Consider the following 117814-nt stretch of genomic DNA (forward strand, 5'->3'; position numbering starts at 1 on the left):
AATTTATAGACCTAAGTAAGGAGTACACAGAAATGCACATAACGCACCAAAAGTCTCACTCAGTAAATTCATTTTGAAGTTACCAGCTTGATCATCCGAACATGTGGATGCAGCACAAAAATTGCAAGTCTCAACCCTGTTCCTACCTTATTTAAGCAGACTAGGCAAACGCGTATTCAGGCTTATAATTAGGCACGTAGTATCTAGTACCAGAGCTGGACAATAGAATTACGTCTATAGATTCTACTACACACAGTTGCAAGCTTCCTTTGGATCCAGGACGCAGTTGATTTGCCCCCGCTTTTCTTATCCTTACTGTTAAAGTGTGAGGACACGAATATAAAACAACACATAAAATAATACATGGTAATGCTATCTTTATAAAAATTTTAAACCCAGAATTCTAGCTTGGATTCAACATCGCATCTATTTTCAGTTCAATTCTTAGGAGTACTCACTTTGTATTAATTCAGATCAGGAAGATCTTGAGTTGTGACAGCTGAAACGCAACCCCATTTCAATCAATGGATAAAATTTTTTTCCACAAGTGGAACAAATATTTTCCTACTATTCCACATGCGCAGTTACTTGGAAAAAGAAAGTTTTAAAACTTCAAAGGATTTCACCGTTTGAAAAGGCTACAGGAAAAGAGGATAAAAAACCATTCACAAAACAACATTTGATACTTTTGGCAAGAAAAGTTAAAAGAGACTATCAATTTTAGCTGGTTTGTTGGTTAGTGGATCCACCCATGGAAACAACTTGGCATAAACCATAAAAACTATCAAAATCATCAGCCTCTTAATTTTGATAAAATGATATGCAAATTACTACTGCTTTTTCACAGGAATTTTCTTGCTTCAACACAACCTTTCCCTAAAGGCAAAGTGCAGAGCAAACCAAGGAATATTTCCTTTTAACTACCCTTCTACAAGCAAAAGGACCTCTTCATTCTTCCATAACCTTACGGTTCCTTCTGATCAGAACACAGGTGACTGAGTTCCTTCACGAAGGCAGTGAAAGACAACGGGACTGAAACTCTAGGAAAAGGGTTTGTTGTAAATTGCAGCACTCTTCTTCCAAAGGCAGGGGTACGTAACAGAAAAAAGAAGGTACAGTTGGAGGCATGTCACTTGTGCATTTTCTGACAGAATACATTGAATTACAACTTCCTATAGATTCCTTTTATAATCTTTTTCTTGAAATACATACTGTATTTTCATACTTAGACTGAACTCAAGCTTTGTATCAGTTCAAGAACTGCAAAATTAAGGCATAACAGCACTTGGCAGAGTGCTGAATTCCACGGCAAGTTAATGAAACACATTCCTAAGATGTATCACAAGGGTTCAAAAAAATTTCCTTCAATTTCTGCTGAGAAATCATATATTGCTGAAGCTACCCACTATACATACCTTCCCGCTAAGTCTGACACAACCAACCACGTATGCTAGACCTTCAGAAGCCCTTAAGAAGTGTTTACACACAGAAGTGTTCACAGTTTAGAGCAACCTTTCTAACACTTATTCCACCCCATGCTCCCCCAGTTGTGTATCAGGGCAAACCACTGATTTTAGTGCCTCCTTTCTCAATATGCAGCTGTTTTTTCACACGCTAGTCTTTAATTGCCTTTCGAATGGATACCAAAGATGACAGGCTCTTTGCAGAAGGCATTCCTAATTCAACGTGCTGTTTTTTACATTTAACTTGTTCCACCCCATTGACCGTACCTCTTCTGTCAGTTTAAATGCAGTCTCATTCAAGCCAAAGAGAGAAACAGTTAGACCCCTGAGGTCAGATGACAAAGCAAAAGCCACCATTGCTGCTATATGGGCTATATCAAAAGAGTTTACGTGCATTGTGGAGTAGGATGTATCTGTCGAATTCTTCAGCAAACCGGGAAACAAATACTACAGTCACACAAGGTTCAACAGCAGCATGGCTAAAATTTGGTTTTTCATCAATATACCACTGAATATCAGTTTGAGTCACTTTCACTTGTTTATGACGCTTTGTTCATTTCCTAGGTCCCTCATAATCCAGGTTAGTCAAAACAACAAAGTTCAACTGCTCCCACATTCTTACATATTAAGATGCATTCTTAGTGTCTGCAGGAGTGGAGGTATCAAGAACATATCCTACCAGAGATGGAAGGGAATTCATGCAGCTCTCTGCACCACAGCGTGCTGTTACGAGTGTGATAACCAGTACTAACAGTCATCTTCAAACTTTGGGTGCAAGTTGTGAGATCACATGGAATTTCACAGTTACAATTCTGAATTTTTGAGTATTACAGTGAAACAAAGGCTGTACATCACATGCAATTTTTTTTTGTTGTTTTTAGAGAATAAAATCCTTTGTTTTCATGTGTTTTCTTCCAAAGAGCTGTACCCCAGATGGTTAGTAGATCAATACGCATGGCCAAATAAGCTGGCATTCTGCCTATGAAATTAAGTTGTATGTCTGAAATAGGTGGAACTTTGTGGCAGGGAGTATAAATGCTCAACAGCACATGCACTGCTTTGTAAAGTATTTAAGCAGCTTAAGCACGCAACTATGTTTAAAATACCCAAGTTATTCTTTAATCTTCCTGAGTAAGAACTGCATTATTACTCACTTGGGAGTACCGTGTTTTTATAATATATTACCATTTCATGAAACTACATTCTACTAGAAACCCAGACCAGAATGAGTCAGGAGACAGTGATTTCCACCCCCCATTCCCTCCACCCCCATTTTTTTTTCTTCTAGGAAAAAGTGATTCAGACTAGGTCATCCGTAAAGCTGCACTTAGAGACAAACTCTGTGCATAGCCAAACCCAGGAAAGTAACTCAACTTTGTCCTAAATGTAGAATGGAAACAAAGCGCACCCCATCCATAAGGGACAGAGACATCTCACACAAGAAACAATGCTGCAAATTTATTTTCTTTTTATAACCTCAACTTTGTGTATCCCACATAAGACATTTCAGTAATAAGAGATCCTCTAGTTCATGTACTATACAATTGCAAGTAAAATGAGGGGCATGTGAAGTACAAAAAAATTGAAAATACTAGCTTACATTGGGTAGACTTCAAATACTGCTCAAAAGAAGTGGCTTTTCAGGTTTTTACCTTTGCGCTTTGGAAATCTTCTCTGCAGTCAAAGACAGGCAATGAATGGAGAAAAAAGTAACTCCAAAGCAGGTGGAATGAAGAAAGAGGCACATTAGTAGGAGAAAGAAAGGAAACACAAATCAAATGAGGAAAGAGACACTCCTCCAGTCACAAAGTCCAAAGAAAAACATTTTGCAGCTGTTTCAGAAATTCATGCTGCTGTCCATCCATCCTAGCTGGGTACATGAATCACACTCCATACTATTTAGTAGTCTACATTTATACTTGCAATATAGAGAGCACATCTCTCGCATGGTACATAATTCCTTGCCCCAAAGAGCTTACAATCTAAGTTCATTAAAAAAAAAATGCATCAAGTAGCTGGATCAAGATCAAACAAATGGAGAAGACAGGGAAATAATTTTATAAGGGATTAAAGCTGGGTTACATTACTGAGGTACTTGCTGAACATCACTGGCAGTGATGTTCTTAAGACATAAGTATTTTTTCAGTTAGAAGCTCTTCTGATCATGAAAACTGCCTTAAAATGTACTGAATGATGCATTTAAAGTAATCCGCAAAAATTCTTAAAAACAGACTTGTTGGTAAGACACAAAGATGTTCAGGCTGCCTAAGTTCTTCACTTGAGACACTAACTTGCCTTTCTACTAGAAAGATACGGACGTTACAGAAATTCGTATGTACACGTCACATTTGAATGTAAAAGGCTCTTTACATTTAAGCGTAAAATGTTAAATTCCGATTTACGCTTTCTGCTGCTATAAACATAGGCTTAATACTTAAATATTAATATGAAAATAGTACTATTTAAAAATGTATTTTTGATTTTAAAATAAACTATGGACAAGATAGTTGGTTTGAAACCAACAGTTTTTAACTACAGTAAGTGACCCACTTCTCCCACTGTTTTTAAACACTAGTCTTGCTACTTGGCAATTATAATGGAAGTGATCAGTCCATCAACTGTAAAGCTTTTTAGTTTTCTTTTGGGCTGGGTTGTTTTTGTGGTTTTTCTTTTGGTTTGGGGTTTTTTTGCACTTCACTAGACATCTTATTTTCTGAAGGTCTTGCACTTTATCTAATAATTGCGCTTTATCTACTAATTGGCAAGACACAGTTGAAATGTAATTTATATGTAACCTTTGTGCCCATTTAGTTATCATTTCTTAATCCCTTTACATGCAAATATAAAGTACCATCTTTCATGCAACTATGGCATTTGTGTCTTTCATACCAGGGAATCTTGCTTTGAATTATATACATACGCCATGTGCAACATTTCTACGACATTTGAAAAAATGTTGGAATAGTTATAGTAATAAAAATTAACCATAATTATCCAGTGTGCATATGATAAACAAAAAGAGAAATACCTCTTTTTCCCTGTAACAAACAGCATATCCAGCGGGAAAAAAATTCTGACTTCAGCTGTCCTCTTGGAGGGGAGTCAGATGTTAAGAAAATTTCATTCAAGCGCAGAAGTGAGAAAATGAGGATAAGGACTGCTAACGGGCAATCACTTAGTTTTAGTTTTTAAAGGTACTTTCAAGAAAATCAAACCAGGAATAAATACTAAAGAACTATACGTTTCTTTGACCCAACTCACTACTAGCATTTACTTTTTAGAAATTACAACTGTATTTTAAATTTGCTTGTAGGAGGATATGAAAGGAATATAGCCACAGATTACCAAGAGAATTTGATCACTTCTAACCAACAGCTAAAAAAAGGGAAGAAAATGGTCACGGGATTATGAGCAACTGTTTCTCATACTTGCCACAGAATTACAAAAAAATTCCCTGCAGACCTGTAACAAAACCCTCCCCCCTATTTGAATGAGTTTCAATTCCCAGGTAAAGATGAATCAACGAAATTAAAATATTGTGCTGTTTTATTGGTGTAAAAATCACACAATTGCTAGTTCTGATTCTGCAGAGATACATCCATGCAGTTAAACATCTATGACCCCACAGCCAGAAGAAGCCATTAAATAGAATATCTGCTGTTAGTCAGCAATTAATGCAAATTTACATATGAGATCAAAATGTGTGTATCGTACAATATACAACAAATCCTAATACAGTACATCAACCTGAATAGCAGGATACACTCAAGGAACTCTGTTAATAGTGAAGCCTGTCTATATGCCAGAGAAATAAGGCCTGGAAACAAGATGACAGAAGGTACCCCGGAATTCCTAAGAAGCAAACTGTTCATTTTCTGTTGTTTTCTTTTATTGTTTTTGTTGGGGATTTTTTTGCTGGGAATTAGAAGTTCATAGAGGTATTGACATATTACTTGACAATATGATTTGTTATAGTGAAAACTGGTGGATGTGAACCATTATTAAAAGGTAATGTGTGAAACATGCAATTACAGGTGGTGCTTAGGTAACGTGTGAATAGTATGCTGGGGATTTACACCCAACTTTTTCACATAAGGGAGGACTGAAAAAGGTCTGGTTGATAGACTACCAATTGTACCATAAATCTTTATATGCATGCGGCTGAATCAGGATCATGAATGGATAAAATGGGAACAATCTGGCAATCTGTGGTTACGTACTCTATAATGTATGCAACAAAAGCACAAAATCAAATCCAGCTGATATGGCAAACAGCCTGCAAGAACTCTCTCAACCTGAATAAGTTGGTTTATTGCAAAGAGGCAGGCTTTCTAGAATTGCGAACAACTTTCCAATTGTGAAAGGCAGCTTGGGAAGTAACATTGGCTGATGACAGATTACTAGTTTTTCTTTGTTCTGGCACAATAAATGCCATAGAGAGAAAGAAGGGTTTATGTGCTTAAGGTCAACTGATTAGCAGTCCGCTGCTGCAAAGATGTTTCAACAGGAAAAAAGAAACCACAAAAAAATTCCAGTTGGAAATTTTGGCGACAAACTCTGCAAACTCAAGTCCAACAAAGATCACAGATGCCCACAGTAAGTGATGTGAGAGGCAGTGTCACATTCAAGGAAAAAGTTGTTTGTTTTTTTTTCTCTGTACTGAAATTAAAATACTTAAATACAAAAGTGGACAAATGACAAAACAGAACATCAACATTTAATGTAGAATAGAGTGCACTGAGCTATATGCATGGATCTTTAAATAGGCTTTGAAACCAATACCCCTTTCAAAATTAGTAAATTCACAGTTAACGGCAGTAGGCTTAGAGGTGAGAGAAGGGTCGAAGTTGTTCCAGTTGGACTTCCAGGGAGATTCTCTCTTCAAGAACATCCTACAAAAGAAAGATTTTCTACTGACTGTCCACAGAAAATGAATGTTAAAAATTTCTTTACGCCATTACAAGAACTGGTAAATATCAGTTTCAGTTTTGAGAACTAACATCTTTTTCTAGAGTCTAGAGAACTCTTCCCATAATCCGCATAGAAGACTGGCTAGCTAGTAATTACACATATATGAAAATAAATACTTTGCTTAAAGGTGAAGCCATTTAGTATTTTTTCCATCACTTTCAAATCGCTCAAAACCACAAAGTTGTAACCAGCTGCAAATCCAACTATAATATTTTCAAACAAAGTCTAAAATGTTACAGAGGCAAGCTCTCATCTCGACGGATTGGAAACTCCATTTCTGCCCCCCACCCACTGTTTTTCCTCTTACGTGAATTTTTATACACCTTGACTCTCACAAAAAGTGAAAATCAGGCCTGATAAGTTTTTAAAATGGCTTATCTTTCAGTCTAGACAGTTATCACATTAATTTTCCAGTTTGGATTTCTTTTTTATTAACTTGATAATTAAAATTAGATATCTTAAGGTAAGACAGCAAGAGAAAGATGTTAAGATGGTGCCTACAGATAAATCCAAAACCGTAATAGCTGACATAGATAAACAGACTACTATTGTTGTTGTTCTTAAACTGCAAGTTTTGTATCCCAGATTATAGTGTTAAAAATATTTATGATTTTATTAAGCCTTTGAGGTTTGCTTTTTCTTTCAGCATCTAGCCACCTCAGCTGCTCTTCTCAATACTAAGTATCTGATGACCACAACAGCTACTTCTAATTACTAAGTTTAGATTTCTGGGTTATTTTATTTTAGTGTAGCTGAAAACAAATCAATACATTGAAAAATGTGGTTTGTAGTAGTAAAGTGTCCTTTGTAATTTCACAAAACTTGTCATAATTAGGTATCTTCTGTGATCTACAAAAACAACTAAGTATTTTGTAACAATATAATCTATGTTATGACTGGCTTGCAGAGATGCCTGTTACTTTGCATCACTAACATCTTGCCCTCTCAGCCTCTTCTTTTAAAGAGAAAGATTATGGAATTACCTTTAGTTGCTGCTGTAATTCACTGTTCAATCTGGCCAAAACAGTGTTAGTTTCCTTGTTACGTCTGATTGATGCCTGAATTGCCTTCTTGTCTTTCCCCACTGATCTGAGAATATATTAAAAGTATTGTAATAAGTAATTTTGTCACTTAACTGAGTATCTCATATACAGTCCCTCTTTTCTAAATGAGCAGAATCCTCTATTTGAATTTTTTTAACTTGTTACGCTGTTGATTTTCCCTCTTCTGCCTGGTTCAGTTAACCTCATTTGTTTGCATGGAAGCCACACATACTTGGTTAAAACCAAACAGCAAGCAGCATATTTAAAAAACTTGTAATCAACTTTCTGAAGTCCCAACACACCATACCACATTCACTTACCTCAAAGTGACCAAGGTAATAGTCTACTTTCAAGCTAGGAAACAAACTGCACATTTTTGACTGTTTATAGCAACCATTATTTGAAGTTAAACACTACATCTTAATACTTCCACCACTTATTTCCAACGTACTTGTAGAAGTTAAAGAGTTCACAGTCCAAAATTCAGGATCTCTAAAAAGTCTCCCAGTAGCAGAGGCTCCAGGACGATCTTGTTTAAAAACCAAAAACTTTTATTCTGTTAAATTAATCTAATTCAAACACACTGAAATTCTTTGCAGTTCCTGGAACAGAAAGTGTGTATGCTGTTTAAATGTAAGCTTTCCAGTAACAGATGTATTTATACACTTCTTGGGTTACCTAGGAATAGATGGCTGTGAAGCAAGAACAGCAGCTATGACACCTGTTTTCTGTGTATGTTCCTCAGCTTCAGGTCTTAGCTCATCTTCTGATTTTAATCTTCTGCGAATAGGCTTTGGTGGCGGAGCAAGTGGGGTAGTGCCTTTACCCTGAAGAGGAAAACACAGCCTGTAATTCTCACAAACTGCATTTTACTTTGATTAAAATGGGGTAACTTGTTTGTGTTATATATTCTTAAAATCAGTTACTGAGCTAACTGAATTTACAACTGCATTTTCATACGGTCTGGGAAAAAATAATTAAGTACTAAATCTCACCCCTTGGTGAAAGGTCAGTAAGTTGCTACACAGTGACAAAGAACTGTGCAAGCAGAAACACCATGCTACAACTGACAATCGCAAATAAGCATCTCAGAGCATGCTTCCCCCAGTAATTATGTGTCTGTAACGAAAAAATGCTGTTAACCAAGTTCTGCACTAAAAGATTTGCTCCATTACAAAAATTTGAACACTTAAGAGTATCTTAATTTTCTGCTATCTTGAGAATAAACCCAATCACAAACATCACCTGATGCAAAAATTCACCATACACATGCCCATTTCAAGAACATATTTAAGAAAATCGGGTTCAAGTGCAAGCGTATAAAGTTGCTGCTGCATATCAAAACAAATGTATAATTTCATATACATCAACTGCGCTCTCCTTCCAAGTGTACTTTGCATACCGCACTAGTGGGGATGTTAACAGGTGCTTTGTCTTCAACTCTTCCATCTGCTTTGGCAACTCTAAGAGAACTTGCAGAATCAGAGGGCTTTTCAACCTAAAGGGATATGCATTATAATTTAGAAAATTAGTTCTTAAATACTTCATTCAGCAACATTTAGATTAAATACAAGTATGTTGTGTTATAACAAAATAGTTGACACCTAAAATTCCAGTTCAAGTCCTCTTTAGAAACACAAACTGGAATACAACAATACCTGCTTTGGAACAAAGCCATCTAAATCTTGGTCACAAACACTGTTTTGGCCTGGGAACAGCTTAAGAGGCGGCACATAAGTGCATAATGTACAGAAAGCTGTACTTCCAGAATCAACAGTTAGACCTATCTTTTGATACAGAAATTAAGATTTGATACAGAATCTAAAATCACTATTAAAAAAGATGAAATAGCTACTGGAAAGTACTCTCAAGCACTGTACTCTGAATAAAGTCAAATCCTCAATGTTATGAGGCAGAGTACAAAAGTCTATGGCCTGATGATAAACTGCTACAGCTGTTTCTTCTATTACATTACCACCATTACCTGTTTGTTACTGCCAAAGGTTAATCCCTCGGATGGAACGCAATGTAACAGTTCCCCATCCACCTCAATGCAAAATGATAAGCTTAACAGTTTTCAGTGGCAGCTTAAGCTAACGTAGCTGATTTTGCAATGAGATTCATAGAATGCTCAAGTAATTCCACATCATCCACCTTCCTGATTCAAGGGAAGCAAGAACACGCTGCTGATACTTGGGAGGACTTTAAAGCACCACAAGTACTTTTGCAACTGAGGATGCAGAAGCGCCCTAGAGAATTTACAATCTGAGGAAAACACGAAGTAATTCATGTAATAGCAGTAAGCTATTAAGACATTAATAGGAATAAACCATGAGGCTCCTTTTAAAGTCCTATGTCTGCAGTAGGAAACAAGGTTTTGTAAACATCTCTCATGATCCATTACAGAAGAATGCCAGAGCTCATTTTAGCTGTTTGTCCAATGGCTTTGAACAAAACCAAATCAAGGATTTTTAGCAGATGTTTACAATACCTGACTGTCATCCCAATTATTAAGATAGACTACTTTAAAACTTGCCAGTAGGTCATTTGGAAGGCTGACAAGAGTGAGAAGAAGAAAAGTTTTGCCTGTGCTAAATCTTAAATGCAATAATGCAATTGTATTTGTGCATATATGCTAGTAAGTACAAAATCTTTTGAATTACAATCAAGAACTGAGAAGAATTTCTTCTGCCTTGGTGTTTTGTTGCAATTACTAAATAAGTGTAGTAGCGTGTCATGTAATTGCTTTCTAGCAATGGATTGGGACACCATAAAAAACCCACTAAGTTCAAACGGCAGACGTAGGTATTAATACCACCAACATTATGAGGCTTTGTTTAAGCGACTGACAAGTTCTTCCCTTCTGCTCACCTGCAAGACTTCCGAGTGTGTTTCAATTTCATCTTCTTCCTCTTTGTTTACACCTGAAACAGCAAATGCCTCAAACTGGCTGAAGTCAGCAAAATTTGGCTGTTCTGGTATTTGTTGAGGTGAGGTACTGCTATGAGCTATTAGGCCTTCAGCATCTACTGGGCGATGCACATGAGGACCTGCACCCTGCAATAAAATAACAAAAATATTTAGTGATATTGTTCTTAACAGTTATCTGATGTAAAGAATCTCTCCAAACAATAGTTTGTGACAAAACATTTTTTGTGGTTTAACTCCAGCTGGCAGCCAAACACCATGCAACCGCTCACTCACTCCCTCCACAGTGGAATGGGGGAGATAACTGGAAGAGTAAAGTCAGAAAAACTCACGGGTTGAGATACAGACAGTTTAACAGCAAAAACCACACACGCAAAGCAAAACAAGGAATTCATTCACCAGTTCCCATGAGCAGGCAGGTGTTCAGCCATCCCCAGGGAAGCAGGGCTCCATCATGTGTAATGGTTACTCGGGAAGACAAACACCGTAATGTCCCCCCTTTCCTTCTTCCCCCAGTTTATACACTCAGCATGACATCATATGGTGTGGAATATCCCTTTGGCTAGTTGGGGTCAGCTGTCCTGGCTGTGTCCCCTCCCAACTTCCCGTGCCCCTCCAGCCCTCTCGCTGGCAGGGCCCAAGGAATGCAAAAGTCCTTGACTTGGTATAAACATCACCCAGCAACAACCAAAACCATCAGTGTGCTATCAGCATTGTTCTCGCACCAAATCCAAATCACAGCGCTGCACCAGCTAAGGAGAAGGAAATTAACTCTATCCCAGCTGAGACCAGGACAATGTTAAAGACCATTTGCCTTTTTAGTGAACAAAGATTTATGTCTTGTCAGTAGGACAAAGTGCATGTCCTCCAAGACACAAACAGCCAGACCATTCTCTGTTCATAAAAAGAGAGAAATATTTAAGAAAAAAGGAAGTTCAGATGGGCTATTACCCAGAGAATGAGACTAAAGATGGATGCACCACAGGACCAGCTAGACTCGTTGGACAGTAGATGTTTCTGCTATAACACAGTCCAGCTTGGCTCTGTCAGGCTCGATAGAGATTTTTAGTTTAGTTCCACAGGAACACATGCTTATGTGATCACAGTGTATGGAATATGTTTATATTGTACCCTCTTCCCTTGCAGATGGTTTCTGAATCCATTGACTGACTTAAATGGCTGGTAACTCAGATTCTAACAAATAGGTGCTGCTGAAAAACAACTGAAAAGCAATTTTATCTGTCCCATGTCAGATCTCCACAGCAGTTGAAGAATTCAGCTGGCTGAGACAAAGAAAAAACAACTTTTGCAGTATTCTTTATCCACCAAATCAGCTAACCAAACTGACTCAGACCAGGACTGCAAAGATCATGAATTCTATGACAAAGGAAGAAGTGGGATCACTCCTTTTGGGCACAGTCCTTTTGGGACTATGAAAGACTGCTCTCAGTCTGTTATGGCTTATTAGCTATACAGGGACAGGTAAAGAAATGTGGAAGTGTAACTTTCTTTCCTACAACTCGGAGCTCCAGAGCCACTCATTCCTCCTTGATCTCTACTTTAATCCCTTCCCATGGTTCCACCAGAAGCAACTCCTTATTCAGGAAAGGCTAACATTTGGCTATAGCCCAAGTTTTGCCATCATTCACATCCTGGCAGTTTCAAAAAACAGTAAGCAATGCTACTCATGTTAGAGATACATTAAAATTCAGAGTTAGATAGAAATGATGCACTGAGTGAGAGCATGATTTTTCAAAAGTGACATCACCTGTGAAGGCTGTGGTCTTGGAGGCACTGCAGGGGGATAGGCAACAACTCCAGCCTGTTGCTGTCCTGTAAAAGAAACATCATGTTTGGCCAAGACTGTTACTCTTCACATTAAAGTGCTATTTAATCTTTTGACTTATCAACATGAAGAAATCCTGCATTTTGCTTATGTATTAACCTGTCATACTGAGGAACTAATTGTAACAACTGAGAAGATAATTGTAATATCTTCTTTCAAATTCGTGAACAGACAAAACAAGGAATCAGAACATCGACCTTGTCCTTTTTTTCCAGCTCAAAGAACTCACATGGTCATACTTTTCTGATTTTAGTCCTTTTTTCCCTTTTACTCTCATTATACATTCTTAACATTTTCTCATACTTTGTGATCCTGAAAAGTACCGACAAGTCAGAAGTACAAGAAAAACCCTTAAGCAGAGAATCAGAAGTGACCTTTAATCATTTCCTCTGAAGTGAAATATTTAACACCCATCCCTGATACATGTGATAGCAAAAGAACCCTTCTTGAAAATTTAGTGGCAGATGCAATTTGTTGCATGTGGATGCACTACCAAAACATTATCTCCTGACTTCGTTTCCCATGTTCATCCAAAGGACTACAATGTCAGCATTCAGAATTTACTTCTAAGTTATCTGTCTAAGCAAATAAAACCAGAAGAGTGACAACATTTTCAGCTTTTTCATTCAGAAGCAGTGTTTAAAAACACACTAAATCTTTCTTCAGAGGAAAAAGAATCATCTGCTTCAGGAATGTACATGGTGAAAAATAATATATTCTAGAACACAGTATACCTACCTGGGGTAACTGAGAATGATCTGTTCATATCTAAAGATGATGATCGAGAATGAGAAGGATGAGGCCTTGGAGGGGGTGGCGGTGGCGCAGTGTTATCTGGAGATGTTCCTGAATGTGATCTGCAAAACATATAGGCTTCGGTAATGATTTTAGGCAGCTACAACAGAACTAAAATTCAGAAGTTCTTCTAAATATGCAATTAAAAAACAAACTTTGACAGATGGAAGAGAGCCTGATCGCCGCCGATTTTGGAGATTGTAAGAATCGGGTTTGAACCTTCACAATTGGTTTTATATTTCTATTTATTTAAATCTCCATTATCCCAATTATTCCTGTGTTACACAAGTAATTTATTTTTGGGAAACCAATAGCTTGAGAAACTTCCCAAAGAATGATAGTTCAGGAACAGAGAATCCTAAATGTGGTAATTCTATCCAGACGATAGTCACTACAATTTGCAAAATGTTTAAGATTTAGTCAACATCTTGAATAGATTTTAAATGGTTTAAGTTCAATGTCATTGAAGAAACCTAAGTTTCTCTTGGACCTCCTCTCCATGTACATCAAGCTTAAGGAATATCTCAGTGTATGAGATAGCTATCCAATTCTCTGCCTGAAATTTTCCAAATCTATATACTTGGTAGCAGCTTGAGGAGTTAACTCATCCTTAGGCAGAACCACCATCTAGTGGATACCAACTGTAAGTTCATCGAACACACATGCAGAAAGGATAAAAAAGTATTGCACTGAGCGCCGTTTGAATGGGATTTGTTTTATATAAAATTTTTGTACAGCTTCCATTTAAAAACAGTGTGCAGAACCTTCCTAACTAGTCCAATTTGGGCAAGACAGATTTACTGCATCACTGACATGAATACAGCTACTCTTCTATTCAACTGAAATACATGACAAAATCTTTTCTATGACTGACTTCTGTAACATTCTTCTATAATTACCCTAAGATATAAAACTAAAAGTGGTAAGAGGTACCTAAATTTCACACAAAACCTGAAATTCCTGAATGTATAAGTCCAAACAGAAAGTTATCACAATAGTAAAATCTGCTTTCTTAATATACTCTCCAGGACAATGCTTCTGATGAAATACAAATCCAATTACATTGACTCCTAGGGTCATCCCTCTTGCTAGTCTAGTATAAAAGGCACAAGTAGGATTAAAAAAGGGAGAAAGTGGTTTAAGGACACTCCTTAAATATCATTATCTGACATAGCCTTATCAGTTTTTGCTTTTCGAAAATACAAAAAGTACCCTGGACTAATGGTAGCATTAAGGACAATGTTGTCTCTATAAAGTTGCAACTGGTAGAAGAGGTATCAGTGGAAGGAAGTAAAAGTGGAAGAAAAATTTTCTGGGTGGACGCTGCCAGACCTGGACAGCTGAACAGAAGCTACCTGTGCCATGAAGTGGCAACTCATCAGAAAGCTTTTTTCATCTACACAAGTTCAGCAAGAGAACCCAACCCAAAATTTAGAGATGAAAAAGAACATTTTGAAAACATCATGTTGGGCAGTGCAAAAGCATACAAAGCCGTAGGACAGACAATCAAATTTGCCACTAAGTAATAATGGAGGAAAGAAGTTTTCAAGCTGCTGTACTGACGGGCAATTACAAATCTTTCTTTGCTACTGAAGTCAGCCTAATTATTATTTTCTTTTAAACTTACCTCTCAAACTGATAGTAAGATGGTTAATGGCTAGCTGGTTTTTAATCCTATTCAGGTAGATTCAATGGGAACAACTAGCACCAGCTAGTATAGCACATTCTCTTACGTAAAACCACGCAGTTGTTCGTTACGTGCTTGCATAGCTCACTCCAATCCCTTAATTTGTTGGGCCTATGACTGATTTATGTTTTATAAAATGACCATTGTTAAAACAGATTGAGTTACTGTCATGGTATTTCTAATTTATGTATTATTCTTCTTTTATATTATGAAGTCACAAGGTTCTTCTCCATTAATGCCTAATGGATATTTTCAAAAACACAAAAAATTGCTTTCAAGTAATATCATGATTGTTTGTGCTTACATTCTCTTGTGTTTAAGGAAAAAGTCTGTATTAAGATTTCTGACAATGTGGAGTTTCATTTCATTGGCCAATCCAAAAAACCCTTTTTAGACTACATAAATTTTTGAATTTTCACTTTATGTGTTAACAGGAATGGCATACACTGTTAATGCATTAGAAAACAGACTGTCTCCAGATTCCCGAGTGTTAAGAGTTCAGAATCTATTTAGCCATCATTTTACAAGCTAGTTGTCAAACAACCAGAAGCTCAGAACAGGCTTCTTTAAACACCTTTCAACACATTTTTTTTCAGTTGCTATTCTACTGACCGTTGCCGTGTTACAGTGCTTCCAATTTGCTCGGGATCTGAAGTATAGGAGTCCGAACTGCTGTAACCATCTGCTGGTAAAAGAAAGTACAAAGTTTCATATTTGTTTTGCACCATTAATATACCCCAACAGATATAGGTAGCACAATTTCAAATATCAAATTTTTATTTTTTAAAAAAGTTATGTCCTTGTATTGTTTCCCTGTAAGGTATCATCTGGGCAGGATTCAAAGTATCTTAGTTTGAATAACTGAGGGATCCAATAAAATCCAGCTCCACTCACCCAATACTATGAGTTGTTCGTTTCTACTGGGATGTACCAAAGAATAAACTATGACAATAATGTTGTATTTAAAATACAAAATATAAGTATCATAAGCAGTAATTTTTAAACACTTTCTATCACTTCCACAACCTAGCCAACAAGGGTAAGGGACATCCAACAAAAAAAGAAAGCAAGGAGTAAGACTGCTTGGTTTTAGAAGTGCTGAAGGATTTTCACCAACCTTAGAAATCAGGAAAAGGAAAAACTATGTACAGTACACAGATGAACTCAGCAGCTTTGCTAATACTGCAACTTCTGTACCTTCGAGGCTGGTAGTCAGCTCTGTTTCAGACTAAATCTTTTTATAAGCTTTCAGCTTTTGGTTAAGGCAATCTATAAAAATGAAAGATGGTATTATGGCATCACATAGGCTGTTTCTTTAAGGACACTCTTACCCTTAAAAATGGTGCAAAGCTTGAGGTTTTTCCCCCAGAAATGAGGAGTCTCACTAAAATCACAAGATTTATGTGGAATGAATGTATCTCAGAATAATTTATCACAAAGGATGACTCCAGAGCACCTAGTAAAGCACAATTCAAGGTAGATAATCACTGCAGCAATGAGACTCACCTGATTAGTTATCAGTAAAGAGGAAAATTCTACTCAAGAACATCAAGATTTTTCTGAATTACCCCATCTCAAAGGATTACTTTAACCTCCCAGGACACTAAAGCTTTCAAAAGGGTTAAGACACACCAACCAGGATGCAGAGAGAATCCTGCAGAGATGGCTTTCCTGTTCAGCAAGGTCTGTTCTTAGCCTTTTTTTCCCCCCCCTTAAAGCTGCAGGTACATTAATCTAGTGAAATTAGCTTAAGACCTTTATCATCCACAGTCAGCTGAGGAATACCTTATTTCAAGTTCATTTCAGATCAGAAGTTATTTTGCAGGTTTACAGGTATGTCTCTACTCAGTGAGTACTACAGAGTTTAAAAAAAAATTATTTCTATACATACATTCTTTCAAAAAAGTCTACCATGAGACGACATTTAAGTTTTCCAGGATCAAGTGAGAAAATTAAGTTTTAAGCAGAAGTGGGTTATGTGGTAAATGAAATTATCTCCCTCCAATCCAAGCACCTCTAGTACTGCGTATATTTCTTAAGCCACTCAACCTAATCAAACAAGATTTGATTTAGAAGCAATCAAACTTCTAAGGAGGAAAAAATAAGCCCTTTTGAACCAAAAAGTTTTACATCATTTCACTACAAATCTAATGGGTTTATACTGATGATAGAAGAAATATTTCTAAACCAATTTCAAAGATATGGACAGTAAACAATTGTAATGGGTATGTAAGGCAAAGGATGGTTACTTAGCAAATGTAATCTTCATGCCTCACCAACATGGGCTAACCCAAATTCATGAGTTTAAATCTAAGAGAATCCTTTTCCAGTATTTCCAGTAAAATAAGTATGATAAGTAAAGTTCCTAACATGAAGGACAGAGACTTTTGCAGTATTATTTTTGTTCTCAAGGGAGGTTTCTACTTTTCAGTCTTAAGTAATACAAGTTATTCTCCAGCTTTGTTTGTATTTCCTTATGAAGAAAAGCAATTGAAATCATTCCTTCCCTTCTGACTGCAGTACTCAATCTTGTTTATATCATCTAGCAGGAGTTTAAAGTAACATATTCACAAAATTGTCCTTAATGACATATTGAAGTTGCATGTTGCTTTAAAGTTAAAACAATCTGGGAAAACAGCAGTTACTTTTGCTGCTTTTATTTTTACTTGCATAATAACAGTTCCAACACTGGGGGTGTCCAACAATCAGAGGAATTACTGACGAACTTCTCCAGTTACCACTTTCTGAGGTTACAGATCCCCTCTCCTTTGTTCCAAATCACACAGCTTGCACAGAAAGACAATTGTGCAATGCGTATGCCTACTCACTTCCTTCTTATCTCATGCAATGAAAAAGTTTGTCCCTGCTTCCTGGCTTAGGTCTGAGCTGCTATTTACAAATTCATAACTTCCAAGACGAATTACTGTTGATGTAAAGCATGGGAAAAAGACAAATGCTTTTTTCTCAACATCAAGTTGATGCTTATCAATCTCCATTGGTTCTCAGTTCGAATACTGTTTTAATACATCTATCCATGAACAGTAGATTATAAGATGTAAAACAATTAACCTGCATCTAAATTTTGATCAATAAAACACCCAATCTGTACTCTTCTGTAGATGAAGCAAAAAAGATGTGAACCTATGAACAAAATATTCTAGAAGTGTTCTTAAGAATACCCATTTGTGAAACAAACAACACTTCCAAAACTGCAAGACATAAACCAAAACAAAACCCACTTAGAAAAGGGTTTGCTTGATACACTATTATAACACTAAAGAACATTAAGAAATGCAATCACCAAGACAGCAAGTCTGCACAAAAATAATCCTGTTATATTTACAGTGTTTTTTTAAGCACCAGAAATTATTTTTCTAGAGCTAGCTTGCATTAAATGAGTCCTTCAGGATTCACCTGAAAGGTGTTAACCATTCAAATTACTTACAATATTGACAAGAACCATTTCTTGACAACAAGGATAGGCGTCCCATAACTACAGCTTGAGGTACTACAGGATGGCTTTACGTTACACTGCAATGAGTTTTTTATTACTTCACTATGTTGTTCTTCTGAGGGAGATAAAATATTTGGTATAATCACAGTTAACAGGCCCTTTATCAAAGTTTAAGCTAAATTCAGATAAGGAAAATGGAGTGCAGAAGGGCTCTCAGAACTTAGAACCTGCATATAGTAGTAGTTTCCCTGCTAAAAGCCCATGTTTTGCTCATTTTCTCTTTTGCATTAGAACACCAGCTAGTAAAAACAAAACTCTGCTTGAAAAGAAATAACAGGATCAAGCCATTGCTCAGAATAGAGTGCCACTGAAAGAGTTCATGAGGAAACAAAACACATTGCAAAGAGGCACTTCCTAAATACTGCAAACCAATTAAAATACTTCTGTCTTAATAATGCAAAAGACTTAAAGTAATGAGTTCTCCAAACCTAATTTTTGCTGAAAAGTTCCCAGCTTAAAGAAAAGAAAACAAAAAATATCAAGAACCCTGGATCCAGAGATTCAGTCAAACCACATATAATCTGGGATCTCTCAATATTAGAAGTGGACTAATCAAATCAAAGTAATGCAAAATTTTTTGGACACAGGAGATACTGAAAATCAAAGATGTTATTAGAAGCAAACGAACTGTTGAAAAGCTGTACCTAATAAAGAAATCTAGAAGTCTACTGCATCTTCTTAGTAGCTAAACCAGATTAAAATTGCCTGAAAATTGTTGTTAACAGGTTTTCACTCTTCAGAAAATGTTTTACACGATTCTGAGGAAGTCTAATCAAAAGCTACTTAGTCAATTCCACTTTCCATACATTTAAATTCCTCATCCTGAGATTAAAAGAGAAAACAGGAAGATGGAATAGGGCTGGCAAAAATGAACTTTTTTGAACACATATGGCAGGAAAATATCTCCAGTGACATCAGCAGAACTTCCTTAATTGCTGCTTCTAATATATACTTTGTATCAGAAGCATGCCTATTCTTACGATAAGTTTATCTCACTTTAGAGCTTCTGCTGTCTAGCAAGTTTTCATTCACTGAAGAATATACCATATCTGCATTCCGTGTAATATAAAAAACGAGATCAGAAAATATTTTGATACTTACTAACTGTATTTCCAGCTGTAAATTTTACAGATGAACTCATTTTGTTTTCTTCTGGGAGATCAGGTGGTTTCACAAGTAGTGGGCTAGTAGGGTTAGCATGATCTAGACAGAAAAACAAGTCTAAATGAACAAGTGCATTCAAACTAGCCTTCACTTCTGATGCCAAAGCTTTAAATTAGTTTTCTTCTGCCTTTATCTGGAGGGCTGCACTGAAGACTAAAATAGCTCTACTTTAACACTTTTGGTGTATGAATTATTTTAAGTTTTACATTATAATAGTGTTATTTCTATTTCTCAGTGTTAAGAGTTGGGAATTTACCTATTTATAAGACTAAGGAAATTTTAAAAGAAATATGTTGTGGATACTTTTTTATTCTCATATGCTGAAGACTTTGAATGAGTTAGGTAACTTTAGGAGATACCAGCATATTGGGACACATCTATAAATTGAGACTCCACTGTTTCTCAAGGAAAATTATCAAACCACCTTGCTTATTACTGACCAGCGTATTACTTACAAAAAAAGAAAGGCCTGCCAATACTCCCAAATGCTGTCAGGTTTCAAAATAATAAACTCAGTATTTCTCACCACAGCAGAAAAGCTTTATCAATGCAGGCTTGTTCTCCATCTTCACAGTCTCCTTCACTATTTATTAAGGAAACCTAGACACTCTCCTGCAGGCCCAAATCAAACCTCTATCATGATGCTCCTGAAACACTCAAAGCAATGATCTCTAATAGATGGTGAAATCCTCACCAGCAAATGGCCAATTCAAACTCTGCACCTATCTGAGCAGTACTCTTAATTCTTGACAGAGAACCTCATTAATTATGCTGGTTAAAACTGCAGATAAAATTCACCTACAGAGAAGAAAAAAAGTCAGCATGTTTAAGGAAGCAAAGGCAGCCTCAGCTGTACAAAACTTTCCTCATTAGTAAGAAAATATCCTACCGCTTCCAGTTCTTTTAAGCTCCATTTCCTGCATATGGATTTTGCTTGGAGTCATTCTTATGGGAACTGGGTGCACAATTGCAGTATCCTGCGGAGATCAGAATTAAGTGATGTTAATCTAGTTTTCAGTTTTTCTAATTCAAGTCTGACACCATGTGAAATGTAACTTGTAAATAAAATTTCACAGATTTAGGTTTTTACACAGTTCCAAGGAATTTCGTATACCCATAAACCAAAACTCTATAAGCTGATGTTTCTCTAACAATATGTAACGTGTAACCTAGCATACTACTTTAAAAGGACATTAGAAATGTTTCTCTAGATAACTGCGTTGCTAATAGGACCTGAATTTTACCAGCTTTCCGCCATTCTTGGCATACAAGATGTGTTACATCAAGTGCATCTCCAAAAAAACAATCCTCCAAAAACCCTGAAAGTCAACAGCAACACCCCCATTTCCCCCAGTTTCAAACCCCCTCTCTTCAGCTTCACTAACAATTCCCTAAAAAGTTATAGCCTCTTTAAATAGTATGAGTAATTATCTATAAAATAGGTACTTCGTAGTAGTTTAAGATAAATAGTTTCAGAGTCTTTAAAAATAGTAAGAACTTCTGAACTTTAGGATAATAAACCCTATGGAATGTACCTCTAGATAGGTGTTGACCTTACACTTAGTGATTTTCTTTGTAGTTCAGACAAGGGACTCCATTTTAATGTACTTTATAGATAGCCCTTTCCATTTGGTTTGGAGACTGAGTGTAGATAACTAAAAAAAAAATAAATCTCAAAACTTTACCTTTGTTCACAAGTAACAAAAATATGGACATAGCTGTCTGAGTGTTTGTTATTTTTACTGTCATTTATATTCAGAATATATGAATGGGTGGGACAAGGACAACACAAAAAAACCACCCCAGATTATATTCTGTCCCTAGAAATAACAAAAAGTTTCAAAACTACCCTTTTATCAGAAATTTAATCTGTTCTGACTACTTAAGTAGATAAATTTCACCAAGCATAATACACTTACACTAATATTTTCTAAAACTGTTTAAACTGACTTGCACTACTTGCTGCAAATACAAATTTTTAAAACAGCTTCATAGTCACAGCTCAAACACACTTGTTGCACCAGCCTTTTAGACACAGTTACCACTTTTAAATATATTGCTTCCCTGCCTGCCTCATAATGGGATTATCATGCAAAGATCGCTCTCTTGCTGTAGCTACTTCAGTCCTCTGCTGTAATTTAATGTGCAGCTACTACAAGAATGTCTCAAGTAGTTAAATGGATTTTTATATAATGTATTAATTCAGATCATGAATCTGACTTTACAAGCTGCTTTTCCAACAAGAAGAGAACCCCCCCCCCCCCCATCTATGAATTTACTCATTAGTTAGTTATCAACAACTGCTCAGGAAAGCCAATTCATCTAGGAAAGCAGTTGTTCAAGAAATCAGTCCTATGCATCACTGTTGAGACTGCTAAAATAAGAAGTTTGCGCACTGCTACTGAAAATTTGCTGTCATTTGTTCTTATTTGCATATGAAAATGAAGTCTCTGAAGCATCTGTTCCCAAAAACCTGTTCCCTTAGCAAGCATTAACGATGCTCACCATTCTTCAAAATTATTCTTAACTACAAGCATTGTAAGAGAACATCTCAAGAGTGTGATCTTCCAGGATAATTTTTGTGTTTCTATTTAATTTCTGTTTATACACACATGGCTATATATGAGTTTTCTATACATTAACCACTGTTCTATACATATACCACTGTTCTACATTTTAGGTTATTAACATATGGGGAAAATTTCAAACTTCAGATTTCTGTCATTTACTAATTATGTATAAAAAAATTACTCTCTTACTGTGGAAACAAGATAGCGATAGCTCTTTACTGTGTATAATTGCTTGACAGTAAGAAGCATCTATAAACTGATTTCCATCATGTTTACTTCATTAAAACAATACAGTACATTTAACCAAAGAAGGCTCTCAGATGAAAAAGGGCTAGTTTTCACTTTAACTATGAAATTTTAATTTGTTTGGAACGTTTACTAAAGGCAATTGTGAGCACAGGGAACAGTGCAGTTTGAATTCTAGGTTCCAGCATCTACAAATGCTATTTCCACATCAGTGTTAACCCTGAGAGTGGAACACTGATGTATTTGAAGTATTTGTATATTTATGTATTGTATCTTTTCAGAAGTGACCTATTTAATATCAAAAGCGGTTAAATGCATATTATGTACACCTCTTATATTTTGTTATATAATCAAATGAACACTAAACACTAATTAAATTAAAATGGACTCTTAACAGTGGTAATTAAATCTGTAAGAGAAGCAGGATGAAAGCAGCAGCTAAATACTGAAGTAATTTTAATGCATTTCAGAACTGCTTCAATGTCACATGCTGTGAAAGTTTAAAACCAGCAGAACTTGAAACACTGTAGTGAATTTCTGGCTCCCAAACTTGGCAAGACACTTTAACTACATAATTCTTCAGAGCACTCCTCACTGAGTAACGCATTAGAACAACACTAGTTTAGCTGGAGAAATACTAAAAGCCTATTAATAAAATAACTTGGTGAAAACATTAGGAATATGAAATACCCCACCCGCTAAAGTCCAGTAGTTTTTTTCAGTTAAGTTGGCATTGTCAACTCCTAGAGAGTTTATGCAAATCAAGCTCTGCAACTTGAAAGAAATGAAACACTGAAGACAAAGTCTAGAATGAGACTGGTTTATCACTGGGAGTAGCCCTTGCATTGACTTACAAACATTTTCAAAAAAACATTATGTTTAAATAATCTGTGTAATACAGATTTTGCTAGCCGTGCTGTATTACATCTAAATCAAAGGGAAAAAAGCATTCTTTGCACTCAGATATTAAACATGAGCCGACTAGAAAATTTATATACCTAGTATAAGCCAAAAATTGAGAAGCCTGCTACCGTTCCCCAAAAAGCAATCCATGGAATCATGCATAACAGCTAAATACAATGAATGGAAATTCAGTGTTAATAAAATTAATTCCAAACAAGCAAGCTAAGTGATTGACTTACAGGATCAGCTGGTGCAATGTTAGAATCAAATTGGGTCAGAGTTTGTGAGCTTGAAGAGCGTTCGCTAAATGTCTCCCACTGCTGAACAGACAGAGGAGAGAAGTCAGCATGATCAGAAAGATGGGAGTAAAAGATCACTGAGGAGATTTAGCATAGTAGTTTGGAGATTGCACTGGTAAGCACTATACGTGCTCTGGACAGTACTTGACTTGGAATGCACAATAATACACGAAGTATTTCTATTTCAGTCTCAAATTGTTGTGCAACCAAGTTTGTTGTCTGTCAATATTAGTCTTTACATCCACATTTCTCAATGAGGATACAGATGCACAGTCAACATGGAAGTACCTTCAGAGTTCATATTTGGCAATGAAAATCATACAAGTAAAAAAACCCAGCCATTCAAATACTGTAAAGCTAAAATCAATGACACAACGTGTGTATTTGTAATTATAAAATCCACAGAAAGGTTCCTCAGCTTTGTAGCTGACAACTTTCTAACTTCTTTTGTAAATTCTGATTTCCTTACAAAATCCCAGACAAATGAACACTGATCAGAGTACTCCAATTACACCAGTCCAGCTTGCCAGTGCAACCCCTGAGAAGTGATTCTGTACTGTAAAAGAGCATTTTTACAAATCTAAATCACTGACAAGGCAAAGTAGTAAATTCAAACATACTGTTGATTGCCAAAAGCAAGTAAGTCCATCTCTGAACAATTTTACAAGATATAAGCATGCTGTATCATGGTTGTCAAGAGTCCCCATGCTTAATAAGTCAAGCTACAGCAACAACTGGATCAACAAAGCACCAGAGTACATAAAATTAGTCTGTGATCCAGAAAACAGATTACAAATCACAATAGGAATGCTAAACTTGTTATATTTTGGTAAAATAACAAGTAAATGTTAACAAAGTTTCAAACGCTACAACAAAAACTACAAATAAAAAAAATGTAGTCATCAAAATTTGACAAAAATGGTGTTAGTATAGCTGTGAAAACAAATCAATATTCTTGTCCTATTTCTATAGGCAAATTAATGTAAATGATTTTAGAAGATACAGGACAAACTATATGGTGTTAGTCAAACTAATCTCACATACTCCTCTACACTGAACTATAATCAGTGTATAGCCTGAACCTATCCTAAAACAGTTACTTCAGAAATAACTACAGAAACTCCTAAGTAACTGTTTTCAATCAACTGAAATTAAATTCAGAAAAAGATTAAATAAAGTGTTCTCCTGCATGGTGCCCCTCCTTCTGAAGACAGAGCCTTATCTCCTCATTTCAAACTCTAAGGCAAAGATTATGGGTTCGTATGTGGGAGTTGTGGTTTTTTTTTCCCCCCTGTGGGTTTTGTGTTGTTTTTGCTTTTTTTTTGTTTTTTAAACACACAAAACACAACTTCATGGACAGAATCTAACAAAATCCTTTTAGTAAGGACGTAAGGTTTCCCTTCCCAACTGCTCTGTCCCACTCCCTGTATTAAACAGTTAATCTCCGTGTCACTCTACCCCTTCATGAAGGGGTAGCACTGCAAGTAGTTCACTGAGCCAGCTTTTACCAAATCAGAATCTTAACGGCCAAGTTCCACCAGCCTTTCCCCTGATTTTGCCTCTTGTATTTATACAGCTGCTCATTTTCATGAGAAGTGCATTAATATTTATTTTAGGGCTACCACTACCCTTTTAAACTTGATTTGGCCAGTGGCTTCAAAGTTACTGGCGAGACTGGAAAACAGACCATTCACTTACAGAAAAATTGTTTCTCAGTTTTCCAGAACTTCTGTAAAGGCATTCAGCATCTACATTACAGTTAAGATCAATGCTAAAACAATATTTCTTAGAGATGTATGCTGAATTTATCTCTTATTTTACTCCTCTGAAGCCAAATTGCAGGACATTTATTACTCATCTCCATCTTCCCTAGCTGCACACAGACAAACGAACACCAAAGCCTCCTAACTGTTCTGGGCAATATGCTATTGTGCTCCATCTCGAAATACTACCAGAAACCAGTTACTGCTAATTCCCTGGTTAATAGAAAGCTACATATATTAAGTATCTACTGGACTGCATCTCAAACTCTGTGCAAGGTTTAAAAGCACTGATAATAAAGTTCATTTGCTGGGATAAAGCTCCAAATAGCTTAAACTAAAATCCTCGTCCTCCAGACTTGCAAAAATGTTTCAAAAAATACTTTCAAAAAGTTAATTATTAGAAACTGAAACTCACAGCAACTTGAACCATTACTAAAAGAACACCGAGACATTTGAAACAAGGTGTAACAGTTGTAAACTCAAAAGCAGAACTTCCTATCTGTGTCAAAGCTAACATGACCATATGACACTAGACTGTCTTCAGTGAAAATTTAGTAGCCTTTTCAAATTTTTGTTTTAAGCTCTCACAACTAAGTGCTCAGCCTTGAGACTTTATGGAAAAGGTGTCCAAAGTAAGAGAGAAGTGATGAGTGACGAGATGAGAACGTGAAGCATGTATTATCCAGAGTTAGGTAGATTTTCATGGTGCTTTTTATCCTGAAGTTGGAGATTGATGCCTTGGTTCATACTTGCGAGCTTACGGTAACTGAGGCTTGCAACTGGAGTCTAAAAATCAATTATGAGCTAGAAGGAACAGAGTAAGCAACTGTTCTGAAACTAACGGGGATGAAATTGCCTGGAAAGGCAAATAATCCAAAAAAGCCCAGGTTTTTTGAGTAATTTGTTGGTGACAGTTATAAGAGGTTCAAAGAGGAAACAATTAGACTGGTGCCTGCAGTAATACCAGAAATTTTTTCATGGTATTAAAACCTTGAGGACTTTGACCTGACTCATGCTGAAAAGAAAATGCTGAGGAGCAAGAAGCATGCACGGCGATATAGCTGAAATGTCAGAAATTCCTTTGTGTTAGAACAAAACACTCAACACTTATTAAATGTTCAACTCTAATTTTAGTATAGTTAGTATCTGGTAGTATATTTAGTGTGAGAACTTTTTCAAATCTTTTAAAGTTTTAGTAGATTTTCAGAAAGAAAATACCACGTTATCTATCTGAATGGACAAAGCCAGTTTTGTAGCGCAAAATTTTGGCTGACAATCATCAACAACTTCGTTCTACTGCTGCAACTATCATATTCAATTGGCTTGAGTTGCATTGGATGCTGAAAGAATGTGTTCCACTACAATGCAGCTTACTGAATGATTAGCTTATTAACTCTTTATTGCAAACATGAGGGAATGTATCAATGCAAATTTAATACAGTTTCAGACATTTACAGCTTTTTAGCAACAACTGAGTATCTGCTCACCTCCCTCCTAAAACATAGCTTCCTACCAGAAGTCTAAGAGTCACTGTGTAATTTCCTATGTTTTTTATTTGGTAAGGACATCACTGTGAGGATAACATTCGTCCTTAAAGAGGGACAGCAGGCTTCGTAAAATCCTTTTTCCTGAGAAAGGAAGAAAATTCCCTCTGCTCCTAACTTTAATCCCCAAAACGTGCTTCTTTTCTGTTTCATACTGACTCTCCTTTGGTTTGTCTAAACCTTTTACTACCAACCCTTCTGTCCACTTGAAATCTAATGAAGAAAGAAGAAAGCCACAAAAAAACTATTTCAATAAGAGAAGGTAAGAATCCTCAGCTACTGACAGAACCATCTTAGATGTTAACACAAGTTTCAGATTCTTCTTGAAAGTCTCAGACTATTAAAAAAATAATTTAAATACTTTTTCCCCTTTTCCCCCCCTCTTACAATGAAAAATAAGTCTACATCATCTTTGTAGTATAGCTGTAGTCAGGAACTCATTAGAATCTCTGAAGTAGTTCTCAGAATAAAACATTGGTTTATTCTAAGTACAAGGCAAAAATGTTAAAACAGCAACAAGAAAAACTCTAGGAATCAATCCTTTACAGGCTTTTTAAATAACGGATGCTTGTGGAAAAATAAAAATATAAAAAGTCCTGTTTGGTAACTTCAGTTTCAAATTCTGCCAGAATACAGCTTTACTATATAAGACTGCTTATAGAGTAAATACGTATAGTAAAGGATGGTAAAGCAGCAGTACATAATAGTAAAAGCTCAAAATTAAAAAAAAAAAAATCTAGCCAGCAATTGGCTTCAGATTAAACTTTGTGTCTTTGCTTATGAAACAAACCCAGAGCTATGAATTCTCTACGTCGCTGGTGAGGTATATTTCAGGGTAACATCACCTCCAAAAATAATTCTCAATGTCTATGTCAGTCAGAAATTTATTTTGAGTTTTGCAAAAGTTTTGGCTATAAAAGCACTTCAGAGGTAAGAAAAAAAACCCAACCAAAACCTCGCCCTAAACTGGGAAAAAAACCAAGCATGAATTCAACTTTTCCAATAAATGCTGTAATTCTGTGATTAATATAAAGCTTAAATACCATTAACAACAACATTATGTAGTAGCTCACCTCACAATGAGACAAAAATCAGAAGGAATTACCTTTTTTACCATTTAATGTGTAGAACCTTCCTGTGTCTACTGTCCTGCTAACTTTTTCATTATTTGCGATCAACAATCCACTTATGATCAATTATGGATGTGTACACAATTCAGTTATCGAATAGCAATGAAATAACTCTTAAATAAAAGTGCTAACCTCACTGCTCTGATTCAATTCTGGCCAGGTCTGGTTTAGGGATGGCATTGATGGAGACTTGCTTGGAGGTGCTTCTGCTGGAGAGCTGGAGTAACCTACCTCACCAGTCTGTTCCCCAACTTCTGAAATGACAGGAATCACTATAAACCAAAATTGCATTCAGTTTATTCTAAAAATAGCTGGTCATCTCATGCAAAGCGCAAAGTAACCTTTGGTTTCATCTTACCCAGGTAAATACCCAGCAGCAGACAAAAAGCACTTGTTCAAGTCAATCTATTTAATAGGTGCCACTCTTATTTTCAGGATCTTTCTGAAAACTAGACTTTGAAGATTACTCTGTACCATACTCTCTCCCTGTACTTTGGCTTTTAAATAATATTTTTAGGTTTTGATTACATGCAGAAATGAGTAATTCTTTCTTAAATTGAGACAGTAACTTCACACTACATTTATTACATTAAATCCAGTACTGAGGAGTTTCTTACAGAATAAAATACTTTCTTAAATGAAAGGTTAAAGCAAAGCCAGTGTATCAATGCAATCAGAAACCAAAAATATGAAAACAGATTGAGAAAACCATTCCCCTTTAGATTATTTCCCAAAGAATATTTTAAGTTTTAAGCCTCCGTACTAAAACAATGGCGTTTCCATTCACCACATTTTGCAAACTGAACAAGTCTAGCAGCTGTCACATTGCAACTGTACATTGTTACTGTTATTTCAGTTTTCTCTGAGCTTTCAGCAAGTACAGTCCCTTGCAGAAACATTCCTTCAGAGTTGCACACATTGTCATGATGCAACATGCATTTTTGTTCTGTTCAAACTGTAAGAGAATTGGGTAAGCTAAACTGAAGAGCAGATTAAGCATTCTGCTTAACACAGTAAAATCCTGCTTAGTGTCTTTATTTTGCTAGATACACAATACAAGCTAAAGCAATGCATTGAAAGCCTCAAAAAACTGAAGCTGAGTTTATAACTGTATAATGTAAGTAACAGAAACAGAAGTGACTTGTAAGTAGCCAGACATAGTAACAAAATGTTTGTAGTCCAAAGAATTAAAACTCAAAACAAGACAAAATGCTGCACAAGAGGAAAGATGGCTTAATTGAATTACTATTTAAAATAACTGCTAGATATGTGATTGAAGAGGCCTGCCACAAGCCTGTGTGATACACTGTACCGAAGTGATTAAAATTTAGAAAAAGGACTGGTTCCAGGCTCCTGAAGAGCTGAACTCTGCAGCCTGCTCTCTTGCTACAACTGCTTAATATTCTGCCTGCTTTTCTCCATTCAGAAGAAACCTGTAACAAATCCAGTGTCAAATTGAACTGGAAACACTTGAACAAACAACGGTCACCAGCAGCACCTTTGAAAACCAACAACCCATTATTGTCTCCATAGTGCTGCTGGGGACAGCAAGAGGCACAGACTAAGATGAGGAGCCAAAACACTGAAGTCCAGAAAGAAGTTAAGTGTCCCATCTTGGGGTCAAAGGACACTGAGGTGCTACTGACATGAAAAAAGCCACACAAAAACCAGTCACTCATCAAAATTTTCAAAGGTCTTGTCAACTTCCAGTAAATGGCCAGATACCAGGTTGAGACTCAATGGTCCCAAAATTGTGCCCAGCACCTAGCATCTTGTACAACTGTCTTTTAGGAAAAATGGCTTTACAAATTATTCCACACAGAACTGCATCTAATACCTGCCTTCACGCAAAAAAGCACCTGGCAATAAAAAATTGGCTACATCAGGCTGATATTTACAGATGCAATGACATCACCAAGCAATCAAGATGATATGCTGTGGTCATTGGACACAAAATATACTAAGTTCTAAATATGTCAGTGGTAATATTTTGGGAATGCATACTGCATATTAATTGCCCTGAAGTGTAATATGAATAAAAGTTTTCTAATGAATTAAAAAAGCACCCAAAATTCTCATTTCAACAGTGGTATACTAGATAAATGAACTAACTACTAGCGTTAAGTGCAAGGTCAAAAGATAAGGCTGACAACTGCTGTGCACAGACTACACAGCTACTTGTAATTCAAGGAACTTTGCAAATATCTACACGAAACATGCATGAGACACTTAAAGAAAACTTCAGGAGTTAAGCTAACTAAATTGTGTAAGATGCAATGCATGGCAATTTTTTTTTTTCTTACCAAGAAACAGCATTGTTGCAGCAACCCAGACAAAAAACAAATTCACAGGGAAGCAAAACTTGCTGATTTTTTTAAAGGGTTGGAAGCTTATTAACTGAGATAAATTTGAGTTTCAAGGAAAATATTCACATTTTATTACATAACAGGAAGTGAGACTAGTATTCTTGTTAGCTGCAGACATAAATTCTGCCAAGAATGATGCAGATGCTATCAACAGTATTCAATTCATAAAGTAAGTGTATAAGCACTCTGAAAAGTATTTGTACAAAACTGCCTGATTTCATGCTCCCATTTTCATTCACTGCAGTTTTCTTCTCCAGGCTGCTCTTACACAGACAGATCCTGCTTATTCTGAAGTGCTGACATTGTCCATCTACAAATAGCCCAACACAGTATTAACTCCTAAGCGGAGCTGCTACAATCCAATTCAAAATACTAAATGTATTGCAGAATTACCACATTAGCCTAAGAACTTAAACCACCTCATCTCTCTCCAGTCAGCAGAACGATACTAGCACCTGATTTAACATTTTTTTTTTCTATTAAAATTCTGTAGAGGCATAGTGCTATACCAGAAAATTTACCAACTATATAAATGCGCTATTATACAATAGATCTATGCCATGTGAGAGAAATACATATTCCCTGGTCATGAAACCAGTGTGAGGCAAGAACATCCGTTAACAGGTTTGGAACACCTGCAGCTGGTCACATAACAGATTCAGAGGGGCTGGTGACGGAGAGGCTGCCAGCATCAACCCCTGTCTGAACAGACACACAGGTGCAGGGAGCCTCTGCTACTTCCTGCCAGCCACTAGTTCAAAATGAAAAGACAGCAAGTTTCAAGCACAGAGCAAAAGCATGGAAGATCAAGGGGAAAGTTTCTGACAAAAGGACAGAATTAATAACAGTACTATTAATGCTTTTGAATAAAGTTTACCATCTTGCAACTGTTTTAAAAAGACATTGAAGTAATTCACCTTCTTGAACAATTCGAAAGCATGTTATTTGCACTGAGGGTTCAGACAGCAGCAGATCATTAACATTTCTTTCTTTGAGAAAGTTGTATCTTATGAAAAAAGTGGACTCAAAAAGACACTCTGGTGCCATACTTTACAGTTTCTATTTCTGAGAATGCTATCTGAAGTGACCTTTATTGAAATACAGCTTTTATGGGCACTAAAAAAAAAATTATTACAGAAATTTAAGTGGTTGATCTTTCTAGGCTGATTTACAGCCCTTAAGTTGAACTCATGTAATTTAACATGCATTTTAGTCTGCACACCGACCTATGATTTTTTATTTAGATTAAAACAGTAAATATATACTGCTGATTTCTTCTGTTGTAACTACAGGATAAGCTATAGCCGCATCAATAACTTTTCCTGAAGTTTTTCATTCAACACATAAGTTGTGGTGATAAAACATGTTGGGTGTTAGAAAAGATTAACTATTTGCAATACTGATGGCCCCCCCAAAAAAATAAATTAAAAAAACTAGTTAATTGGAGAAAATTCAAGAAGTTTGCAAGAACTGTCACTTTTTGTTGTAGCTATAACAGCAACATTAAGTAGCAGTCAGAACTTTTTTTTATTAAGCACAACTTACACAGGATGGTAAGCTTTTAACTTTCACTATATAACAGGGTGACTTCCCTATAATAACCAGAGGGAAAAACTTATTTTTTTACTATTAAAAGTAGCTTGTCCTCAAATTTACAGTCCACTTTGTACTTCATGAAAATAAGTCATTTTTATATTAACAAAATTGCCTATAAAATAAGAACTTACACATATAAATTTTTGGTTTAATGTCCAATTTAAAAAGTTTCCAGACAACTTCAGTTAAATAAAAAAAGCCTTGAAATCTACTACCAATAAAGGCAGTAGTAGATCAAGTACAGATAGAGTTGTTGGGTTTGTTTATTGGTGGGGTTTTTTGTTTTTGTTTGTTGTTGGGTTTTTTTGGTTGTTTGTTTTTTTTTTTTTTTTTTAAAAACAATAATGGTTTATACAAGTAAGTGCTACTCCACTTCCTACCAAGATTTTTGCTTGGCACAAAAACGGAACGGGTAGGTTTTAGACACTTGCTAGTTATTCACACAGTTAATTGTAGGTAGTTCTTATGAATATCTTTGCCATAGCAAAATGCTTACACACAGAGAAAACACTGCAGTTGCAGCTGACTGCTGTTGGAAAGGTTCTCTGAGAAGCCAAGCAACTCCCACAAAATATGGTTTAATTATAAAAGTAGTAGTAGCCACAGTATCTAGTTTAAGAACTCAATAATTGTCTGATGAAAATCTCTGACATTTACACACACACACAATATTAAAAAACCACCTTTGAAGTATTCAGTAAAAAGAAATAAAATTCTAGGAAATCATACTACCTAAGCACACATAGTGTAACATGATTTTCCAAGCAAAGATTGCTTGTTAAAAAGTAATCTAAAGCAGTTCTAAAATATTCCGTTTCCTCCATCTGTTCTAAAGTAAAGGAAGATGGCTACAAACATCATGGTTTTAAACACCACTTACATGGAACAATAGTTTGCTTTTCAGTTATGGGACTGAGTTTTTGGCACAAAAAACTAACGAGCAGAACTCACACATTCAATGGTTTATCTGGGAGTGTCCAAAGGCAAAGGACTATGTATACAAAGACTAGGTGCCAAAGCAATGAGGAACAGATCTTGTCAAGTCAGGCATATAATTAAATTAAAAAAAAAAAAATCTGTGCTACTGATCCTGTACTTTTAAACTACAATCCTACCTCTAGCACTGAACCCCGGAATATTTTCTAAGTATTTTCAAGACTTAAGAAACTCATGCCATATTTTCAGAAATGAGGGTGAACAGAAAGCATATTCACTTGAAAGCAAATCTGAAGTATAGCCATATTGGGAATTTGGAATATAGTAGCTGATCATGAATAAAATCCATACTGTGACAGTTTTGTTTTTGTTAACCTTTAAAGGACATGGGTAGTACTTCCAAGTGTAATAGCCAATGTGTACTGTTTCTAAATAACACCTCCCTGTACAGAAATACGTACTTGCTCAGATTAGCCCTGACTACTGATTAAGATTTCTAAAAACTGCATGTTACTTTACTCCATGTTCGCTAACGTTATCTAACGTATGACTAACGTATCGGCCGATACACAGTAACAACTATACCATCATTCGAAAACAGTGACATTTGTGTAAGCATGTCTTACCCGTTGAATCTTCCAAATCAATCAGCTTGGGCATTAAACTTTCAGGTAACTTTTCTGGCAAATCATATCCATTCTTTCTAGCAACTACCAAATGAAATGCAGCACAGAACTCATCCAGTGTCAATGCACCATCTTTATCAAAATCTGACAGTTCCCTAAAAAGGAAGATTTAGTATAAATAAAATTTCTTACAGTTATTTTATTTCCAAAAGACATACTTCTGTAGTACTACTTGGAAAAATCAAAGAATGCAGTTTATAGTTAATTTTACCTTATTAAACACTTCATAGTAGTGCTACATGCTTTAGTCTTCAAATAAGATGAGCCTTAATTGATAACATTTCTTAGTGCTTAAAGATAATTTAAACCCACTTTTATCTCTCCAAGTTTTTAACTCATTTAAGACAGTTCTACATAATATTATTAGCCTCACATTTTTGGCAAAGCATACTAAATAAATGATAGTGCAGAAGCAACGTGATTAATTTTAAATGGGAAAAACACCCGAATTAGAAATCATTACACTGAAAAAAGGATAAAATCTGCTAAGCCAAGTCATTTAATGATAGCAACGATGCAGTACAAATTCCAGAATACAATGAAATACAAGCTTTGCACCTAGTCAAAGCTTGATTTGTCATCAAGCCTCACTAAGCGAATTTAAAAATATTTGCATCTGTACATTTTATTGCAACTTATTTAAATAATTCCTTATCTATATTTATTCAAGTCTAATCGCATCTTTAACAATAAAAACTTCAAATAAATTACTTCTTACTCTGAAATGTTCGACATTTCTTCAAAAGCTCAAAATGCCTTGTAAATAGTGCCAGTCTAAACCCATTAAAGCCTACTAAAGTAATATTGGCATAAATCTGAGTAAGACTGAACATACTAGAATGCTACTGAAATTTCACTTAACACCTTCTAGTAAGTAGATTATTAGATGACTGCCAGATAGCTGTCATCTTTCCAAAAATTATCCCGAGTACAGACGCATCACACTTACCAAATATGAGAAAGTTCAAGAATAGGTAGTTTTGACTTAGTGAAAAATTCTTTAGCTGCAGATCCTGAAAAGTTACAGTAACCATTTTTAATATTTAAATCAAGTTAAATCATTAGAAGACTTACAGTTATGGCCAAGGAGATGAACTACTTAGCAAAGGTTTTGGGGAAAATGGCACTAATTACTACGGTTAAATGAAGGAAAGGCAAATTAGTTTCAAGTCCTTTCTTGAATTACACTGGAGTTTACCAGACTATCAGTAAAATGCAGAACTTCCTTCAAAATGGTATGCAAACCTAAGTGCACAACAAAGTCTTTGTAACAGAACTGCTGCAATCACAATTATATTTTTTAAAGAGCAACTTACCTGGTATAAATCCATTTAGATCAGGTTGAATGGTTTTAAACTGATTAACATAATACTGCCTTTGTTCATCAGTTATTTTCCAGGGGTCATCATAACTACTTGATTGCCTACGAATTTCATTTGTTGTTGTAGCTGATGCTACAGTTCGTACTGTTGTCTGGTCCTGAAATGAAATATTTTTCCTCAGTATTATCTACCTAAAATGCTCCTACGACTTCTCAACTTCTTGCCTTCTAAAAATAAAACATAGTTAAATCTCGCAGTTGTTTAAAAACTGCGGAAAATCATCAGATTTTATCTACAGGATGACGACAGGGTATTTTTGCACATTGATACATATGGATAGGAATGACTGCAGGTATGCAAGCAGAAAAAAAGGTATGGCACATATGCAAAAAAGCTAAACAAATGTTTTAAAGACATAATTATTGATACTTTTAAAATTAATAGCTTTCAGTTAATCATTCCAAACAAAGTCAACTCAGTGAAACAAGTATCTCTTGGGTAAATAGCACTGAACAGACTACAGCACAGATACACAGTAAACATCTGCAATGAAAATTATTTTAAAAAAAAAAGGATTGCAACATCAATCTGAATGAAGCAAATCAAATACCAATAAAGTGTCACACCTGGACAGAAGCAGGATGCATGGCTAAAAGAGCACTGGTTGGTGGGGTATCTGCAAAACTGACCCAATTTTCTTGATGGGGTGGTGGTGAATGGCCAGACCACATGGGATCACTAGAAGTAGATGAGCCTGAAAACAGAAGAAACATTTCCTTTTCAAAAGGCAACCCTGAAGACTGAGTAAGAACTACGGATACGGAAAGCAGTCAAAAAAAATATAATCCTGAAACACATGCTCCTGTCAGGGAGATACACACTTGTAGAATGGTGAGGAAAATGAAACGCAAATTGCACCAATATGACAAAGTTCACCTCTTGACAACTCATTCCTGCAGATTTTTACATTTGTCACATTAAATCTGGACTAAAAAGACAGAAGTGAGCAATGAGCTTATTACAACATGTAAAATATAAATTGGCTTTTACCCATTCAATGGGTTTTGAATAAGTGAGTTAATACCCCACATTTTCACTTAACTGAAATGAGCAACACTTGTACAGACATACAGCTATTTAAAAGTGGCATACAATACTAGCACTAGCACCACTATGACTAAACTTCTTTATTTTCTAGATTTTAGTTTGCCATTCAAAGAACAAAACCTTGGAAATTCCTCTTAAGAATCAGGCTTTTTGGCAAAGGTAAGGGTTTTTTTCCTGAATTATTTCTAGACTAACTTCACTCAGTTGCTTAAAAACAGGCCAAGAATAACAAAAAGCATCCACATATAGTGCTGACATCTATGTATTAGCTATCTGGAACACAACTACTGAGAGATTCACCCTAGTGCCTTGTTATAATCTACTTCTGAAGCACTGCTGATGTTCAATGTCTTAATATTAAAACAACAATGAACCAACTGTAGAAAAATGGCCACCCACTGCTTTATGTACAAACCCCTCAAAATTCTCCAGTCACAAATTAAAAATTTATGGAACACCGATCAGAGAGAAGACAAACCATTTAGAACAAGTCTAGAAGAATCTCAGGACTCTTCCTACTCCTTGACTCCTAAAAGAAATGCTGAACTTCTTAAATCTGAACAGCATTTCCGATTTACAGATTTATCAGGTTCACAACAACAACAGTTGTGAAACTGATTAATGTACTCTTGCAACTAAATGCTTTCTCTTGAAATATGTTAATGTCATACTTAGATAGGAATTTCTGCAGCGTAACCTAGAAGCATATTTCCTTTTAAAAGGCAGGTCAACTTCCTGTGAGCTTCTGTAAGCCCTCCACACACTCACAAACAAGAAATACGACATTAATGTCATATTTTTAATCCTGCCATTAAGATCTAAATTGAAGCAATAAACCCCAAGAAGTTATTGTCAGGATGCTGACTAAAAAATATTGCTATGAGAAATCCATTTATATATATATAGGTAATCTATTTATGAAGCTGACATATCAACAATTTCAGGTTCTTGGAGACTGATAAACTACTCGTACACAATCTGCAGTAAACAGAGTGAAGGAAATCTGAGAATCAGCAAGGCAGACCAAGGACTAACATCTGAAGTAGCAGTAACATTATTAAATAGCAATTTTGCATACTAACATGTAATGGTATGCAATTACTCTTTCATTCCATAAATGCCCTTTTATTCTTAGGAGAAAGTAATGAGTGAAATGCTTAGAATTAGTTTATCCTTGCTCTTCTCCTACATACAATAGCCATAATTGTGCACAATACATTTAACCTTCCATTACACAGAATAAAAATCAAGATTTCCAGTAGGAGTAAGATTTTTTTGAAGGAGAAGGTAAGTCAAATTTAAAAAATTGAGAGGTTACATTATTTCTGAATTTCATCAAAATATGAATCAAGGGGTAGGGTTTGTTTTGTTGGGGTTTTTTTTGTATTATGTGTTGGTTTTGAGTTTGTTTTTTTAAAGTTAGCTTTACTAGGTTGAAAAGCCACTATTGACTACTCCTTTTGTTCCCACATTTGTCATCCACTTCTGGGAAATGCTGTGTGGCCCGCAGCTCCTAGCGAACTTCATCCAGCATTGCTGAGAATAAAGGCAGTGAGTTTGACAATACTTTTAACCTTGGGATTCTTCTTCAGTAGCTGGCCTAACTCTAAAACACTAGAAAGAAACATGCAGAAAAGCCCAGTCTGTCTCCACCTGGTCTCTTAAACACAGGGCTAACACTTAAGATTCAGACAAGTCCTTCCCATCTTTCCTATGGATATGCCACACGTAAAGTTTTGATACAATGGCTCTCCCCTTCCCTGCCCCTCAGACACTAACATTACCACCACTTGTACATTAACTCTGTTTTGACTCCTCCCAACAACTTTTCTTCGTACAGTTCAATCTGTACCCCATGTAGCACAGCACCTTTTCCAAAGCTGTACTTTGACAGCAACGAAGATGCCAGTAGCACCGAACTGTCATACCTCCCGAGTACTGTACAAGTTATTACAAGAATTGTTTCCTCTCTCACTTGTTCAAATAATCCCAACAAGAACACTCTGGCTTTACTGTTCCTGTTACTCACTCTGCAATGCAACATTTTAGGACACAGGATAGGAATGCTGGAGAAAGATTACTAGTTACTAGTGGATGCCTGGATCTACACAAATACTCACGGACTCAATCATGGAAAGTACATCTGTCTGAATTAAAGACTGTCACTCCTCACCTTCTCAAACTACAAAACTAGACAAGGAACACTGAGGTAGAAGGGAAGGTGCAAGAAAACTGGGTCACAGAGAAGACTCTGAACAACCAGTGTGTTTTTGTTTTATTAACTCGATTCTTAACCCAATGAAGAAACAACCACCAATGGTGTCTGTGCATTTTCACCAGTGAGAACACCATTAACGGCACTTTGAATGGAGAGCAGGCCTAAAACCAGCTGTTAGATTTGAACTAGTGGGTGAAGCCCAATGCACTAGGTTTAGTGTGAAGACCTAACTTGAATTCCTGTTGCTGCTCTATATCCTTCTCTAGCTTGAATATCTTACCAGCACATTCATAACTTGTGGAAAATGACCTCCATTCCTGGGGGAGAAGAGTTACCCCCTTGCTTTAAGCTACAAATTTAAGTGTAAGAAAAGGTCTATCTAGATAACATCCGAGTAGCCTGTAATTTTCAGCAACTATACAAATGTGGGTTTACTCACAGAGAACTAAAATTTCAACTTCATTAACTAGCAAGACCTCTCCTCACCACCAACTTGTGATGAAACAAAACCAGAAGGTGAGTAAAACTTCGGCAATAAAATGAAGTGGAGCTCTTCCCTCCCTGAATAATCACATACAAGTAAGAATATTCTTTACATTGTAAAAAGGCCAGTTATCACCACTTAGTTAAGCAGTAGCTAGGAAAAATAAAGGACTATTCAGTCCCCTGCAAGCATAGTAAATATCTTGGAGGACTCTAAAGATGCAAACAAACTGTTAGCCCAGTAGACACGTTCCACTTTTGTCCATTAAGTTTTCTGGTTCTTGATTTCATGAACTGCAGCAATATCTCTCCCAACGAGGAAAAGAAAGAAGCGTGGGTTAGGGCTGCAAGTTCTCATTCATATTCAGACATCAAAACAAAACTTTGATGTAATGCCAAAGAAAGCTAACAGAGGTCCTATGACTGAACAGAAGACCTCAGATTTTTTTTCACTAGTTTGAAATCATTATTTAGGTACTACCAACATAAATGCTCTGCTTTGCCTCCAGCCCAAACGGACTACAAGGTAATAAAAAAATAATTTCTAGCCTCTATCCTGACATGCCATTCAAATTCATCATTTGAAATGGGGAAGAGGTTCTTTCCAAGTTTGCTACCATTAGCACACTTCTAGCAGCTGAAGCTGTAGTGCATGTTTTCAGCTCATTTTGCAAGTGTAAGTATTTTTTTCCCTTCCCTGGTAACTATAGGAACAGGAAGCTCTCATATACAATTCAGTTTCCTACAAGGGGTTCAGTCATTCACTGTATTATTCTATGAAGATTGATCCTGATCAGAGATGCAAGCCAGAACTGGGATGTAACATGATTTTTGAACGGCTTTATCTTAACTGTCAAATCAAAGATACCTGGAAGACTTGAGAGATTCGGGTTTTAACAGAACTGAACCCAACATTTAAGGATGAGACCTGAACCAACTATAAACTTCATTCTACACAGGTGATCAATGTCTGTCACTGCATTTTTAATCCCTGGTATTAAAGTAAAATACAAGCACTCTTTGGGGTCTCTTTACAAAAAAGCTTGACGAAAGAAGGTAACAAACCTTGCCTTCCAACTTCGTGTGTATAAGCACACTGTGCTCGTCATGACAGTACCTCAGAGTCCAGCTTTATGAAGCATCACTAACACTATCTTAACTGAATTACTGGACAACACAGTGGCAAAAAAATTGTAAAATCCAAATGAATTTGCTCTGTTGAGATGAGAACAGGTTTTCTCCCTCAAGAAACTGAGAACCACAGCTGTAAGTCATGCTTAAAACTGATACAAAACAAGGTGTAAGATTTTTAAAAACTTCAATCAAGTCATTATCTAATAATTATTCTACAACCCAATTCAATACAGAAAGCACTACTTAATTTTGTTCATGGTGGCAGTATGATGATGCAATGCAATACCTTTACTACGTCAGAATCTTCCCATTTGAACAAAACAAACCCCCCAAAATTACATTTTGATTTTTGTTCTTCTGGTTTAAGGCAACATGCTATTTATTATTAGACTCATCACTTTCACACTTGACATTCCAGGCTTGCAGTTGAGAACCCCATTACCCTCAAATGATGTTTCACATAATATGAAATACAAGCAAAGAGACCTGGGTTTTATTTTTCTTGGATCACAACTGAAACAGCAGCTCTAACTTAAATCCTACTGAAATTATATCAGGTACTTGCAAATTACCTGATTTCTCAAAAACATCTTGCATTGGAATTAAGACGAGCTTGCAGTGCTGATTTTAAGAAAACTGTCTATCTGGTTCTACCTAAATGTCAGCAGAATATAATTATTCTACAAAATACCATCCTTAAAAAAGTAGGCTCAAAGGGAAAAAGAATGACCAACTGTCTACAACAGCTGAAATTTAAAGGAGTAATTAATCACCTGCAGAGCAAAAAAAAAAAATCATCCACAGTGATTCACAATAACAATTTTTCTTAAACCAATATATGAAAATCCACTCTACCCCTTAGCGCTGGCAGAACATACAATCTTTCTATAACGGTATCTCCAAATCACTTTAAACACACTATGAATGTGTTTCAGTATGGAGTATAAAACTGGCAAATATTGAGCTACTGTATTACAACCTTATTTTTAAGAGGGCAATATTGAATTCTTAACAGTATGAATAGTTTGCATGCTTTCCTAGAGTCCTTCACTTAAATTAGAAAACCTTAACAAGTTAGAAATCAGCTACCAAAATTGTAGTTCAGCTTGTAAGAAAAGCAAATCAACTAAACTGTCCAAGAAGAGAGTCAAGAAATTGACTGTGGGGGGAAATCACAATGCCTGGACTGAACCCTTAGAAGTAATTATGTATATGCAACGAGCAGACTAATATAAAGTTGACCGGCACTTCCTAGCAAACGACATTCAGGACACTGGTATAAACCTCTGCATACAACCCATTTCACTTCTAAAATAAGTTTTGTTTCCTTATCCAAACAATTCTAACAACAGAATCCCTGGTCCTCCATGGATGCTTATAACTACAGAATGGTGATAAATTGAAAGGTATCAATTTTGGAATATCACAACTTAAATCAACAAACCACAGTTTAATCTGAAACTACAGCCTGCAAAATACAGCATATTATTTAACGTTTCATCAAAACCAGAACCTGAATAAGAATTGCCCCACTGTTCCCAAACATATTAAGTCTATTAAGCATCACAAAAGAAAACAGAAAATTTTGAAATATGTGATATTAAGAGGAAAGCTTTTTAAATCTGAGCACAGTGATACAACAACAGCGAGGGTCCTCATGTTAAAGGAACAACAAAGGATGAAAAGCTTTACTGAAGTAAGTGGTTCTACCTTGACAGATTGGAAATACAGTAGCTTCAGTTATATAGACTTTAAAGAAAGAAAAAAATGCTAAGAGAATTAGTTGTTCTAACAATTCACCTAATCTACCAGAAACACAAGTCAAACAGTAAGTTATCTTTCCCTTGCTTGCCCTTGAGCTCCTCATGTTGTTGGGTATACTGACAGTTCCTGCACAGTTTCAGAATGATATCAGTTGTGTATGAGAAAACTTTCCCCTGGGAAACTTTCATACTCTCTTTCCCTCCCTCCAAACTCTTAAGCGTTTCCCATATCACATTAAGAAACGGATCTCGCCATATGCAAGACCACAGATTCCACAGTGCTGCCATGAACATGAACATTTGAATCTGCAAGAAAGTTTCCAGGATTGGAGTACATGAAGATAAACTGCCCTAAACTCATTTAATATACTTAAGAACGTCACAACTTTGGGTTACAGCTGAAGCATAACAGAAGACATTTATACCTGGTTGTGCTTCACTAAATGGAGCCCAAAAAGGCCCAGGTCCAGCAAGAGGCCGTTCATTATTCCCTCCGCTGGGATGGCGGTTGTGCTTCCTCCATGTATGTGGAGAGGTTGGTGGGGATTGCTGTGGTGAAACAACTGGAGATGTGGACTCCTAATAAAACAAAGGAACCTTTTAAGTTTTTTACTAAATAACTAATTACACAAAAGCCTGTCTAAAACCATTATTTCAACCATCACTGCAGTTAAAGTCTCATTTCGGAGTGTGAAAATTTTAGTACTTATTAAAGTGAGCGAACAGCAGAAGTCACGTACAGTATAACAGGGACTGGATATGTTCACTCCAAACAATGTCATTTAATGTATTTTTAACTTGGAATTCTTAAAGAGAACAGCAATGCCAAGTTAAATGATTTAGCTACAAAGGAAACTAGATTATAAGACTCACTTTCACTTGTGATAAAAGTTACATTTGAAACCAGGTCTCAAAAGAAAATATTACTTACTGTAGAATTTATTATCATACCTAATTTTCATCAAGTGATAAAAACAAACCAGAATTATACATTGGGGGGGAAGGGGGGCAGAAATCACTAGACAGGCCATGTTTTTTTTAATATGCAAGAACATAGATGTAATTTTTTCAAAGAGTGATGCCATCTAGGATATACTTCTCTGCTGTACAAATTGCAAGGTAGTTTTGCCCTGCTGTTAAGCCTCTCTTTAATCCCATATTGTACTATGTTCTCCCTGAACAGGCAGGAAAACAGCGAATCACAGAAGCAATTTCTACCTGAAATCAGTTCTCACGAGACATTTAGATTACCAGATTATTCCATTTCAAATAAAACAAACAAAAAAATAATTTATGTTGTGAAAAGTATTTATATAGTAGAAAGTTATCTCCTCCCTATATTGAGATCTTTTGAAATTACCATTTGCCTGATCTCTCAATGTGAACTAAACCGTTATCAGTGAAAACAGGTACAACAATAAAACAAAACCTGAACTCAGTTTCCTGGAAAATAAAAACAAAGCTAAAAATCTAAAAATCTGTTTCAGCAGTAGAGAAAAAATAGTTTGGTACTCTGTTAACAACTGTTAACATACTATCAAGCACCAACACCCAGGCTGACTGTAGGCTTCCACATGATTCCCAAAACTGAACTGGTTTACCTTGCTGAACATTCAATGGTCATTATGCTTTTAAAATCAATATTACATCTGCAAAAGTCTAAAAGCAGTAAGAAAGTGCCATAAACAAGCTTTTCTCAAAGCAAGGTACACACTAAAACTACAGGCATCCTAACAAAAAAGTTTCAGGGCATGACAACTGGTGACTTTCTAGTGTGCTGATGTAAACTTTCACCCTTTTTCCCCCCTCTGATTTTCATGTTTCCTAGGATACAGGACCAGCCCAATTGATTCTGCAACTGAGGCATTTTCTGAAAGTTCTGACCATTCAGTCAGATTTCCTTAAAATGAGTTCCTAGGCCACAAGATTTTGAACTTACCATTCAAAGCATTTAAATGATGCCCATACGTATTGGCAAAGAGTATTACAAAAGTGGCTGGCAGCAGCACTAACTCACTCCAACTTTTAATTCAGGGACCAAGACTGCACAAAGTCACTGTTTTTCCACAGTACCTCCACCAAGTCAAGGGTTTTTTGTTGCAGTTACATGCCTTTCTGAAATCTGCCTGAAACTGTTAGCACCTTACGTTCCTTGTCAAGTATTTTAGATGACAGCACATTCTTACCCTTACAGGTACGTGGGGGCACGAGAAGGAGTCAGTTTATCCAAAGTGCCACTTGCAGGCTGGAAGCTAGAACTGAGGTTGAATGGTTAGTCTGCTTAGCATAGTGCAACAGGAGCTAGGATAACCATGATGATGCGTCACTGAAATCAATTAAAAGCTTCCTTTTCCCTTGGCTTTTATAGAAGCCATCTTTTATCAGACAGTATTTGAAGGATGTTCGAGTTCTTAGACAAAATGCCATGAGTAAACCTAGGGAAAGCTATGCTTGGTTGCAGACACTATTCATTTACTCCAGTACTCTTACTTAAGTCAGTCAGATGGTCCAGAAAGACAAAGAAAACCTGAGGCAGACAAACATACGACAGTCTAAAGGAAACCACTCACTACTTCTAGTAACTGCATGTGAACATTAAAACTCCTGACACGTAAGCCTCAAAGCAGCCTTGCCCTGATGAAGCTGACAACTGACTATTCAGAAGCTTCCATCTAACATTTGGCCTTACGCTCAAGGCACAGGAAGAAACTGCAAATATGATCCTCTTCGATTCTTTTAAATGTTTACCTTACATGTGATTCTGTAAAGCATGTAATAATAGTAATCAGTTCACCTGAAGTACAAGCATAATAAAAAATTAACTTTGTTCTCCATGTTTCCCATCAATGGTGTATCAGAATTCTGAACATTTACAGATTTCTCACAATTGATTTGGAGCTTCAGCTTACAGACTCCAAAATTACCGAACATCAAAAGCATGTCACCAAATCTAACGTCAAAAAGCTTCTGGAAGACAGACAAGTCACACATTCCCAAAACAGTTTAAACCAAATTTAGATGGCATTACTGTGGCACCATCCTTCCCTTGTGCAATCCCAATCACTTGCATATACCACTCATGGCATTAATCTAGCTTATTAGAAGCTTAGGAGACCTAAACGCCTTAACTAAAAAAAAAAGTATATTTATATATGCACACAAAAACATATATGTGTGTGTATATATAAATAAAAAATGGCTTAGCCAAAATACTGACGGCTTGATGCAAGTGTAAAGAAGGAAAGTGAAATCCAGAAAAGACTGGGGAGGAGGCAGGATTGTAGAAACATTGACTCTCATTCAAAAGCAGTCATGGGAAAACACAATGAGTACAGATTTACTGAAAATGCAGTTTACATATAGGTTCATTCACCCCTTATGTATAGGTTAACATCTGCTACGTATCTGCCTTTGCAGGGAGTAAGAAGTTGTCATTTTCATATACTCATGCCTAGAAAACATGGTTTGTTGTACGAAGTTTCCACTTCAGTTTTGCATTGAGCTTCACACTTTAGGGAACAGAGGCCATAGGTTCATTAGAACCACCTCTGTTCCTCAGCTGCAACATACACTCTCATAAACTGAGAGTATACCTTGCAGCTGAGGAAGTAGGGTTGTCCACTTTGGCCTGTCGAATCTATTAATAAAAGAAACAAATTTTGAAAGCCTGAAATACCCAGGGTCAGATTTTTTTAAGAGTATTAGGGTACACAACCTAACCTAACTGCTCTTCAAAATGCTGAAATTCAACTACAACAGGTTGCCTAGTTTGGGTTACTGATAACTGCAATTTTGAATTTCACCGATTTTAACAGAAGTTACCCACCTAATCTCCTTGGGAACTTTGACAATTTTACTCACCATCTGTATACTGTAGTTGATATGTCATTTATTATAGCAGTTGCTATTAAAATCTTATTTTGATAAACCATTTTAGCACTTTGAATGCAATTAAACATTTTAAACACCAGCTTTTAATTTTTCTCCAAACAAACCTCAATAAAAAACATAGCAACTACTATGTTCTAGTTTTTACTATCTTAAGACATCTATTTTTCCTCTTCAAATTTCTCCAGAAAACTGATCTAAATAAAAGCATGTTGACATACGTAGTTAATAACTATTTAACATTTTCATGCTAAACCCAACTGCTGGGCACATTCTTCTCAATAACTAATAAAAAAATATTTTTTGCCTGTTAGCTATAACCTTAAGCAATCCATCTTAATTGTAAAAAACCCCCACATTTTAAGAAGTTCTAAAAAAGCATGATTTTTGTCAAGCTGGAATTACAAAACCAAGACACTGTCAAGGACTCGGAACTTGGACTTCTGTGGAATGACAAGCAGTTACCAAAAATAGCATGATAATTAAAAAAGGTGATATAACATATGGTTCTAAAAGAAGAACCTCAATGAAGGTAAGTCAAACAAACCGGCATAAGGCAACACAATACTGTGCTAAAGCAACTCTGAAGGGATCTCAATCTTAAAAGGGCATTGCAAGCATACACGAGTCAAAGGAGATTATAAACCTTTTCCTGGATCTCACACCTCAGGCCAGAAGAAAGCCTCCTAAGGAGAATTCCAGAGACAATGAAGCCAGACATGGTATCCGAAGGGTAGCTCTAAGGGTGTTGTGATCCAGGTCTTGATACCACACAGCCTGCATAAGAGTCAGGGAACAGATCCATCATGAAGAAATATTATGCTGGAGATGGTAATTGCATTGCAGAACCCATGTTTTTGTAATCAACTAGCATTCATACTGAAGAACAAAATAGTCCAAGGTTCAATGTGAACTTCTCCACATGCAATACTACAAATTTTTAGAGGCGGGGTGTCTGGTTCAGCCAATTACAAACTGGTTAGTCTGACCTCAACAGTTTGAAAGGTTTAGACTAGATTTTGAAGAAAGAATAATTACACACACAGAGGCAAATGAGAAATGGATCAATCATAGCATGGGAAATTTTACTTAAGTTGGCTGGTATTATTTTTATGATTTGTCTAGGCAAAGGACCCACACCAAACCTCAGCATACTTCAGCGGGGTGGCTAGACAAGGTAATTGCAACAATGTGAAGTTTAATACAAGAATCTAAGGTGCAAAAGAACTGACTACAGAAGGATCAAGGCTCGATTGTATTAGAATAGGAACTATGGGATTGAAGGGAATTTTCTAGTAAAGCTCCTGAATGACTGATTTGGGGAATAACCTGATCTGATACTATACGTAACTGATTATGCACAATAAATAGCATGCTGATGAATTCTGACAACGAATCTAAGGAGGCAGATGGATGGATTCCTTTCAGGACATAGGTAACAGTAAATTATCAGGTTTTAAAGTATAAAACACATTTTCTTGCATAGTGGAAATTAATAGCGAAGTGCGTGATGAGAATCAATCAGCTGAAAACAGAAGACTGGATGCACAGGTCAACTATCAGACCACAACAATATGACAGATTTGCTTTATTCACAGCTGCTAATAAGTAAGGTATATGAGGTGAGATGTATCAAGCAGCAGTAGGCAAGTACCCTACGCAACAGCATTAATACTCGTGAGCTCTAGTTTGGACCAAGAAACATAAATCTAGTAAAATATTTTCAATAAGAATTCAAATTGGATCAAAGGCAGAGAAGGATTATGAGGATTACTGGCAACTACTTTGTGAAGCAAAACTGAGACTATGGATTGTTTTTCAATCATAGTTTTCAAGCAAAACAAAACTAAGGGTGAATACAATGGTTTCCTAGTAAATACCGGTGGTGTTCTGCGGGTAATGCTAAGGACAAAGTTGTTAAAAGAACAGGATTACCTCATCTGAGTAAAGTTAAGTAGAGTTCCCATCATATTCCCATGAATATTCCACTATATTCCTATTATGGCTCTGGAATAGCTTTCCCCAACATGGCTAGTGTGGATAAAAGGTTGTGATTTCAAGGAAGAACCCCAATATATTTTTTTAAACTCATTATCTAATACAACGTCTTATAATAGAGGGTTAGACTCAATGGCACACAAGGTCTTTTCCAGTTCTGTGCTCTGAAACAATTCATGTAATACCTGATATTTTACCTGGAATTACCTGGTCAATCTCCAAAACAGAAGCAAACTAAAATGGACTACTGGCAAAACTTAAAATAAAGGCACACAACTCCTCACATAGTTAAAAAAAAAAGTTGAAATGATCAAATTTTGACTGCTACAGGTGCCAAATTTGAGCTGTCCCCCCCAAAGGCTGCACTGGCAATAAATCAGAGTGCTTAATGCACAGATAAGTAGATGAGTACCTTCTGCTTTACCTTTTATTTTCACCAGGATATATAGCAAGGTTCAGCCTATACCCATGTGCCAGATGCATGTTTTCCAGCTGTTAGAAGCCTCAACATCTACCAAAACTAGCTACCCTGTTTTCCTGGAAGAGGTGGCAAGCCAGGTGAAAGTATCCTAAAACAGTATCTGATCAACACCTGGATCATGCCTAAAGAATGTGGAAAAAATATTTGGTTTTTGGCTTTAACAATAAAAATCAAACCACTACAACCAACCAACCACAAAACATCCAAAGGCAATATCTAACAGACTGACATTGAGAATGTTTAGTTACTTGTAAGCTACTTTCAGAAGACAGAAAGTACTTCCTAACTCAGCACTACTGCTTCTTCTAGGAAACTGTTTTCAGTACATTTGCCTTACTCTTTAAAAAAAAAAAAGCCAAAAAAAAAGCTTCCACCTACAATGACAGCTCCCAATTCTACTACGAAGATTTCTTTCTAAAAAGCACAAGAACTCTACAGAATTTAGATTCTCAAGATCAGCCTACATTAACATTTTTAGTGGCGTAGCTGCTATTACAGCTATACAAAGTACAGAGATAATCTACATACACTGTGGTTAACACACTTATGTCAACAAGTGTTTGTATAGATGTCAGCAGAAATGTTCAAATCTACTTAGCCTCTATTATTTAGGAAGAAGAAATTATGCTAGCAGAAAAAAAAAATGTTTTTCCCCTAATGCTTTATCTCCACTAGGATGTGCAGTCAACGAGCCATCTAGTGAATGTAGACGTCTTTCGTTGTTTGGCTTGACTCCTAGAATCACTTCTGTAGCTTCCATGACAGCTGGGCGTGACTTCAGCCATCCTCTACTAACACTAACAATATTAAAAAGATAGAAACTTCTGGCTAGTGCTATATTTACATAATCATTAGCCATTATAAACTAAAAATGACACCATAAAAATTACTAGAGATATAAAAAAGGAACTTTGCTCACACTTACTTTAAAAGATGACCTCACATATAGCTACTCTTTCGAAACACAACTTGACTGCTATTTTCTGATGCCCCACCTCCAAGTGAAACTCACTGAGGGGAGCTGCCAAAATAATGCACTGAAAGAAATAGTTTTAGCTAGGACATTTCAGTAGACAATACCTTAAGTTAAATTATTTTACATCAATTATTTGTAATTATAAGATATTAACCTATGCATGACAAATCTCACTAATATGCAAAGCTGCACTTGACTGAACCCAGTTTTTAAAGATGAAGGTATCTTATGATTTCATACAAATAATATTTTAGCCAGTGTATTTTATGAGATCGATCTACTTTGAAGTGCAAGGCACATTAACAAAGCCAGTAAACAGTTTAAGAAAAAAAAACCCCACACACCCAAAACCAAAAATCCCCCAACCAAATCCCAGACTCACTAATGGAGTATCTAACAGCTACATGACAAGCTCTAAGAGTGAAACTCCCAAGCTTAACTCTGACACAAATTCCTTCAGAAAGAACACTGATCCTTAGGAAAATGACATGCTGTAACTAACTTCTCAGACTTCAGATCTTCTCATCCTCACACTGAAAGTGGTGGCATATAATGAGAATTTAGTCTGAACCTCTTTCTAGGTTGTATAAATCTGAGTGGTATCTCCAGGTAAAGACAACTGGATCAGTATCCTGGTCTCTGCTGGGATAGAGTTAATTTTCTTCCTAGCAGCTGGTTGGTGCAGTGCTGTGTTTTTAGATGTAGTGTAAGAATAATGTTGATAACACACTGATGTTTTCACTTGTTGCTAAGTAGCACTTACTCTAAATGAAAGACTTTTCAGTTTCCCATGCTTTGCCAGAGAGGAGGTGCACAAGAAGCTGGGATGGAACACATCCAGGACAGCTGACCTGAATCAGCCAAAGGGATATTCCATACCATAGAATGTCATGCTCAGGATATAAACTGAGGCAAATTGGCCAGGGATTGCCGATCACTGCTTGGGGACGGGCTGGGCATTGGTCAGCGGGTGATGAAAAATTTTATTGCGCATCACTTCTTTCTCGGGTTTTATTTCTCTTCCTCTCTTTGTAATCTCCCTTTTCATCATTATTATTATTATAATATTTTATTTCAGTTATTAAACTGCTCTTATCTCAACACGTAGGTTTTACCTTTTTTTCAATTCTCCTCCCCATCCCTTGAGTGGGCGGTCAGGGGGAACAAGCAGCTGTGTGGTACTTAGTTGCCAGATGGGGTCAAACCACAACAATCAGCAATTTCTACAAAAACACTGATAAAAATTGTCTTTTGGAAAATAGTCCCATTAGAGTATTCATGTGGTTAAGCGAGCTCAAGGGCTCACACCCCTTTTTCAGCTTATTTCTAACATGGTGTCCAAACCAGTAAGTATTAGACTATGACAGGAAGGCTGCTTGAATGGATTCACTGTACCACCAGAAATGTAGAATCAGTCACAGAAAATGCAGTTTTACGATAGGGTGCAAAATCAGACAATACTTCCCTGATGTTCTAGACCATGAATGCAGCTTAAAATTGCTGGACTCAATACTGTGTTGTCTGTTACACTTGCTCCAAGTCTGCTTTCTGGGCCAGATCTCTCAAAGGACTTAAACACGGTTTCTTTATTCTGATGATCCCATATAGACTTGTGTGAAAGAGAGATACCAAGCTGCTTCTGTCAGCCAAGATGGAGAAAAGAAACTCAGATGCTTATACACCTTTGTGAATATGTAGCTTCTTTACCCAGAATGCAGAGATCTCAAACACCAGATTTTTTGTTACTTTGAAGTTACACCAGTACAGATTCCTGTATGAAACCACAGCTGTTCACTAAATCTCAACAACATGATGGAAGCATATAAAACACTATTTCAACCAAACTAAAACCCCATCATCAGATTGAGATCTGCGATTGTTAATTTCTTCATGAAGCACTGGGGAGCTCTCTCAAACACATCTACTAAAACTAGACAACAACAATCTATCTTCAGATCTACTGCCAGTCTTCCTTTTGCTACAATCCCCATCTCCCATTTGGGAGAAAGGAAACTGCAGCCAAACATGGATTATGGATGGCCTCAGCTAATTTGCTTTTTCTTTATATTGGATCAGTCCAGACCATTCCCAGAGAGATCAATAAATGTTTATGAGTGATTCCTTGGTTCCCAGAGAGATTAAGGGATGTTTGCAAGTTCCTTACATTCTTTACAAAACAAGCCCAGAAGAGAGCATACCATGGGGAAGAACACAGGTCATTCAACAGTTATACACAGACACATACACCCAGCAAAATTTAGTATTTGTACTCAGTGTTCTTACTTGTAGAAAAGACAATCAGCAAACATTTCCCCATGGAAGAAGAGTGTAAAAACTACAAAACCCAAGGAATTAAAAGGAGGTACAAAGCTGTAAGCCTTTACAGTTTTCATTTGAGATATCCTGTAGCTGAAGATGAAAGAACCAGTGGGCAGAAGGAAATCCATTTTCTCACTATTAGAACACAATAAAAAGCTACGTGAAAACTTTCTTATTTCTGGTTCTCACTGTCTCCACTTAATTAAATAGCTGAACAATAAAGCGTAAGGCAGAGAAAAGTAACTGAGATTTAAAAAAAAAAAATCTAAATAAAGTATTTCAGATTTAAAGGTATTGCAGCATGTTGAAGGACTAGAAACCCAGTCTTCCATGGCATTCAGTACCACTGTTCCAATGACCAGGAAGCCGATGTGAACTATCTAATAAATAAGGTATTAACATCATAATGATTGCTACTTGATATTTGCTGTCGTATCTTACCCATTAATTTTCTTTTCTGTCTCAATTCTTTGTCCATTACCACCATTATTTTAAACACAGATAAAACTTCATTAAAAAATGTCTCCTATATGCAAGTATTTCAGCAGCATATGTGGTCTTCATGTATAATATGTATCAGTATGAATTTTTTAAAAACAAACTATATTGAAAGCAACAAAGCTTAAAAGCCCTATCAAATTGACACCTATGCAGCAAAGTAGCGATTAAAAGTCCTGTTTAGTCTTTAAGTTAACTTACCTGTTGGTCAGCTGATGTACGTTGCTGAACTGCATCATGGCTCACAGAGCCTTTTTTCACTTGTATCCTGCCAGGTGGAGGGGGAATCACACCTGAATATGAAGCAGGGTTATCAGCATCTGAAGAATACAAGGCTGTGTGTCTTGACTCTTGCTCATTCTTTGACACACCAAATCTGGGAAGAGGGAGGTCCTTTACTGTGGAAAAAAAAAAAAAAATAATAGAGCCGGCTATTTACTATACAGAAGTATGTTTAAAAGTAAAAATGCAGTTCTATGTTGCAATTAAAATTTCACACGTGCCTCAATTACTTAAACACTGAGAATGCTGCTATAGTCAAGCCAACATCTGCCAGCTGGAAAAAAACAAATACCCCTTCTGCATTATACTTCACAATTTCGCTACCCAGATTCTGGCTTTGGTATGCAAAGAGGACTTCACCTAGCTAAGCAACAGTTTAGCACTACAACTCTGCCTTAAATGCAGTAGCAGTCAGCTAACCTGGATTTAGCTAATTTTTTCTTAGTTTTGCCAACGCTTAATTATGGAAGTGCGGTTTTCAGAATTTATCTACCATTTCTAGCACATATGTAAAATTAGAATGTCTTCATACAGAATGGTTCATCAGCAAAACAAATGCTAAATTGCTGCAATATATTCAATATCACATTTTAATGAGCTCATGTCATGTTTGTATTTACAGCAGGTAATATAATCTAGTCTTACTGCAAAACCTGCAACTATTGCTTAAACACATCTGTGTGCACCTTTCTGCAACAGAAGTTAAATTAGCTGTTTTACTGGGATACAACTGAGAACATTCCAATATCACCTTACTTTGTAACAAACACCTATAAGGCAAAGTTTCTTCAAAATGCTAGGAAGTCCTTAGCTTTATGTACTCTGGTTCAGAGTAGTCCAATACAAAAAAATGAAGCTATGCAAGTCTTCAATTTTTCCCTGCAAGATTTCTACCATTTTTCTGAATCCCAACCACAACTTTCTTACTGGTCCACCGTGAATGAAAACAAACTGGATTTGCTACAGCTTACGTGTAAATTTGTTTTGCGTTGGAAAAATATTTCCAAGCACAGCTCAAATTTAATGTCTTTTGCTGACTGCTTACTTCTACTACTTTTGGTATCAAAAACAAGTCAGTGGTATTACCAACTGTATTAGAAATGAGATTAAACTGCATAGTTTATTACATAAAAATAAAAGACTAAATTGATTTGTATTCGAAGAGTTTCATTTGAATCTGTAGTATTCAACAACTATGAATCCATAGACATCTTTATGTATCCAGTGTTAAAGAATAACACTTCAGCACTTCAGTCAGAACATAAATTCTTGATTTAAGCCTCTATCACTAAGCAGAATTCAATGTGCCAAACAGCTTTCGACACAGGGAAGGAGCATGCAACACAGCTTCTTTGCTAAATTTGCAGTTACCCATTATGTGGAAACACTGTTAAAGCAATTCCTGATGCCTTCCTCATTCCTAGATGCCAATTTTCATGTTAACATTGTAACTATGTTGTGCCAGGAAAGTTATTCACATAGCTGAACAGTGAACTACAGCCACCCAGAAAGTGAAAAAATTACTGGACACAAGTGAAAAATTGTATGCTTGCAAAACGAGCCAATACAGACACTAGAACATCCAACTGACAGAGGGGAAGTCTATGGAATCAGTTGTTCCAACACAAGCCTTTGGCATGAGATACCTAGCACTGGTTCAACAAAATAATATAGAAGGCTCAGAAGGAACACAAAATACTGCCTTCTTTAAAACAAGACTAGATAAATATAGGTTTGTTTTGCTGTACTAAGCTTCTACATGACCAACTGAAGTTCTGCCATTTTTAACTACCTTCTGTCTTTTCCCTAGAACAGCAGAAAAACCTTATTTCAACACTACAACATTTATTACCATTCAGAAATCCCTCAATTATAAATCCAAGAGCTGTTCTGAATGGAATTAAATCTCAGTATTGAATAAATTAGACAGCACTCTGTACTGTGTATGCCTACATCCTTGTTAACATTTTCTTCCACCAAAAAAACCTAAACATTACTTTGAAATAAACACTCCTCATCAATTTCTCAATTTTTAGCTTCCTGGAAGGAAAATTTTCTGGGCCAGCAAAGGAACAACAGATTTAGAGGCTTTACTACAATAACTAAAGCCAGTATTTTCACTATACTGCACACTGAGTAATCAAAAAAGGACTTAGTTAACGAAGAATCAACTGGATGGCACCTGTGTTGGATGGACTTAGTACTCAAAATTGGACTGTAAACTCCACTCAGTAACTCACATAAAGCAAGGCTCCCATCTACTTGAGACACACAGTGAAACAGAGAGTAAAAAAAACAGTAAGAGAAGGGGAGAGAAAATACCAAGGTAAGAGTGAATAACGTTAAGAAAATCATAGAATAAAACATGCAAAGAATGCAGAGCTCAATAGTAGATGTCCTAAAATATAACGTTCAACTAATTTTATACGTTTCACTTTGAAGAGAGAAAGAATATATGGTTTAGTTTGGGATGGCTCTAACAGGTCCTCTTCAAGACCTCTTGGAGATGGACTGTGGGCAGAACCCAGCTGGCCAGGTTACTGAACCCCAGTTTTCAGGGAAAGGTAACTAAGCTCAGACTCTTTATGAGTCTTCAGCCTGCTGCATTTTAGCTGTTCAGTAGCTGATACAACCACTTGAATCATCCTAGGAGCAGGAACTTCATTGACAGGACTGGAACCACTCCAACCAAGGCAACAGACAACCAAAGCTAAAAACAGTTAGGGTAAAAATAAATGTTCTGTCAATTGTACTTGCTGTATTTAGTAGACTTGGAACCAGTTACAGAAAATTATTCCTAGAAATCCAGAAACCATTACAAGTATTTCTAGTATTGTCATTACTCAGAGAAATATATTCCATTATAAAAATTCCAATGGCTGCTGATTTTTACAGTAATGTCTTTTATATTTTGGAATTTATCCTGCACCTTCATGTCAATTTCCTCCTTCAAATTTCTTCCAATATTTTTTTAAAAGAAACAGAAAGGCTCCTTCCAGTTAAGGTATCTTACATTAAAATGAAGCCAAGCATATAAAAACCCTGGGAAAAGCTACATACACAGATTTTAGTCTTTGTGTTCTTCAAGATGCATTTGGCAAGAAATTCCACAATTGTTTTATCAAGTCCCAGTTCTATCAGATATTAAGAGCTGAAGGTCCCTTTTCCAGCTTTCTGATTCTAGGGCATTCTGCTACAACCTGCTGAAGCTTTAGATCTGGGAACACTCATCAGGAAAATGGTTTATAAACACAGAGTGGCTTTTGAGCAGAAAGGAACTTGAATACTAGCAAGACATTGAATGAAGTCACTCATTTTTCCAAAAAGCTACAAAAAACATGAAAAGTATATATACTATTTGTATGAGCCCCGAATAAACATAACTGTAAAAGTCTACACAATGATTCTTTTCTTTTTGTATAGCTTTGTAAAATACTTCAGTCCTATCAGATTGTTTTTAAGTCCCCTTAACTATTGTTTAATCTATATCCTTTAGACACAAAAAACTTCCTTTCTTTTAATTACTGGCATACATAAGTATATCATAACATGTATTCTACAGACATAAAATCTACTAGAAAAGGCACCTCAATGCAAAGCTGTACTCCAAAGATTGTTAAGTTGTGAGTTGTGTACTACGCTGCAAAGGGCTACAGTAGCTTATAACCCACTACATCTTAAGTCTCTTTTCATCTTACAGAGCAACACTGACGTGGATCCACTTATGTCACTCTGGCAGCTATAGCAGAGACTCGTATCAAAGCTCTTGCTGCTTTTCTGAGCTGTCTTCCCAGAATAAGTCTTTCTCCTGTTCTTATTTCACTACCCACACCACAGCTGACCTTTGAAAAATAAGACGACAGGTGTTTTGGCTGATAACAGACTTCAAAGATCTTTTACAGGTCAAGTTTTTCACTAGAAAAATCTTAAAGCCACTAATCTCTATATCTGCACTAGGAAGGGAGAGAACTGTCAAGCCAAGTGTGAAGGAATGTGACTTTAGAAAAGATGACCTTTCATATGTTACAATCAAGGCTTCATAAACAGTAACTACAAAAGCCTGCATTCTTTTCCTTCCAGTTCACATTAGTTCTATTAGTACTTTATTTAGAGGATGCAGCACACAGGTTCTCACAGTAGTAATCTACAGAATGAACTTGCACCTACACAATAGTCAGTAGTGGTTGCTCATTTACCTCATGAACACAATACTTATTCAATAAAAGTATTTAACCTCACATTTATCACATAGTAAAAATACACTCCCTCATAGTCTCTCCACATTTAAGTTACCAACATGTATAAAAAGACATACCAAACTAATTTACAAGGTTACTCTACAAGACTCTGTGAGCCAAGTGCAATAATTCTGCTTAGCAACCCAATTCCTACCCAATTTGTGATTTACCTGTATTTAAGCTTTCCACTCTTAGAGGGAGACCAGACTGGGCCACAGCAACAAGTTTCAAAGCAATATAAAATTGACTTCTTCCAAAATAGCCAAGTCTTGTTGCACCACAGAGTTCCATAATCTGAAACAAAACACAGTTACCCGAATTAAAAAAAAAAACCTTAGAAACACAAACTGATCTACAGAGGTGCTTTCATACATTTAAGAGCAGCATGCCTTGCATTAAGTGCTTGTTACAATTCCTGTATACAACCTTCAGTAACAATTTCACATGCAATCCATGAGTCAGGGTATGTGATTCCTCACAAGAAGCAAAAGCACCAAGTCTTAAAACAAGTTTTTCCCAATTATCCACCTTTTCTTTCACCTAGGCTTTAGAGGCTCTACAGTTGATGTGAGAGAGTAACTGGGGTCACGTTCCTTTAAAAAAAACAAACAACACAACACACAAAACCCCCAAACCCAAGAAAACATGTAATAAATATCCTATGTCACTATTAGCTATTCCGTCAGTAGCTACATTGTCCATATTCAGTAACTGCAACAGAAAGTGAACAGCATTCAACATTTTTAGTATTAAATTTGTCAGATGTAATCCAGAAACACAAAATGAAGACTTTCAACTAATTCACAGACAAAATTGAACAGTGTGTTACTGACAAAGTTAGAGAACTGGTAAATTTCTCCCTGAAGAATTTCAATGACAAGGTTAGAATTTATAGAGTGAAAAAGCTAGACAATTGCAAATGATACCTTCCAGCCTTTTCCAATATAAGCTTGCTATAGCTCAACTTTTAACTTATAAAATAAACCCATAAAGCATTCATTTAGAACACAAAGAATTATCCACACATATGCAACACATGGATTTCAGCATTGAAAGAGAATGCAGAACTTCAGGTTCTCTGAACAGTGCCACAGGTGCCTTTTCATTTAAGAAATACAACAAAATAAAGTGGTGTTACCTTATTCCCTTTCTTCCCCTGGCGTTCTTTATAATGGAAAGGTATTTTTCTCTTTTGTTATGGATTTTGAGAAATTTTGGTCCCTCCAGACAGCAGCCACATATTCAAACATACAGACTGCACACCCCTCCACATCTAAGACCTGCAAACTTGCTGCAGCTGTATTCCTGCTTGTGCCAGGTCACATAAGGTACTAAGCATGACATATCCCAAATCAGACTCTCCCAGCTAAATGATCCAGACTGTCTTTTTATCTACCTAGCAGTCTCATCTTGATTGCTACATTCCAAATGAGACACAAGGATGCTCCTGGATACCATAGTGAAAGCCTTATTGAAGTCAAGGCAGACAACACCACTGCTTTTCTCTCCTCAACCAGTTCTACTCTTTCCATGGCTGCTGACAACCTGGTTGACAAGCACCTTTCGTAAATTCATGTTTGCTAATCCTAATTACCTTTTTCACCTTCATATGCCTAGACATGGCTTACAGGCAGAATCACTCCACCATTTCTCAGGGACCAAAGTGCAGCTGACTAGTCTGCAGTTCCCCAAATAAACCTTCCTGCCATTTCTGAAGACGGCTGCAACATCCTTCTCCCATCATCGAGGCCCCCACCCCTGATCTCCACAACTATTCCAAGAGAGAGCTGGCTTGCAATGACATTAGCTAACTCACTCAGCACCCTCAGAAACATGCCATCTAACCCCATGAACTTAATATTTCCCAAGAGATCCATCAATCTTCTTGTAGTACTACTAGTTTCTCTACTTCTATCCCATCTCCAGGCACAAAGGCCCATAGGACCCTGTCTGTGAAGATCAATGTAGAGAAGGCATTGAGAATCTCAGCCTCACCAACATCCACAAGATTGATTTCCTCCTCACCGTTCCCACCAAAGCTCAGTCGTAAGTTTTCTGGCAAATCTGGTCTCTTGACACATCAACACATTTTCCTAACTATGCAGACAGACTGTTACGCGTCTTAGAGAAAGCTGTCCTGAAAGATTTCCCAGCTTTCAGGGGACACAGTTCTCAAGGCCAGAGGATCCCTACTTGCAGGTAAATTCCAACTGAAAGAGTCAACTACATTTTCACATAGCAGTAATCGAACCACATGATCCACGAGAAGTTGTCTGTATGCTTCAGTACTGCTGAAAGAAGAAATAAGACTTCAGCGACTCTGTACAATCAAACGGATGGGTTTATTAACTACAGCTGAGCTAAACAGGTCTCAACAAAGCTGCTTGGGTATCTGTGCACCAGGATTCTGGGCCCTCATGAAAGTAAGCTGTTGTAAAACCTGTCAAGAGGAAAATGTGGGAAGCTGACAAACCTATAGTCTCAAAGAAGTCCCAAGAAGATCAGCAGGTCTAGGGCTGTGCCTGCAACTCAAATCCTGGTGGACAGAAGCCAGCTGCATTAAATCACTTGGCTGCGTCTGCATTATACTTCCCATATTGTCCTACATACTTTTTCATTATAGTATTTATGCAGCATGATGTCTGGACATAAGTCAGGAGAAAACAGGGCATTTTCTAAAGGTCATTAACCTAAACAAAATAATTCAATACAGTTGAATACAATATATTAGTTTCAATGGGTTAGCTGGTCTACAAGAAGTGCCACAAGGAAAGAAGTGGCAGTGTAAATTAACAGGTGACAATTCATACACTCTGAGGCATCAACATCTAAAATAAATTGCCTATACCCAACCTAATGCCAAAAATAATTACACTAACTTGAAATAATTGGCAGAACTAAATCAGTGGAGATTCAAGAGACAACTAGCAATCGGAATCAGTGTGACAGCAACAGTAATTTTTTTTTTTTTTTAAAAAGCACTGTGTCCTGGAAGACTGATGAACATCCAGGTACCTGACTACACCCAACACAGAAAAAGCTTGTGGATCCAGTGGCCTAGCACTGACAGATGAACAACTGAGCAGGCTCCAGAAAAGCTTCTTATGAAAAGAACCAATGACACAGGCATTTGGAGCCTATGGAATCATCAGGCAGTAATGGCTTGGGGCAATTTCAGAGCCAGTGCTGGACTGGAAATTATCTTGTTTGGAGCTAGTCAGTACTGCCAATTTAAAAAAAACCCTCCAGTTAAAAACAAATTAATAATTAAGCTACCAGAGCAGTTAAGTATTAGAAAGGAAAGACAAGCATAGATTCAAAGTAAATAGATATAAATGTAGAAAATACACCAGATGTAGTATCAAGAAAAGAAAAATGCCAAGGATACAAGAAAAACCCCAATCCAACCAACAAAAAAAGAACATCCTTCTGCTGCTGAACAAGTAGCTGTCAAATCTACCCATAGATAGCTAAAGGAGTCCTCCATTTCAAACACAGAATGTAACCCCACCAGAAACATGACTGAAGGTTGGGTAGGATCACTGAATGCAAACATCTAGTGGAGAGTCCTCTGCTGACTGACAGCATGCTTGAACATACTCAAAACAGTCTACCTATAATCTCCTTGAAGGAGGATTTAAACACGCAACAGGTAATAAGATATACTGACAGAGGGGGGGAGGGGCAAGGAGGAATAATAATTAAAAAAATAGTCAAGGGATTGCTTCTCTGAGATTTATGTTTAGAGCTTTCATCTTCTTAAGGAAGACAAAGGATAAGCAATTTCATTAAACTCTTCAAGGAATGCAGAGCCATATTCAAGACAAAATTCTCTATGGCTGTTTTCATCTCCTTAGATACAAAGATCCTGAGGTCAAACTAGTGCAATTAACCTGATTAAGGCCAACAGCTCTGTGAAGCTCCAGAATTGCTGGAAGCTGTTGATGCAAAAAAACCCAACACTCAGTGCAGTAGTTGTAAATTATGAAATTGCACACTCAGTCATCATGTTGCAAAGAAGTAACAGCAGCATCACCAATATCAGGAGCTGGCACAGATCAGACATGCACAGGAAGCAGCATGTTGACGAAGAGCTCTATTTCAAGCACACACTCCTAGAACTCTTACAGGTTTCAAATAAGAGGTCCTTGAACTTGGAAAGGTTTGTGAACCAAAACAACTAAGACTTGAGAACCTTTAAAAATTCCAAGTGAAGTGGAACAAATCACATCTCTATCAGATGTGGTCAAATGCACTTTCCAGAACTCAGAATACCTCTCTGGGAGAACCTTCCAGAATACCACAATGCCCCTGCCCCCAGATTTTTCTGTAAAGCAAATCAAGCCCATTACCTGTAAACATTATTCATGCAGAAGTACAACAGTATTTGAACAGGGATGACTTCAATGGTAAAACAATAAATGAAGCAACATACATGCCACCTACATAGTAAAGACAAAAAAATATTTCAACTGTTTGGAGACAGTTACTAAAGTACCTACTGTTCCATACCAGAAGGTGTTTAAGAGGCAAGACTTTAAGGCAACTTTTGAAGGCTGGAAGTTACAGCACACACTGTGTAGGCTGGCAGGAGTGAACACACTTACTGGAGGACCTTCTGTATCACCTCATCTGAACTAGGACATTAATACAAATCTATCCACTACCAAAAAAAAAAAAAAATAATCAAAAAATCACATATTGGTAAGAAGCCAGAAAGAAGAACTGGGTTTCAGAACATACATTTTGGTCCCGATTTTATTAACACATTCTTAATTTTAGGTATTCTAGTAGTCCTACTGTCATGTGGCAGGAGTTTTCATGTTTGTATTGTTGGTCTAAGACTTAATAACCACAAAGAAACCCTACGCAGAATCACAGAATAGCTGGGCTTGGAAAGGTCCTCTTGAGATCATCCACTCCATGCCCCTTGCTCAATGCAGGCTCAGCTACAGCAGGTTGCTTAGGAAAAACGCTATCATGTCAACAATATTATTTCTTGTATCCCATACACAGCAATTCATTGATGAGATTTCTAAGCTCTTTGCAAACTTCAGCATTAAACAGATCATAAAATCATGGAATCATAGAATGGTCTGAATTGGAAGGGACCTTGAAGATCATCTAGTTCCAATCCCCCTGCCCATGGGCAGGGACACCTTCCATTAGATCATGACAGGATGTTTTTCAAATTAAAAGTTTATTGGAATACAGCCTCAAATTGGGTACTAGAATATGCTGTCCTACGAAGCTGCTCTCCTAAGTCATGTAATCCACTCACCTCAGCTACAACAAAAATTAACCATATCTCTACAGTGTAAGGTAATCTGGGGATGTATACGGGAAGCTGGAGAAAAAAAAAAAAAAAAAGAGGAGTATTTCCTAATCATTGCTACTGTAGCAGAAAAAACCTGACCCTCACATACCAAAGACCTATGAAAAACTCCTTTATGCTTTTTTCTAGATTGAATACATTTCTTTCCTCACAATTATAATCTTGTTATTCTGCAACCAATGTTTAATAGATCAACTCCTGTCAGTTCATTTATCTCAATCTGTCTCACTAATTACAGAAAGCTGTGTCAGTCTGTGGTCTAACTACAGTCTCTCACCTATCAACTGGACAAAGCAATACTGATTAGTTATTCATCAAGAATTTTTAACTTCTCTTCAGAAAAATCTTACTTGACAGGTAGCTTCTCAGATGCAACAGTTGTTGACATCACTACATAGCAGGAACAAGACAGAGAACTGACAAAGATCCTTCTTTTGATGAGTTATTTTTACCCAAGTCAAGCCTCTGACCCAGTTCTCTGCAAGGCTCCCACAAATCATGACACATGGCGACACCCACGAGAAAAGAAAAACTGGAGACAGGACAAAAAAGAGCTACTAAAATAAACAGTCTAAGTATTGCTCTGCATTCTACATTTCAGCACTAGTAGCAGTATATGACAAACATTTACACAGTCTTACACCTATCTGAAGATCACTTGCAAAATGCATTTATGACGAATTCAAGAACTACTACATTTAATGCAGAGTGTGAAGTAGGAAATGTTCATGTGCTGAGAAGTATAAATGCATGTATTGGAGGCAATGTTGTCTTATTAGGTATTTAAGAAGCACAGCAGTAAGTATAGTTAATACTAAGAATTCCCAAGCACGAGGTGTATTTGGGACAGCATTGTATTTCATTGCATAAGGAATAGTAAAGTCTTCTTTTAAATCCTACTGACTGTTCCATGAAGATGGAACTCAGTCAACATCACAAACCTGGCTTCAGAACACAGGCCTTTAAAGAAATAAAACCAATAGTATTGGAGGACTTCCAAGATGACACATGCTCTCTCACAATGAACTATTTAGAGTCTCCTACCGTCTGAGCCTCTCCTAATACTTCTCCACCCTTGATTTTCACACTGCACATATCCACAGTGGAAACAGACTGCGAAAATACCAACAGGAAGAAAAAGTTACTCATCAGTTTGGACAATTAATTCTCTATAGATACTTTGAACTAAACCTTCCCATTTCACAGGTCATTTCAGCTTCAAATATACATGTATTTCAATCAAATGAAATTTCAGAAATAAAGAATTAGCTGTTCAAAAAATGACCCAATATTTTAAGCCTTAGAGAAATTATTCTGCCCCTGTACTCTGGGATCTGTTTTACAAGATGCCCACTGCCTGAGCAAGGGCTGGCAGATTTGGAGTCATACTTTCACTCTGTTAATACAAAAGCAACAAAAAGTGCTGAAAATTTAAAACTCTGACTCATGACAGATACACACAATACATACATATCTTAACAAGTGAATACATTGAACACCATGAAACACACACACAAAAAAAACCCCACAAATGTAGAAATTTTGCCTCCTTTAGTTTCTGAACCAATTATATTTTAGGTCATTCCTGACCTCAATCCATTCCAAAAGTGGTCTGCAGCATCTCTTGTTGTTCCTGGTAGCACACATGTTCGCTGTGGATCAGCTGCATTTACCAAAGACACTTCCCAACATAGTAGCTCTGATTCTTCCATTTGGAATCAGTTTGTGGTCTTGCTAACAGCTCTTGCAAAAGCTGTTATAAGCCATACACATGAATCTTACCCACAGAGCTCCACAGCTCTCTAGAGGTCAGTGGTTCCCTTCTTGATTTGGTAGTACACGCTAACTGCCATCAGTCAATCCACAAAGATGAGGCAGATGCACCCTACATGCAACTACAAAAAAATTCAAGATACTGATTTAAGAGGGGTTATTTCTCTGAAGATCTAGAGCCATAGACTGTCCTACTTGACTGTAACAAACAAACTGTTGCCAAATACCTTCAAAACAAGGACAGAATAAAGAAGCCTATTCCTTTCTGACATGTTCAATAGCACCAACAAAGGAAAATCCAGACAGCCTGATGAACACTCACTTAGAAAGCAACTACCATCCACGCAAGTAAAAAGTCATAGCTGAAGACCTTGAGGCACAGTTGCTCTTTGCTTGCATTAAGATTTCTCTCTACTGTTGTTCTTCTGGCAGAGTAGGTGCTCATGAGAAAGGCACCTTATAAACAGTAATGGTAATAAAGCAGCAAGAAGAACTGGAAATAAAAAAAAAAAAAAAACCACCACTGAAGCAGCAAAAGACAGTCTGCAAACCTACAAGAACCATTTCTAATTCTTGATGCATAAAGAGGTGGTCTTGGAAGTATTCCACATATCCGTCGTTTCTTCCTATGCAGTTTTACGTTACTGATTAACCTAAACAGCTCTTCCCTCCTCTGCTTTCAGCTGCACAGTTCCCCATTCCTGAGCACTAACTGTTGCTCATCTATCTGATCACACACTGTCATTACTCCACACAGCCAGACAGCAAGAAGTTCCTGTGTTAGTCACCTGCTCTTTCATTAAGCTGAATCTATTTACTGTAAAACCAACAAACACCTCAGCAGCTACAAGGCACATGGGAACATGTGGCTGGTGCCAATAGCTTGTTCATTTGACTAAATGTCTTGTAAGGCTGCAGCCTCAAAGAGTTGTGTTCTTCAGCTTTAAGAGGGGCAAAACAGGTAGAAATGAGGCAACTGAACAGAATGTCACATCAAGAGCACTTGCAGCTCCAACTTCTTTGCCTTGCTCAAAGAAAACCTCCTTAGAAGGGAAAGATATATTCATGATATCAGGCTGCTAAGAATTGCTCTCAAACAACTGCCTCAAAAAAAAAAAAAAAAAAAAAAAAAAGTGTCTCCTCTTTCCTAGGGGTTCCATGAAACTCAAGCAACAGGAGATGAAGAAACACACTTTAGCAGGAACTCTCAGTGCCTGAGCCAGCCTGTGATGATCTGGGACTCCAGGATGACACTGTAACTTCTGTGAAAAACAGTAGCAGCTGTAGTATCCATCTAAGCCCTAAGAAAGCATCTAGCTTCAGCAGGCATTGGACAGATACTTTACAGCAATAATACATTTAGTATTTCAAATTATTACTCCAATAACAAATAACTATTTGGAGGTCACATGGATGTTCTAACTGTGGATGCTCCCGCCATACAGCATGAAGTTGAATATTTTCCTGCAAAAATTCTACTTAAGTGCTAACTGTTGATGAGAGCAGCATTCAGACAAACATTTTCACTTCTTTCACACTCCTCTTATAATTATTCTAGTGATTGATATTCCGTGTTAAAATTTATTCTTTTTTTTTTAATATTTTCTCCACATATCACCTTTCATCAATATGCCAGAACAAACGTAAGACATAAAAGTCTTAAAGAATGAACACAACCTTCTGGCTTTTTGCTAATGTAAAATGAAGATTAAGACATTCTCTGATCCCACAGTTAATGGTCATGCTGTGGCCTGGCCAAATAGGACTGCTCAGATCTGGTCTTGTTATTCCTGAGCACTTCCACAAAAGTTGACCTGATGCTGCTGTGCCCATTACCTTATACTGCTTTCTGATCTCAACCTTTTTCCTCCGAGCATCAATCTGACCAGTGTTAATTAGTTACTTTAGACTGCTCTCCTCCTCCCAATAAGGCCTACAAGTCTTAACAATGCATCTATCAAAGTTCAAACAAACCTTAGTTAAAAAGTTCTAAAACCTCCACTTTTACAGAGGTACACTGGAACTCAGAATACAGCTGCTAACCCTAGGGTCTTACATCATTTAAAACATTTTAATTCAGAAAAAACAAGTCATACAGACCATTGCAGTAAGAACAGATTTTACTAGAAGATTCATGACTACTCATCTAAAGCAGGAATAAGTTCACACCTAATGCTAAATTTTACACAGCTCAGTCCTAGTCACCCTTTTCTGGGATTCTTGAAGTTCAAAGATGCATTTGAAACCGAGTCTAGTTGAAACTACTCATTGAGTAGACTTGAGTCTACTCATTGCTCTGTTAACACACCTCAGGAGCATTTTAGATGTCAGAAGACAGTAATTCCAGAAATTCAGGTCAGACTGTCTTTTCCAAGTCCTTTAAGCTATCAAAACAGTTCCTATACAAAGACAGTCATGCCTAAGTTACAATGTATTTTTTATATACCAAGCCCAGGGGATAATTTAACTCTTTAGACACCAACCCCAGCTGGAAAAACAAGCAAGTTACAAAACATGATCTTCAACTCAGGACAATAGTTTAGAAAGAATGACACTGCTGGCTTAATAATATTCTTACAGTCTAAAGTACCATAAAGGGAAAAGAACAAGTGGGAAACACATTCTTACACTAATCATTACTCAAACTCCAGTGAGAAAAATCTGATAGTCAACACATTGCTCCTACACCTACTTCTGACTGCAAACTCATTTAAACAAAGAGCAAAACTCCAATTTGAAGTCTAGCAAGTCTACAAGAAGGACTAAACGGCAATTATTTATGACCTAATAGGTGTGAAACTTGTCTGTAAGGACTAATATTTTGAAAGCTAGCAAATATAATTTAAGAGTCATAGAGACTTCCAGCAAAGTCCTATGATTTCTCAGTATCTGCAGTAATATTTATTGAAGATTAGACTACGGTGAAGGTATGTTTGCCATTTTTCACAGACAGTGGGTGAAGTGCTCAAAGCTTCTAATACAAAAGAAACACCTTTACAGGAAAAAGATCAAATTTACAATTCATAATTCTGTACAGTTAACTTGATTCTAAAACAGCTGTATTTGCCAAAGTTCCTGGTATTTCTGAATAGATTTTAGAATTCTAAACAGTCATGTCAGAATGGATATTAATCATCCCTGCTGTCATCTGACAGCACATTTAAAAAGAAAAAATACACAAACTGTTTTCAAACAAAGCTGAGCTTCGATTCTTGAAATTTGCGGAGTGCTGTGCTGGCACATGGAATTACAAAGGATTTATTTACTATGTAAGTGACTAGAGATGTGGCTACACTGTGAATGCCAGTCAATTTCAAAGGCTTAAAAACAATTACACTGAGAAATCAGCTGAAAACAAGTAAGTTTAATAGACTTAATCTACGCTCCTAAAGTTTTGCCATTAACTTCCTGCTTCTCATTTCAAAAGCAATGATTGTCCTCTGACTAAATGCTGCTGAGATATGAAACTATCTCAAACTAACTAACTGCAAAGGGAGAACAATCTGCACCCCACTATAGTCTCTGTGAAGGTAACATCATTAAAGTAAACATTTTTACCAGAATTCTACAGAAAACTCGAAGTACAGGATACAAAGCAGACTAAGAGCCGTTCCTGGCACTAACAGAAAGTAGGCTGCTTATGTATCTCATCATTACAGAGAAACAAAACATACTGCTCAGCTGCGAGAAAAGAAAAATACTCTATTACAGTAACATTTCATGGGAAAAAAATACGTAATTCACAAATTGGGTATTCTTAACTGCGGACCCAGGCACTTTTTGTACTTATAACTGATTTCTAATAACTCTTTATCTCCTACACAACTGAGACACAGCATAATGTATGTACAAACACCCTTTAAATGTATAAATACTATATATAAACTACATAAGATTATAATCATAAATGGCTACAGTTTCAAGTTTATGGCACTCAGGCTAACAGAATATTACAAATGAGTATGAAAAATACTACAGTAATACAGTTTTACACTGGAAGAATGCCTTAATAATGATCTGTCATAAATACTGCTACAGAAGAATTTTATTTTGTAATGTCACATAGAAAAGCTGTAAGCTTTAAAACCAAAAATATAAACCCAAAATGCATAGGTTGGATTCAATTAAGTGACTTCTTTTTAAAATTTGGGCTCATTTGCAGATTAGGTAAAGGACAGTATTAGCAGAGGAAGTCTTTTCACACAGCATACATTATTTTTAAAGATCTGAAAGTGCTATATATTTTTAAATATACTCCAAATCACTGATAGGAAGGCATGGGACTTGCCACACACAAAAAATTCTAACATCTTACCCCACCAGTTCTGAAAAGATCATAAATTCAGCAAATTAACCAGAATGAGGTTGAGTCTTTTGCATATCACCACCACACAGGTAAACCTAGACATGCCCTGGCTCAGCTTCCATTTGCAGTTGACATTTAGTAAACTCTACTGATTTGACAAACAGGTAGCCTTTGCGTAGGAAAATCCACTAAAATGCTAATTGCAACAATAAAATCACTGTGAACAAGTTTTTATTTTCTTAGATCCCTTTTTCTCTACATCCATTCTCCAACAGAGGCCAACATTTTAAGTCAAGAACCTGCAATTTTGTTCTGCTATGTTCTGCCCAAGGATAATAATTCCGATAATAATTGCACTGCACACCAGCAGATGAGCTCTGGCATCTGAGAAAGTTATGATTCCATGTACTCTGTTCCCCACGTTTGCCAAAAGCTATCACCCCAAGAACAAAAGAAGGCAGCATGTGCCTGCACCTTTTTTTGCACAGTGCAGACACCGTAGCTGATGAATGAGGCTTTATGCTAAGAGTCTGGACTTTACAGTGAAACAGCTGCATCACAGGTATGCACTTTCTTACAGCTTTTGATGTGAAGGCAGCAAACTCTTGACAGAAAGTTGAGGGAGACAACCAGACAATGATTTTTTTCCATCAACGACAAGAACAATCAGAACTTGTCTGTAAAGATTCCTTAGAAATGAAAAAAAAAAAAAAGCTTGAAACTGGCTAACAAGCCAAAAATAGGCTTTAGACTAGGTTTTTAATGGGCTAATGCAAGCATACTGTAATTGAAGAAACTGGGCATAATTTCATGATTCATTTGTCATTTCAAAGACATTCTAACACTAAATTAGAAGTCAGGTAATGTTGCTGTACAACGCCAACACTGAAGATGACCATTCATTTTAGAAAAAGTACATGCAAATACTCACATATTTGTTGCTTTATAGTAATGTTGTCTTTTAAAGCAAGATGGCTTTACTCAATTTCAGATAAGTATCATATGCACAACTGTTTTGTTTCTTGTGAAGTTTCTATGATTCATAATCAAAGAAAAGAGTGCAGGTTCATAAATGTACTATGATTAAATCACCTAAGAAGAATTCTACAAATTGAACAAATGGGACAGTTTTTCTATTAATTCCATGCACAAATAATGAACTTCACAACACATTTTTTGGCAGACTGTAGCTTTTACAAGCAACTTCACCACCAGTATAGAGACACCAAGACCTGATTTTAATAGCATACCTACATCAGCATTTTAGGTCAGATGTGGAATATGCTTTTGAAGCCAATTTCCCGAGCATTCTCACTGCTCTGGTTCACACTGTGCAGCCACTCCAGAATAGGCAACTGTATTTCTTTTGTATTAAGCTAACCTAGAAGATACGCTCCAGGAGTGCACCTAATGAATTCCAGCTAACATTCAGGCTACAGAACCAGGCCAGAACTTTATCAAAGATAAGCTTCTGAAATACATATAGAGGCTGGATGGCAGCTCCTCAGCATCACTTGTGGCTTGTCATACTAGTTGCTAATACAAACACCGATGCACATGCAACTGGGCCATGAGCTCAGGCAGCTGAGTCAAGTGAAAAATAGCTTGACAAAACCCCCTAACTTTTGGCTGAACAAGCTCCCTGAACCAGCTCTCACTGTCTGTTCAAATGAATGTCAATGCCAGCATAAGGCAGCTCCAGCTTCTAGTGGTTTAAGCTACCATGAAATCCATGCCAAGTCACAACTGAAATAGCCAAACGCTCTAGAAAAAGGAAAGTTCTGCTCTTCCCCTCTATCAGCAAACAGTTTTCCCGCCTCTTTCCTTGTGCCACCCATGACATTCATTCAACCCCACCATTTGCTGACACATAGTTGAAATCAACAAAAAACTGATTTATTTTCTGCATGCATAGCCCCTAATGCCAGCATACAACAGCACCAGACAGGCACTAGCATCTCTGCAAGGAGAAGCAGCAGCAGGAGCACATGGCTAGCAGAAAAACGAGCCACCTCATCAGTGGCAACTCACCATTAGATTGGTTCAGCTGCAGGGTGAAACCGCACCCTGAGAGCAAGTTAAAGACTCATGTAACCCTTGTGAAGTAGCTGGAGTTCTTATCCCAACACACCTGCTTTTATTCACTGTTTTATGCAAATCTTCTACCTTAATGCTAATTTCAAGGATGTGCACAAAAAGGCAGAAATATGGGTTAATAAAGGCTGGTGTTCTCACACACGCAGTTCAGGCTGTAACACCTTCGGTGTTGTGTATTTGTTCTGGTAACAAGGCTGTCCTTTTGTAGATGTGTACTCAGTGGACGTAGAGCTTTTTTTCCCCCCCAGTGTTTTACTGCTTTCTGAGCATATGATTTGTATACAGCAACCATAACTGTTTCAGTCTTTTATATGTTCATCTATTCCCATTTAACAGGCAGCTGACAGTGTCCTTTAGAGGCAGAAATGAGAATGATTAGGAAAAACTAACTGCATATATTAACTTCTCCTGCTGCAAGATATATCTCACAAACATAACTCTTCACAAGGAAGTTTGCATGTACATCCAGCCTTTAAACAACATTGTGGAAAACAAAACAAGTTATGGGTCCAAAAATGCAACTGCACACATTTTCATTTCCAACAGAATCAATTCTGAATTATTCAAAGGTATCTACAAGATCTGTACTACTGGAGAGTAAAAACTTCAAGGTAGCTCCTCAGGACTACTTGGTCCCTGTGGGTTTGAAGAGCGGTAATTTTGTACTATGTTTTGCACACCTATGAAGGTAATTAGCATTCACGTGACAAGCACTACACTTGCATTCCAGGATTATATAAGAATTAGGTAACTGAATCAAGTTCTTTTCCCAGCAAGCATCAGGTATTTCAAATGAACAGGTAAGAACACAGTACAGTCAAAAGAAAATTCCACCTCCTTCACAGGGTTTCCTTATTTCTTAAGCTACAATATCTTGATGTTTCAGTTACATAGTCACAGCTCCCCAAGCATGAAATCCAACCTCCCTTTGAAGAACCCCCATACAATATATTCATGCCTGTGGCCTGTGTTAACCTGAGGTATAGCCATATTTAAAGAACATAAAAATAACTAGACAACTAGATTCTTTCCCTCACAAGTGCAAGGTATTTAACAGGTGACCAGCAATTGCACAAGATATTCATAATGGGTCAAACTGCTAAGGGCATTTTGACTTTATTATTTACAGTCTCATTCCTCAGGCAATCTAATATCTTGCTTGCCATTTTAACTGCAAGGTTTGCCTTGAGATCACTACAATGATAAGCCAGGTCTGTTTCTTGAGTTAATTTATTTAGAACCCATGGAATGACGCCAGAGTAGTTTCTCTTCTTCAGATGCAATCTACTTTGCAAGAAAATATCTGACCTCCTCCACAACAGATAAAGATATAACCCATGGCCACTTGTATTCAAAATTCCAAGTGCTTCCAAGTCTTTCCAAAGTTCTTGCACTAAATCCTTGCATAAACCAAAATCTCTAGCACTAGCCTACTTTATCTATACACTGATCAAGACCAGTCTTACGGAAAATAGATTCTAAATACAACAAATATGTACACATTCACTTTCCTGGGGTGATTTTCCTGAAATTTTGGCCACACACAGAAAGCAGCAGTGGGTGGCCCTTGAGATACTTCACTCGTTAACACCGAGCATGAGACTCTCTTACCATTAAGGCCAGTCTAGCAAGTCATCAAATAAGAGACTACTAGTTTTACCAGTAAAAAGCATTTCTTATGCAGCCCTCTTCCACTTTTTTTTTTTCCATCTTGAACTCATTGTAACCAACCGAGTTGCTTTTAGGAATTTAAAACACATCAGCAGTAACCCTAGTTAAACATAAGCATTCTGCTGAAATCTGGTACTAAACTGCAGAACGCTGAAATTTGTGTATTATATCTCCGGCTACAGTGACTTTAATGCTTTGTTAGAAGGGCTGCTTATCTCACTAGGCTGAGGATGAAACTGCATAAAAGGCAGCAGGGCTTTTTAGATAAGTTTTACCCACAGCAGCTCAAAACGGTACATAAACTTTAAAGCACTGAACAATGACAGAGGAACTGCAGCAGCAGCAAATGATTACAAATAGCCGTTCATAAGAGCGGGTCACTGAGAATACTTCCCGCAAATAATTACACAAGGCACATCGCAGCTGACTTTCCCTTTTCTATGTGGGTAGCTCTGCAATACTGCTACACCTTAAAAACGTAACCTGGCCAAGGAATTAAGCGCTAAAACTGTGCACGTACATATTGCAAGTGCGGGCCCGTGTCATTCTTTACGCTGCATTTTTCGCTGTTAGAAATGTTTTGATGACTACAGGTAAGTTAATACCTGCTGGGAACCGATGTCCAAAAAAGACTGCCTGGCTTAGGTAAGCGGATCAGCATCGGCAGCGCCCAGCGAGCCGAACGCAGATCTCCTTCCGTGTTGCTCTCCAGCAGCAGACTGCGGGATGAATCTCCCCCGCACCCCCAAAACGCTTTGGGGGTCTCACGCTTTGGATGGCCTCTGCCGACACGACACCAAAAAGCCACTTTCCCACCAGCTGCCGGACACTCCAGCGGAGGTCACGGCCACCCCGCTCCCCGCCCCGCAGCCAGAGGCCCCAGAGCACCAAGCGGGGCCCCGCCACAGGCAGCTCCGCGCGGCAGCGCTGCGCCCCCCGCCCCTCCCTCTCCCCGGCGCGGCTCAGCCTCCCCCCTGCCCGGGCTGCGGCTGCCGGCTCCGGGCCGGACAATAGCTCCCCAGTCCCCGGCGGGTCGCGCTCCGGCCTCCCCGCCCTGGCCCGCCACCGCCGGCGGGACGACCCCCGCCAGGGGGCTGCCGGGCGGGCAAGGGGCCGAGGGCCGGGCCGAGCACGGCGGCGGGAGGCGCGGCAGCACCGGCCGGGGCCGTCTCCCCGCGGGCAGTAACGGCGGGGCGGTGCCCGGGCCCGCCGCCCCCCGGGGCCCGCACGGCTACCTGCATGACCACGTCGTTAGGCAGCTGCGCGGCGCGGAAGAGCTCCAGGACCCGCCCGTTGGACGCCACCTTCTTGGTGCTCTCGGTGTCGCAGTAGGAGAAGAGGTCGCAGTAGTAGCGCTGCTCCGCCTCGCTCAGCGTCAGGCCCTCCATCTTACACGCCGGCTCCGCGCGGCGCTGCCGCCGCCGCCGCCGCCCCGCATGCAAGGGCGGCGGCCCGGCCGGCGGGGGAGCAGCGGAGAGCGCGTGGGGCTGCCTCGCGCCGCCCGCAACGCCGCGGCGCGGGGGACGGGACCGGGCGGGACGGGACGCGACGCCGCCGGCCGCCGCGCGCCCTAGCCAACCGCCGCGCGCGAGCGGCCGCTCACACCTTCCCCCCACCAACCGCCCTCCCGCCCACACGGTGGCGCGCCTGCGCGCCTGCCCCGCGCCTGCGCCCCGCGCCCGGCCAGCGCGCGGCCCAGAAAGGGAGGCGGGGCAACGCCGCGCGCCGCCGGGCCCGCCGCGCCGCGGGGAGCCGGCCCACTCCGCGCGAGAGGCGGCGGAAGCACCAGGCCCGGGGGGCGGGGTCAGCGGGGAAGAGGGCCAGCAGCGCTCCCCGCCGCCCCGCGCCGCCCCGCCCCGTCCCCTCCCCTCCCCGCGCCGCGGTGCCGATACCGGCGGCGGCGCCCCCGGGCGGGGCTGAGCCGGACTGGCGGCGGCCCGGGCGCACCGCCCCCTTCCCGGGGCCCGGATGTGCGGGGAGGCCGTGCGCAGCAGCGCCCCCTCTGGGCGTGGCGTGGCGGTGCGGGGAGGCGCGTTGGGCTGCGGTGGCCCCGCGCTGGGAGCTTCCTTCGGGAAGCCCTTGGGCTCTCTCTGGGGCGTTTGTGTTTTATGTCTAAAAGTAATCCGAACATCTGAAAATTAAAATCCGAAATTTTAATTGAGTTGTTATTTTATTATTTCCATTTTTGCAGCGGGACCACTCTTTTGCATTAACGGGGACCACTTGGCTGTAAGTTTGTCCCAGACACGCCGATTAGTACGGGGAGGAGGTTGCGTAGCGCGGGGCTGCTCCCACCTACCCAAGTGCCAGGCAGTTCTGAAGTAGGTGTAACACGTGTGCATGTCACCAGAGCCGCCGTGCCACGTGCAGCGGCGAGACCCCGCACAGTGCCACCGCCGTGCCACTGCTGTGCCACCGCCGTGCCACCGCTCGGAGGCCGCTCCGGCGGCGCCGCTGGGACCCAGGCTGCCCAGTCTCATTTCCAGCTCCCATTCCATAAAGCTGCCTTTCTCGCTTTGTGCTAGCTCAAAGACTGAGCAGAAAGAGTAAGAAGATGACATGTAGAAAATTAATTTCTAATTCCCAAGATATACCTGTGGGAGAAGCACCTCTGCCTCGGAAAGCCCCGTACAGTTCGTGTGTTTGGCTGTGGGATCCCTGCCCCCCCCGCCCACCCCCCACCCGGCAAACTTCCAGGCGGAGGAGGGATGTGCTGTCCAGAACATTACCTGTTCCCATCAGGCCAGACTTAGCATCTTACTGAAATTTAAAAAAAAAATCTTTTTCAGTGCGTTCTCAATGAGGATTTGGTTTATTTGGCTGGAGAATATGCTGTTTGCTATGGGATGAACTGAGGAAACAGTATTGCTGCATGCTTCAAAGGTGTATTAACTTACGTGTATTTGCATTTTTCAGTGCAACTGACCCAAACAATGAAACCGTATTTCTATTTTTACTTCTTTTGGTTTGGAAAGATCAGTAACACTGCATTTCCCAGGGCTAATATAAGATACACAAAGAAGTTTTAGGGCAAAATACCCACCAACATGTGTCATTAGTGAAACACTTTTGATGTAGTAGATTCAGCCTTTGGTACATAAAAAACTTGATTTATCTCTCTTGAATTTCGATTTAAACAGAACAAGAAGGGGAACTTTTCTTGGCTTTTTAGGTATTGTACCTTATATATTCCATCTTTTTAATATATCCTCTTAGCATTTAAAGCTCTGAATAGCTGAGTTAAGCTACTCTCCAGATGGTGTCTAATTTTACTGTATTTTCTTTTTCATGAAGCAACTACTAGATGACATATATTGATTTCAAAGCAGTCATCCTTTAAAAAGATCAAAGTCAGAGAAAATCATAATTGTCATAAGAAGACCAAGTCTAATGACCCAGGTGGAAGGAAGTGCAAGGTTATTTTGCTGCCCATAACAACTATAGAATCTGAGCCAAATTATACATCAATAAAACATATTTTTTTTAGAAAATGAATACTTTTACAACTTGATATGTGACCAGAAGTATGTATGTCCATTACTGCTGGGGAAAAATAAAAATGTTTTATTCATTTAAGGGAAATTCCTGTTAAAACACTGCTCAGGTTCCAGTATCTTCTATCAGCTGTGAAATTACTATTGATTTCTAAAAACTGGTTGTTACACATGCTGAGACTAATTTCTACAAATAAACAAGGCTCATACACATATGCAGGGTCTACATCAAGTGTCGTGGGAGTGCCATGTCTAGGGTCTGCCTGCTTTTGATGGGCCTCTGAATCTCCCAGTTCTTTTTACAGTTGGTGGGTCTCATGTACTACCTTGTTTGCATGAAAGTAAGTTTTATGCTCAGATTTTACTTTTTTTATTATTCAAACACCTTCAAATAGCTTTCAACCTTATAAAGTATGTATTTGGGTCCACTTTCCATCTTGCACCTCGTTCCCCAAGTTTAGAAAAATGGCCCTGCGGTTATTTGTCATTGCCTTTCTAAATTCTTCGGCATACATAATGCTGTGGAGCAGGTTTTACAATCTCTGTCAATATACTTTACTTGCAGCTCATCAGGAGTTACAGGAACTTGGTCTATCCTGAGTCTTTAGTAGAAAGGCAAGTAGATTAAGCCTAGGAACAAATGGGAGATGTTTAAAACAACCTGCTCTCTGAAACTTTAGAGCTGTTTTATTGTTACTGCCTGATCTTTTCAAAAAAGAAGATAGCTTTGGAGGTAGGGTACTTTATTCCCAGATAGAAGAATGTTTTGAGAATGGTGTTAACACAAATAAAAGAAGTCCCTGATCTGCTTTTCTAACAGTATCCTTATTTCCTTTGTACAGAAGCTACATCTTAATGCAAATATAGCCACTTTACAGATCTTTGTACCCATAATTTAGGAAATTTTTGTATGTATGCTCTGTGTGTTACAACCTCTTTCCAACATTGGTGTTTACATTCTTGCCATTTGGAAGAACATCAGTTTTGTCACATGTTCGGGTTTCACCTGCTGCTGATTTTGCCTTCTACAAAATGGCACCCACATTTCAAAGAACCTACTCTCTCTTCTACCAGTCCTTCTGGGTTTGTTTCTCTGTCAAAAGGGTGCCCCACATTTAAGGCAATGAGATCTTCCATGGTGGATGGAAAAGTCCTTTCCACAAAGAGCCACGTAGCAGACAGTAACAACAAAGAAGGTATCTTTTTTCCTTCTGTAGGAAGAGCACCTTTGCAAGCAGCGCTCAGCAAGCAAATGGTGAATCTAAAACAATGTTGTTACTCATGACAATGTGGTCATTCTGGTCCTTCCTGCACCCCTGTGCAGACACATCCTGTAAGGGAAAATAATAACTTCTTTCTCAGCAGCCTCCCTAGTGTGTTGTGTCACCACTGAAATATGTATGGGTCCTGGCTGGAGACATCTACTACCTGTGGAGTATTTAATAATATTTCTCTGTGCAGATTCCCTCAGTGGAGAATGAGTAATACCTTTTCTGTATCATTCACAATTGTGACTACTTGGTTTTCCCTAGTCTCTCCTTTAGAGCTTTTAATTTGCATAAACTATCATGGTCCTTGTAAAAGTTGCACATATTTTAAAATTTGCCCCCTTCTCTCTTTTACCCAAATACATCAACTGAAAGGAGTAAGCAGTCAAATGAAAGCCTCTAAAGGAAAACTTTTTCAATTAAAACAGTCAAAGTGGAGGGTACTGGAAAGGAGAAACCTTTACTCCTCCATGATTTTAGCAGATTTCTGTATGAGATTTCATCTCTGCATCTCAAAAGGTGGGGGGCACCTACTCTCACCCCAGCACAACTATATGTGTCTGGTAGGTTCCAGAGCAGAATTTCTTTAGAGAATGGATTGAAGGGAGAGTGACTTTTCATATTTATCTTAGCATCCCAAAAGCCTGAGCAGCTGGTCAAATCACACCTCTTTTTAGATTTTAAAACTATACTTTTTCTTCCAAAAGGAGAGGATGTCTCCTGCTTGCATGATACTATCAAATAAACCTCTTCCTATAGAAATTAAAACTCCTTTTAAAGACATTTAACTATAAATCCATCTGGTCTGGCTGCTGTATTTATTTACAGATTATTCATGACAGTCTCTACTTCCTCTTTTATAAATATAATCTCTGTAATTTTGTAGATTCAGGAGGGGAAAGATAGTTTAACTTTTCTTTGTAGTTTTTGGCACTAATATATGTAATTCATAATAAAATTGTTTATATATTGATAACAGCTGCCTTGAAGTATGAGGAGATTATATTCAAATTACTTTTTCTTAATGATTTGATTTGGGTTACCTTTGTAGTCTCTCAATACCTCTCTTTGTTTTGAAGCCCAAAAGTTTACATTATTGAATCCCCAGGTAGTCTGAAAACAGTCTTATACCTCCTTCACTACCTTTATTTACTTAGCTCCCGTCTCCCTGGATTCTTGGGCAGTTCTCATTCTTCTAGTACTTTTTACTCTTTCCTCTTACTCCCTGAATGTGGAAGTGCACTGTAGCTTGCTGATGGAAGAGGATGTTATCCCTTCCTAATGGATCATTATTTCACTGAATAGTGATTTCCACCTGGGAGGGTTGTTAATGGCTACTTCAGGGAACTTCTGGCACGTTACTGAATTTGTCAGAATTTGGTTACGAGGTGGGAAGAAGTGCTGAAAGCAAAGTTTCACATTTCTCTTTCCTGTATTGCACACATACTCATCCCTCCTTCCTTTTCCTGTTCTCTGCTTTTACCTGTATATGTAAATGTATCTTTCCTTTTCCATGTCATGTTTCTTTTTTCCTTAACAATTTTCAGTTATTATCAGTTACTCAAGGATTATAATTTCCCCTTTGAACCTTTCTTTCTATGTATTTCTTCCTCACACTAGCAATACAATCCTCCACAATATTGATAGTCTCGGGATTTGTACTCCAACTTGCCTTTTCCTTGTGCTTTGGTACCTTCTCTGTTCTGGATTCACCAGTTTGTTATTTCACAGTGTGATTCAGCCTTTTGGTCATAACTTGACAGCCTGTTCTTTTAGCTGTTTTCCATTAAGACCAGTTTCCCAAGGATTTTAATCCCTTTCTTTTTGTCCATAGTGATATGAGCTGCTCTTGATATGTTAAGATAAATAAAATGTAAAACTCCCTCTGTGTCTTATATTTGTTTAAGATAGCAATAATCTAGTTTATGTCTTTTTCTTAAAGTTCTTTAGATCAAAAACACCCCAGTGTGCTTTCAAATCTGCTTCTTTTGTTGAAAACAACACTGTTATGACATTTCTCTGATGTTTGAGTCCGGTATAGGAGGGATATTAAGAATGCTATATGCTCCATCTGTGGTGGCTGTAGGAGTCTTAATAATTAAACGTCTCTCTACATATGGCTTTGATTTAATATGTTCTACAGACTCTCACTTCTTCATGTCTAATTTTTATGTTAATTTTTTCTATCCCCTATCTTATCTTTTTTTTTTTTTCTTCCAAACATCTTGGCTTGTTTTGAAGATTACCAGTTACATCTCTTTACCCACATTTATTGTCAGGGATTAGCAGGGGAAGCTGAGAGCAGAGCATGATGACAAGACAGGCAGTAGCCATCTTTGCCAACAAAAGCCCCATCCCAAATCCAGGCAGGGCACTGGGCAGGGCTGGGAGGTCTGGACCAGCGGCCCATGACCAGGCACAGGCAGTGCTGCAATGCAGTGGGGCTGTAGCTCTGGCCAGACCCTACGGCAGAGCCTCAGATTAAGACAGTTCCCATGGGGTGAGGTCAGGCCTGGCTCTGACTGCCCCTCTGGCAGCCAGCTCACAGCTGGTCCTGACCCCCACAGCCAAATGCTCACTTACCTTTGGGTTATTGACCTCACCTTCATGTCCCCAACTTACATATATTGTAAAAGCTAGAATAATTCCATTATGTTGAGAAGTATAATTCTGCATTTACATTGGTGCACTTGGGAGCAGAAGCTGATCTTGAAATATGGTCGCATTTTCATTGTAATACCATTCCTATTCACAGAAACCCCATTTTTTGAGTTCAGCAGTAAGATATATACAACATACACAGAACTGAAACTTCTGTTTGCAGTAAGAGAATCAAGATGTCAGAGAAGAAAGATGTAGTTTTCCTGTTAGTGTATAAATAATTCCTGAAGCAAAGCTCTTAACATCATAACTTCCTGCTAAACTTGACTCAGCAAATGCTAATGACAGTCCTGTAATGTAAAATCAATAAATGTTATTTGAACTAAATCTATTATTTGAGCAGAGTGAAAATATACTTAATTAACACACATTCAAATGTTCTAAAGAAATTACATTATTTTTGAAACATCATGTTCTGTTGGGGCTAAGCCTATATAGTGCTACGGCTCTCTGAATTTAACTGGAATCATTGCCAAGTACTTTATTTCTCCCTGTTCCTTCTAGAAAAAGGTTCAGATCTTAACAGTTCTTTAAATGAATCATAAAATGAACATACTAGAAACGGGCAGGGTGGAATGAAGATATGTGCATAAATACAGAAGCACATTTGCAACTTTTGTTGTCCATGCATTTTTTCATGTAAACTGTTTACTTGTGCGTGCCCTCATGTGTGCTTTCTACTAAAGTCCTTTGCCAGGACTTGTGTTTGTGACAGAGAAGAGAGAATACTCTTGAGTGCATGAAGTGTGTAACTCTTACTGGAGGGTGAAATAGAAGGTGAAGTAGCTCTTTGCATCATTAGTCTTCCCATGTGCCTTTTCTTACAGGCTAAGAGCAGTTTGGCTCTCTTACAGAGAAAATAATTTCATTAGCAAGGGATTAGAATGCATAGTTGTCCCTCTGATGGAAAAGTTGTGTCCTGAATTGGTATCTCTTCTGTATTCCCCAACAGATCAAACAATGGTTGTGATAAATGGCACTGCTGATTCTTTGCAGGAGAAATCCAAGCACTGTTGTCACCTGGCTAAGGTGGCAGCCTTTATCACCTAGCTTGAATGGGTGCTAGAAAGTATCTCATCCTCCTCTTCCTCTCTTGTCCCAGAGAGACATGTACTGGTAGGTTTGTTTATGGCCAGCTTTGGGAAATATCTGGGTAATGCTTGTTTTCATAGGTGTATAGGTGTCTTATAAATGGCTGAGAGACAGAGAGGACAAGCTCTGGGCGTGATCCCCGCAAGTCCTTTGCGGAGGATCTTGTACAGGCAGAAGCAATAGCACCGGACAGCAAAGCAGGGCTTGCTGGGGGCATACAGTGGGCTCATGCTTGCTTCCCCAGATCTCCAGTTGCAGCTGATTGCTGAGTGAGAGCAGGAACTTCTTGTACCACTTCCTGGTTCATTCCAATGAGAATTGTTCCAACCCTGGCAAAAAGCCTGGGGTGAGAGTAGCCAAGAGCGGGCCAAACGTACTCCATAATTCAACCCTTTCTCTTGTTTATATTTGATCATCACACTTCAGTCACTTAGATGACTGAAGACTTAGGAATAACAGTCGAGAAAAAGAAACCCAAAAATAGTTTCTTGAGATTTTTTTGGGCAGGTTATTTATTCGTATAGTTTGATTTTATTATCTTGGAAGAGAGAGAACACCTTGAATGAAAAGCTGATATATGAAAGAAAACCAGATGCAGGAGCTACCTTTGACATACAACGTTTTTATCAATAAAGGTTTTCCTGATATTGTCTGTGTACTACAAGAGCCACTTATATATTATTAGATATGCAAATACACTAAACAGACATGATGCACTCAAAGTGGCAGACCCTTATTTTTTTTGAATGAGGCATAATGAAAAAGGAGGCAGGAAACTGTAAGAACAATAGGTCTGCTCCCATTTTCCTCTCCTCTTTATACAGAGACTTTGAAGGAAGTGAAACGGCTCTGTTTCCTCACATCTGACTTGTGAGAAAAATAGCCTGTGCAGTCAGTTTTTAGCTTGGGAACACACATGAATTCTATTTCCCAGTAAAGAAATACAGGTAAAGGATGTGTACTCCTTAGAAAGTAAGTGAATGGAAAAATGCCTGCATTTCTTCCAGTATGAGATAATAGTCTTTCCACCTTCTGTTTGCCTCTGTGATGGAAATATTTGGATCTTTAGCAACCAATTAATTGACATACAAAGTATTTATTGATGACTATTTGCTATTTTGAGGAGCTGTTAATACTGAGGATAATTTGTGTGCTTGCTTAGAGAATCTTTGTTTAATTGATAAAATGGGGTCAACAATACAGTCTTGGTACTTTAGTTTGTACATGTCTCAGCCTACAGCTGTGATCAAAAAATACTAATTATTCCATGTGTCTTCAGCTATCTAAAAGTTGCCATCTCTGACCTTCTTATTGAAGCTTGACCTACTGATCAGCTGCCTCTGTTTTAGACTGTTTGTCAAGTTTCCCTGCACCTAGAGGACTTCTGTCAACGGCCTTCTTACGGCTCCAGCTACGTGACTCTCTAAAATAATGGAATGCCTTTTGGAAGGTGAAGTATTTATCTCTTTTCTTTACTAAGAGGGATAACTATGTATACATGCAGAGAGTTAGTCAAATAATTAACTTAAAATACACACCTTACTTTCAGGTAGCTAAAGTCTGGTGAGATGAATACTGATGTAAGGTGTATGCACAGGTAATACAATTATAAAAGCCTGACTGAAAATTAGGGATCTTTCAACTCCTACCCAAAATCTTAGCCACTGCACTTTACCCAATGATTTCTTAAATGTCTGCTGACTTTTCAGGGAGATTGTTAATTGTTTGCTACACAGTTCACAGCAGTCCTACTGTGCTAGCATCTGCAGATAAACAGTTTTCCACGACTGATGTACATCCTAGTGCAACACCAGCCACTTTAAACAGTGTGTATCATGGTCAGTCTTTCTTCTGACAGCAGCACTGGGAATATGCCAGCTGAGGTCGAGGCAAGTTTTCTGAAGGATTAAAGCACGAAAGGTCACAACCCACCCTTTTAAGAAAAAACAAGAGGTTAGACTCTCACTACATTTTTGCATCAGATCTCTTTTCTCCTTTGCTTCCATTGGCAAGCAAAATAATTCAATAGGAGGAAAGAGAGAAAGTTGGCTGTCTGGAGTGTTTGGCTTTGCATGCATCCCTAGCACTAGACAGAACTGATCCACTGATTGACCTACTGATCAGCTGCCTCTGTTTTAGACTGTCAAGTTTCTCTGCACCCAGTGGACTTCTGTCAACTGCCCTCTTCTGGCTCCAGCTACATGACTCTCTAAAATAACTGAGAATAAATTCCTGTTGCATTTTTGATTTCCATTTTAAGACCCCACCTCTCCTGAATCTACTCCTGAGGAAGACGGCTATATTTCCTCTGTACCTTATCCCAAGTACTGTACCTGTGCCCACATGTGCCTTTTCCCTCTGACAGACAGGCATACCTTGTTTATGTGGCTGGGAAGTTCCTCATCCTACACTGAGTTTGCTTAGTCTATGAGGCAGCTGATTATCTAAAAAAAATTGTAATACTACTCCCATTTCTGTTTCCTGTTAGCACTGTAATTACAGTTATGATTTTTAGAGCAGAAATACATATATAAATTCAGAAATCATCAGCCCCACACCCAGCACATTGTTTCTGCCAGATTCTTAGACCATCAGAAGCATGCTTTCATGTCATCTAATACTATTTTATAAGCTTCCATTCAATTCAAAATGGAGATGAACTTTTAAAATGGAGTAAAATGCTGTTTCCTGATAGCAGAAGGAAGTTGAAGCTGGTCTAAACTTACATAAGGAAGACTTGGACTCAGAGGAAGTGCATTGGGAAGTTTCTGTAGGAGTTTACAAAGAAAGCACTTGTCTATGTGGAAGACAGCTTTTGTGCTTCCTTCAGTAAACATGAGAGACATGAGGTTCATTTGTGCTATTCGTGTGACAAAGAGCAAAAAATATTTGCTTCAAAATATGATGTCACAATGCTTGAGAAGCAAATATTATTTATATACATGTAACACAATTACACAGAATAACAATTAACCAAACAAGAATATGGTTATACTTAATTTTCTTAACTATGTCTTTAAATCTCAGCTTCTCCAGCACATCAGAAATGCTTGACCAAAATTTCCTTGAGGAAAAATAAAAAAAAGGTAAGACTTATCCCAAGAAGTTTGGGATTCACACTTACAATTAACTTTGCAGATGAAAAATGCATAAAAATTCATAAAACCTGGGTGTCAGATGAAGGAGAAAACTGGCACATCATTTGTAATCAAACCATGTGGTGTGTTTAAAAGCCTAAATTAATCTGTTGTTCTCGTAGTTCTTCCCTGGTAGATATTTGTCTACTTTTTGAAATCAGCATACAGTTTGACCTTCTAAACTGTGACAGAAATTCCTCCTAGGCTATTGGGTCAATAGGTGAGACCATTAGCAGCGCTTTATGGGAAGCTGTGTTGGAGTCTGTTGTTCTGTGTTGCAGCTTCAAACAACATGAAATCAAATGATTTAGGATCAAAAGACTTGTAGCTGCAGTGCCAGTGAAATTAATAAAGTTTGTTCAGTTATGAATTTGAACCTCATTTGGATTTCAGAGCTGGCGTTGCATCCTGAAACCAGAAAAGAATTCTTAGAAGGCAGTTTATATATAAATTTGATCCTAAAAATACACTTCCCCATACGCAGGGACCAACAAAGTGCTCATGAACTTGACTTCAAAATATAGTATCAATTCAGTGTAATTGCAAAGATTACCAGATTCAAATGATCCAGTGTGCTCCTTAAGACCAGTTTTTGAGCTAGGGATCTGGAAAGTAGACTGAAAATTACAGGTTTATCCCTAAAAATGCTTCTAAAGAGGATTATTGCATTAAATTATTATTAGCCGTCGTTAATACAGTGATAAAGAAAGTTTTCTTATGTTTTTTTAGCCAACTATAAACTTCTGTGAACCATACTTGCATGGCCAGCAGGAGGTCTTGACATTTCACTTAAAAAAAAAAAAAAAAAAAAAGTAATGTAATGATTTTTGCCATGACAAGATTTTGTATGTTAAGTAAATACATTCTGACAAATGTTAATCCACAGTTCCATTTCAATAAGATCTCCTTCAGGAAAAAATTTTATGTACTTCTGTCATGAGTCATTATAAATGCCTGAGCTTTAGGAAGGAAATTTATATGAAACTAATAAATAAAGATACTACACCTAGAGCTGTATTTGATGTGGATGTGAATAGTAATTCTATATTAATGTAACTGTCATCTCTGCTACCATTATTTGACATCTTTATGCAAAGCCAGTATTTTTGGTTTTCTGAAAAAGTCCCCAAAATGTCAATATGTGTATGTATATGTGTAGAGGGAAAGAGAGAAGGGGAGGTGATTTTTTTTCATGATGCATACTAAACAAGAGGACAGAGGGACTAGATGATTCAGCCGTTACCATGATGTCTGGAGATCAGGAGATGTACTGCTGTTTCCTTGGTACAAGAGATTTTTTTATACCCGGAATCTGAGACAGTAATTAGTCTTCATGTTCCTCTCTCTTAAATATTCAGCTGTTATAGCAAAGAACACTGTAAAACACATTAAATACCATCAGCTATTTATATATTTCTTCTTTTTGTAAACTGCAGAGGTTTACTCTTGGTTTAGGTGGAAGGCAAGTAATTTTGGTGATTTACATCAAGATTTTAAGTACTCATCCTCTTCTCTAGTCAACTGTAGTAAAGACTTGCGTGCTTAATTTAGGAAGAAGCAGCATTACATTGTTTGAGGCACCTAGTGGATGATGACAAGAAGGGTATGATGCCCTGAGGCCATTGCTGAAATGAGTCGTCTCTCCTGGATAGACACAGGTGAGTAACAGCATAAGTCAATCATTCCATTTACCTCAATGGAATTGCTCATTCATGTGCCAAGACTGTCAGCAGTCACTGTGTTTGCAGTCTCTCTTGTTGTAAGGCTGGCCCATCATGTTTGCTTTTACATTAAAAGAAACACTTATGTTTTACCAAATTGATTTTTCAACTCACTGAGAGAGAAAAAAAGAGAACGTGGGGGTTTTGTTGTTCTGTTTTGGTTTTGGTTTGGGCTTTTTTTGTCATTATGGGAAAAGTAAAGCTAAGAGCCCATACAATTAATATTTTAAAACATGTCTTTACAGGAAAATTCTTGGAAAGTTTTCCAAAACTTCACTATGCTTTTCATTTTGGTAAAATGATTTTCTCCCTTGAAACAACTGCTGACTTAAAACAGAGCGAGCAGCCAAGTAAGACTAACGATTGGACCAAAAATGATGGAGATGCTTTGGATATGGAGTTCGCAAGAGGATAGAGTGCTATTTTCCTGGTTGGTTGGTTTGTCTCAAACAATGCATTTGTTCTGACTATCTGTAACATCCATGCTCTGAATATTGCTTACTCCCCTTTTTCAGATTTCTATAATGGCATTGACTTGCTGCAGTTTTTAATTTCTCATTGCAGCCAAGGACCCCATCTTGTTCTAGGGAAAGATATCTTATTTTTTCTGTGGTGTTACAAAGTCCACAGGAACAAGGAATGCAGTAGATCCTCTACTACCTGAAATCTTTAAATATGTGAAGACATATTTTTTAAAGACCTGTTTTAGCCTGGGCTGAAGTGGCTTTACAACTTTTTGTTGAGACATAACCTTACAATGGGTTGCATAATACGGCACACCCATGGTGAAAAGTGACGGCACAGATTTGTGGTGGGGTTGGGCTAAAACAAGACACATACACACATATCTGGTTGAACCACAGCACTGTAGTTTCTGTCCAGCTTTGGAGACAGTGAGGACAGTCTTTGGCACTTTGTGCAGGTGTAAGCTTCTGGTGTTAAAGCAAAGGGATGGGACACAGGCACGTATGGCAGGAACTCATGTCTCTACTAAATCAACAAGTCAAGAATGTGTTGAAAGAACAAAGACCTGGACTATGTAAGAAGGCAGATTAAGATGACCTCTTCCAGCAGTGAAATCTGCAAATCACAGTGGCAGTTCTAATGGTTTTTAGCTGAGGTAGATTCAACAGAAAACTGTGTGTATGCACATGAAGTGCATATGTCTCCCTATTCACAAGCACACGTAATGCAACAAAAATTCAGAACAGCACTGACAAAACAAGAGCAGCACAAGTTACCAAGATACACTAGCAAAGTGAGAGTATTTAGTTAATATATGCTGGAAAACGGAAAAAATGGCCATTACCTGGCAAATGACCTTGTAACTTTCTCCAGCATTTTTCAGGCTTGGCCTGTGCTGCTACACACCTGTCTCTGGAGAAACCGGTTATTACAGATATTTTTACAGCATGTTTACTGTAAACATTAAATACTTTTACAAAACTAATTTATCATGGGGTAGGGAGACAGGTTCCATTCAGAATCCATAAACAGCTGAAAGGTAGGATGAGACAAAGAGGTAGAGCTGATGGTCAACTTACACGAGGGAAAGAGGTTACTAGTGGGTTCTTAGTACCATCTCTGTTTGGACCTGTGTTGTTCAAAGCTGTTGTTGATGACATGGGAAAAGAGGTGACAAAGATTGTGTCACCTTATTTCAAATCACATAGTAAACCAGCCAATGATACTGAAAAATATTTGGGAAAAATAATCCTAATTACCTGTAACAGAACAATTAATTACTAGCACTTTGGAAACAGTTTCTGAAAGCACTGTAGATAGTGCTCAGCAGTATTCAAAAAGGCTACTAAAAAGTTGGAATTGAGTGAGAACAAAACAAAAAACATCATTATGTCTTTGTGTATACTGTACCCACGTGCTGAGTAATTCTGATGGTTCTACTAATTCATCCCAGAAGAGAACATGGGATTACGGGAGAAATTATAAAGAACAACAGGAAGGATCAGCAACATGGAAAGGCATTCATTTTACATGAGATTAAATAAAACTAGGCCTTTTCAGCCTGAAAATAAGCTAAGTGATAGGGGAGCTACAGGCATGGATGTAATGGAGAAAGGAGAAAATGGAGTAATTACTTGCTGCCATACAAGTGCCAGGAATGAGGAGAGAAACCAGGGCATCAACTGATAGTTTTCATTGGTTGTACTGTTTTCCAAATGCCTGCTCTTGGTCACTGCTGGAGGCAAAATGCTGGGATAATTGTTTGAGCAGATCCAGTATGTCTACTGTGGTGTTCTCAAACTGTTTTTAAAATCTTACACTACATTATTCCTCTGTTTGGCTGCCTTCATGTAAAACTGTGCATCTAGGGGGACAGTAACAGTACAGTGAGATGCCAAGGAAGGTCAAATTAGAATAGTGTGTTTTAAGGCAGAATCTCATGACTTTTGGGGAGCACTCTTAGTAAATGCAGCTAAAATGATTAATGAGTTATGAATCTGATGATGACTCTAGCCAGTGATATGAAATATGTGTGTCCATGTCTATCCTATGAACTTGTAAAGGACAATTTTGCGCTTCTTTTTTTTTTTAAAAAAAAAAAAAAGTATCATTTTGTGGAACCAGAATGACCGAAAATCACCATCTCCATAGTTCTCACTTTCCCTGCCTGCTGCTGCTGCCTCTGTAAGGACATAATCAGTCACTTAGTCCTGATGCTCCCCAGCTCATTTTCACCCTTTGGCAGCATCACTGTTCCCTTGTCACAGTAAAAGATGGGTTTGATGACTTATTTACCTAGAATTATTTTACATTACATGATGGGAAGGGCCATAGAAGAAATAGTTTCAATAATCTCCTGATGTTTTCCTGGGGACCAATACTTGGGTACATCACACTTCATTTTCAAAAGACATCATTTATTTTAAAAAATTGTACTTCCTCAAAAAAAATGTTAAAAGAAAGTAAGGAATTAAAGATTTTTGTTCACCTTTCTCAGATGGATAATTGATCTACTGCTTATAAATTAGGGGCTATGATTCAAAACAGAAAATAATTTCTAACATATTTCATCATAATAATATCTTTGGTCTAAAAAGTCCTAAGCTATTACTTCATCAAACATAAATTATCCATAATAATAGTCACATTATGCAAAGGTCTACAGTATTTGTGCAAATGTAATGGTGTTCTGATGATTAAGAAATCTAGATTATGTGCATGATACAACTGAAAGCACGTTAATAACAATAAAACCAGAAGATAAGCACTTTTATTCTACACTGCTAAATAACTGGAATATTTGCCATATTTGCTAACATACTAATTAGATTCTCTTTTAAAAAGTTTATCTCAGATTCTCCTTTAAAATCTATCCTTTTTACGATAGTATTTAGCATTGTGTTGGCCAACAAGATGAAGATCCTAGGAAAAGCAGTATGCCTTAATGTAAGCACATACGCCATCATATGCACTAAGCATGAATGCTCTTCAGATACTACATTTTCCTGAGAATTCTCCACTGTCTTTTGATGCAATTCAGACAGATTTAAATTTCATTAATTTCATTATTGACTTAGGAATTTACTGAAAAATAGTGCTGGCTCTTTCAATCTAACTTGTTTTCCTAACTGTCAAGGTTTATTTTTGAAAAGAGCACCCCTTACTGGTGTCAAATACAGCTAATCTGTTCAGGAAAATGTTTTGATATGCTATCACCTGCTGAATATATAGCTCCTTGAGGAGAAAGCAGCATGTTTTCTTTTTTACTAATAAGATTCTGTTACTGATAAATAGTGATTATTCTAAGGAAAAGTTAATCGTCTAATAAAAGCATCAACATAAAAAAAATGCCTTGGAAAAGCAAAGGGCTTGGACTCCAGTTATACATCCCTGGAGTGATAAAAATATGATCTTGGCATAATTTCCACTGTGCAAATCAATTTATCTAGCTGCAGGTTCTGCCAAATGAGCCCTAGCAGAGCTTGCTGTAGTGGTTTGAGGTGCCATTATCTATTTATTCATCCTTGCACCAGGGATGGGAGAATGTAGTAAGGGACCAGACCTAACTGGCACAGCTCACAGTCTGAGAAAGTCTCCCAGCCTCACCTTCAGAGGCTAATGCATGAAAATGTGGATTGCAAGGGCTGGAAATAGCTTCTCATACCAACTCTGCTTTAGGGCAAGTCAGGCCTCGTAAGGAGGTGGGAGAGACAGCTGGGAATGGCAATGCCTTCGGCTGTGCCAGTGAGAATTTTCCAGAGCCATTTGGTGTGAGCCTTGCCTCTGACTAGCAGGTTGGAGGCTGCCTGGTTGCTTTGTGGAGGAGGTAACGCAGCTCTCAGTTTTAATGCCGGTGTCCTTTAGAGAAGATGTAAACATTTCTGTGAGGTGAAGAGGAAGCAAGAGAGAGAAGTGCAGTAACGAATACAAAATTCAAGATGGAACAAATTAAACTGCATTCTCTCCGCAGTGCAAGGATGTGGCACTGAATGAAATATTAGCTGCAACGTGACTTTACTGAAAGTAAATGTTAACCTAGCTCATTCACTTTTTGTGGAAATACAACGGTTTTTCTAGGAGAAAACATATGTGGGGGGCATATGAGAAGGTGTGTTGTCACCCGGGAAAGCCAGCGGAGGCAGAGAGCATGAGGCACGGCACGGTGAGGGAAAGTGACCGAGGCGACAGTGTCGTGTTGAGGTGGCCTGCTGGAACAGCGCGAGCTACTGAAGGGCCGCCCGTGGAAGGCATTTTCCCGAACAAACTGGGGAACGCCTCTGCCACGAAAAGAACGAGGTGTGCCCGTGGAATCCGTACATGGCGCCAAGTTGGGAGCCGCCGAGGCGGAGGAGTGGGGCCCTCGCCGCGGGCAGCACGGCTCGGCCCCAGAGCCGGGCCTGGCGCCAGATGCGGGGTGTCCGCCGGCCGCTGCCGCGGGATGCCGGCGGGGCAGGGCCGCTCCGGCTGCAGCCACCAACGGCAGAGCGCAAAATGGCCGGGGGCGGCGGGGAGCTCAGCGCCGGGAGGGGGCCCGGACCCCGCGGCGACCGAGCGGGGCGAGGCCCCGGCGGCGGGCGGGTAACCGCCGCCCGCCCCTTCGCCCTGCCCCCGCCTTCCGCCGCCTGCCCGCGCGCTGCCTGACGCGGCTCCCGCCGGCGGCGGCCCCTGGCGGCGCCGGCAGCGGGTGAGTGCGGGGCGGCGGGCGCGGGCGGCGGGAGCCGCCGTTCCCCCGCGGCGGGAGCAGAGGCGCTGGCCGGGCGGGCGGCGGCTGCCCCTCGCCCGGGCGGGGCCCGTTTCCCGGTCGCCCTGCGCAGGCGGCGGTGGGAGCGGCGCTGGGAGCGGCGGGCGCGGCCGAGCCCCGGCAGCGCCCGGGGAGGCGGGGGGGTGCCTCCGTGGGCAGGGGAGCGCGCTCCGCCTGCAGGCGCGGCCCCGCCGGGGCGCCATCTTCTCAGGTACGGGCGGTGTCTGCGGCGGGGGGGGACGGGTGGTTGCCAAAATGGTTTGTACTGGGTAGCGGTGAGGTGGGTTTCCAGCAAACAGAGAACTTTCGGGTTTGTACTGTGTCCTGAAAAATCGTGCTGGCCTGCAGCAATGTATCGCCATCAGAAATACGAGAGTTTAATAGCTGGCGTGTACTTCTAATAGCTGATGTGTCGAGTATACGACGATATAAATAAATATTTAAGTGTTCTTAAAATACCGCGAACCCCTTCTTCCTTCCTCTTTAGGCAGCCACGGTTCTCTGATCTCCAACATGTCGCATAATAATGTGGAATTTATTTTTCTTAATTCTAAGTGTTGCTGTTTGAATTGACAGTGTATGAGGGAGAATAATTTTAAATGAACCTGAATTTAAAGAGTTAAAAGTTACAAAGCATTTAAAGTTAAACCAACATCTTTAAGGAGATGCTAATCATTGCCACTCAAATGACCAATATTAAAGTTGGCAGTTTTGACAAATTGATGATGGTAGTGTAAGCTATTTGGTAGATGGGTCATGTTTTCCTCGGTGACCCGTAACGATGTATTTAGTGATCAGTTAAACCAAATCTAAAAGTTTGTAGAATCCTGAGGCGATCGCAGTTCCGCGCCCCGCTGCGGTGCTGGGCGCTGCTGCTCTGGTCGTACCCGCCGGACCGTGCGTTGTCACCGTGCCTTAGGGACGAGTGGTCGGGATGAGGCTTATGCCCGGAACCTGTGCTGATACTAAAGCTTACGCGGTTTTGCATGGTAAAAAGATTTTTTGCAAGTGAACTTGGGGTCTGAAAAGCAGACTCTGTGACAGTTTTTTTGGCCTCTTGGATAAGTCAGGGTGTGGAACTATGTCACTCTTGCCTGTTTTAACTCAAGGGGGGGGGGAAGCTTTTCTCGAAAAGTTTCTGATTCATCCAGATGTCAGCTTTTTAACTCGGCTTACTTACCAGATCTGCACAGAAATCCCGAACAATGGAGAGGATCTCGGTGCTCGCTGAGCCCCCTTCAGACAGCGCTCAGCTCCAGAAGGTCTCTCTAGAGGTTTTGTTCCAGACTGCATTGTTAGCAGCTGTGGAAGCTGCATTTGAGGCTTTGCTTTCTGTCTGCGGGGCCCGGTTTCTTGTGCTTACCTTGATGACAGTTTTTGCTTAAGGAGTTGCACACCTAAAGGTTTCTTTGTGCTGATGCTGCTTTGCACAGCACAGATCCCAAAACAGCTTTCAGGTGCCTGTAGTTACTCACTTTGGATGCTTTGTAGCCAAATAGTGTTTGGTGTGACTGTAGTGTTGCCATGTACTAAGTAGCATAAGGCTAAACTGTTGCAAGGCATTGGTGCACATTGGTGAAAATTGCTGTGTGTCACAGCAAAGAGACGAACGTGATGTGTTTGGCAGTGTAGTAGTTCCTTGGGATCGCTATGAATAGAAATAAATGTTGGCCACTTTAGGATACTTTGTTTGTTTCTGGTTCAGTTCCACTCTCAGCAGCAGGTGTGCAGTAGCTGCTGTCCTTTCAGGCACCGTGTACATAGCTGTGCTGTAACCAGCTGGATGTCTGCGGTATCTTGCCAGAGTAAGTGGAAAGCTGTGGCATGGTTTAAAAAAACCCAAATCTACCACATATCCCATATCCCAGAGAGGAATTTAAAGGAAGATGTTCCACTTTTTTGAGGACATTGACAGAAAGTTGTGAAGCCCCTGAAAACCTGCGATGATACCAGAATGCTCAGATTCTGTGGCAGCCTAAGCTCATTCTTTAGAACAAACAAGCCCCTCTCCCAAGCTTCCCACAGTTTTCATATTTTGTGATCAGCTCCTTGTATTTGTGTGTAGAGTATATGTACCAAGGTGTTAGTTTCTGCTCACTTCCCCTCAAATGTGGAGGCTCTTTATCCATTCAAGACTGAAGTCTCAGGTTATCCTATAGCCGTGTCTCCAGACTACTGGGATTTACAAAATGCTGTGACATTTCTGATGAACTGAGAACAGGCCAGGATGGTGCAAACAGTTTACACATCTCCTAATAACTTTTTCAACGTGTATTTTACTTTTTAGACCACAATGAATGTGGAACATGAAATTAGCCTCTTAGTTGAGGAAATTCGGCGGCTGGGAACCAAAAGTAAGTATTGTCATATCTCTGACCATACAGATGTAGTCATCTTATATCAGCCTGTGAACTTGGTAAATTTAATTAAGCAGGCTCAGGTAACCTGAAAACTTGCGCATATACTTAATGTTGGACTGTATGTACTTCCTGCGTCCCGTCCTTTGATTAAAGTAGTTCTGTTACGAAAGTAAATGTTTCAGCCTCTACAACACAGAGGACGTAGGCCTGAAATCCTGCTTCCACTAAAATCAGCTACATGATTGCCCTGTTCTTTGGACTTCTAATGCTCACTCAGAGAAGAAAGTTGCACCTCCCTCCTTGGCAACTTCTGAACTTCAGAATTTATACACTTCAGTCCTGTTCATTGTGGTATTATTTGGAAGGCATAGATCTGTGAGCCTAAAACTAATCCAGGAGTTATAATTGTTCCTTAAACTTGCTTAGAACATAGTCTTTGCTCTTAAAAGAACTCTTTAACAAGCCTTTGCTGGTTAAAACTCCTTTATTTACAAATATTAGTGCAATTTGTGGATGTGCTGCCTGCTCTTGTATTTCAGTTCTGATGCAGTTTCGTTCAGTTCCATTTGTTTTTCAAAACCTAAATGGATACGTATGTCTTGCATTTCGTATGTCTGCATCTGCCCTTTTAGGAATAACCTAGCTAAACTTAACATATTTTTTTAAATTCTTGCTTTGTGTGAGAAATGATTTCACATTGCAGCTTTTTCAACACAAACCTTAAATGTTAATAAGTGGGGGAAAATTATTTGAAAGACATATTTTAACATTTTAATTATATAAAACCAGTTTCTTCCTTATGCTTTGAAGAGGTTTGATAGCCTGTGCTGGTCAGAAAGTCATCAGTAAAAATAAACATAGCAGATATGTGGTCCTTGATGCGAGTCTCTGGAAAAAAGGGAAAGTCATACCAGGCAGGAGTTCTGTCTACTGTTTATCGTCAGCATTCATATGTTCCCCAATTAATTGGGAAAAACCATGGGGTTTACTTTCAGTGTTCTGACTGTGTATCACTTTGGTTCCCCAGTAATCTCCTAATGGAAAGAAAATCTGCATACATTTTCGTCTTATATCTTTGATATAGATGCTGATGGACAAGTGAGCGTGAAATTTGGTGTGCTCTTTGCTGATGAAAAGTGTGCTAACCTCTTTGAAGCCTTAGTGGGAACTCTTAAGGCTGCAAAACGACGGAAGATTGTCACTTATCAAGGGGAGCTACTTTTACAAGGTGTTCATGACAACGTTGATATCGTGCTGCTGCAGGACTGATGCAGTGTTTCGGCTATGCATTAATGAAATTCTTTAAGACATTGACTTGCAACATCCTCTTAATAAGGCTGATCATTCTAAGGTGTTTTGATGTATTTTCTATATCTTTGTAGTTCAAAGGAAACTGTCCTATTTTGAAAAACATACTCTTTTGTAATTCTTCCTAAAATGGTACTGTATGTGAGTACAGTAAAATGCCAGATCTTTCTTTTTTTTTGTTTTTGTTGTTTGTTTGTTTTTGTTTTGTTTTTTTAAATCTCAGGTAATGCTCTCGAATGTCTGGTTGTTATTTTCAACATATGTAGAAGAGGACTGGTGATTTAATGTTTACAAATCAAAATGTGCCATGAAAATATAAAATAAAAGCACATCTTAAATTTATGTAATTCTTATTGCTGTTGTTTCTCTTTTTATTTGCAACCTGAAATGAAAACAAACTGAAGTCCTGTAAGGAACATAGTTAAGTAACTACAAAAAGCACAACAGTGAGATAGAAACAATTTTGCAGCATGATTCAATTGAAGAATGACTGTCCTTTGGAGTGATGAGGTTGTGCACAAAAAGCCATGAATTATAGATATAGCTCATTCATCTCTAGCAGTGTAACATGTTTTCACTTTTTTGTCCTCTAGACTTTTGAAGTGGGTGAAGAGCAACCTGAACGTTTCCATGCAGTGTTAACCAGAAAATGGTACAGCAGCTTCAGGTTGTGATTATTTTCCTCACAAAAATCATACTTTCTCTACATCACTCCAAGCAGAAAGTAGGAGGGGAGGAAAAAAAGCCCTTTTGCTTGTGTTCTAGCTTACTGATCTTCTTAGCAGGTGAAAATGCTCCCTCCAGTAGGAAGAAAGAGTTGCTGCACGAGGAAAGCAGTAGTGGATAAGCAAACTGCTTACAGCTCTCTGCTTCCGCTCTGCAGCTGCAGCTCTTACAGTTGCAAGATGGGTAGATTTGCCTTTACTTAGCAGTTTTTACAAGGGCAAAATGCTTGAGAAGTGTCTCCTTATTTCCAGATACCGGAAATGCACACACGGTTATGGAATCTCTACAAAGCTGTGTAATTCCAGCTGCTCCTCCTTTCATCTTTGTTTGCTCTGCTTCAAGCAACAGGAAAACAACTTAAATCCTGTGTGCAAACAGATCTGGACTGCCTCTGCCTGTGCTGGCCCCAGAATCTGGAGAGCAGGGAAGTGATACGCAGAGAAACTTGAGCTGTCTGGGTCCAAGCCAGCTGGAGCAGAGAAGCAGAGCAGGAGCTCAGCACAGCTTACTGGCTCCAGTGTCCTGACACTCCAGTGCAGCTATTCTGCTTCCAGACCTGAGCTGCCTGCACCCCAGTGCTCCATAGGTCCAAAGAAGGGGGGCTAAGACCCCAGGCCTTCTGCACTAGGGGTGAGACCAGACAGCCCTGTGTTACCAGACAACCACAATTGTTTTTCCTCTGCCTCTATTTTGTCAAAAGCCTGAATCATTGTCTGGGTTCACAGGATAGCCTGAGTGTGCTGACAGATAGCAAGTGCTTTGTGGTCGTCTGAGATGCTGGTTTTGTTATGGGAGGGCACCAGCCTGTCCTAGCCAGGTTATAGTTCTCTGTGCATGTTCGTGACAGCTCTTTAAGCACCATAGGGGCCTCGGTCTTGAAAATTTAGTAAAAAAAACAACCCCAAACCCACAAAACCAGTAAATTTAAGGCTCAGTGCTGAGTTGGAGCTGAGACAGGACTGTGAAGAGACCTTTCTGTCTCTCTCATTTTGGATTTATCCTCTTAACAATGCTAATAAATGTATTGAGGGCTTCTGGGAACATTGTGTAGAAAGAGGCAGAGAAACTTGGCACTGAATCAAATCTGTAACAACCAGAGAAGAATGTTTCTGTGTACTGCCTGCAGAAGTGAAGATTCATTTTCCCTCTGTTTCTGGAAGCAGAAAAGGAACAACATCAACAAGGATGTATATCCAAGGACTTGCCCTCAGTGCAGTGCTTAAATGTGTCTGCTAGTCCCAGAGTTGTGTAGGCTTCTTCAGGTTATATACAAGAACTGTTGACTTTGCTCCTGAATTGTTCTTGCAGAGAAAGTCAAATACTAGTGTTGCTTCACACACATGGGACCACACCTCTGTTAAGGAAGAATGACCACAGCAAATGGCCTGGACACAAGATGTAGTTCCTGGAGCACTTGGCACAATAGTAGGAAAGCTAACTACGGGGAAAGCATTACCTGTTTTTGTAAACAGTAGGACAATCAGCAGTCCCCTGTGATGGGTTCGTGACCTTGCCAGTCATGGTCTGAAGGAAGCTTGTAGGTCAGCCAGGAGCACCAGTGATTCTAAAATAGCAAATCATTGTCCTGACTGCTGGGAACTAGAAAGATACAGAGGTCTTTGACAACAATGAAAGAGGTGTCAGTAGGGCTGCTACCTGCCAGTGATGCTGGAAAATTAGTGAAAGAGTGGCTTAGCTAATTCATTCTCCATCTACATATGATCTGGGAGCATGGCGGAACCTCAAAGAGAGATTAGATGAGCTCCAGGGAAATCTAGCTTGTACAATTTAAGATGTTACCACTGTATGTTTTCAGCAGGGACTGTTAAAAGTAACTGATTGGAGTGTTATGCACTCACTTCATCTGTTTCCATGCAAAATCCAGTGACTGGAAATACATGTGCTTTCCAAAGCGGCTTTGACTAAGCTGTGAAGGTGCTGAGTTGCAGGTTTGCGTAACCTCTGGTGAGGGGTGGTAACATCTTAAACTTCAAAGCTATTTCTCTTGTGAGCACAGGTTTTTGCTGGGCATTGACCAAAGAAAGGGTTGAAATGTATGTGATACTATTATTTTACATGCCTCTCTCACATTGGAATGAATTTTGAAAACGCGTGATGTTTTGCTTGTTTCTCATCTCCCCTCCAAAGCTTTGCTGGAGATGTTCTTTCCACTTCAAGGGATTTCTCTCAGTGATAGCAATGTTACTTTTGCCATTCATATCTGTGTAAAGTTGGTTAGGTTTACTTAGTTTCTTTGTCACAAAACAGTTGAAGGAAAGAACAAGAGTAAGAGGAGCAGGAAGTTCTTACATGCTGAAAACTGATTATATTGCCACTAGTACTTAGCAGTTCTATTTAAAAGTAGTTGGATGTTTTAGAAATAGGCTCAGATTCTCTTCTACTCCGGCAGCACAAAGTGACTATTAAGCATGTTTAAACAGTTGCGGAGGCTTTGCTAAGATGATGCAGCATGAACCAATGAATGCCAAGGGACTGGCAGTATGGCTCCATATCAAAACACTGACCATTAATGATATCTTTGTATCACCTACACCTAGTATAAAAGAACAGTCTGAGAGGTTTGATCTACACCCTGCAGCATAATTCATGTTTGGTATTACCTGAAAATAATAGAATCATTTAGGTTGGAAAAGACCTCTAAGATCATTGAGTCCAACCGTTAACCTAGCACTGCCAAGTCCACCACGAAGCCATGTCCCCAGGTGCCACTTTTGCGTGTCTTTTAAATACCTCCAAGGAGGGTGACTCAACCCCTTCCCTGGGCAGCCTGTTCCCATGCTTGACAGCCCAAATCCTCTGATAATTCTGTGATGGGAATCATGGTTCCAAGGACTTTAAAAAAGCAAAAAAGCCAAACAGGCATTTCTTCTGGAAGCTGGAAAAGTCAATCATTTTGCAAAATTCATGTTCTTGTTCATGTCCTTCTCAAGCAAGTAAAGGATGTTTGGTCTGTAATGAATCTTTTTTTCTGACGTGTAAGAAAGTGATTCATTCCAAAGCCAGCTACGAAGGGTAAAACTAAATAGGAACAAAGTAATTTGAAGGGAAATGAACGCCTAGACCAAAAAATATGTTTCAGTGCTCTAGCAGGTGCAGGTGATCTGGCTAGGTTGAAGAACATGAGTTTGGTAACCAAGTGACATATTTAAGCCTGAATACCTTTCAGGACAAAAGTCAGTATGACATACTTAGTTTTGCAATCCAAAAGATGATGATATATGCCAAAATACTCTGGGGTTTTTTCTGCTTCCCTACAGACCAGTCATTTTTTACTTTGGAAACTGTCATTAAGCATATGAAAAAGACCCAAACTGTCCCCTTTGGGGCATTTATTATGTACCAGAGAAAAAGACAAGGACAAAAGAACTGCTTAGTACACTCCAATACACGCAGACAGGTTCCAAGTCAAGACTGTTAAATGTTACAGGTGATGTCAAAAAACAAGTCTGCCTTTGCTCAAAGGTCCAGCACCCATACCAGCTTGAATCTCATAAGGTTTTGATTTTCAAGACAAGCTATCTTCAGCGTTTTGGTCTGGAATGGCACTCTGAAAGAAAATCAACAGCAGGTTGAAGAGTTGCTCCAGTCCAATGATTTCAAGGAATCTGTATGGTCAATATTTCCTGGTACTCCTTTTTTTAAAAAAAAAAATGGTCAAAAGGTTTAGTTAAGGATAAGTGCTCGACAGTGTTTCTAGAAAGCTGGTGCACTTAATATCTAGTTACATAAACTGCTTAATGTGAAATTGTTCTAATAAAGTTTTCCTGAGGGTGGCAGTTCAGTTTAGTTCTGCCACTCTGAGTACAGCTTTAGCCACAAATGCACTGTAGATGCGTATTTAAGCAGCTGAAGCTAGTCTCCTGGCAGGTATTTTGAATAATGCACCAGAGGAAGCATTATCTTGTGGTGTAGCCTAGATGTCATCACAGATTATACTTATCTCCACCAGAGCACCTGAGCAACTCAGGGAGGTTAAATACTAGGCTGGTAACCTGGGGAGGGAGTAGTGTGATCTATAAAGGCGCTCTGGAGCCTTGTCAGATCAGATCCAGATCAAACCTCCTTTTAGAGAAATGCTTAGAGTCAGACCTGAGCATTTTCCAGTAGAGCATTTTCGCAAATATAGCAGCATTATGTCCTTTTTGGAGCTTATTCCTGCACAACCACTACAAGCTGAGTGACACTGAGAGTTTTACGGCCACCTTGCCATGCTTAAAGCTGTTCTCCAGAGAGAACAGTAGGAAGTAACATGTATTTGTATATGCATATTATGGATACGTATTAGTACAATAGGTACTCAAAACCTGAGTACTTTTTCCCAGTGGGGAAGCACTCGGTAAATGACTATTATGTTTGAATGGGAATGTAGTGAACTGCATTTTGCTAAGTCTACTAAATGCCAAAGAAGATCACATTAGAATATTTGAGAGTTTGTATCTTGCAGAACTGGGTCTTTTGTGAAACTGTTGTGGTTTAACCCCAGCCACCAACTAAGCACCATGCAGCTGCTCACTCACTCCCTCCGACCCCCAGCGGGATGGGGAGGAGAATTGCAGAAAAGGTAAAACTTTTTTTTTTTATATGAGTCAAGATAAGAACAATTTAATAATTGAAACAAAAAATAATAATTGTAATGAGAAGGAGAGGGGAAAAAAGGGATAAAATTCAAAAGGAAAACAAAACCCCAAGTGATGCACACACAATTGCTGGCCACCCGCTGACTGATGCCCAGCCAGTCTCCAGGCAGCGATGGGCAGGCCCTGGCCAACTTCCCCCAGTTTATATACAGAGCATAACATTCTATGGTATGAAATACCCCTTTGGCTAGTTCGGGTCAGCTCTCCTGGCTGTGTTCCCCTCCACCCCAATTTCTTGTGCCCTTCTAGCCTTCTTGCTGGCAGGGTCTAAGAAACTGAAAAGTCCTTGACTTGGCATACAGATTACCCAGCAACAACTGAAAACATCAGTGTGTTATCAACATTATTCTCATACTAAATCCAAAACAGCATTGTACCAGCTACTGAAACGAAAATTAACTCTATCCCAGATGAAACCAGGACAGAAGCTTTGGTAATAGAAGACATGTTATTGCTAGATCTTTATTAGTCAAGAGGCCTTGGTCTGTCTGTCTCTGCAGCTGATGTTCTAAAAAGCTTCCTTTATATAGTTGTATTTTGGAGCACAGTGTTATTTCCTCGGAAATCTGCTTTCAGTTTTCTTGGGGAAAAAAAAGACCCCAAAAAAGGCAACAGCAGTTGAAGACACTCACCACCGTCCAGGAGGAGTTCAGCCCTATGTAGCAGTTGACACAGAAGTCAAGATGCAAGCATGAAAATAATTGCATTATAGGTACCTTCAGTGGCATTGGAGTACTTAAATTCAAGTATATGACACTTGCAAGGTACTCCAGTAGCTCCAAGTCCACAGGTATCCAAGGTTTGACTGGAAAACTTTGCTGGGAACCTAAAATCAGGGAAGCCTCCTTATACCCAGAGGCACTGCCACCTTGTCTGCACAGAACACCAAAGTGCCTCTCCTAGACTTATGTTCACAGGGGATCAGCACACACTGATGCCTAAACTCCCCCGGGGAACTGTGCTGGGAAGCATGGACACTGAGTAGTCCTCAGCCCTGTACAGAAATGTCTGTAATTTTCTTCTTAAGAGTCAACTAAGAGACCTTTTGTTATCCTGGCACATTGCTCTGGCTTGCAGGGGGCAGGAGTATCTGCAGCAGGTGGGCATAGGTCGCTGCTGTGCCCTGCATACTTAGCCCCTGCGTGGCATGCGGTGTGCTGAAAAACCCATCAGCAGACAAAGAGAAACCACTGTGCAAAAAAATGTGCCTTGGGCTCCTTAGGCAGTTGGTCTGTGCTTCTGTGTTAGCAACACCAAGGCTGAATGGTTTGCTCGGAGCCAAGAGTGGGATTCCCTAACCTGTGTCTTACTTTCTGTTGTGGAAAACAGTGCTGCTCTGTGTGCTTCCATTTGTATGGTATTAGACTCAAGCAAGCCCAGCCAGCTGGCCCGGTAGCAGGGAACTACTGCAGTGGGACTTCCCAGAATAGTTTTCTTCTCTACAAACACATTTGGCAGTTTATAGAATCACAGGATATCTCAAGTTGGAAGGGACCCCTGAGTCTGTGGCACACATCAGCTAGGTCCCCTCTCAGATACCTTGCACAGTGAGAAAAAGCTCCCGATCGCTCTTGGGACCCCATTCATAGATGTGCACCCTAGCAAGGGTCTTGACAGCTTTGTTGACATTAATGAACACATCTTGTTTTGAAAGTGTAACAATATGCAGCCCAGAAAACGAAGAGTTAAAAAATGGCAAAACCACAGTCCCATTGTCATCACTAAATTTAGGCCTGTACCCAACATGCTTCTCTTACATTTTAAAACAGCCAAAGACAGCAGGCTTTGCATTTGGATGCAAAAGTCCAACCTTCCCCTCTGCGGTCTGCAGCCCGAGCGCCAGCAGGATGTGGCGGTGGGTGACAGCCAGGGGTGAAACACACCCTGGACTTCTGCAGAAAGGAAAACGAAACCAATTCACAGTCAGCAGAAGGAAGAGGAAGTAAACGGTATAAACAGTGCAAAGAAAATGATAGCGTGAATTTTTGTTTTGTTGCAATCCAGACTGCTACTGATCCTGCAAGCACAGATTTTAAATTGCTATGTTGGTGATCTCCATTTTAAACAAAAAAAGAAACATCACTGAAACTGTCTAGAAAAATCCTGACTTGAGCCATACCTTGCAAGTTGCATATGTTGCTGTCAAGTCTTATGACACTCCTTTAAACTTAAGAAACAAAACTAGTAATCTTTGCAGTATTAGCTATAGATGATGGCAATAATCTTGGCCAGTTAATGATGTCTTGAGGGTAAAATGCAGACAGTTGGCATTTTATCTATTTATAATAATTTTCAAAATGGCAGTGCCATCCCTTCACTCCCACTCTACCTCTCCCACACACACTCAGCATATCATGAGTCAGGCTGCGAAAATATCAGGCAGCTGATGTAAAGATAAGGTTTTGGAAAGTTCTTCCTTAAAAAGTGCTTGAGGTATTTTTTCTTTGTGTCCTTTTTTCTGTCTGTGAATGGATCACATTTCCAAGCCACTGTCTGCAATACAAGGGCAAAGTTTTTATTAAATCTAAAAACTGAAGGTATTCTACGGTTAAGGTGAGGCCACAAGAGAAATAATTTTTTTTTGCATCAAATTTCTAATAATGTTTCTGCATCTCATAGGACCTTTATTTTTTGCAAATGTTTAGGGGTCAATGGGGCAGTTCACACGCAATCAAGCCATGTATACGGCTGTGGCTATAGCAGCAAGGGGGAAATCAACATGAAAATCACAGGTCTTATCACTGCACTCACTATTTATGCACATTCCTATCCCCAACACAGGTAGTTTGTGAGTTATTCAGACATAACATCATGATCTTGTGGCTTCATGACCATAGTAGGTAGTGATACCACACCGTTGACCATATGGTACCAAGGCCACAGCTTGGACATACAATCGTATTCTAGATACATTTGTCTCATGAGAGAGGTTTATATTACCGTTTTATCCCATTAACATTGCTGTTTAAAAAAGAAACCTGACCTGAGATATGTTTCAGGTTTAAAGGTTCACTGGGGTAGTACAGGTGTGAAGGCTGCTGGGTGACCTGGTGCCCCAGCTGCAGGACGGCAGCAGTCCTGGGGGAGAAGCCCAGCCTGAAACCCCTGTGTGAGCCCTAGGTCCCGCTGGGTGCTCAGCCCAGTCCTGCTCAGGGCTGTGAGATGAGGCTCTGCTCCGGGGACACTGCTGTCTGGGAAACACCCACATAGCTCCTCCTCACCTGGCAGTCTGCAGTATGAGGGGTGGGCACGCTGCCTCCACCTCCCACTGCTCTGGAGATGGGGCTTTTTGAGTGACTATCCGAAAGGGTGACTATCTCTGCCCTTGTTGTCTCTCTGTAACAGCAGCAGTTCATTTTATAGGTCTCTATTTGTTGTTTTAGTTTGTATCTCTAGAGTAAACATTTAAATTGAACAGAATTACATCCCTCCTTGCTCTCTCCAATCCCCTAAAGCCCAAGCAGCATAACCCTAGCTGTTACACTGCAAAGTATCTCTATCTTCGTGTAACGGGTAGACAAAAAAACCCTTTGGGAGGCCTCAGCCAAGAAATCCTAGAAAAAGCTCTTGTCAAGGTGTCTGATCACAAAACCCGTCCCTGTGGCTTTCCAGGTGTCACTAAGGCTTTTTGGTGGAAACTCTCCAGAGTAAGTATTGTTTCTTTGAATTTTACCATGCATATTACACACCACTAACCTAGCCCTTGACTGGAACATCTGCTTTACTGGTGTAATGGTGCAAATGGTAGTATTGTCAAAACCTACATATAGTAGCTTTCCAAATAATTTTTTCTCTTGTCAGTTTGTTTCCCACAAATACAGCAAAAAGTTTTTTAAGAAATCCATATAAGACATTGTTTTGCACCAGGGGTGGTGGTGAGGTGAGAGAGACAGAGATGGAGAAAGATGGGTGCAGGGCTCTTTCTGGGTCTCAGTAAGAAAGGCCCAACCACAAATAGAGTAATTATTTTAGAAAGATAGAATAAAGAGAGGCACATAGTGAGTAATTCTTATGTCACTTCAGACGCTGGGCACCCAGTGTTTGCACAGCATCAGAAACACACCAGGTGGATTTTCCCATGGCAGATCCCCCCAAGGACAGGTTCCTCCTTTTTGGTCCTTTGAGCTATTAAATAATTTCCTTACAAGAAGACAACTCTGTTCCTAAAGGATGTCTGCATGAAAACTTCTCACTGTACTTTCAGATAAGGGCAAGGTCAGGCAGGAGCCACCCACAGGCTCCTCTGTTGTCAGGAGGTGGCAGGGCTTGTCCCACGGCCACGGGCCCCGTGCCACGCTACGCCGGCTGCCGGCCATGCTGGACATGCGGCACAGCACAGGCCTGGGACCACTCAGGTTCGCTGTGATGTGGGTGACCAATTTCTCGATGCACAGCAGCCTCCTGGTCAGGATCACTACACAGATACTTTCAAATTTGTAGTTTATTCCTTCTAACAAGCTGCTAAGCTGCTCCTTGGCTCACCTCCGAAATGAACTCATTTAACATACCAGTGGTAACAAGAAGAGAAAGTCCTTTCTGTTGTCGTTTTCAAGTAGAGTAACTGGTCTTTCAGAAAACTTGGGTTTTTCACATGTTGGAGTGGAGCTTGAGAACGGTCCCAAGGGGAATTTTGCCAAATGCATATTTTCTATTATGGAAGAACTGTATCACTGTCATGTAGGGCTAGGATATTAATAGGTACCTGAACCTACTGAGTGTTGTCCTGTTCCTGTGCCTTCCTTTTCTTACAAAGACTCTGTCTTTTCTGATTTTTCAAAGCTGCCAGGCACTCTAATGTCAGCCCACATTATACCGACCCACACACTTCTTTTCCTCCTGTTGTGTCTAAACTGTTGATTCACTGCCCGAGAAGCAGGCTGAGGGAACTGTGGTTACGGTCCGGGAGGAAGGCTGTAGCAGTGGCAGGGAGACAACGGAGTTTTATTTTGTAATATTCATTTGCTTTATTCCAAAAGACATACTCTCTCCTGCAGTTTCCTGCCTTTGCTCTTTGCAGAAGTTCCATTTCCTACACGGTGGAGCAAATGAAGCAAGGAGCCTCATTAATTCCCCGTCTTGCTACTTTTTCTTATCACTGTTCTTACCATATGACAAGATCCCTGTGAAAAAAACAAAAAAGATCAGCATTTAATTAAAGGTTGTCTTCCATTGCACATATACAAGGAACTGAATTAAGGCTGCATGGAAGGTGTCATTTATAATTCGAGTGTTTAACCTCTGTCTAGAGCACATTATGTAAGTGCTGTATGTACAAGCATATATACATATTGGTAAGCATTATCTCTGTATTGATAAGCATTTATACACACAAGTTGTCTGTGAGGAAGACGGATAAGCAGTGTCTCACTCTGGATCCATGTACAAGTTGTTCCTTGTAGTGGGCTCTCTCCTCCCCTTGTGGAAAGGCTCGTGCTCAATTATTTTGGCAAGATCATGGTGGTGCAAATGCAGATGGCAGAAGGACCACAGCAACCTGAAAAATGCTGTTTGTCATCCAAACTTGAAAGGATCTCCATGGAAGGCAGGCAGAGCACTTGTCACCACTCCCCTCCGGACTTGCAAAGGCTTGCTACAAGGCAGAGGTAGCAACTGAGCTCCTCCAAAAAAGGTCAGGTATCTTTTGCAATAGCAAGTATTAATCAAGCTAAATATGTAACTTCTCACAACCTGCACACACAAGTCCAGTTTGCTGTCTCATATCATCTTTACTGCTGAACTAAGTCATGGCAAAAAGCAGTGAAACCTCTTCAGAAGAATGATTTGGATATGCTTATAAATTTGGTAAACATGTGTTTTATCCTTTTCTCTGTGGATACACAATGGATTTTAGAAGCAAGTGTAACGTTTAAACACATCCCATCTGATCCAGTGTCACTAATTACATCTTACTGAGCATCACTAATTGACAGCTGTTTGTTCCTAAATCCTTTTTAGAGCTTTCCTTTCTTAACATTTCCTATTAGCACAGTACTAGGTCTCAGATAGTGCGGGTCCAGCATGAATAATATATAAACAAGATGCAAGCTGTGTTTTCCCTCCAGTCCTCAAGACTGCCTGTGAGCAGGGTTACAGGACAAGATGCTAAAGATGATCGTGTTTTCCTGCTCTCTGTTTGATGTTGCTTGTAGGAATGAAGCTGCTGCACTTCCATTCTTTTTCTGCTTCCATTTTACATAACTTCCACAATTCTGTGAGCATCCTTCATCTTTCCATCTTTTTCTACTTATTATAGCCTGGCAATCTTGTGGAAGCAAGAAAAGTGCCTCTCCAACTTCTTTCTCCTTGCAGAACAAAGCATTTGTTCACCGTAGCTTTGCACCTCACAAAGATGGCAAAATGATGTACAATTACTACTAGATCAGAAAGGGTGTTTGTGCTCAGTTTGCACAACAGCAGGTGATAACGCCAAGTACGAACTGCTGTACAATTAGGCCCAGTGTTTCCAAGTATACACAGAACTAGAAAGGGTAAGTTTTGCTGGAAGTTTTCCAGCAGAAAGTATTTGATCTTGCAGCTTGTACTTTGATGTTTGTTGAATATGTCTCAATCAGAGCTGTAGGATTGGGCTCAGGATATTCAAAGCGATTTGAATCTTTCAAGATCATGTCTTTTTTCCATTTCCAAACCCAATGGTTTCAAATCATCACATTCCACTGTAGCTGAAGTGATTTTTATGTCTTAGAAGTGCTGCAAAATGCAGTCTTCTAACCTGGAACTCTCCCTGCAAGGCATTAATTCTCCCCAGTGATTTCAAATCACTTCACATGCTGTAAAAAGGGCTATGTGATTAACACCCTTAAAAACTCCCTATGTTTGGCAAAGATTTACATTTAAATCCTAGGCTTGTAGAAAGCCAGGTTGATACAAACCCCAAGATGTATTCTTTTGTACATTCAAATGTGAAAGGTATTTCCCAAGCTTTTTGCTCTATCATTCAGCTAAATGGGTCAGAGTCTGTAAAATTACTCTCTGCCTCTTAACTTCAGCAAGTTCTAGTAAAAAAGCCAATACAAATGGTGGGATTTTTTTTGGCATAAAATGCAAACTCTGCCACTATTTTATTGTGCTTCCCTAAACTATATACCATCTCTGTTTCTCACTACCCTTTCTTCTCTCCTTTTTCTTCTCCACAGTCTGTACAGAATCGCCTGTTCAGCACAAGGTATTGTTTATCTAGACAACGGGGTGGCTCTGAGACCATACAGAGCAGATCCAAAGCTGCATTCAGGGATTAGAGTAAATCTGATGGATTTCTCCCTCCTCCTCCCTTTCTATGATCTAGTAAAATGAGGGGACATAGAGTGAGAGCACGTGAGGTTGGATCAGTGGGTGTTGGTGTGCTGGCTGGAAGCAGATGGACTTTCCAGATTTGTTGCCAATGGATACAGAGGTATTTGCACAGGTGGAGTAAGAATGTCCAGTGTGAAATTCCCGTTTTCCTTTTTCTTAAAATGCAGAACAGGCTTTCTTTCTGGAAAGAAAAGGGCAGAGTTTACTGCCTTCCCTAACCAGCTGCATGCACAAAATCTGTTCCCTCTTATGCACATAAACACCATTTTTGCTCCATCATGAGCTGGATCTGCCTGGAGATGGACTCCTCCAGACAGTTTCAAATCCTTGTCTCTTCCTCATATTCCTTTCGCTCTATTGCACTTTTGTTTCCCCATACAGCTCGAGTCCCCAGTGGTGTATTTAACGTTACAACTATGGTGAGCTCTAATTGCTGATGCTGGGTCAGTGACTTCAGCCTCTGAATCCTTCTTTCCTTTTCTCCCAGCATCCTAATACAATGTCCTCCTTGAGACTAAGTCTCTTGAGTTTGGGTCAGCAGAGTTTTACCACCGAGCTAGTAATGTCCACAGAGACCTACTCCTTGGTATTAGTCCTTCTGATTGTAAGTGCCAAAATCTGTGTGTTCGCCTTATCCCATCAAACTGGGGCTAAATTCTGCTGTCAGCCCATAGCTGCCCCATCACTATAGTCAATACTGTTCAAGGGTATAACGGAAGGGCAACATCAGCTACATACAATACTTGTGGTGCAAAGAGCAAAGCTTTTTTGATAAAAGGATCCCTTCCTGAGTATGACGCTAGGGGATTTCAGCACCAGCCCTGAGGGTGAACAAGCTGAACCACATAGTTCTTTTGTAGCACATAGAATTACTGATGTGTTAGTAGGGTAAATCAGCTGCCAGCTCCCCCAGAGAACTAGGATTGCCCAAATACCTTGCTTTCTTTGCTAAGTTTGATGTTGGTTTTTTTTTAAATTATTTATTTCTTTATTATATTTTCTTTCTTTGTTCTGTTGTGAGAGCAAAGGGCTTCAAGCTGAACAATACCTGCATGCTTATTTCAAGACAGGCAGTCTCATGGGCCAGCAAGCAGTGAGTCTATAGGATGAACTGAGTTGTAACAACAGGAGCAAGAACTTTGTACTGGTCTGCCTTTAAAAAGGACGGAGCCAGCTATGGGACCTGTGAAGCATCTACCTTGATGCCTCTGAGTTTAATGGAAGTCTAGGCTACTGGTTTTATTTTCAATGAGAAGCTTTTAGTCTGCACCTGTGTTTCTATGCACACATATGAAATCTTGAAAAGTAAATGGAAATGAAACATTAACTAGTCTTCAAAGCTTGTCACTGTTATTTTTTGTGCCTGCTATTTTGCTACTATAAAGCAACCAGAAACCTCTAGAAGTATCACATTGGGCTCCTTCAGACCCCAATTCCTCTCAACAAAGAATAAGTTACAAGAAGCCAAACGTTAGGAAGTGCAACGTGCTCCTGCCAAACAGCAGGGTCTGGCTGCCCCAGACAGTCTATGTGACATCAGGACAGGTTGGCCTCTGCCTTTCCCTGTTCCAGAGGAGCTAGCTCAAGTCTGACCACGGCAGATCAGTTTTGTGGCCTGAGCGAAGCAGGATGAAAGCTAGCAGGCTGGGGAGTTTGGATATCTGTTTCCCAGTGCTGGCACTGGCCCCAGCTCTTCCTGTGACAGCTTCATGACTCGTTTTTCCGGTATGTAAGATGAGGGTAGTAGTATTTACTTACTTGACAAGGTGAAATGATGATTAATTGGTCTTTGTTTTTGCAGTCTGATGTACAGAGTGCAATTAGTTGCAACGAGTGCCCACATCCCCCGGAGCAGGCCATCTTCAGGCTGCCCTTGGCAGTGTGAGCATGAATCCCAGCACAAGCAGCTGCTTTCGGCTCTTCCTGAACCAGGGAGGTGCCTGGATTTTCCCTTCCTCAGTCCCACACAAAGGTGGTTGCTTGTCTTTTAGCTGAAGGCTTAGTGCAGATGTGGGTGTTTTAAAATCACCTTGTTAACCATTCCTCACATTCTGGGCTGACCCTGTGCATGGTGATGAAGATCCAGTGGGCGTGAGCTGGCAGCTGCAGGTGGCAAATTGCACTACAGATTGCCTGGGAATATCATGCTTGTCCTTCAGTGAGAGCAATGCCTCCATGAAGACAAATTTCAATCGTACTGTAGCAATATTCTTTGAATATAATGAAACATAATACAAAAAGATTGCGATGACAACAGTATAAATCAGCACAGCAGTTAATGAGAAAACCCTACAGGCCATTCATGCGTACACTCCCAGTAACTGGTCTTCATTCTGTAACTTCATTATATTCCTGTTTCACTGCAAAGGATTTACAGGTCTAGACATTAAATCTATTTGACTATTGTAACGGAGTAGTAAACAACACTGCAATCTAAATCTAAACTCAATACCTGACAGAAGTACTCTTGCTCATTACAGATGAAGGAACTTAGGGGAAAAAAAAAAAGGTCAGCTTGTCCAAGAAACTTCAGGTATTCTTGGTGTTTCCAAAGACTGAACATCACCTTCACTCCCTCTGCTCATTTGGTCATGTGCCCGGGGCTATCCTCCATAAATCCTCTATGGATTCTCTAGGATTGCTAGAGCTCATGGCATTCCTACAGGTTTCAATGCCAGCTTCTCTTTTCTGTAGTGCAGAGGTCTATACTACAGAAAAGAGGGAAGGAGCCTCAGTGATCTACCCCAGAGCCACAGGCTCACTTGGAGAAATCAAGGAATGATGGAAAAAGACCCCTCAATTTTTTTTCTAGTTCCTTCTTCCTGACTGGTAGTGGATTTTTTTGCTGCTGGAAATTACCTATGTATTAGAATTTCATTATTAAAATTCATGCTGAGTTCATGCATGTTTCCTGGTGTGACAGTCTGTGATACACGATCCTACTTTTTCTTTGGGAGTTGAAAAAAAGACTTCTACTTCTTACAGCAAGAGAGACCTTTCAGCCTGTAACAGGAATGGCAAGGAGGTTGTCTGACAATGACAGCTGTGCCAAGTGGAGATGCTGTTGGCATCCATGTACCACCTTTCTGTAAAGTTATTTATCATCTTTACCCATCTCCATCCTGCTCACGACATGCTGACTATTTCTTGTGGCAGAAGTGTACTGAATTGTTACCTAATGGAGTCTGCTCCTGAAAATCACCAGTCTCAGATGTTCAAAGCAGGCAGCCAGGCCCAGAGTAACAATTCCCTCACATTAATGCTCTTTTTCTATGGTGAAGAAAGTACATTGGGTGTTCTCTTAGCTTCTTTTTGAGCTTTCAGATTGCCCTGAGAGCTTTTTTTCACCTTTTCTCTTAAATTATCTAAGGTGGACTCTGTTAATTCGATGCTGTACCCAGCAGTAGGAGCTTTGAGAGAGACCTCACTCAAGGTGCAACACTCACTGCCTGGACGGTGCATCTGTGCAAGCAGCCCAGGAGGACCTGCGTACCTGAGAGGGAGGTAAAGCCAAGCATAAGTTACGGCATGAATAAGCATGGGAAAGACGGTGCTGGGAAAATCTCCTGGGATCTTGCTGAGCTGAGTGCTGGCGGCCGGCCACACCGGACCCCCTTCTGAGAAGCTGTCTCCAGCTTGCTGGTTTCTGCCTTGTTCAAGGAAGCAAGATTTTGTAAATAACTTGTAAACAAGTGGAGCTGTGGCAAAGACACCCGCTACTCTTTCTGACAGAAAATGACGACAGAACCTTGAATTATGGCAAAGCGTTAAGGTTAAAACACAAAAAGAAGAGGATCAGTAATTTAAATACACAAGGTGTATCTGGTTCTCTTCAGGCATCCTACAAGGCTAATTTTCTTTTCCTCTGTACCCCCACCTGAGGCACCCATTGTTTGTAATGCAGGATTCACTCGGGAATGTAATTTCTTTTGGAAGCCACCCTTCCTTAGTAATTCTGATTATTTTATTTTCCCTTGTAACTTGCCATTTACAGGAAATAGTAATAATTTCTGAGTTTGATGTGATTTGGGCCAAAACTGAAAAAAATAAAAAAAGCTAATTGTCCCTGAGCTGGGAATGCAGCCTTTTCAGACAGCTTTATCTAACTAGAACACTCCTGAATTAATGTATGCATTTTTGTATAATTTCAGGGTAGCATTCTGAGGTTCTTAGAAGTTGCTTTGTAAATGCATACAACTGTTGATTTTTCAGTGTAAGGCTTGATTTCATCCGTGGATTTCAAAGCATTTTACAAAGGACAGCCATATCATGGTCCTTATCCTCATAAATAGGAGATTTTAAACTAAAGCGAGAGGGTGATTTGCTCAACATCACACCATAAACACTGGAGTTGCTGGGAAGTGAAGGCAGATCTCCTGGAAGCAAAGTCAATATTCACAAAAAATAGCCAGCAGTCCCCATCTCTGTATCCCAGCATGAACTAACAGTTTAATTGGCTATGTGCATGATTTTGAGTCACTAATAGAGGGTCTGTTGGAACTGAAGCTATTTCTGAGTGACCTCTCTCAAAGCTTGCAATTTCATTTGTCCGGGAGTTTTATTACTGTATTTACAGCATCCCATTTGTCTTGTTTCGTTGGCCTGTAGAACAGAATGTACTATTCTGCAGACCTGAGTCTATACAAAGAATGACAGACTACCGGCAGATAAAACTGGAAAAATATGAAATAACTGCTACCTTTGGCATCTACCAACTCAAGTCAGATTAGTAGAGAGAGAAAGGTCAAAGTACTGGCAAATTCCTTCTCTCAGCTGGAGGGAAGAGAGCAAAAGTTTCAGAGGCAGAAGTACATTCTTTGATGGGGAATTTTGACAGATAATATAATAGACTAAGCTGGGACAAGGAAGATGGGGAAGGAAAATCTCCATTGATTTAAATTAAATGTAACTGCCGCAGCTCTAACACAGTAGGTTTTGTCTGCATTTAATAGTAATGAAAAAGGTTTGGAAGTAAAACAATTAGTTGAAAAAGATTAATTTAAAGACAATTAGTTGGAAGAGATCTGTGAATGACATCGAGGCTAATAAAAGATTTTCTGAATTTAATTTCTCATTTCTTTGCATTATTTTCATACAGCTGCAAATTGTATTTTCCCCCTTTGTTACAACACTTCTTGTTCAAAGCAGTTTTTAAAAACCTTGCAGGTAATGTTTTGGTGAACAGCAGGACTTGAAACCAGAACCAGAAATTCCCTGAAAACCCAAATAGTCTTATTTCCTTTTTAAATGGGAAACTATGGATGACTGCATGCTTCTGAAAGCAAATGACTGGGACCCAGATTCTCAGTCTGGGCTTCAGAGGCCTTGTGACATTTAGTTTGCAATTTTTTTCTTTCCTGTGCCATTAATTCATTATGAACTCCTTAGCAGCAGCAGTCTCGCCCTGCCCCACCCCACCCCACCTGATGTTTGGGGGTCCATGTAGCAGAACACCAGGAGCAGTGGTGCCCTAGGACCTCTCAGCTGCCTGGTGTCCACCTCCATGGGCACAAGCAGAGCCAAGGAAATGGGCTCCCTGCTGGCTCCGGGGTGTTGGCAGGGCTGAGATACACGGCAGGCTCTTCTTTGGCATTCACCCATTTTTTATCAGGCTCTGGACTTGTGACTGCTGTCGCTGGTGGCTTAAGTCACAATTTGACCCATGTGCTGGAATACAGAATTTGGTGGACACCGATGGCAGGGTAGCGATTCGCTACCCGGCGCTATCTTATCATACCGGTCCACGTCTCCCATGAGTCTGGGGAAAAAACCCCTAAAATCTCACAAAGACCTGTAAGCTATTCTATGACAGATTTGAAGCCTGGGATATGCCTTTCTGTAAAATACACTTACCCCTCGCTATACTTAGGTACATTCTCAGAATGATCGGTCTGGATTAGCCCTTAAAATAAAATTAAACTCCCAGCGGCAGCAGCCGTAACAGGGTTGTCATCAGCAGGACCCAGACTCGGTGCACGCTGAGGGGAACAGCTGGTGCTGAGATGTGAACAGCCAGCCATTGTCCTTGCACCTGGCCGGTACCGGCTGCTGCAGCCCGAGATGATAAACAGGGCGACCACGGAGACGACTGGTGTATTTTTCTGGAGAGGCATAAATTAAATGATAATTGTGACAGAAGTGTATGATATGTAAGAATGATGTATAAAAGAGATGTGATGAACATGATCTTCCATTCCCCCCCCCCAGTGAAAGCTTTTTAGCTCTCTTGTTTTAGGGACAGAAAGACGTTGGGGGGGTCCTTTCATAAAATGGAAACATGGGGAATAGCCAGATCAGGGAATGCAAATGAGCCTCCTGGCACACTGGACGAGACTCTAATCCTCATTATTCTTTGTGGACACAGCGGTGATTTTGATTGTTGCTTTTGTTAGCTAAACGCAACTGAGACATGACTTGTACATGAGGCCCATCTGTTTGTAAGAGCGAGGATGGGGGGAGAACAGCAAGCGCTGAACTCAGCCTGCCCGGCTGCTTAAAGCGGAGGGCACACGCAATTATTACAAGCATTGGTGATGTCTTCAGACATGGAATAACTGGCCATTATCACCATGCAGAGCTTTACCTTGTGACTGGGAAGGGACAGGTAAGCCTGCTGCACTGGCTGTGCTCAGGAGGCTGGAGAAACCCTGTGCCTGCGCTGTGGCCGGAGCTGCCCTGGTGCCAGTACTGGGAAATAAGGTCTGGGACAGCAGGAATGGGTTTCAGCACAAGGTGAACATCATGCTCATGCTTTGCTGGAGTCAGGGCCTTCACCTTTGATCATTAGCGCTCAAACTCGCTTCAGCAGAAGGGACCGCACACAACACCAGTTTTCTGAATTTCACGTATAGCCCTGCGGTGCTTTGCAGTTTCTGTACCACAGATGTCTAAACCAACCTTCCCATTCAAATGAGTAACAGCAATTAGTAATAGCAGAACCCGTCTCCTGAGATCTCATTATAAATCCCCAAACCCAGGCATTTACACACAGCTAGCAGGAGATGGATCCCTTGCCTGTCGCTCCTCTCAGTGCAGGAGACAGATCCCAGGGATGACAAATGCTTCCCAGCTGGATGTTTGGAAACTCAATCCAGTTTTGCAAAAGTAAACACCACAAAAGCAACATGGAGACTTCTCCATCCCTTCTCCCTCAAAAACTGTTGCTATACCACCTTCCTACAGATGCCGAGCAAACTTGCCTGTGTGTTGCTTGGGGCCTTTGCAAAAAATAACATCCATTATTCAAAGAATGAGTAACAGCTCACAGATTACATGTTGTGTTTCCTTTTTTTTTTTGTTAAGAAATGCCTGGAAAAAATGCTAACAACTTCTTTGCAGTAAACACTTATGGAGAACTGGAAAAATTTTGTGTTTTGCAACTTCCCACAAAGTGGGTATTTTTCACAGATGCATGATAGTCCCTTGGAAAATCGGTGCACTGCCTGTCATCTCAGCAATAACTATGTGAAATTGATATAATTTCCTTTAACTTCATCACCTACTGACTTCTGAATAGCAGCAGCGAAGGTAACAAATGCCACCAATTTTCTCTTAGTAGTTGCAAAATCTTAGAAATGTGCTGCTCTGGAACTGAATCTCCCAGGACTTGAAAAATGCTTTGGTCTTTGCGAGTCTGTGTTCAGCCACTTGCCACAAATCATTTCTGAGCCGAGAAGCTCACATTTTCTGATTAAACCACTTTTCCCTGGCAAACTTCGCTGACCAACTGCGACAAGAACAGCCTGCTTGCCATTATTCCACATTAAGGCAGAGAAAGATGCTTCAGGAAACCCAGATTTTATTGTCTTAAAAATTGGAAGGATTCATGTAACACTGCTTAGGAAAAATTGTAAGTGACTTGTAGGAGCAAAACTACTTAGAGAGAGTGAGCTGAAGGACCAAAGTCACTTCATCTCTTGCTTTGTGACTTTCAGCCAAAGCCATTGAGAGGGGAGCTGCACCATGGATGTTCTTGGCACTCAGCTAGGGGCTATAATAACAGGGGATGAGGGGTGTAAGACCGCTGCAGCACCTGTGGAAACCACGGATGGGGACCGCAGAGGGAAAGGACAAAGGACTAGTCTTTCTTCTGAGAGGGTATTTTTGAAAGATAATTAACTGGAGCCCAGAGGTGAGTTTTTAGTCATCTTAACTAGCTGGGTGAGCAGCAACCTGTCATCTGAAGAGGTGGCCGTAATAACTAGGAATAAAATAAAGCACTCTATTTTGTCTCCCACAAAGGATGTTTTATTTTTATCTCTTGGTTATGGGTAGTTCCATTTGATCAGCTTGAAACTGGACTTGGATAAACATTTTAAAGTTGTGCAGGAGAACTGAAGGGGTCTGAGTTTGAGTTTTCGGTGTCTTCATCTAATTCTTTCTTTTTAACCCTATGCTTCAGTGAAAGGACCTAAATGAAAGTTTATAATAAAGGATATTTGTATTAAATATTTCAGACAGGAAGATCCCAAGATGACTCACAACATTTTCCCATTAGTGCTTTCTCACACTTTTGACAGCCATGGAGTAGAATACGTCTCTCTCTCTGTCAGCAATTTAAGTAAAATGACACTACTTCATCTACTCCCATTTCCTGTCAATTGAGTCTCTTTTCAGGGTATGACCCTGATTTCAAGTGTCTAGTCTGTATCTACTGAGAAAGTCTCGTTTGTTCCTATACCATCATACTGATTAGGCACAGTCATTTATTTCTGTTCTTGACGCTTTCAAGCTCAGTTTTTAACCTCAAAGGAGATTACAGCAAGAATGAAATACTGGCCAATACCTGTAAACCCAAAATATATCTCTTGCGGGAATTTTTCTTCTCTGTAGAAAACAGTCTTAGTACATTTTCTCAGTGATCCTTTCTATGTGCATCTCTTTTGAAGTATATAAATGTGATGCTGTTTATGCTACTACAGCTGGGTGTTAAGGTGTCTTTTATGTTCTACATCAAAATTCAGTGAGATCTAACGATTTGTGAACATCTGCAAATCAAGTAAGCTAAGGCCAGCTTTCTGAGGCTGTTGCTAGCCCTTTGCATAGAGAAAGAAATCAAATATAAAAAATACAAACAAATAAGAATAAAAGGTTGTGAAAGGTGGGCTGTTTTGCTAACATCTTCCTTGTTTATTTATTAAAGGAGAACATACCTGACAAAGTATGATAAATGGAAAAAATCCCACTGTGAACAGAAATCCAGTTAAGTTTTTCAAAATTTGCATGAATAATGTAACTACTTACCTTGCTTTTAAAATAACCCATTTCAGAGTGAAATGGTCACAACTACTCTATGCAATATATAAAGAAAGAAAAATAATGCTTATTTTTGAGTTATGAAAAACAAGGCTTCTGCAAAGGACTGGACTGTGGAAAGGGAATTTGCAGTACTGGTTGGTGTGGACTAATTGCCCTTGTCAGAAAGATGCATCTCTAGGACAAGTCCTGGCTGATGATGTGCAGTAAGGACCTGCAGACCCAAGCAGAACAACCTTGCCTCCATGGGACAGGGAACGGGAGGGCCTCTGAGGAGAAGCTGGTGGAGATCCCTCACCCTCACATGGCGGGATCCTCATGACAAACCTGGCTCATGGCTAGCTCAGAGCTACAGGAATCCCTGAATCGCCTAGGTGAGGGCCACTAACTATCTGCGCTACTCCCTTACTGATGCCACAGGGTTTTTTTGGTGCTGACCAGACACACCCTTAATGATGCCCAGTTTGTCTTTACCAAGTCAGCTTAGAGACATCATACGACTTCAGAGAGGAAATTTCACCTTGCTGTGATTACCTAGGACCCCGGTTCTGTCCTCCTGCTACTACTCACAACCCTCCTGCTCTTTGTTAGCTGATGGAGGTCTTCAGTTCACTAAGTTTTGCCACATAGCTACAAATCTGTCCTCAGCAATCTTAACAAGAGGCCTTTCATTTGGATATGCGATTCAGTAATGGTGTTTTGTAGCCATGGAGGGCTTATCGCAACTTCATTAAATAGATCTGAACAAGAAAAGCCTGAGAGGCAGACACCTCTGCACGAGCCAGCAGGTACTCGCCACATGGAGTGGAAGACTTTTTTTCAACCTCAGAACATTACAGCAGATCTCCATGACTACTGAAACTGCCATGAATTACTTGATTTCTGCACATATTTTTACGGTATCACCCTGAGAAGGTCTCACCTACACATGACACTACCCTTGCAGAGCATAAAGGCTGACTAGACGTCACCAAGATTTGACCTTACAAACCATGAAGCTTAAATTTTGCAAAACTGATGTTTGAGACATTACACTTTTGTATCCAGCCACAGCATTTCAGTGGTTACTCCTCCAGCTCCTCTGAGGCATGGTAAGGAGCTGCTTTCTTAGCTCAAACTGGACCATTTAGTCTGACACTCCACACCTACTCTGGACGTGAGAAGCAGGCCCCTATTTCGCATCCATGGGGTTTTCACTGCTTTATAGCAACAAGGAGACTTGAAAAGATTTCCTTGAAGGTCTGACCCCCTGTTGCTGCAGGCAAGCATGTTTATGAGCCTGTGAGCATGGAAGTAGAAGGGATCAATTTTTTGTTTTGTTTTGGAAACCTAAAGAACTAGAGGAGAAATCTGCTCCTGCCAAAACAAATGGAAATTCTCCAGCTGAGACGGCTGGGATCAGGATTTATCCAAACTTGTGGCCTCAGAAATTGGCCACACTTTCTCCATTCCTCTGGTTTCTACACAGAAATGTAATTTAGAAGCTTGAAAGCTGTGCACTAAGGTAGGCAGGACATTTAGCTACGGGGATGCAAGATACTGAAAAGCACATAATTTCAGGAGATTTCCACCAACACAAGAAACTGCTTTAAAGTCTCTCCAAAATGTCAGTATCTGCAGGCAAAGAAACTGGGCCATGTGACTCAAAACTTCTTGTGACAGCTGCTTCAAGAGTATTTGGAATTACAGCAGCTGATTTTCTTGGAAAACTAAGGCCCCAGCTACAGGTAAAGTATGATCCTAGATCTATATCTCGTATCTAATAGGAAGAAATTTGGAAACTGTTCCAGGCAAACAGTTTGGCCGGTCACTGTAGATAAATTATAACTTATAAAATGTGACAACTTCCCATCAGACAGATGTCACTTGCTACAGGTTTTGACCTATCTACCTTGACTTGACCTCTAGAGCACAGACAGCTCATGTAAGCTCTTGTCCTCCCCACCGGGATCAGTCACAGACCACTAACCTTACCTGCTCTGTGAAGGTGCCTTCCTGCACACCTGTGTACTTCTGTAAGGAAATAATGGAAACCTAATCTGCAAGATCTGGGTCAGAAGGAAAAAAAGTTAATTGATGTGCAAGGAAAAGCTTGCCAGGCTCAGAATAACTGCTCGGCCTGGAAGCTGGTGCACCCTTCATATGACAGGTTGTATTTTTTATTCTCCGGTTGGTAGGTACCAACGTGAGCACACCGGCAGGTGACACTTAGAAGCAGGGCTGCTCGTCGGCCAGGCAAAGGCATGTTTCTTTTGCAGCTGACTGGCAGCGCCTCGCC

At 39.2% G+C, this 117814-nt stretch overlaps 2 protein-coding genes across 17 annotated transcripts; one reads left to right on the forward strand and one right to left on the reverse strand.

Moving 5' to 3' along the window:
• Positions 1-2901: 2901 nt before the first annotated feature.
• Positions 2902-72969, reverse strand: REPS1 (RALBP1 associated Eps domain containing 1). Of its 15 annotated transcripts, none has more exons than XM_055809506.1 (20): positions 72575-72968; positions 56328-56451; positions 51839-52035; positions 41903-42056; positions 35399-35526; positions 34767-34929; positions 34400-34463; positions 33391-33545; positions 27999-28138; positions 23370-23450; positions 20301-20388; positions 19349-19450; positions 15346-15418; positions 12990-13108; positions 12174-12238; positions 10349-10534; positions 8880-8975; positions 8199-8304; positions 7418-7523; positions 2902-6355 (listed from the first exon to the last, which is right to left on the reverse strand). In XM_055809506.1, exons 1-19 carry the CDS (start codon positions 72725-72727, stop codon positions 7444-7446), a joined length of 2274 nt encoding a protein of 757 aa, XP_055665481.1. In that variant the 5' UTR covers positions 72728-72968; the 3' UTR covers positions 2902-6355; positions 7418-7443. The 15 variants fall into 15 exon arrangements, with proteins under 15 accessions (XP_055665481.1, XP_055665476.1, XP_055665474.1 ...); XM_055809501.1 differs by having other exon boundaries at positions 8156-8304; positions 23370-23447; positions 27999-28117; positions 72575-72967; XM_055809499.1 differs by having other exon boundaries at positions 8156-8304; positions 27999-28117; positions 72575-72967.
• Positions 72970-89716: 16747 nt separating this feature from the next.
• ABRACL (ABRA C-terminal like) lies at positions 89717-93928 on the forward strand. 2 transcript variants are annotated; one of them, XM_055811122.1, is made up of 3 exons: positions 89717-89861; positions 92206-92272; positions 93363-93928. In XM_055811122.1, exons 2-3 carry the CDS (start codon positions 92212-92214, stop codon positions 93545-93547), a joined length of 246 nt encoding a protein of 81 aa, XP_055667097.1. In that variant the 5' UTR covers positions 89717-89861; positions 92206-92211; the 3' UTR covers positions 93548-93928. The 2 variants fall into 2 exon arrangements, with proteins under 2 accessions (XP_055667097.1, XP_055667098.1); XM_055811123.1 differs by lacking the exon at positions 89717-89861 and adding an exon at positions 89986-90129.
• The last annotated feature ends 23886 nt before the right edge of the window (positions 93929-117814 follow it).

Source organism: Falco peregrinus, chromosome 7 (genome assembly GCF_023634155.1).
Source record: "Falco peregrinus isolate bFalPer1 chromosome 7, bFalPer1.pri, whole genome shotgun sequence".
NCBI classification, from domain to species: Eukaryota; Metazoa; Chordata; class Aves; order Falconiformes; family Falconidae; genus Falco; species Falco peregrinus.

Excerpts from the sequence above, each read along its gene's own strand:
- REPS1 (XM_055809493.1), bottom strand. The coding sequence starts at position 72,727 with ATGGAGGGCCTGACGCTGAGCGAGGCGGAGCAGCGCTACTACTGCGAC. Across the intron at positions 13,109-15,345 it reads AGCACTGTAACACGGCAACG|ATCACATTCAGGAACATCTC; the intron begins GTCAGTAGAATA and ends TATGTTTTGCAG. Across the intron at positions 6,356-7,417 it reads AATTACAGCAGCAACTAAAG|GATGTTCTTGAAGAGAGAAT; the intron begins GTAATTCCATAA and ends TTTCTTTTGTAG.
- ABRACL (XM_055811122.1), top strand. The coding sequence starts at position 92,212 with ATGAATGTGGAACATGAAATTAGCCTCTTAGTTGAGGAAATTCGGCGG. Across the intron at positions 92,273-93,362 it reads TCGGCGGCTGGGAACCAAAA|ATGCTGATGGACAAGTGAGC; the intron begins GTAAGTATTGTC and ends TCTTTGATATAG.